The sequence below is a fragment of the Crassostrea angulata genome, chromosome 9 (assembly GCF_025612915.1).
Source record: "Crassostrea angulata isolate pt1a10 chromosome 9, ASM2561291v2, whole genome shotgun sequence".
Taxonomy (NCBI): domain Eukaryota; kingdom Metazoa; phylum Mollusca; class Bivalvia; order Ostreida; family Ostreidae; genus Magallana; species Magallana angulata.
In genome coordinates, this window is record NC_069119.1 from 15,699,761 (window position 1) to 15,821,656 (window position 121,896).

The window sequence follows — 121,896 nt, forward strand, 5'->3', positions numbered from 1 at the left end:
TAGATTATTCTAACTAAGCAGAGTGTAGTGAAATTAATAACATTATTGTAGGGTTAAAGCTTTATTATGTAAATGGCAACAATACGGTGAGTCGATGTATCTATTTCGTAAATGTCCACTATCAGATACAATCTCAACCCGTGCACGCACGGGTCAAAGTCTAGTTTTTATTATTATACTTTCATGTTAAATACTGAAATCTGATTGGTTAAGATGCAGATAATCCGTTCTATTACCCTCAGCGTTAGCAACACACTTAGCAACGGGTAACACAACGAATTGTTACATGTGCGCAAATTATGCGCGTACGGTTCGCCGTGAAATTAACGTCATTTCTACATAAAAGCAGTAAAAACATCTATAAAATTAAGACATTTAGTATAATAAAATAAATAGTGCCTGTTTGGGAGGATAACAGTTGAAATTGACACGCCTCGAAAACCATTGTCAACCTCCGCTTTGCGTCGGTTGACAATGGTTTTCGAGGGGTGTCAATTTCAACTGTTACCCTCCTAAACAGGCATTATTTATATATTAGCACTATTAATATTTCTATCTTTTAAGGTAAGTTTAAGAACAATTGTGTTTGCTGCGAGAAAAAGTTTTGCTTTGCAAAAAAAAGAAGCCCCCCCCCCCCTCCCCCGGTTCCGACGCCTATTTCATCATATTTGGGCTTTACTTGCATGGCTCCGAAAAAGTAATTATAACAGCTAGACATCAAAAGAGGAGGAAAGATTATGCTACATAGAGCTTTAATATTGTCTCCCGTTTTTTTTAAACAACATATCAGACCAAGATACTACTATTTCCCCCGAATATTTCTATGGTAACAAAGGACGTGGCCATCTTTGCGAGCCGAGGGTTTCTGATCCGTATTTTACTCTCTCGGAAACTCTCTCCCTCCGAGGTTGTGAAAAATCTTTTAAAGTTATAATCTTTTGCTTTAAAAAACTGATTATATAATATATACTTTTTAATATAATTTTAGCCGGGAATAGTCGTCACAAATATTCTCGCAATTACATGTACATGTATTCTGCTTGCGGTATATTTTTTTGTACAAATTGAGGCCACATTATATTCGACCAACGAGTAAACGTCATTTAGCTATCGTCAGAACCCATCGGCCAGTTTAGCATGTGCTAAATAACCGTGGGCCAATTTCGATTGGATCATCAAAATTTTACCAATGACATTAATACTTGAGCGCACGAAACTGCAACAGCTGCATAGTTTCATAACATGATCTTTGTTTTCAAAACTAATTAATTAGTATTGTTTCTCAATCAGCGATCAATAGATTGAGAATTATAAATATTCATGGAAACAAAACACAATTAATTTTCCCTTGCGATATGTGTTTCCAAAGAGAGAGAGAGAGAGAGAGAGAGAGAGAGAGAGAGAGAGAGAGAGAGAGAGAGAGAGAGAGAGAGAGAGAGAGAGTATGTGTTGAAGTAATACAATGCAACGTTTCTGTGCTAGATAAATATAATGTATTGTGGTGATTGATGGAAAAATTTTATATTTTCTTATGGTCAAATATTATAATGTCTTGAAAATGATTTGTTTAGCAGGTATATATAAATGAACATAAAGTAAATAAAAAAAAATATCTGAATGTTTCTCCATAACTTTGAACAAGGCTTTTCTTTTAAAAGGAGAATAATTTCGTCTAAAAATAGCCACGACTAACCAGTCCTCTTAAATAATAAACGGGATATTATATATATATATATATATATATATATATATATATATATATATATATATATATATATATATATATATATATATATATATATAATAAAAGAAAAAAAGCAACACTAACTGTTGTTTTGTAGTTAGTGTTGCTTTTTTTCTTTTATTATATTTTTATGTTTTGCAGTTAGTGTTGCTTTTTTTGCTTTTTTTCTTTTATTATATTTTTACCGGACACTGAGAAAATACTTTTGTGATTTGGATATATATATATATATATATATATATATATATATATATATATATATATATATATATATATATATATATATATATATATATATATATAAGGCACTTTTAGCCATAATCTGTCATTTAGTAAAAAATAACCCTAAATGTTTGTTTTTTTTGCTTTAAAATTTGAATGTTCCCTATATATCCTTATACAGAGCTAGCTCTTCTTTTCGAGGAGATTAGTATAGACTTAAAATGGCAACGACCATCTAGCCCTCTTAAAACTATGAAGTTTTTACTTCAATCTGATTAAAATAAGATCTCTGATCCGATCCGACAAAATCGATGTCGCTACTTTGTGGAGCGGATCAAAAATCTTATTTTAATCAGATTGTTTTTACTTCGTTTCCTATTTCGTCTTCCTGATTTTGTCATCCATGTAAAAATACATTTCTGTGTCCCGACTCATTGGGTTCTCAAAATCTTTTTTACTTTTCATTACTCCCGTTAATTCTAACATGCGCGTGTTGGCGTAGTTTGATTTTTCCTTTGTTTAGTATATTTTATGTTATATCGCTGATACATGTACATGTACTAAACAAGTCTAGCGCCCATCTTAACAAACACTACAATTCATTCTTTATGGGAAAAAACTTTATTCCGGAAAAGCCCGAGAGGTTGCGATTGGAAAACAGGAAGCATATGTCTGTACTTTGCGTGATAGATTATACACTGTTACACCCATACAAATGCAGAAGGCAAAACTGAAGTAGCAGATTATACGTTATATATGTATGCAGAAAAAGGAAAACGGTGATATTCGTGGGAGTGTGAATAATAATAATATGTGGGGGGAAAAGTAATCGTTTTACCCCGCGGGTGTTGTAAATTGCTTTATCCTCGGCTGGAGGGATGCATACATAAACTGCTGAACACTGGACGCTATGCTGCACCAGTCTGATTGATGCCGCACAAATTACCATCATTACGCTGTGTGAAAAACGTACGTACTATAAATAAATATATCGCTCTTATGAATGGAGTGTGCTAGCTGGTAATGAACATCTGTAAATATAGCATAGAAATTTAAGACATCTAATATGATTTATATCTTTATTTTTCTGAGAGGGTTAAAATCCTTAGGATCTACGTAATTTTTGCAATAAAAACTCGAAGGCCAGTGTAGATGAATTTGGTCATGATAGATTATTTTGAGTTAATTTAACTCCCTTTATACATTAATATACAATATTTATAAAAGGATACTATGGTTGATATACACATACTGCAGTTTTTATTTTTTTCCCTACTCTGCGAGTACTTAATTCCGCGATGCCGCCAATTTTAATCAAGTCTAGAGAGTATTCAGTATTGAATCTCGAAAGCAAAATTTTGAAAGTTTGCAGACGAAAGCCTGTCTGACTAAATCCTGACCTATATTCGCGCGAGCGCAAGTGACATTAAAACGGAATTAATCAATATGAAACAAAATGAATTTGAAGCAAGCCTTGATGCATGACATTTAAGGTGGTATGGGACATCTGTCGATATTAATGTTGATAAAACTACATTATGATCAAAATACACCCACCGGCTTAGAATTTTCAATTTTATAATATTTGACCAAAAAATGTATTTAAAAATTTTTTTTGGAAAAAAATGAATTATGAAAGACCTTTGCGGGATTCGAACTCTTTGAAGTAAACGCTTTTGACAGATAGCCCTTTACGTTACGCGTTAGGTAACAATTATGGAAAAGAAAAAAACCTGTAAAATTATATTGAATTTTATTGTTTATTTTGATAGGAAGTACAACACAATATGGACGAATCCCTTACCACCGTAAAGTTATGTGCCTTTATGGTTTTTTTAAATTTGTTGTTGTTGGTTTTTTTTTTTTTTTTTTTTTTTTGGGGGGGGGGGGTGGGGGGGGTTACATTACTACCCCCTACTAAGGTAATGATAAATATCAGCGCAATTCATGGATTCCTCATATAACAGGGATACAGCTGATTTCAATTAAGTATTACTTTGAGTAATCATTTACTACTAATCATTCATTCACACATTTCAGTATTACCCCATTCATGGTTTACTCGTGTTTGACTGGTATTCGTGTTCTGTCACGTGGTTTTGTATTTTGATATGAGGTCTACCATGCATATACGGTTATAACTATCTTAAAGCTGACACGAATTCATAAATACGCATTACTTCCCTTTTATCTCCGACTACCGCCATATTAGTTGTCGATTTCTATTGTTCTGCTCATCACTACACACCCCCTATATAAGGCCGAGAGCCCTCGTCATGCTTCACCGCATTCAGGAATTTCATACACCCAAACACGTTACCTTGGACGAAAAGACTTGTAAAAACGCGTTTCGAACAAAAATAATATGACAACCACTTCACTGGCAAGATACATGTATATCCAATAATCGACGAAACAAGCCAGACTGAAATCCAGGCCCAGATACTTCAGAAATTTGTCGATAATTGTAGACCGCTTTCCTGTGTATGTTATAACATCGCACATGCGCAAACCACACACTGTGGCAGATAAAGCAATGTCAATTATCGCATGGATTTTATAATCGGGGAGTCTTTATAGGAACGGATAGAAACGTTGTTACTTTCTTGGATTTACTATCATTTAGCTACTGTGTTGGATGTAGTGTCGCCAGGGTTTTCAAGAAGATGTAAACGTTATGCACTCTGTATGAACGACACACGTGTTCGATGTGCATGCCAAGTAAGGCAGCACTGTCTGTGCAAAATAATACAGATACCTTGGACATCCTTTCAAACAATAATATATTTTGTATTTCATTGATTGTTGTTTTCTTTATTCTTTATTACTACATTTTACTACATGTACAATGTGTAGTTCATGCATTTAGAAGTCCGTGCAACGTGAATGCCTCGATCGGAAAGCAACCGACCGTAACTTTCTCAACCAGTATATATACCCCAGTGGCAGTAGAAGAGCGATCGAAACTAATATGGCGACCAAATGGTTTTATGAATTCATGTCAGCTTTAAGTCTTATTTGGAAATGGCCAAACAGGTTTGTGGGCGTGGATTTGTGGGCGTGAATCGTAACCGATTTCTTACTATTAAGTTCCTTCGAAGGTGGAATTTGGTAAGAAATAATTTTCTAAAAATGTTTTTATCTTAAATTAAAATTAAAAACTATAAAAATATTTCAGTGAATCGCATGAATTTTTTCATTGCAGGTCTACTTATCATATTTGTTAATCATACAATGAATTAAAAGAGAATATTTCGTACCAGGTGTAACGATCTCGTGACAATGACACGTCTCGGGCCTTTCCGATAGAACTCGGAACACACGTGGGATGTTGTTTTTTCTGCGTTGAAAAGGCCCGAGAGGTTGCAATATTAAAACTTGGCAGATTTTTGTAAAACTGTTAAGCGATTTAGAGGGAATGGAGGGCGAAGCAATTAAAGAAGCCCAATATTTGTTATTCAATTTAATTGGTGGATCCAAAGATATAAACTTTTTGGAAAGTTTAGCAATTGCTCATTGCATGAAATAAATGTAGTGGGTTGTGTTCTGTTTTGTTGCATAATCTATATATCATACACCAACCAAAAGGTTGGAGAGATTATCACCACGTTATAAAAAGGATTGTAAAATGCAAGCTGTAAATTATCGTTGAAATGCCACATGCATGTTTATTTTGTGGACAAAATATAAAAGCTTGTATTGCCTGGCACACATGTGAAAAAGAGACGAGGTTTACTAAATAGTTAATTAAAGTAATATCTGTTGTTGCCAATTTGAAGGCGAGCGTCAACATTTGTCACCCCACCCCGTACCCTATTCATTTAATTAAAAAGACTAGCTTCAGCGGACCGTTAAAGGCCTCGTATTTAAAGTTACAGAACTGGGCAAGTCGGCATGTCGGAATTCAATCACCCATAACAACTGTCTACCTTAATCAGAAAACGGGTCAATATTATCAATCCGTCAAAACTGGTATTAACACGAGCAACGCTCATCTATGTTTCTGACTGTTGTGGGAGGATGTGCATTCTTTAGACCAGAGGTTATTATCATTTTTTATTGTTTTTTTTTCATTTGAACCTTTACCATGTTTACTGTAGCATGGTTTCCATTGATTTCCATTATTCGGATATGTAGGTCGCCATTATATCTGCATTATGGTAATTTATTCGCAGGAAAATTGAGGTTGACCAATGGATAGAATTAGAATGCTATCTCTGGGGTTTGTATTATAACGGGGAGGGGGTCTGAGTACTCCTTTGCTTGAAAAAAAAATCACCATAACAAGCTTCCAGTGCATTTTATTTCTAATCGGTATTTCCTTCTCAGTTCTCTTTCTAAGTATGGCTGGACGCCATTTTGTTTAATTGATTTCAAAGGTATAGCTATTTTGTATGATGTCGCATAATAAACAAAATATCAAAATGTATTTGAAAGACCTATTCGTATAATTACTGGCTATTTCTTATTTCGATATAACTTGTTTTGACTTGCTATACTAAAACAAGCACAGGAAAATTGCGTAATCATGATATTGCTTGCGTTTTGTCCATTTAAACCAATACATCGCAATGGTAAACCGACACTTTTTTATAATCTATCCGGAAGACTTAAAACTTCCAGGGTTTTGAAAAGGGGTAAGTCGATCATATACATGAAGTAACCTTTTTAGGCCTTGAAATTTGAAAGCATTTAGATTATTTAGTTAATCAAAGATTCCCCCCTGAAACAAGCATGGCGTCTCGATCCGAATAAAAACTCCGAATTCCATTATGGCGCTTGAAGACGCACAAACAATCCGGACTGACTGTTTCATGTGGTTTTATAAGATATTTTGATTATATCCTCGGGACATGTTTAGGGTATTGCCATAGAAATCACAATTCCTTTACAAAAGGTATAGGCAAGAGAGCATTGTTGCAACCACTATTGAAATAAAACCACTATTGAAATAAATTATTTCAATAGTGGTTGGGAATGTATTTTATTTGAAGAATCACTTTACAACCACTATTGAAATAAAATATTTAAATAGTGTTCCGGGATGTATTCCATTTTGAAAATCAATTTACAGACACTGTTGAAGTACAACTACTATTAGAATTATTTTTTTCAATCGTAGCTTAGAATGAATTTCTTAATTAATATTACTTTTAAAATTTATATTTTTTCCTTTACATTTCTCTTTCTACATACATATTATGTCCTATAATAATGTATATTATTTGCACAATAATGAACATTTTGTAAATGCCAGAACTTCTATTCAAACCCCATGTATATTGAATAATTATTTGTTGATAAATATCATTATAAATATCACTATTAATATAAATTATTTCAATAGTGGGTGGGGGTGTACTTCACTACGACCACTATTGAAATATATTATATCAATAGTGGTAAAGGATGCGATTCATTTCAATCACTATTGAAATAATTTATTTCAATAGTGGTTGGGGATACCTTTCATTTCAACCACTATTGAAATAAAGTATTTCAATAGTGGTTGGTGATGCATTTCAGTTTTATGTCTATTATTATGTCTGTTTGTAACACTTTCCTTTCTGCTAGGGTAGTTTCTTAAGAAAAGAAGTATGTCTTATGAGATGATGAATTCCTTTTTATTATGATGTTCTTTGATTTACCTCTATATATATGGTAATGTTTCCCATACCGCCTGTCATCTGGAACAGAAAGTGTTATGCACAGTCGGAATAATAGTCATTAAAATAATATCCTACCACTATTGAGATACTTTATTTCAATAATGGTTGTAATGAGCCGCATCCTTAACCACAATTGAAATAAATTATTTCAATAGTGGTTGTAATGAAATACATACCTGACCACTATTGAAATAATTTATTTCAATAGTGGTTATGATGAAACGCATACCCAACCACTATTGAAATAATTTATTTCATTCAATATTGCTCTTAATGAAGTACATCCCCAACCATTATTAAAATCATATATCTTAATAGTGATATTCATTATTACATAAATCTACAATGATATATAAGCTATAAATTACTTTTTAATATCCAGGGGTTTTGAATAGAAGTTCTTGCAATTTACAACGTTGTCGTCTAGTACAAATAATTTACAATTTCCATAAAACATGATATATCTATAGAAAGAGAAAGGTAAAGAAAAAAATATGAAAACAATTCTATATGTAAATCTGCGAGGATTGGTTATTTCTGCACAACAGTGAAAATGATAAAATAAGTACATTCATATCATAGTCTTTACTACTATTGTATATGCATGTTTATCTGCGAGAATTGGTTATTTACTTCTACGCAGCAGTGAAAATTGTAACATAATTGTGTATTTGATATTATTTGTTAGATTTCTTGCTTTTCAAAATAGTTTGCAAATATGATATACAACTTCTTTCTTTCCAAATGTGTTACAATAGTGATTACATAGTTATATTCATAAAGTAATTCATCCCCACCTACGATTAAAAAAAATAAATTTAATAGTAGTTGAACTTTAATGGTGTCTGTAAAGTAGTTCTTATCATAAAATACATCCCCAACTTCTATTAGAATCATTATTTCAATAGTGGTTGTATTTCAATAGTGGTTGCAAGGTGATTTTTCTGATGAAATACATTTCCAACCACTATTGAAATAATTTATTTCAATAGTGGTTGTATTTCAATAGTGGTTGCAAGGTGATTTTTCTGATGAAATACATTTCCAACCACTATTGAAATAATTTATTTCAATAGTGGTTTTATTTCAATAGTGGTTTATTTCAATAGTGGTTGCAACAGAGCATATTTTCAGCGCGTTCATGAATATAAGCCATCTGTCATTTTGTGTGCTCTTATTGCTAGTAACATGATTCTTATAATTTAAGAAGAGAAATTATTGCTCATATATCAATTCAAACACAAATATTTAAGTTTGGGAGTTGTCTTAAACCATGCGAGAAATACAATTAAAAAAATAATCTATTTAACTACCGAGCAGGATTTGATGCGTCCCGAAAGACTCTACGAAAACTTGCACCCCCACCCCACCCCACTCCACATAAAACACAATATATCTAATTACGCTTCACGGAACCTATGTTTTTTTTTGCTTCCTTGTGAAGATTTTCTGGATGAGTCTGCCCCCCCCCCCACTTTCAAAAATGATGTTACGTGACTGACCAAAATCTTGTGAGAAGGCCTGCGGGCCTTCTGTTTACAAACTGTTTACTTACTATAATTGCTCGTTTGTGACGCATGCTGGAATATGTTGAAGGAGAGAAAAGTTCCGGGTTATTGAGAGCCATTGAAAAAAAAAAAGGAAATTGTAGGAGTTTTGTTTGCAGACTTTAACACGTGTGTTTGTGTGCATGCGTGTGTGTTTTTTCATCTCTTGGTCGCCTTTGGATGCACAGGGACCAAACTCGTTTTAACATTTATTTCAATGTAACCTTTCAAGAGAAAAGAGTAGCAGAGCGGATCGTCACCCGGCCTTGGCTAGCGCAGATGGCTATAATGATAGCTCAGTTTGAGGCAAAATGTGACGGGTTTTTGTCTCTGTTTTGTAGGCCTGTATTGATGGGGTAGTCGGATATACTTTCAATCCAATACACATGTAAGTTAATAGCTGGCGCTGAATTCTTGATATGAAGACAAGGTATGTTGTTAGATTATTCTGTCCGCTTTAACAGGAATACCATTTTTTTTCACAAAGTTAAGTAGTAATTTTATCTGTACGGTTCGGTTTATTAAATAAAATAGAAACAGAAAATGAATTTTCTTTCAGGTCGGAAAAATTCATTTTTCTACATGATTTTGTTAATTGTGTAGAAAGAAAACAAAAACCCATTGCATAATTTGCTGACTGATTTATTCTTCTTTACCTGACATTGGTCTTATTGACTTAATCTCTGATTCAATTTTTATGTTTTATATGCGTTGAAGATAAACTTAATATACATGTTCACATGATGTTGACTTCCTTGTATATACTTAAAAATATACATACAATCGCAACTTCTCGGGTCTTTCCGATAGAGCTCGGAAAACACGTGGTGGTTTTTTTTCAAAGCCCGAGAAGTTGCGATTGAATATAACATATACTTGTGTATGCATGTACTAGTATTATGGACTGATTATTTTTAATTATAGTTTGCAGCTGCTTGATATATATAGTTTATTGATTCCGTAGAACCTGTTTTGGTAATGAAGCAACGGATTGAATTGAACATACGCGTAGACTAGTTTAATTATCGAAATGCAGATTGTATTTCTTCATTTACATGCTAAGATTAGCCTCGAGCTATAGGACAATCGGTACATGAACCAGATCGTACATGGTTATATATCCATCGGTTCACTCACACATTCATTATACTTTAAAATCAACGATTTGTTATTTTCTAATTTTTAAAACTGATCTGTAACAGATCTAGCTAGAAGAGAACTTAGTAAAGCGATATAAAAGACCTGAATGGAAATGTACTCTTATTACAGACCGAAAACACTCGAACTGTGCTGCCCTACAGAGCAATTATTATACTCTGTCCCAAGATATTCTCGATTTACATTTTTCTTAATTACTCGATATTTATAAATACCTCAGGGTTCAAACGACATTCATTCAAAAGTATGAAAGATTTCCAAGATTTCTTCTTTGAAACGCCCCCTTTAGCTCATCAGGTTTCAATACACAGCAAAAATGTGATGTCTACGGGGATTTTGTATTGTACAAAAGACCCGGGGGGATATTATCACAGTGAAAAATTGACTATACTATAATTAACTTTATTTCGAACTATAACTTTTAAATACAACATTTATTGTCACACGTATCAACGGTTTGTTCCCGTTTTGCACACATTTGAAAATTAGGTATCGAAAAAATGTTTGCGAAACGGGAATTTGACCAGGTGATATAATTGCTTAATTGCTATAGTCTATATCACAGTTCCTGCGAGGGCAATTGACAATAAAATAAATAAAACATATCTACTCGCTACTCGTAATTGAAATTTACATGTATTTTATGTTACAATATAACTTGCATAAAAGCACATTTACATAATAATTGACATCCATATTCATAAATTTGATTTCAAACATCAATTTGGTCATGAACAATTTCATTATTTTTTTTAAACAAGAAAGATTATTGCAAAAGTGTTGAATATGTAGCGCGTTTGTTTAACTACATTGTAACTGCCGATAGGAAGTACATGTACATGCTAAAAGTTTGAAGAGAATATCTTAATATTTAATTATTGCTTTTGCTGACATAAATGGAAGAAATGTGTCTAGTGAAAACGCTGCTAAATATTTTTCATTTATGTTGTGTTATGTCTTGAATAATCGAAGAAAATAGACAAACTGTATGATGATAAATAGGCAATTTTATATGCATGCTTCAAAAACTGTAAATATTATTTCTCAAAACCTATCAAATGTATTCCCAATTCATGCATTTTCAACCTTTTTCAGTTTGAGGTACCCGTATATTGCATCAATATTAGAATATTATTTTTGTCAGATTATTTTATGTATTTAACATCCGATTTGAAAAACTAGAAAGTGACCACCATATATATATACTAAAGCGGTGATGTCATAAGAACTACTATCAAGGTCGCTACTTCAAACATTGAAATATTTTGTGATAAAAATCTGTTTTCTTTCATAATATTCTTTCTGTTGATACCAGACAATCAATTATAAACATGCGTTTTACATAATTTGCAACTCAATTGTAAAAAGAGACACGGAGTACCCCATATGGACAAAAAATGTAAAAGTCAATTCATCTAATCTTATCATTATTTTTTTATCAGACTTTTTAAATATATCATTATCTTTATTTTATCAACCGAAAAAAAATTGTGATAGTTATTATTTAATAGACCTAAAACACAACAAAATATCTGTATCTTTCTTGTTTTATTATTGTATCATTAAGGCACTGATAAAACAGAGGTAAAAATCCAGGTATAATCTTTGACCGAAAGCAGACTATAATTGCTATCACAACACAATTCACACCAATTGTACTATACCAGATTATCACACACCGTATCAATGTTTACAAAGTGAATCAGTGATTGACACCTGGCAGACTCTACATTAAATTGTAATTACAAATCAAACAGACGTTTTTCCTAAGAACTGTTAATCTCTTAAAACAACATTGCGTAATTATAATTATGCCTTTCGTGTCCGGGTAATCAAAGACTCATCGAGTCTAGTTGCCTAATACCTAATAATCTGTCACAGAATTTTCTTGATGTCATTTTTTGTCAATTGTTACCTTTTCTTATTGTCTAGATTCTTATATATACATATTCTGAATTGTATTAGTCAAACCTCAGCTCGGAGGCCCGATGCATTACCGGCCACGTTCGTCTGTGCCGCTTTGTTGTTTGTTATTGTCCATCTTTAAAATCCTATAATTAATACGGATTTCTTCATCACTTGGTTCTATTTCTCTGGAATTGCATTTTGATGGACCTTCGGAAAAAGAGGTATGTCCATTGAACGATGTTTTATCAATATGGTCGTCATCGCAGTGTCCTCTTTCTTGTTTACAACGTCGACATCGCAATGTTGATCGACATCGAGTCGACATCGTGTCTATATCGTACCTCCTTATCCTATTTACATCGATGACATTGTCAATATCGCAATGCTGACCAACATTGAGTCGACATTGTGTTCCTTTTTTCTTGTTTGTATAATCGACATCGCAGTGTTGACCGACATCGAGTCGACATCGTGTCTATATCGTACTTCCTTATCCTATTTACATCGACGACATTGTCAATATCGCAATGCTGACCAACATTGTGTTCCTTTTTTTTTCTTGTTTACATAATCGACATCACAGTGTTGATCGACATCGTGTCTACATCGTACCTCTTATGTCCTGTGTACCGTTGGCATTGTCGATATCGCAATGCTGACCAACATCGAGTCGACATCATGTTCCTTCTTTCTTGTTTACATATTCGACAACGTCGACATCGCATTGTTAATCGACATCGAGTCCACATCGTCGACCAACGTCTAAGAAATATCGGCAATGTCGACGATGTAAACTCGATATCGTTTCAACATCGTCAACGTCGAGATGTCAACAATGTCGACGATGTTTACGTCAAAAAAATATCGGCAATGGCGAACTGCACACGACGGATGCAGTTCCAGACGAATTCCCTAACACTGTACTTTAGATAAGCATAGAAATCTTTGATTTTAAACTTCTAATTTAACACATTGCACATTGGATATCTGGAATAATTGTATGGCATCTGTTCAGGCCAGAATTTTAATTACAGTTCTATATGTTTTAGTTCTTTTTTTGCAATTAAATTATCTTTGCCCTTTGAAAAATTGTTGGTTTCATTTGAATTTATTTTAAATTTGCGATGAAAACCAAAAATATATAGTACACGATTACTGTGGTATGTCAAGCGTTGCAACATTTGATCTCTTTCACAAATTCAATCAAACTCGCTCTTTCACTTCTCTCGTTTGCTACCTTTAACTGGTTCCGGGAGATGTTGACGTTTCTACGTCGTGCTGAATATCAATGATTTTCTTTGAATGAACTTTTCCTTAGATTAAAAGAAGCTGCAAAACGGAAATCGGTCTGTTTACGGTGATTTTCAAGGATTTAGCAAAATCTGTTGATTCTAATTACTCATGTAAAATCAAAAATAAGTGAAAACATAATTAATACCAATATCATATCTTAATAATGAAATCGATTCCTTTTTTTGTAGTTCCAAGATGAAGAAGACTGCGGCCGTTTTCCTCCTTGCAATGATATTAGCCATTATGTATTTCATAACTTACACGAGAAACACTGAAAGTTATGACCAGGAAGCACCAAAACTGAAAATCGCAGATTACATCACAAATAAAAACAACCCTCCAAAAGAAGTGAAATTTGACCCAAGTGATGCGAAAAAATACGAAAAATTAATCAGACCATACACCATCGCTCATGACAAAAACTGTGTCTTGACAATTCCGGACAACTTTATAGGTTTTGGAGATCTCCCCTTAAGGATACCCGACAGGAAGGAACTGGAATCCCTCTCCGTTGACGTCATAACTTGTCTTTACCATCGTTACGTCACAACCATTCAAATTTTCTGTGGTTTGAAGGACCGAGCAGGTGAAGTGAAACGAAACGGCTGGTATGTGTGTGGGGACCCCGCTTATAGTCCCAAACAAAACTGCGCCGTTTTTCTGTCCAACAAAGCGTTTCCCGAGCAGACGTTTTCAGATGACATGAAATCGCGCTACAAATGCCGTGTGTATAACACTCCACTGTCGAGCAATCATACTCTTCAGTCGTGGATAGAGCAAACCAACAATACCCAAGGTACGGTTGACGTTCTGACACTCTCCATTAATTCCACGTCTGAACTCAAGATTATAGACAAGATGGTGCGAGATGATTCCGTAAAGAAAGTTCGACAACTCTTGTTGGAACTTCATTTTGATCCTAAAACTACAGACGCGGAAGTGTATATACTGTTATTGGAACGCTTGAGAATGTTATATAGCATTGGGTTACGAATCACGTGGTTTGATCAGCTGATTCACTGTGCCACGAACAAGTTTAACAAGTGCTACGCAGTGTACTTTATCCAGCCAGACCTCAGGGATAAATCCAAAGGAGTTGCGAAAGTAGATTTACCATCCATAGATAACATAAGAAAATTGAATGGCAACCAAATTGCAGACTTGTATTTCAGTTACATCGAAACTACTCAATTTTTCTGTCAGCATATATTAAGAATCGGCCGAATCACGGATGGGGGGTGGAACGTTTGCCACGACCAAATGTTGAAGATGAAGTCTCCATGCATCGTGTATTCTTTCGGAGTGTTCAACGATTTATCTTTCGACGACGAAGTAGCCGCTACGTATAATTGTAAAGTGTACGCCTTTGACCCCACCACACCCTTCGATACTCACCAACACGGACCACGTGTGTGGTTTTCCCGGATCGGCCTTGGGGACAGCTACCGGAAGTTTCAAGCCGGTTACGTGGCGCCACTGACGCAAATCCGGGCGAAACTGAACCACCAATCAGAACCGATTGCCATCCTGAAAGCGGATATAGAGGGCGCTGAGTGGTCCAGCGTGCCTAACATGATAAACACGCACCAATTAGAAGACGTTTCTCAACTGTACTTGGAATTCCATGGCGACGGAAACACAGCCAATCAGCTGATACTTTTGAAAATGATTCACGATGCTGGCTTCCGCATCTTTTGGTATCATATAAACCCAGCATGTACATTTAACAAAAGTCTTCTTCGTCGCTCGAGATGCCAAGAGGTTTATTTCATGAACACGAAATTCAAAGCCAAAAACTCATAATGAAATAGTGCACGTAGGTTTACCTTAAATTAACTTTTAAAAAACCGAAACGTCCAAGTGTTCTATGCATCAAATCGTTTCGCATATCTCCTTTTCTTTCCCTCAAATATTTGTTTAAAGAATTTTGAACACGAATTAAATATGCGTTTCGTGAATTAATTTTATCAAACGATAAACTCGAATCATCTAATAGTATTTCAAGTTCTGCTGTGTATATATGTGTGTAAGTGATATATATGTTCGACTCCTTGAAAAACTGTAATCATTGTTTAAGAGAGAGAGAGAGAGAGAGAGAGAGAGAGAGAGAGAGAGAGAGAGAGAGAGAGAGAGAGAGAGAGAGAGAGTATGTGTGTGTAAGTGTGTATTCCAACATGATTACGTACTTTAAGCCAAAGTACATGTACTAATGAGTTTATATGTTACAAAAAGGTTTTTTGGGATGATTTAATATTTTGTGAAATTAAAAATTATAAGCAAACTGAGTTTTTTTTCCTTTGAGTGCACATCAGTTATTGATTTAACTTAAAAGTTGTTTCATTTAAACCAATCAGAATTTTGTTTCATGTGAATCACTGCGTAGGAATTTAAATTATCTAATTTGATAATAAGATAATGTAAACAACACAGTCCTTTTTTGGCGATTCACATGCATGGATATATAGGTCGATAATATTGTTTAAAAATGCATACTGTATAGAGGGTTATTTCCGCCCCTTGTTATTTTCGCCCTTTTACACCAACAAACGGTTTCGCCCCATCTTAAATTCACCCAGATACACTTGTTTAGTTAAGAGATAACTTAGAACATTGGAATTCGCCCAGTCTAAAATTCGCCTTCTGACAACGAGGGAAAAGAGGAGAAAATAGAATGGGGGCGAATATTTCCAAATATAATCTGACGTATGTTGGCGAGTAATTAAAATCTTTTTTATCCTAGTCAATCAAAACGTTACACAGAAAGAGGAACCAATTTTCCATACAACGAAATATTAAGGTGGTGTGGTGCACCTGTACGTCACAATATGGAGGTGTCCCATACCACCTTTACACAATGTGGCTATTGTTGCTCTGGTGAACAATGTAGCCCCCGGGCCTCTTGTTTTATTTTCATTTAAGGTCAGACGACACGTTTCTCGAGGAATGATAATAATTTTTGTCAAATTTTCAACAGTCTGATATACTTTCTTTGAAACACAAGCAGACACACACTGACAGAATCAATAGATGATACCTTTTGCTGTTTCAATGCTATTATATTGCATTATACACGCGATACCATACAATGTGTGTGTGTGTGTGTGTGTGTGTGTGTGTGTGTGTGTGTGTGTGTGTGTGTGTGTGTGTGTGTGTGTGTGTGTGTGTGTGTGTGTGTGTGTGTGTGTGTGTGTGTGTGTGTGTGTGTGTGTGTGTGTGTGTGTGCGCGCGCGCACACACACACACACACAGGTTTGTAAACACCGTCAATTGACTACACCTGAAAATTTACATGCAACTGACTACACTGCTTTCTCGTATACTTACAGCGAAGAAAATTCAGAATTCTATTTAAAATAGTATCCTAATGATCGCTATATACTGCGATTTTTATTTTCATTTAAAATAAGAATCTGTAAAATGCCGTGCATCTCACTACATTTTTACACTTTATGAAAACACACATGCAACTCAATACTGACAGAATGGCATGCATTTCACTACACTATTGACAACACACATGAAAATCACTACATTTTGATGTATATACTATATATCGCATTATAATCTCATAAATAATCTTATCTGCGTTTTAATTCTAAGCGATTTTCTTATACTTGCGCATCTGAATGTGGGTTTGAATTTTCTATTCATTGCAGTGCTTTACAAGCAAAATCAAAATACGGTTACATAAAAAAATCATAGCTGGTCAGCAAGAAAACATAATCACCACAAGTGATCGTTTGTACATCAACTGAAAAAAATACATATTAAGCTATTTTTTATAAAACATTATTGACTAAACTGTTGAATTTTACACTGTGAATCATGATAGTTAACGCAGCTATATATACTTGACAATTGCAACGTATTCTAAACACTGAAAACAAACAAATACAGTTTACAAGGTTTGTCAAGATATTTTTGATGAGAACAAAATCCCCCAGTCATTCTCCCACTTTGAAAAACTTTACGCTTCTAATATATTAAACAAAAAACGATTATTATTTTACATAGAAAAAAATTCCCATTTTGCCCGTAAAAAATGTGTTATTACATAAACTCAGCAGAATTTTTCTACGTTAAGAAAACTGAACGCAGAAGGAACGCAAAGAGAGCGCAATAATCGCAACTACAGCGACCTCTAAGAGCGCGCGAAAATAAAAATAACACGTTCAAACGCTGTGTATGCGCACTGAGAGCGCGACAGAGACGCAGTGACATCCCAAATTTGTTGGACTCCGAGAGGTCTTTGTGCATGCGCAATCAACTTATCGTTACTGCAAATATGTGCGTTGCTTGAGCGCGCCGACGGAGATCTATAGTAGTGGTGCTGTTGCAGACCTTAAGGCGCTGTCATGATGACAACACATTTCATTATTTACTGTGTGCTTAATAGAATGCAGAAACACGGTGCGTACTTTGTGTATGCTCAAATTGGGCGCCGTCTCATGCCGTTCTAGGCGATCCCACCGCGACAAATGAAGATGTTGCTGCATTGTTGCGGCGCTGTGTGAGCTGTATGAGCTTTTACTGCTTGCAGTTTGATGCTTTACATTTTTAAAAGAACGCAGCAGGACTGCATTGAGAACGCACCCGGTGTAACTTGAGTTCTTAAATTCCATGTCGCACGGTCACCATTTTGTTTAATTTTTTTTACAACCTTTGAATCATTCACGCTTTAACTTTTGACAAGCAAGTCACTCATTAATGGCAAACAACGAACTGTTTATGTATTTTTCCATTTTGGAATTAAACAACAAGTGCGATCGGTCATCAGGGAATCAGTTGTACTTGATCCACCATCTGATGTTCTATATGTCAGCGTTTGCTCTTTATATACCCGGTATTTTGCTGGATTTTTTATCATGATTAGTGTACATTTTTGCCATATTTCATACATCTTTGTCTCACAGATAATATGGGCATACATGTACAAGTACAATGTACAAAATTAAAACTTACGTGTGCTAATATAGACAGAACACCCTGGAAATTGGTAAATAATATCAGATTGAACATGGGTAATATTAGATTCTGAAAAATCCATAAGTCTTTAGTTAGTAAATAAATTAAAGTGAACATATAAAATGGAGAAAGCCTACTCCATATTCCAACGGCTGTGTTTTTGCAGGAATGACATGCATATTGTATTGATTTGATTTGTTAGTCGTTTTTGTTTTTGTTTGTTTTGTTTTGTTTTTTGGTGCGTTTTTTTTATTTTTTGGTGCCGATTTAGACAACGCCTCTTGGAGACAAAATTCCACATTCATATTAAACATTTTGCTTACTACAACATTAGAAGAACACACCACAGGGGTCCCACTGGACCAAAAATCCTTTTCGCAACTTTAGCGCGGCACGAACGACCTATGTTTTATGTCTTATGTCACACCATAAGTCCACACAATACCTAATATTGTACAGGAGTTTAATGTCTTGCATATATGAAGTTTTAAACCAATTAAAAAAGAGTCGTCAGCTAAACAAGAAATATTAAAACGGGTGTAGGTTATTTTTACAGATTTTGATCATAAACATATAATGAGCTATATAAACTATGAAAATTATAAAAATAAAAAAAAAATGACTTCGCTTTTGCTCAGATCACGGCCTACTAAAAGGTTTAAACTCGCATTCACTACATTATCAATGCGCCGACAAAGCAAGGTATTACACAAAATTAGAAACAGAGGTTACAATATTGTCAATATACCGGTATCTGTAATGCATGTTTTCATGTATAAAGTTTCAAACTCCATGTTTTTGAGAGAGAGAGAGAGAGAGAGAGAGAGAGAGAGAGAGTCCATTATATCATGTCATTAAATATTTTACCATGTATTCATATGCAATCAATGAGCATGTAAAATTTCTTATAATCCAACTTCTTTGAAAGAAAACAAAGAGGAGATAGAGAGAAAGAGAGCAAGCGAGCGAGAGTACGGATCGATTCCCCTAGCACGCGTAGAATGAGAGAGAGAGAGAAAGAGAGAGAGAGAGAAAGAGAGAGAGAGTGGGGAAGGTGAGATACATATCATATATACTAATGAAATAACTTTGTAAAATAAACCGTGCTGTACGAGAGAGAGAGAGAGAAAGAAAGAGAGAGAGATATGCTACTAGTATATACAGTCCATGAAACGTTCTACATTATCTTGGTTTTAATTATTTTTTACGTTTGTTGATTTTTCATTCATTGTAATCTGTCTTTTCATGTACTTTTCCTACATGAAGGAAGGGCAAACGGTTACCGAACGCCAAGTGAACGGTGATTGTACGGCGCGCATTGATGAATGGTGAATGCACGTAGAACGCAAATAGAGCGCAAACGCGAGTGCATAACGAATATGTTTACTTTATGTATTTATTTATTTCTTATTTTCTACAAAAATGAACTTTATCATTGTATTTATATTAATTATGTGATTTAATACTGAAAATACATTTTTGGGGAGACACTGCTGTACGTGTGATTTTAGTTGGACGTCGGGCTGATTTTTCGTTGATCGGCGCTGAGAGAGAGAGAGAGAGAGAGAGAGAGAGAGAGAGAGAGAGAGAGAGAGAGAGAGAGAGAGAGAGAGAGAGAGCTCTAGGCATAGTTTCATATATGTTGATTGTATATCAAATAATAAGTTTTAGGAGTGGAATAGATAATTCAATGTTATTTAAAATTGACAACAATGGAATGCAAACTTAATCAAACCTAGCAGTTTATAATACTGAATATACAACAATTAAAATTAATCTTTTAGATCAGAAACGAGATGTACCACGTGCTGCTCAGCTTAACTGTGATTTTGCTTTTAAAATAAACTTATTAGGAATAATTGTAACTCTAGGTATGTTTGTTCAAGCCTTCGCCACAAATGGTCGTACGTGCATCTACGGGTGGTCTAGGGTCGGATTTTAATGAAATTCTTGCGAGACATGCAAGTGCATCTTACAAATTTGGAAAGACGTACGCTTTCCGTAAGCACGCACAGTGGCTATTGGACATGCACAACAATCACCACAGTTTCCTTGCGAGATCTAAATACGTACGATGCACTTGCGCTTCACTCAAGGAACTCGTAAGATGACCGTACGATTTGAATTGCACGACTGACGTAATGATATCTCATTCGTCCCTTGCGTTATACGTACGTTGACTGCAAGTCGCATGTGCTCACCATCAATATATAAATTAAACGCATCTAGTAAACGTACGTCACACTTACGTCATGCGTACACCAATTGCTCGTGGTACGTGCGAATATAAGAGATAAGAGAATTAACGGTTTAACCATTTATCAAAATCAAATCAAAGATTCTAGTATTAAACCCTCTTCTTAAAACCAAAATCAAACAAACAAATACGTTCTTTTGGACAAAAAGATGGAAGGCAAAGAAGAAAAACGGGACATGACATGAAAGAACTGAATATTGAAGTAGATATGTAAGTCGTAAAAGTAGAAAAAAGGCATAGGATTTCCTAATCACTTTGATCTGCAAGCGTGCTAAGATAGAATCATATGTACATTTTCGGAGTAAGGAGAGGAAAAATCATCTTTACACGCAGACGATATTTCTAACTAAGTAAAAACCAACTACAAAAAAAACCCCAAAACTCCAACACACTCTACTGGAAGAAGTTCTTGTTTTCATGAGTATGTAATTTTTGTTTGTAAACAAATTACTTTCTCCATTTTGAAAATATTGATTATCATCTCATTTGATCATTCAAACTTTATAAAATGTTTTCATAATTGTATCATAATCAGAATATCAGAAAAGAATAGGTAGACTTTGATTTTTTAAAATGTATGAAGTGTAAATGGTGTTTTAATAATAAAAAAAAACCATATGTAAAAACAATGTAATTCAATGTGGCTTTCTTTACTTAAATTGAAAGATTTGTCAAGGCATTTTTCGAAGATATTGTAAAGTTCAACAAAGAGTAAACAAAATTGTAAACTCATTTAAGATGGAATAACATACCTGGAAAAAGTCACTCAAATTAACAGTAAATTATTTGATTATGAAAGATATAATGATAAATAAACTGTACATATGTCAAATAAGCGAAAAATTTGCAGTTTGGGGATAAAAAAATGATAATCTAAAAATTTCAATTCAGTAAGTAACAACAAAAGCCCTTGTGGGATTCGAACTCGGAATGTACGGATCACAAGCACGACACGTTATCCACTCGGCTATGGAGTGATTTACATGATAAGAGGTCAGCCATTTTGTGATGATGTGTTATTCCACCTTAAAGACGTTACAGTGTCCAAAAATATTATCAGTTTATAATTAATTCGTTGATGTGAGATTTTGCAAAGACTTCCTTCTAGATTTCAGAAAAGTTTTCAATATTTTATGGTATTAGATATAAAAGATCAATTATGATTTCAAAACATTCTTAATTTGTGTCGACCAGTTTAGCTAGTCTAATCACCAAAACAGCAATTAAAGAATAATAGTCTTCTTTTCTTCGAGTTCTTTTTGACGTTTCAATATTTACTTGCTTACAGTAGTTATATTTCAGTACATGTTTAGAGAAAAACTGTTCTTTATTTAACTGAAAACTAATAATGGTCCGTGCAGCTGTCGTGGGGCACATTAAGACTTGCAGGTAACCTACGACGCTGATGTTATTGCTGCCGTTCGCAAGGCAAACGTACGTATGGTGCAAGACAATCGTAAGACGGAAGTACGGTTCCTACGGGCATCGCACGTTGCGAGTGGCAACCCGTCTTTAAACAAAAATTGTACGTAACACATCCGACTGGCACGTCAAACGTCCGTTTGTCTTACGTTACACTCGCAATCACTTCAATACGATTTTTAACGCTTCCAGCCACGGGAGCCACGACTGGCAAGCACGATCACCAAACACGTACGGCCAGTTGTGACTGAGGCTTGACTTAAGGTGGCTCACTACACCTTTAAGTATTTTCTCAAATCAGCAGAAAATTACTTGATTATGATAGATAATATAATGGATAAGAAGTATTTAAGTCAAATAGGCAAAAAAAAAAAGGTGCAATTTTGGATGAAAAATAACATTTTCGAAAAATTAATTCAGTAAACATGAACAAAAGCTCCAGGCGGATTTGAACTCATGATCTGCGGTTTAGAAGCCCAGTACTTTAACCACTGAGCTACGAAGATATACAACCGAATCGAACGATATAAACAGTTTAACAAAACATTTAAATCGCCATTTTGTGATGTAGTGTCTTAAAAAGTATAAGTCTGGGTGTATTGAAGTACCTTAAATCTTAGTCTATTTTTCTCTCTTTTATATTCCTGTTTTATTCTTTTCTCCATCATTCAAACAGCATATATCATAATGATGAAAAGTTTAAACAATTGAGGTACATTAGATGTATATTGAAATGAAGAGAGAGAGAGAGAGAGAGAGAGAGAGAGAGAGAGAGAGAGAGAGAGAGACAGATGGACAGACAGAAAAGAGAAAGATGTGTATCATTATATCAAACACAAGTCATTACATTGTTAATACACACAGCAAGATATTTATCATAATTACACATACATTAGCCACTACATTGTTGATACACAAAGAAATATCACTACATTATAATTATACACTGATGTCATCCATTTAGCAAAACATTCAAATGTTCACAAAGTCAATAACAAGTACATGTATCTACATATTTTGTTACAACCAAGAAGATGCATTGCTCAATGGTGCATTAGTCTCACAACAAAAGTCACTACATTGTTGATTATTACACACAGCAAAGTCACTACATTGTTGATACACACAGTAATGTCACTACATTTTTCATACACACAGCAAAGTCACTACATTGTTGATACACACAGCAAAGTCACTACATTGTTGATACACACAGCAATGTCACTACATTTTTCATACACACAGCAAAGTCACTACATTGTTGATACACACAGCAATGTCACTACATTTTTCATACACACAGCAAAGTCACTACATTGTTGATACACACAGCAAAGTCACTTATAATAAGCATTGAATGCTTATTTTTGGATGTCGTTGGTCCTATGACACACCAATGTGGTGCACACAAATTGAATAGCGCATTAGCGCGGTATGATAATTTGTCTGCACCGCATTTGTGTGTCATAGGACCGACGACATCCAAAAATAAGCATTCAATGCTTATATTTATATTTATAGTGATGTCTATTTCTAATATGAAATATATGTGTCTCGTCGCTTTAAATCCATTATATACGCTCTCAGTAAGGGATATGAAACATACATGGAACAGCCATATTAACATGTTATTTAGTACGCTTCCACGGCTAAAAATATAGTGCCATAAACTTTGTTGAGAAAAATCTTTTTAATTAAGGAGTAGATATAATGCAATGATTATTTTTCAAAAGTACATATCAAATTGGTAATGTAAGGTTGAATGTTTTGGTTAATCTTACAAAAATAAATATACTTAAAACACGTGTGACGTTTATATTTGTGCTCATGGCCCATGAATTGGCAAAGTGTATTCATAGGAAATTGAACGTCCAATGCAAACATAAGGGGAAATATACACTGAATGTAAATATTACATTGTTAATACACACAGCAAAGTCACTACATATTTTATGTACACACAGCAAAGTCACTACATTGTTGATACACACAGCAAAGTCACTACATTGTTGATACACACAGCAAAGTCACTACATTGTTGATACACACAGCAAAGTCACTACATTGTTGATACACACAGCAAAGTCACTACATTGTTGATACACACAGCAATGTCACTACATTGCTCAGATACACACGACATAGTCACAACATTGTTGAGACACACAGCCAAGTCACTACATTGTTGATACATACAAGTAATGTCACTACATAATGTTTATACACACAGGAAAGTCACTAAAATACATATAGCGAAAATATATTTACTGTATTTATAGACCACCTGAGTGTTTTGCATGTAAATTGCTACATTTAGCTCAGTTGAAAATTCTGTAGTCTCCTGCAAGCAGGAGTTAATTCCCTCCCACCCAATATAATTTATAGTTTGTGCCTCACAGAATATAATTATAATTGTGCAGTTCTGACTATGCGGGGCCACTAGGCTATCTGCCCACTTTGCACCAGCTTCAGTTATGCCTAGGGAGGGAATCGAACCCTCATACATAGTCAAAGTACAGAACTACACCATAAAAATGTCATTTATCAATTAAAGAATGTTTTATATGTAAAAGTGGTCAAAAAGACAGGAAGGTTTATCTGCATTGTTTAAATGAATATGTGCGTTTGGTAACAAGGAAGCTTTATGAGGACAACAGATTTACTTGCTGTTCTTCTGATGTATAGCAAACAACAAAATAAACTTAATTATCACTGCAGGAGGCAAGTTTTTTTGCAATGAATTACAGATATGCTCATCATCACATGCATTTGATACACACATATCTCATCAAATGCAGCACAATGTTTACCTACAATTTCATGCTTATAGCATGTAATACATATTGTGAAACTTAAATACATTTAATATCTATTAAGCATAACTTCTCAATTTAATAATGTTTACTATTTATGTAAAAGGTTCCTTTCTTTTATTCGTACCATAAATCTGACTTTTATACAGACAATTTAATTTAGTATTATACTGCTAGTATAACAAATAATCATAGAACTACATGATTGGCGTAGTGGATCCGCGGAGCTCTCCCATGTAGATACATCTTGTTATAGAGTTCGAGCCATCGATGCATCAGCATTTTTTTTTTAAAACTCAACTTGTTTATATATTCCGTTATATATCCATCGTAGGTAAATTTGCAATAACTTTGTAAAATGCATGGATACCCTCTAAAACTTTCATTTTATATCAATTCATTTATAAAGGTTGAAAGAACTAGAGGTTCTGTGAGCAAGCTCACAATTGATACCCCCCGCTATGAAAATCATAACTCATGTATTTTTTCTATTATAGAAAACATCGGATGAATCTATTTCACTCTCCATTTTCTATACATAACAACTGCTCTATTTTTTAATAAAACTGTTAATGCTAATATGAGTACACAAACCAATTTCTATTCTTTAAATTCCATTTTAGTTCAAGTTAACTGTTAATGCATGAGGACATTTGCATCCTTATGTTAACAAACATGACTCGAATCAAACAAAATTCCACATGTCAAGCAGCCATTTAATATAAACATTTTTAATTATAAGTATACTGAGCCCGATTTTTTTTAAAAACAATGACCTTGAACTTCCTCAATTGACCTTGGGTCAAGGTCATGACACACCTTCAGACTATAAGCAACCTTGATGTGAATTAAGAACTTCCAATATTTGTCCATTAAAAAGATATGGACTGGACATGAATTTTGTATTTTCTGCCAGTGACCTTGGCCTTGCCCAAATGACCTTGGGTCAAGGACATGACACACCCTTAGGTCATAAGCAATCTTTGTGTGAAGTAAGAACTTCTAATGTTTCTCCATAAGAAAGATATGGACCGGACACGAATTTTGATTTTTTTCTGCCAGTGACCTTGACTTTGCCCAAATGACCTTGGGTCAAGGTCATGACACACCCTTACGTCATAAGCAATCTTTGTGTGAAGTAAGAACTTCCAATGTTTCTCCATTAAAAAGATATGGACCGGACACGAATTTTGAACTTTTTCTGCCAGTGACCTTGACCTTGCCCAAATGACCTTGTGTCAAGGTCATGACACACCCTTAGGTCATAAGCAATATTTGTGTGAAGTAAAAACTTCCAATGTTTCTCCATTAAAAAGATATGGACCGGACACGAATTTTGAACTTTTTCTGCCAATGACCTTGACCTTGCCCAAATGACCTTGGGTCAAGGTCATGACACACCCTTACGTCATAAGCAATATTTGTGTGAAGTAAGAACTTCCAATGTTTCTCCATAAGAAAGATATGGACCGGACACGAATTGAACAGACAGACGGACGGACGGACGGACAAGGTGATTCCTATATACCCCCCCAAACTTCGTTTGCGGGGGGTATAAAAATATCATTCTTATGATGAAAAAAACTTGAGGCTGACAGATCGGAGAACCTTAATAAACTGAAAACTGAAAATAGATTCATAGGCAAAGAAACAATACCATGATTCTTTAAATTTCTTTTTCATCTTCACTTTCTTCCTTTTAAAAAGAAATCGATCTCTTCTGCTGTAAGAATATCAATTTAGTCCTTTTAATAATCAAAAAATGTTTTTTCACTTTAACCCAAGCTATCAATTTGATTGAAATATGACCAAGTTTTAGTCAGGATCTTGGCAAATGTGGATTATTGGATAGGTGGTGTAAAATGAACCAAATTTGAACTTTTGAAAATGTGAAGAATAGAAGGACCCCCTCCCTTTATGAACCAAGTAACTTTTCTTGACAACTAACAAGAGAATAATATATAATAGTTTAAAGGTATGTAAGAATCATCAAAATCAAAATGTTTAGCATAATCTACATAAAATTACATGATCATGATTACAAATTACATTTTTAATTATGACTTTTGATTAATGCACAAAAGTACATCATGGTTTATTTTACTAAATTGTTTTTATTCAACTTTATTTCATTAGTATATATATGATATGTATATCACCTCTCTCTTTCTCTCATTCTCTCTCTCGCATGATAATCATTTAAAATCAATTAATGAATTCTAGCAACACTCAAAAGCCTTCAAATACATAAAATTATACTCTCAATTTTACAAAAACATTATAGGGTACTTTATCCTAAACTCAGTATGAAGTTACTAGGTCTTGCTACCTTTTCTTTAACACACATACATTCCAAAAAGCTCTCAGATTTTTTTTCAAAGTTTACTTGACCTATATATGTAATTAAAAAAAATTACTTTAAAATCAAACTAGGCACTTAACAAATTGATCTTATTTTCTCTGCATTGTATGACCCTTAGTATGCTATACTGCTTTTACATTATGTAATTATAAAAGAGAATTATTACAATGACTCAGATTGCCAGATAGCTTTTTTCAAATTGATAGAGACTAAACACTGGATTTACAATCAGTTATTTATACTTCTTTTTTTTTTACATAATTTTGTTCAACATGATGGTTTTGCCTAGATAGAATGTGAAAATTGTAAAAAAAAAAAAAGGAATAAGCTTTGCAGGTTTGAGAAAGTAAGTGAAAACTAAACTTTTGTTAAAATGCAATTTTCTTGAGCTATACCATAAAAACACTTTATTTCAAAATAAAATGTGTGTAATTGATATCAAGATTTGGATCAACATAATCTTGTTAGCATTGCCATGTTCCATACAGCAGAAAACATGCATTATCAAATGACAAATATGAGCTTCATCACCCTGTTTATGATGACAAAAACATGTGTCGATCTCAATGCAAATTTCACCCAAAAAAATTCAAACAAAGAATGACAATAAACTTTACATCAGAAAAATAAAAGAGCAAAAATGATAGGAACTGAGAGAGAGAGAGAGAGAGAGAGAGAGAGAGAGAGAGAATATACCATATATACAATATATATTGATAGGCCAGCTAAATAGTCAGGTGACATCCATGAGAAAGTATTTATTGAAATGTCTTGCGTATATGACTTTCAGCTTACACCTCTGTCAACTCTCATGGATGGTTGGCCACTTTCACGAAACACTCAGCCCTTATTAGCAAACACCTGTTAGGCCACACAAAATTAATTTTTAGATTCTCATTCACGCCCGCCCCTCTGAAAATGGCCCGCCCCGATGTATTTTATTTCATTTTGAAAAAAAAAATGTGTGGAAAAAATTTTGGGGAAAAAAAGTCTGGCTCGTATACTAAAAATTCAAAACATGCCTAAATACCCCGGTATGTTGATTACCGTTTTGATTCTAGTCATGTTCGTTATCATAAGGATACAAATTTCTTCATGCATTAAAATAAAATGGAATTAAAAGATTATAACTGGGTTTGTGTACTCATTTAAGCATTTACAACTTAAAAGAATAGAGCAATTGTTATTTCTAGAACATGACCGGTGAATTTTTTTTTTTTTAAATAAAAAATAATAAATAAAATCCCCCCACCCACCCCATATGTTTTGCAAATCAGGATGAGAATCTAAATATTAATTTTATATGCTCTTATGGTAGATGTTATCCACCAAACAATGACACTGTCTTTTAAGCAAGATAAATCTTGTTATTTTTTAAAAGTGAAAGCAGACAATGGCTTCCCGCAATAAATTTCATTAGAATGACTATGCCAATGTTTGTTGTATGTACATGTAGCATGTATTGTAATGAAAATAAATATCAATTTGAAGAATTCAGGCATTGTTCAACTTATGGTTAAAGATTATAAGTATTTATTATTTTTTACAATATCAAACAGGCACATACATGTAAACATACTACAATAAAGGTAAAAAAAAAATTGGTAAAAATTAACAAAAATTCTGACCTACCAACCCTACTTTTTTTAAGCATGAAAGCGGAAACAAACCATTATTCTTTTTAAACCTTACTTTAATGATTTCAAGAACCTCAGATAATGTTTATTCAAGTTTGTCAAAATCATGTTCTTTCAAATTGGGGGTTGGTTGGGACCACAGTATCCAGAGGGTACAATTTTGCATAGGAAAAAAATTAAATTATTTTCAAAAACTCAAATGATAAGATATACATATACAGTATTACTTATATGCAAAGTATTGACATTGTTGACTCTTAATTGTTTAGAGTTTGGCCTCTGTACAATATTTGTGGCCCACAAGGATTCCAAAGGTTGATGTAGGTTTATATGTTTAAGATCTTCTCGTGAACTGCAAAGCTCAAAATGTGATATGATGATATCATCCTGTTACAACAGGGGCTTACCGTAAAGTATCGTGTATAATACGGACCCCTCAAAGTTGTCCAAAAAATGGTGAAAAAACAGCAGGTCCTATGTATAATACGCACTCAGAAAATGTCGAAATCAACAGCCGCCTTTTCCCCCAAAACTATCAATGTTTCATGATAATTTTATAATCCATAAGCAATTTCTGTAATTTTGTAATCAGAACATAGCTAGACAGACGATGAAAATCGAAGGCTGCCATTTTTCCAAATAACTATCGATGTTTAATGATAATTTTATAACCCAAGTGCAATTTACTGTAATTTTGTGGTCGGAACATGGCCCAAGCGATATTAGAGTCAAAGTTCTTACAATTTTACTTTAAAAAATGGTATGATTTACCTAAGTGGTATCAAATAGGGCCTATCATTCGACACTTCGTACAGATACAGTTTCTTAAACAACAGCGGAGAAGTTGAAAATCATCATAAGTAGAGAAGAATGGCAACTGAGCCTAGTGCTTAAGTAATAATGTTTGCAGATATAAACCAAAACAACATCAAGAGAAATGATTTAATTGATTAATTATAATCAAACTGTTTGATTGTTGTTAAATAAACATTGTGAAGAAACTTATGTATGTCATATACTGTCATTATCAAGTCGTACAAATGATCGATGTATTTTTAGCAGAGTCTATGTAAAGCAATAACGTTTAAGTTGCATAACTGGACATAAACTAATAAAGTTAAATAAAATCATAATTATTGCTAATCTACATGCACTTGAAAACACCCTGTGAAGTCCGACATGAAAACGGTGCATGCCTCTGACACCGGAAATTGTTAAACAAACATTGACCATGCGCCGAGTCAACAGGTGGCTGCTTACATAATAGGGAATACACTGGCGATATTTAAATTTGTTTGATGCAAGGAATAGTGTTGAGAGAGGACAGAGACGTAAATAATTTTGTTATTTAAGTACCTGGAGAGGATAAATATTTCAATACATGTACATGGAAATAAAACTAAGAATAAGGTATTTCTGACGCAGTAAATTTAGTATACACTCATACAACTTGCATAACACGCTATATCAGCTGTCACTACCTCCATGGTATCAGGAATCACGGCTTGAAAAAAAAATGAGGTAAAATGTTGGTCCTATGTAAAATACGCACCCCACTTTTGATCAAATTTTGACTGAAAAAAGTGTGTGTTATACACGGGACTTTATGGTAATATTTAATATGAGAATATCCAGAGAAAAATTTACAAATCTATTATATTAGGATCTATTCTACTACAGTAAAACACGCTTATAACGAAGTCCCAGGGACGGGCAATTTTACTTTGTTATAAGCGTAATTCGTTATATCCATCAAGTTTACAACTTGTAATAAAGTTACGGGGAATGAAATTCACTTCGCTTCAAGCATCAATTCATTTTAAACGACTGTGTTCACTATAACCATGTTTTACTGTACATTGTTCAGATATTTTGTACATGCCTCCATAAATCTGATATTAGTATATAAGGCTGTTGTTGCTCAGGTGAGTGATGTGGCCCATGGGCACTAAATATTTAAATCCACAATTCCTTAAAACTCTTCATACAACAAGTATGCAATAATGCCTTTACATGCTGACGGCTTGTGTATAGCATCAGACTCGATATTCATTATCATTATATACAAAATTGCTAACAACATAGTTTTGATTAAGTGGATAGAATATTTTTTAAAACAACATCTTTTCAGACAGATAGAACCAAACAGTGATGATGTTTTATAATTAAAAAAGTTTAACTAGCCAATTCATAATAAATTTATTTACTTACTGCCAACAATCTTCATACTTTGCAACATGTAATAAAACATATATAAAGACATCCCTGCTGTATTATATGAATTTTCTGCCAATGCTCAATTTTGTTATCCAGTCTGTTTTCTAATAAGGTGTCCCAAATGACAATGGAGACGAAAATTAAATTAAACAGTAAGCGAACGCTAAATGATTGCTGAGCGCATGCATACTCTAAAACTCAATATGAGCGAATACTGAATGCTTCGTGAAAGGTGAATTGTAAACGATAAACGCACAACAAATGCAAATGCTCGATGAACGCACAGTGAGCAAATGCACAAATGCGAAGGTAGAACATTTTCGAGGACTGAAGCATTCTAGTATTCAAAAGATTGCATATTTTGAATAGGAAGCTGTTAGAGAACATTTGCATTGCAGAGAGAGAGAGAGAGAGAGAGAGAGAGAGAGAGAGATCATTATTTCACACACAATAAGTCAGTACATTGTTGATGCAGAGCAAGTCACTACACCTTTGTCATATATGTGGACAAATATTTGAAGTTTTCTCAAAAATAATATGTTCACATGTAAAACATGAGCAATATCTGCATATTATACTGTGTTACATCTAAGAAACAGCATTGCTCTAAGGTGCAAGTCATTATGTCATTATCACAGCACACAACCAGAAGATGTCAATACAAGTCACTACATCGTTGATACACACAGCATTAGGTCCATGTTAGTATAAAACTTATCATCCTCCAATTTCTGAGAGAGAGAAAGACAGAGATAGAGACAGAGGAAGACCGATAGAAAGAAAGAGCAAGAGAACGGAGTACGTACCCTATCCCGCATTAATATGCTCATGTTATACTGTATACTATAAAGATCGCATACTTTGATTGCAAAGCTCTTTTCAAGTGAGAACAATATGGCTGTACTTACCTACCGATACATATAGATATTGTTGTGTTGATTGAACTACTACAATGTTATATGCATGGGGATCGATTCTTTTGAAAACTCGCTTGTTGTGGAGGACCAGTTTGGCAATGTCCGGTCCAAAAAGGTTTGAGACTTTTGCACTGAAAATAGAAGCAGAAAAACCTTTAGAAAATGATGATTACTTTATTGATGCAGGTCTCCGATCAAAATGAACAAAATTTTAGTCACCAGTAAAAATATGGTATACATACATGTAACTATCTGCATTACGCATTACAAATGTGGGTGCCCTAGCCTACCTAAAGCTGGTGTCTATTAGAGTGATTAAACAGAATAAAAACACTCACTCTGTATAAAAAATCTAAACAATAACATTTTTCTGTCGAGGAAATTCGAACTTCTTGAAGTAAATAAAGTCAACAGTGATCTGGTTAACAAGGCTTTACACAAACGACACAGTACTTCAAACAATGCATAAATTTACCTGAGTATTCTTTTAGATATGGATCAATTAAGTATTAAAGTACAAACTTACTATATAAATGTTACTGTTGCATTAACACAAGTCTTAAAATCAAGAACCAAAACCGGAATAACTATTTCCGACTTTGTAAAAAGAAATGAAGCGCTAGTGCCGCAAATGTCAGATATGAATCAATAAACAAAAATATCTATAACTAACTGATTAAAATAATGAATTCATAAACCAAAACAGAATTGCAACTAAAGTTAACAATTTAGAATAGAAAAGCAAGGTTTAAACCAAAGAGAACTTGATTAAAAAAATTTGAGAGCCGGAAGCTTAAAAACAAATTAACTTCAACGATGAAAAGAACTGTTATACATTCAAAATAAAGAAATGAAAATGCTATTAAATTAACCTTAAAATTGAAGAGAAAAAAACCATAAATTAGATTTTACCTGAAAAAAGAAGCAAGGAAGCCATCGGTAGTCATGTTGTATATTTTATTTGATAAAATGAAATATATCGGAAAGGGCAATATCGATACACTCTATAAATTGGTAAGAGAAAGAAAGAGAAGGATTGAGAAACTATACGTACGTCTATACATACTACAGTACACACTCAACACAAATGAGTCTGTACTTGTATCACTGATCTTAATTATCTTTACAGTAATATTATTTAATGTGCAATTTTATAGGCTTTGCTGGGCCTAGATATTTCATAGAAATTTAATCGCCCTTTATTATTATTAAATGCTCATTTTTGTCTTACCTTGATAAGTACTCAGCAAAATTAAATGCATTATGAATTAAATTCCTGTAAAACAAGTTTCAATTATTCATTCATATCATTTGAATAACAATACGTTTAAAATTTTAAGATAATGTCAGACTCAAATTCCTATAGAGGTCGATTTGGCTCTTTCTTTTATCTAAAGTACTGATGTACATTAACAATGATTTTGTAAATTTTTCTTACTTTTTACGATCAATTCATTAATATGTTAAAAGAAAGATGTAATGATAAATAATATAATGCTTTCTTTGATGGTTTATGCAAATTATGAAGGTAGCGATCATTGCAGAAAAAAATTACATAACCCGCTAACACTGCAAAAAAAGTTGATACGTGTCTGAATAACGATTTACCTTTCCTCCTAGAAGGGTATATTGTTAAGTCGATACATTCGTTTTACATTTTTGCTTTATGATAAACATAAATACCTTGGTGCACAAACTACGTCTATCCACTAGAATGAAAAAAAAAATCCAGATAATGTTTTGAAACGCCCCATCTACCGCTTCAGGTTGCGATACACAACCAAAAATAGTAAGAGTAAGGGGATTTTGCACTGCAGAAGACATGAAAAGTTCCCGGATTATAACGCTCAAAAATTGTGCATGGTGTCCCGAATACTTCCGAATGGAGAAAAAAATGTAAACATTGCCCATTATAAATCTCCGTAAGATATGTTAATTTCTCTGGGTAAAAAGTGTCAAATTGAATTGATAAATCTTTGATTTTCTCCTTTATATCGATTTCAATTGACGCCAAATTGAGGCAATATTTCATCCCTCGGGGGCTAATATAATCAATGTTGCCCTCAACCCCAGTCAATATTTGTATAATATTTAAACTCTGTCAACATATTCGTTTTTCATTTCATTAAAAATTGAAGAACTAGTAGTTTCAGTTGATAACATTCAATTTTGATACGAGAAATTCTTAGTACGGATTAAGCGCCGATGGGGATACGTAGGTGGTAGAGGGTTCAATGATGGTAAATGTATGGTACCAAGGACAATGCTTTTCATTGATCGAGAAGACAGAACTCGTAAACGGGGGGGATGTGTAGAATTTTTTTTATTATTTTATGGTTATTCTCAAAAACAAAAACAATTTTGGAGCGGGTCAGTTAAGTGGGTAAACGTATCGGTAATATAAACAGAACTGGGAATCTACATGGAGGATATGGCTTACGATCTCGGAGTATTGTTTTCGTGTGTGAAAAATGCTAATTAGATGCAATTTAACTGATACATGTACATACTGTAAAGTGCACTGGGAACAAACGACAACCTTGTGATGTATGTGCAACGATCATTCAAATGGAACCCCCTGCCTTATAAATAATGTTCGTTTGCAATAAGACATCGATACATTTAATTTGCAGAATCAACTGCTTTGTTAAAGGAATAAGGAATCCTTCTTTGAGTATTATGAGGTGATAACTTTGGTCGGGGCGTGGTCAAATCCAATAAGGCACGAAGGGCTTTATGATAGATTTGACCACGCTCCGACCGAAATTATCATCTCTTAATATTCCAAGAATGATTCCTTATTATTTATATTTATATTATTTCCAACTTTATTAATTTTATAACTCTATCGGCACAATGCAAAGAAATTAATAGTAACTACCAGCCAACTAGTAACTACAAGGATCACATGGTATGTAATATACTCGAAAGTAGGAGCTGTCCTATGTATCCGTACATGTAAGTACATGTATTTAGGATGCAGACCAGTCTACTAAAAAATTACATGCTTAATATTACAATTCAATATGTCGCCATGATGTCCGTTCTGATCATCATACAAAATCATGCAGAATTTTTGAATACACTGATTAGAACCTTGATGAGGAGTAAGGACAATGTAACGATATTTGGTTTGATAAAGGACTGTTGTATTTGTGTTCATATGCATTGTAAGTTGTTGGAAAAAAAATGAGGACATCATTAATTCAATACATGTATGTCATGGTGAGAACAGACAATTACATTTAGGAAAAAAAAAATAACTAAAATGACACTGGTTTGAATGTGTTGTGCGAGTGAAGGGAACTGCACGAACATTTTAACATAAATGTAGTTAGTTGCACGTGTGTTAAGAGGGCTCAATGGCCGTGGCCATTTTTAGACCCTATTGATCCCGTATAAGTACTGGGTTTAATTCTTGTTGCGAAATAAAAGTTTGATGTATTCAGTTGCTTGTGTGTTAAATGGTGACGTAAGTTGCTGGTGTGTATACGAATAGAAGTAAAAACAGAATATATTTATTTTTTTCAACTTGTGACAATTTTTTCCGATTCTCTGTAGAAACACTTTAAGAAATAAGCTCAAAAGACACTAATTTGAATCCACCTTGCGATTTCATGATACTGTTGGGAATGTTTAATTTAAATGTGTAGTGAGTTGAATGTGTAAAAGTGTGTAGTAAGTTGCCGGTGTGTGTTCATGTACATGTGTATAAAATGCCGACCAATTTCATTTAATTTGTCATGCTGACCTTCATTGTATTCTGATTCTCATAACAAACAGCTACGTTAAGAAATATCCCAATAGATACTGGTTTGAATCCATTTTGCAATTAAAGGAACTGAAAGATTTTGTTTAACACAGATGTAGTTGGTTGCAAGTGCGTTAAATAGTGTTGCAAGTTGGCTGTGTGTTAACATAAAATGTTGACATAATTCATTCTTTTGTCATGGTGACCTTCATTTGATTCTGGTCCTCATCATAACAGACAAAATATTTTAGCAGAAACTTGTGTGAATGCGTTTTGCGAAAGAAGTAAAACACTGTCATACCGGGGCTGCATCCCGCTGCGTCCTTAAATAATGTAAAACGCCAAGGTACTTGCAGAATAGTATCCTACAGTGCCGTAACAACGCAACGGCATCTTCTTTTTTCACGATGGGATCGCCAAAAAAATTGTAGAACGCCATGCGACGGCGCGCACTTTGAACACGCACAAGGAACGCGCCGTGGCTCTGCGTTCTGATAAACACGCAGTAGTAACGGAGTGAGGTCGCCGTGACAGCGCCATAAGGTATCCAAGAGCGTCACGAGAGCTCCGTTGGCGCGCTAAAGGAACGCACCTAATCGAATATAGACGCAGTAATTGGTCGATAGTGCGTGCACAGAGACCTCTCGGAGTCTTGCGCTCTCTTGACGTTTAATTTCTTCTGCGTTCAATTAAGGAATAAAGAATCATTCTTTGAGTATTATGAGGTGATAATTTCGGTCGGGGCGTTAACAAATCCAATAAAGGCTGAAGGGCTTTAAGATAGATTTGATCACGCCCCAACTAAAATTATCACCTCATAATATTAAAACACTGATTCCTTATTACTTATATTTACATTATTTTAAGCCATCGTACGATTAAATATTTAAATATAAATTAGCAAACCCCGCTGGCGCCTCAATTTGGCGTCATTTGAAGTTATGGGTTATATTGTACAAAATCGATACGTAGTGTTATCACAGGCAACACACTGGAAAATGTAAATATTAGCGTATATTTACATTCAGTGTGTATTTCCCCTCATGTTCGACGTTCAATTTCCTGTGAATACACTTAGCTAATTCATGCACCAAGAGCACAAATATAAACGTCATCACGCGTTTTGAGTATGTTTCTTTAATGTAAGATTAATTGAAACGTTTAAACTTACATAACCAGTTTGATATGTACTAATTGAAAATATTCGTTAAATCATATCATTTCCTCGAAAAAAAATTTTTTGGACAAAGTTTCTGGCGGAGGCGATCTAAATAGCATGTTAATATGGCTGTTCCATGTATGTTTCATATTCCTGAGTACGAGTGCATATAATGGCTTTATAGCGACGATACACACTATTTTATACAAATAGACATCAGTATGAAAATATAGATATAAGCATTGAATGCTAAATAACACACCAAGCGATGCAGACAAAATCTATTATCATATCACGCTAACGCGCCGTATTCAATTTGTCTGCAACTCTTGGTGTGTTAGGTACCGACGACATCCAGAAATAAGCATTCAATGCTTTTAAATTATACCGCGCTTGCACGGCGTTTCTAGTGCATTGTCAGTCAGGCCACAGAAAGAACAATTGCTAATGTACAATACTAAGCGATACTGTGGTTTCATTTATATTCGTGGGTATCAATTTTCATGGAGAAAGTGTAAATCAAAATCTCAAGGATACGTAAATTCGTGGCTAATGACCCCATCATTACAAAATGTTTATAGAAATTGCACTTCAATGAACATTTAATTTTGTGAATCAACTTAACAACGAAATCCACGAAAATTGGATTATTCAACGAATATTGATGAAACAACAGTACATGTATAGTATTCTCAAACTTGATGTGGATGACTAAGTAAAATGTAGCATTTGCAAATATTACAGGGCATATTAAAGCGCGTGAATGGATTTCGTGCCATTTTGTTCTGGTGTTTTCACTTGTTTCTATGCTTTATAACAACTAACGGTTCTTTGACTAAGTTTTTGTCTTTCACAAAGTATTTAAAAATTAGTTACGTTTCAATTACAAGGTACCTTATGTCATTAAAACAAAAACAATGTTTTTATCGTATATTTACTAGATGTAAAGTTGTTTCCCACACAATTGTACACATACTGATTCACCTACCAATAAGTAAAGCACGCTGTGGATGCGAGGTAAATTTTTTTAGCATGTCATGAGCGCTCGGCGGATACTCAGCGAGAGCGCAGTCTATCGCTAAGTAGAACTCTGTGGAAACGCAGTTACACGCCGCGGGAGCTACGTAGAAATTGGATGGCCATACATGGCAATACCGTTAGTTACCTGTGACTAGCGTGTGCAATCAAGCGCGCAGCGAGTACCCCGTTATATCCGATAGCGGGCACCAACGGGCACAAATTTATACCTCGTAATATACGGAGTCTCGTTATAAACGATCTCGTTGTATCCGGAATTTTTTAAAAGGAAATAATAAAGAAATAATTTGGGACCAAAAATTCATCTCGTTGTAAGCGGTACCTCGTAATATCCGAGCTCGTTATATCCGGAGGCCACTTTATGGTGAAAATGTATTTTCTTGTGTCTGTTTGTGTTATATGTTAAATCTTACATCTAGCTGATATAAACGTAATGTATGTCAAGCTTGACCTCGATCGTTTCAACTGGCAATGGTGTACATATTTTATTTATATTTGTGTATAGTGTTATGTAAGCACGGCTAAATTCTTCCCCCTATAAAATGTGTGCCTGTACACAGAGTTGTGCGGTTCTGACTATGCGGGGCCACTAGGCTTTCTGCCCACTTTGCACCAGCTTTAGTTATGCCTAGGGAGGGAATCGAACCCTCGTACATAGTCAGAGTTCAGAACTACATTATAAAATAGTGCTAATTGAAAAATGTTTGATATCAAGAAGTTGTCAGAAAAAAAGAAATAAGACCTATTTATCTACAATTCATAAATACAGGTAATAATATTTAGATGATAAATTATTTCATTTAATACTCCATGTTCTGTTGATGCTTTGCATTCTACAATATAAGGTCAGTTATTACTGCAGGTGAGAAGTATTTTAAACATTCTAAAATTTTGCGATGAGTTACAGAATTGCTCATCCTCACATAGCTCATGAAATGCAGCACTGTGTACTGTATATTCCAAATTAAACGCGAGGAATTAACTTCCGTGTAAAATCGCGAGAAGCATTCCTCGTGGATTTAAAAATCTTGCTATCATTTTTCAGACGGTTTGAACTAGAGGAAATAATAACAACAAAATTGTGATCGCGATATCTTATTCTCGCGATTTGATACAAAACAGCGGAATTAAGCACTCGTGTAAAATAAGGAAATTACGATATACCTAATATTTAATGCGTACGCCATTTAATACATTTATATTGTGGAATTTAAATACATTCAATATCTAAAACATACCTCCTCAACTTGTATAATGTTTACTCCTTATCTTATAGGTTCCTTGATAAGCTGAGAACTTAAATTAGATTCATGGGTAAAGAAACAATACCATGTTTCTCTTTTTCATTAACTAAATTTCATTTTCGTCTTCACGTTCCTCCTCTTCAACAAACTATTTCGTCTCTTCTGGAGTAGGAAAAATTAAGTTCTTTTAATCAAGAACTGGTTTTTTTTTTCATTTCAAACATAGCTATCGATTTAACTGAAATATGACAGGGGCATTGCAAATGTGCATCATTGGATTAATGGTGTAAAATGAACTGAATTTTAACTTTTTAAAAATGTCTCCAGAATGAATGTATATTTTAGGAGTAATAAATCTTCTTTTTCTTTACTTAAAACAAAATCCCGAAAACAACATAAAATTATTGATTGTTTCAGAGAAATACAAAGAAATAAATCATAAAATCAAATTAAAGTCGCCCATAACTGGTCTAAAATACTCTGAAATGAAATCAGTAAATTTAATGATTGTGTAACTTTTATTACTAAAAATGGCACATTTTAAAATTGAAATCAATGGATTTTAAAATAATCAAAATGATAAAAACAAGCTCGTATTGTTTGATCATACCGATAAAAAGTGCTAAGATATTATTAGTTTTTGCAATGCAGATATGAAAAATAGTTACATTCAAAAAGTCACGCCACGTTGTTTACACACACATCAAATCATTACATGTACCTGGATGTTTTAGTTTTAAAATAATGACTAAACAATTATAAAGAATAAAATTAACTCATATCAGATACGATTTCCTTCAGATATTTAACAGTTTCGATAAAGTATTTAAATTTTAAAAAAATGACATTCTGTAAGCACTCACAATAAATTACAACACCATACGAAAAACAAAAACAAAACAAACAATCTTAAAAATTGAATGGCTGCTTTTTTATGTACGTCATTCAGTTAAAAACTTAATTAAGCTTAAGTAAAGTGAAATATTTAACCCTGCTTAAGTCATTAAAAATGATGAAAGATGTGTTTAATTAGAATATACATTCTGAATAACATTGACTTTAACAAAATATCATGTGTTTACATTGTTTACACACCCATCATATCACTACATCGTGCTATACAAACTTCCTGGATAATCTTATATATGTTTGTTTTTGTTTTAAATTAATGATTAAATAATTATAAAGAATAAAGTTAACTTTTATTAGATACCATACTTTTCAAATATTTATAAAACATGATATTATTTAAAGTTACAAATATGACACTTTGTTTACACTCACAACAAGTCACTACACCATACAAAAAAAACAAACTGGTTCCTATTATTAAAATAATTTAATTCAAGATTGTTTTCTGTACGTTAACAAGTTTAAAACTAAATTAGGTTTAATTGTAACGAAAATTTTTACATTGTTTAAGTCATGAAATTTAATGAAAGATGTGTTTATTTAGGATTCACTATCGGAATTATAATCATTGACTATAACTGAAAAGCACGTGTTCACGTTTAATTTCATTTAATATTTCTATTCCATCAGATTAAATTGATGGAGTTGCAACTAAAGCTTACCTTGATGTTGCGAATGTATCACAGAAATAATCCAGAGTGAATTTGTTATCTGCATCACTTCATAGACGCCATTTTTACATCGATTGCGCATGCGCAGATTCTGTCAACATGGCAAAGTGTGTAACGAATAAAAATGACCATGGAATTGGAGTGTGAAAAAACGTGTGTAAACCGTCAAACGACACCAAGCGTAATTTTGATTTTTTGGGGTATAATAAGGCAAAATATAGCTATTCCAAAAGAATTGCAACTCACTACAGTGATTTGTGTAGTGAGTTTCCGAAATGAATTGAGTTGGTTGATGTGTAAACAAGGTACTGTAGTGGGTTGAAGGTGTTCACACACACACACACACACACACACACACACACACACACACACACACACACACACACACACACACACACACACACACACACACACACACACACACACACACACACACACACACACACACACACACACACACACACACACACACACACACACACACACACACACACACACACACACACACACACACACACACACACACACACACACACACACACACACACACACACACACACACACACACACACACACACACACACACACACACACACACACACACACACACACACACACACACACACACACACACACACACACACACACACACACACACACACACACACACACACACACACACACACACACACACACACACACACACACACACACACACACACACACACACACACACACACACACACACACACACACACACACACACACACACACACACACACACACACACACACACACACACACACACACACACACACACACACACACACACACACACACACACACACACACACACACACACACACACACACACACACACACACACACACACACACACACACACACACACACACACACACACACACACACACACACACACACACACACACACACACACACACACACACACACACACACACACACACACACACACACACACACACACACACACACACACACACACACACACACACACACACACACACACACACACACACACACACACACACACACACACACACACACACACACACACACACACACACACACACACACACACACACACACACACACACACACACACACACACACACACACACACACACACACACACACACACACACACACACACACACACACACACACACACACACACACACACACACACACACACACACACACACACACACACACACACACACACACACACACACACACACACACACACACACACACACACACACACACACACACACACACACACACACACACACACACACACACACACACACACACACACACACACACACACACACACACACACACACACACACACACACACACACACACACACACACACACACACACACACACACACACACACACACACACACACACTAGTATATACACATTGTATGGTATCGCATGTATAAGAAAACATTTTTTGAGTATTATGAGATGATCATATACGGTCGGGTTTATCAAATCCAATAAAGCACATATGACATTATGATAGATTTGAATATGTACGCCCGACCGTATTTGATCTCCTCATGATATTCAAAAAATGATTCCTTATTACATATATTTATATAATTTTCAGCAATTGTACGATTAAATATTGAAACAGTCATTAATGAAATGCATTGGACTATACATAAAAAATCGATTCGAAGTGTTATCACAGACAAAGACACTTGAAAATTTAAATATATATTCGAATAATACCACACATGCAGGAATTATTAAATAAAAATATTACAATGTTTAGACGGTTTTTAATAGTTTTCATAATTAAACTAAAATCTATCACATCTTTCCAAGAGGCATTGTTTTCTTTATTTATGAATTTAAAAAAATATCTCCAACATGAAATATAATTTCTGAAAAAACTATGTCCTTCGTTTGTAAATAAAAATCCATCCACAGCTTATATGATTGCCTTAGACAACTTTTCTTTGAGTCAATTTAATCTCCTCGAGTATGACACTGAAGAAACAAATTCTAAATATCGTTTGTCATTTTGATTTATCAGTTAGTTAGTGTTCATAAATCTCCTCATATATTTCAATGAATGCAAAGTCGGTGTTAAAATAATAGAACCATTTTAACAAACCCTTGGACTTTCGGTTGGACGTATGGAAGGGAATTACCGCCAAAATTCTATGTATCTTGCTTTTATTCTTATTATGCTTATTTCTTTATCACCCCTGCGAATGTTATTGTCATTCAAATTTTAGACCACGTGGTTTTATTTGACCCGTTCAGTTTCGCAGTAAAAATCGTACCTCGTGTATAAAGGCTATTTCACAGTATCTAGGTTCTTACAGTCAAATATAAAATCTAGAGGTTTATTGATTTTAAACTTTATCTTCATTAATTGGTGAATAAAATGTGTTCTAGAAATAAATGTGACTATACAAAAATTAGTTTTTGTCTGCTGTTGCAACAACTAACATGCTTAAAAGAGATCCCTCCTGAGGATTAATTTTCGATCCGCGCCTGACCTAGTAATAACATCAATAGTGAAACAGACTATACCATTTTATGCAGAATGTTCCTTGAAAATGGCTCGATATACTAAGTTTTAATGCAAAACAGACACCCATTATTTTTTTAAAAACATGGTATTGCACACCACAAGCATCAAACATGGCTATGATTTTATTAAGCAACCCAATGTTTATATTTTCAACCACTCTACACGTGTTTGAACACGAACGATAACTCTGTTCTGAATATTATCGTTTAATATAAATAAATGCTAGATGGTTAAATAAGACATACATCTTGAAAGCTTTTCCCGTTTTAACATAAATCAAAGTAGGATATGATATGAAAAACGACCAGTACTTACGTATTATGAGAATATTATCCGAACACTTATACTTCCGCTCGAAATTTCACAGGAACTGAACAAATAACTTACGTATTATGAGAATATTATCCGAACACTTATACTTCCGCTCGAAATTTCACAGGAACTGAACAAATATCGGTGAAGTCTCGTGAACTTTCATTCGAGCACCTCTGGATTTATTACTTACTTAGCAACGATAAAGGAAACATTCCGAACACATTCGCAGGGGTGTTTATTCTTCAGTACATTTACACTTGCATGTCACTTTATTGTTTTCATATTCATGCTTATCTAATTTTACTTTGATTCTCATTGATTCTTTATTGTTTGCTTATTTCTATGTTGCAATATTCTCTTCTTATTCGTGTAGATTCTTTCTTCTATATCTGTTACAAACGTGAATTCAAACACGCAAACCATAAGGCACTTTGAATAAAGACGAATACAAGTTGCATGAATTTAATGCTGCATTATGACGCCAGGCGGCAGTGTGCGCGCTACAATTGCTGCTCCCAAAGATTTATTAAAACGAAACTTACAAATGGCATAAATTTAATTAACTCGTGAAAACATCTCAAATTAAGGGCTTAGTATAGAAATATGAAATACATGTAAATATAGTCAACTTTTAACAAGCCATGATATACGCAGACTCAAAAAGATACTGTTTTTTTTGTATACATGTACAATGCCTCCGCGCGGTTCTAAAAAAAAATCGGGGGGGGGGGGGGGGGTTCTGAGAGATAATTTTGTATTAATTATTTTATTGGTTAATTAAAAAAGTGTGAATTTTCCATTGGGGGGTCTGATCTCATTCTAGATCCGCAATGCAATGTACCGTGTATATATGCAGTAACAAATTATATGCAAATTATTTGCATGAACGGTTAATTTTTAGAAGAGGAACATGTCATACATAGTAAGTACTTGTCGACAGGACTTTATTCTCATTTGAAGTAAAAAGAAGTGGGGTGGTGCACGGTTCTGTCCAGAGGTACCTGTGGAACATGTTGATGAAATAGAAATAAAATAAACCAAATTTAAAGATGTTTTTGAAAAACAATAAAAGGACTGGGGTACGAAATGCTTAGAAGTAGCTTTACCTGTACTTTAGTACGTATGAAAATTATCCCTTGCATGAATCACTATGTATCTCTCGTTAGGCTACAGTACTGTGTATACCTGATTAAATGCGATGAATTAATATCTGCGTGAAATTCCGGGTTAAAAACTTAAAACTACAGGTTTAAAGATTTCACTTATTTTTCTAAAAGTTTTGAACTTGTGATATGAAAAAAAAGTTTGGTGCACGCGATTTTATATTCTTGCGATTCGGCACAGAACGGTGGAATCGCAGAAGTAAATATACGTATACACGGTAAAATTAACGAAAGTAAAGTATCAGTGACTATAATTACACAATGAGTAAACGAAAACAAACCAGGCAAAGAGATTAAAATACGGTATGTGATATGACTGTTTATTCGTTTTGGTTTAAAATCTAAATCAAATCCTAATAAAAAAAATTTAAATAAAGTTCTAAACAGAATATTTTTTTTCTTCCAAAATACAAAACATAAATAATGTATGCTTCTTATTTACACAAATTTTCGAAGTGATAAAAATGTGTATGTATCACTCACAGCCATGCTTATTGTAGGTATGTTTATTTTAATATAAATCATGTACATGTAACTGAATGTCCATGTTTAGATTTGAAGGTGTTTAAGCTATGATACATGTAACTAGAGACATGAACCTCATACATGTCTATCTGTCGACCGACTTCCATATCAAGCTTGCGATGATGATAATTATGATACGGATGCTAATTTTGAGAACAGTAAGATTATTGCTAGCGCTCTCGAGCGCTAGCAACTACGTTAGTCCTTTTCACTGGAATACGCATGCTCGACTCCATAGAAGGGGATTCTGGGAATATCTACTGTATACCACTATAGATAAACTGTACCATTTGAATTTCGTTTTATAATCTTCACATAAAGTTTTGTGTTTGATTGTAAATGTCAAAAATTAACAGTAGGTTAGGTCTTATAATGCAAGGTTATTTTAAATATTATAATAAAAAACTTGTCTTATCTTAAATTCTTTCAAACTCGAAAAACAACCTCAGACATGTTTTCCGACCTTTCCGGAAAGGCCCGAGAATAAACGATTGCTACAAAACAGTACCAATGGTTCTTGAAATTTTTCACCTCGAAATTGAAATTACAGTAGCTATATATTGATTAAGGCACAGTCAATAAGCTATGCCATTGCCGATGTGAAGCCCACTCTACATGTAGAATCACAATTCTAAATTTTAACTGATTCAGAAATTTAAATCTATGTTTTAGAAATCTGCTTCTGTGTTTTATGATGGCTACAGCGCTAGCTCACCAATCTTTTTAAAAGATAAGCTTGTATATATAACACTGATGCGCAGACTTATAATTTTATTTTATTTTAAGGGGGGGGGGGGGTCAAGTCACCCCACCATCCTTGAAAATTCAAACTTTTTTTAAATTCACTTAGTAAACCCACTGAAAATAGAACTCGACCTACCCCATCCCCCCACCTCCTCCCCGGCAAACAAAATTATAAAGTATCCCTAAGTACATAAACCTCCCCTCCATTTTTTGATCTGAACATATAAACATTGGAGCGAAATGTCACGGTGCGAAACATCCCACATTTTTATTAAGCTAGCTACGTTGTTTTTTTTTCTCCGGGGAGCAGCAATTGTAGCGCGCACACTGCCGTCTGGCGTCATAATGCAGCATTAAATTCATGCAACTTGTATTCGTCTTTATTCAAAGTGCCTTATGGTTTGCGTGTTTGAATTCACGTTTGTAACAGATATAGAAGAAAGAATCTACACGAATAAGAAGAGAATATTGCAACATAGAAATAAGCAAACAATAAAGAATCAATGAGAATCAAAGTAAAATTAGATAAGCATGAATATGAAAACAATAAAGTGACATGCAAGTGTAAATGTACTGAAGAATAAAAAAGTAAGCATAATAAGAATAAAAGCAAGATACATAGAATTTTGGCGGTAATTCCCTTCCATATGGACGAAGCTATCTATTTTATTGCGTCAAAACAAGTTAAAAATGACGCGGTTTCAAGCGAAATACGCACCGATTGCATAGCCTTAGCTCAAAAGCCAGACAAATCTTGTTCATTTCAAAGAGCAATGGCTGAGTGGCCAGCAATGAAATAGACAAGCCTACGTCACATTTTGTTTGACACAACTACCCAAAGTCCAAGCTTCTGTTAAAATGGCTCTAATAACAACCCCCTCCCAAAAAACAAACAGACAAAAACAAAAACAAAAAACAAAACAAAACACCAAACATACCCCCCCCCCCCCCAAAAAAAAGCCCCCCACCCCTCCCCCCTAAACAAAAACCAAAACAAAAAAAGCACCAACGCACGTGTATCTTCCTCACCTATTGCAGAGTCTTTTTTAAGGAGAGCATATTGTGTTTTATAGATTTCTATCCGATAATGATCATATAAGAAGAATACATAATGATACATAATGATCCACGGACGTGTCCAAAACTTTATACCACAATTGATGATTTTCACGGATACACGGTATTCTTTACAGTATAGTTCGTGTAAGACGATTGTTGTCTGTAAGCCATTACGTCATGTAGATCTCTCATTTATAAATGACACCCGATTCCATATATCCATTCATTCCTGAAGGCCTTTCCAGAAGCCATCAAGCAAGGCGATTTTTCCCAGGTTTTTACGGTATGCATAATTTATCATATATCGACTACTGCTGATTCCTAATTACACGCGAGGAATTAATTTCCGCGTAAAATCGCGAGAAGCAACCCTCGCGGATTTTAAAATCTCGCTTTTATTTTCAGATATTTTTTAAGTATAGGAAATTATATGTAACAAAATATAAGTAATATATTCTTGCAATTTGATACAAAACAGCGGAATGAAGTTCTCACGTAAAAAAGGAATTTACAGTATTAATTATTTTTTTTTCGTTTCAAATCGATGAAAGAGCGACGAAAATTACTATAGTCGGGTCGGTCCCAAATTATTGTTTCTCTCCTTTTGGCAATTTTCAATGAAATCAAACATACTTGTCGATTAAGTACAATTGAAATCGATAAAAGGGAAAAAATCCAACGTTCCTCATTGAGACATCGTCTGTTTTAACTCAGAGAAGCTAACAGAAACGATAAAGAAAATCTTACGGAAATTTGTAATTAGAAGTGTTCTCCATTTGGGGCATCTCGCACATTTATACAACGTAATCATCCGGGTACTCTCGTGTCGTCTGCAATGCAAAATCCCCGTAGCCCTTTTTAAAAAATCTTTTTTAGCCTTTTACTGAAACCTAGTAAGGTAGATGGGGCATTTCAAAGGAGAATTCTTGTTTTTTTTTTTTTCATACTATTAAATAATCATGAACATCGATTGAACCCTGAGATGTATATGAATATCAAATGAGTTAAGAAAATGTGCATGTATACATGTATATGTCATTTTTGTAATTTGAGAGAGAGAGAGAGAGAGAGAGAGAGAGAGAGAGAGGGAGGCATACAATATACAATTTAAGCTTTCATATCTCAGGATGATAGTTATTATTGCATTGTAGGATATATATTTAGGTTATGTATTGGACGATTCGGAATATCATGGCACAATTTTTTTTCAGCGGAAAAGTAATTTTTGTTTACATGTATAATGGTCTAATGTTACAAAAATTCAAAATTATCAAGAAAGAGATAAATATTTGTCAACATGCCTCGTGCACATTCATAAAATCATATTGGTGAAATCTTTAACAATAATTTATAGAATTCAAGGAGGAAAGGTTAGCATCATTATTCAGGAGATTAAATTTGAATATGAGACCCCCACTTCACATTTCTTCAGTTATTGATTTTGGAATGTACCAGCAATTATGTCTTCACTAATGAGTTAATTAATATTTACCTGGAACGCCTATTCCATAAACAGGATTAAAATTTGCTGATTAGCTGTTATTTATTTATTACATTTATATACAATCGTGTAACGAGTTACGTATTCTAGTGGTCGGATCAGAGAGAGAGAGAGAGAGAGAGAGAGAGAGAGAGAGAGAGAGAGAGAGAGAGAGAGAGAGAGAGAAGCATGATAAGACGATGGTTGTGTTGGTCCATTTCAAGTTTTATATAAGTTTAGAGTCCGCGGACCGATTGGTTTTGAAGCCTGACAATTAAAAACAAATACCAACACGTACCAAAATCTAGTGTACATGTACTATATGTTTGAAAAATACATGCATTAAGATCTTAAAGCTTGCTTTGTTTTACCACATGAACCAAAGGTTGGGACATTTATTTGTTAATTTTCGTTACAGTATAATGGTTATTGACAGAATACATGGATATTGATGAAAGGTGCCTTCGTATAAAGAAATAAGAATAGAAAATATATGATCATGATGATAAAAAAAGCAAAACAACACAAAGAAGATGAACCAAAACATTGAAAACTATGATTTCTATAATCCAAAATAATCATTTCCTCTCTCAAAAAATTAGAGATAAATAATTAACGTTGAATGTTTTGATTTTAGAGAAGAAGATGAACAGAAAATCATTTTGCCTGATTTTTGCCGGTTGCTTGATGACGTTGCTCTTCACAGATTGCGATGGACAACCATTCGGAATCCCGATCCCGAAGAATCGCTACATGTTGCTCGCCCGGAAGTTAAAAGCTCAGCCAATGGACCCGAATGCATGGACCGCGTCCAAATACTTAAAATGGCGGGCAATGTATGGAAAACGAAGTTTACCGGCAGACGACGACTACTACAGCTTCTGACGTCATGGACTGACCGATAACACTTTTGAAGATTGCATGACGAATTATTTCCACAGAGTACCAAACCGGATCTCTTTAACACAGTCATAATTATTTTCAAGCTTTCGTATTTGTTGTTTTGATGTCATGGTTCCTTGAAAATTGATAATAACTGAATTTCATATAAACAATTTATTTTTTTTTAACACTATTACAATATTTCTAATTCAAATTCCCGTGTTCGTTGTTTCGATGTCATGGAAAATTTGATAGTACTTTGTATTTGAATTTATAAAACCCAGTTTCTTCTGAATATATCTGCCTTGTTTGTGTAACCGTATGAGATTCAAAATGAAATTCTTAAAACTAAAAGTCTATTTTTATATCAGTGCATCGTTGGTTGTGATGTGACGTTATTTTTGTATAATAAGGACCCACCCTTCCAAAATAACATAGGTTTTGTTTCTTTTTCAGAGGAGAAAACGTTTAAATTTCAATTGCAATAATTTCCAGTGAAAAGGAAAGATTCACACTGCCAATAGAAATATTATATTTTATGTTGTATTTAAAAACATTACTTAGACTGATTCAAAGTTTTGTATTTTTATGTATGTTATCAAAATAAATATGAATTCAAGTATAATGCAATCATCTGTGTGTTTTTATTTTTGATAAATAGCTTTTATTTATCTCAATTTTTTTTTTGAAAAGATGAATATACATTTTTTTTTTGTTTACATGTATTATGTGCGTTTTATTTATGATAAATTCAAGCTAGCTTTTATGTATCTCATTTTTTTGGGGGGTGGGGGGGGGGGGGTGGATGTACATTTATTTGGTTTAGATGTATTATACTTAATAATATATCTATATTACAAACTGAAAGAAGGATATCACAAATTACGTGTTGAGAATTTCACTCTGAGATTTCATGATGCCTTGTAATGTCTCCCTTTAAAGGGGTTCAATGGTTCTAGCTATTTTTAGACAATATTGATCTCCTTTGGAGAAGAGCTCCAAATAAAAAAAAAAGATTAAAATATTCACAAAATTTTCAAGCAAAATGTATGGAGTATCTCTTTAAGAAATACTAATTTATAACTTAAAATTCATTAAAAATTTAAGGTAGAACTGATGGATAATCTGTTATCCAGCCAACCTCCGTAATAAATTCCCGCCAGACGACAGTACCCTATCTGGATATAATGGAACGATGACATCTTTTTTCTGCATTAGTGGGCTATTTTGAATTTTTATTTAGTCTTGAAAAATCCAACCTAAAGTTGTATCTTTATTTCGATCAGACAAAGAACAGGGGTGTACAGAGCGTTGTAAATCCCCCCACTCGGGGCAATAAAGACGAAAGAATTTAAATTTGAGTTAAACTATTAATTTTTGGCTTGTATTTATTGTTTTAAGTATAAATTTTACGATGGAAATCAATATTGTGCTTTTATTCTATAAAAACGACAGATATAGGTTTCCAAATTTCCATTTCCGTTTTATGCCAAAATCTTGGATGATTCACTGTTCTAAATTGCAAAATTTAGGTATGAATGTCTTGACTCCATCCTATACGTTCTTTAATTTAAAGAATAAGTTTTCATTTACTTTTATTAATGATTTATTAAAATGGAGTATAGACCCATAATGGGTCATTATGAAAAAAAATATCAAATACCATTTATATAACGATAACAATTACGTAATGTTCATGTTCTGTACACAATGTCGGATAAAAATAGCGCTAGCACAGATATGAGATCATGCTGTAATGTTTAGAAAGCAAGCAAATAAAACACAGAGGATAAGTACCAAGTACATGTATTGATGTATGCTATTAATTTGTCAGAGAATGCAGTTCTATATTGTCACGTACATGTACTGATGCATACTTTCAAATGTAAAGATTTTTTAAATGTTCATGTGCCATTTTAAAATCCTGGGTACGGGGGGACTTGTCAGGCCTTGTACGCTCTTATCCTTTGTGATCTTTAGGCTAACCAATAACCAAAAATTTAAACTACCACTGTGAAACACTATTTAAAATTAATTGAGGAAAAACAGAATTGAAATTTTACATGATTACATGTATATATATATTTTTATAATTGTAAAAATTAGAACTTTTGAAATATTACGATCATTAAATGCAAAAATGTAAAAAAAAAATAAAAATAAAAATAAAAAAACAAAACAGTCTTGTCACTTCAATTAAATTTCTATAATCTGTATATATTTTTATAAGCAACAGTTGACAACACGAGACAAACTAAAAAGTATTCAAATTTTCGTCAGCTTCTTGTTTTAACCCTATTTTAAGAAAAATGAGATTAAGCCATACTCAATTTTCCAAAACACTTTTTTCATGCATACAAATCATAGACAACAGAGAGGTTAAGCATTTGAATGTGCACGTCTACGGGTACATGTAGACCTTTAAGTATGTTTACACGTACACGTACAAAAATTTTAATTGGCTTATGTTAAATAAATGTACCTCTAAATGAATGTGAAAAATAATTAGAATTAACATTTTCAACATGTTCAATTTACTCTCACTGTACATGAAGTAATTCAATGAATTTGATGAAACAAAAAGCACAGTCGTCCTTAACCTATCGTCTGCTTTACATAAAACAACTTTTGATGTACACAAAGTATGTATTTCTTTTGATAAATGCTATAAGTTTTTGATTTTACACGTTTTGTACAACTTGTAGAATTACGCGGCATGCAGAAATTATGACGTATTACACATTGAATTAGGGGATTCCCCTAGTTAAACGTACTCGTTCGAATGCTTAACCTCTATTGTTATTGCTTTGTTTCTTTTTCCCTTTTATTAAGGTCTTCCGTTTCCAACGGAAGACCTTATTGTTATTGCTTTGTTTCTTTTTAGGGTCTTCCGTTTCCAACGGAAGACCCTCTTGTTATTCTACGGTTTCTTTTTCTTTATTAGGGTTTTCCGTTTTCAACGGAAAACCCTTCTGTTATTCTACGGTTTCTTTTTCTTTATTATTATACTTTTTTTTCTTTTTCTGACTTTTTTGGAGCGTTATTTCTCAGAAACTATTCAACCGATTTACACCAAATTTTTAGGAGTTATAAAGCATCAATGTTGCTACTGATTAATAAAATTTCAAATGATTACGTCACTTCCGGTTTCAGATATGGACGATTTTGTAAATTTTTAAGGGTAATTTTGTCCACGCATCTCCTCTGAAACTAATCATGGTAAAAGCTTGAAATTTGCAGGGATTGTAGATGAATGTCTGTAGATTTCCCTCCATGCTTCCAATTGCGAAAAATGCGCAAGGCCTAGAAGCTCGCCTGAACCTGAAAATTAGCACCAAATTTTTTCACAAAATTTTCGCACATTTTCCGTAATATCTTTTGACGTATAAATATTTTGTTAAAACATGTAATGCAAAAGCTGTTTCAATTTGCACGGGCTTTTATTTGATATCAAGAAAAAAGGGCTGTCCCCTCAAATTAGGGGCCAAGAGGGCTCTAAAGTCTATTTGCGATAACTTTTTAGTGAACAATAATTTGTTATCAACTAAAGAAGCAAAAATGTTCATTGTACAGCTGTTTATCTATACAGTACCATACTTAAGTCATATATTACGTAATTAGGGGTTTCAAGGGGCCAGAAGTTCAAAACTTTGATCATTAATATCTGAAAAGGGAGAAATATTTTTTAAAGCAATGTAGAATAAAAGTTGTTCAAAATAATGTTTTGTACAATATGCTACCTTAAATTTTTTTGTTGATGACCCCATTTAGGAGTTAAAGGGTCGGCCCCTAAAATACATTTGTACAGATATCTCAAGAACGGTAAACATTTTGTGAACACTTGTTAAACAAAATATGTTTATATTTACAAGACCTTTTATTTGATGTCAAGAAAAAGGGGCTGGCCCCTCAAATTAGGGGTCAAGAGGGTTCTTATGTCTTCTTATAATAACTCTTTACTGAACAATATTGTGTTATTAATTATAGAAGCAAAAATGTTCATTGTACAGCTGTTCATATATACAGTACCATACCTAAGTCATATATTACGTAATTAGAGGTTTCAAGGGGCCAGAACTCAAAACTCTGATCATTAATATCTGAAAAAGGAGAAATATTTTTAAAAGCAATGTAGAACAAAAGTTCTTCAAAATAATGTTCTTAACAATATGATACAAAAAATGTTGTTGTTAGTGGCCCCGGTAAGGGGTTAAAGGGTCGGCCCCTAAAACACATTTGTACAGATATCCCGAGAACGGTTTACAATTCATGAACACTTGTAGAACAAAATATGTTTATATTAGCGAAACCTTTTATTTGATATCAAGAAAAAGGGGCTGACCACTCAAATTAGGGGCCAGAAGGGCTACTTAGTCTTTTCATAATAACTCTTTTCTGACCAATAATTTGATATTAATCATAAAGCAGCAAAGAAGCTTTTATTAAGCTTAATTTAAAACCGAAACCCGTTTTAAAATCAGACGATGCATTACAGAGATATTGGGGTTCAAAAATTCATTTTTCCGGAAATTTTGATTCCGCGTCCTTGGTTTAAAAAAAGCGTAATGTTTAAAGTGAAATAAACTCGTACAAAAAATAATTGTTAAGTCGTACTTGAACACATTTGGATTGTTTTTGTTAAGTCGTTCTTGAAATCGGAAAGGTGTTTGTTAAGTCGTACTTAAAATCATTCGTATTTAGTTAAGTCGTACCAGGAATAATTCGATTTTTTTCAATTTTTATATTTTAGTTACTATTTAATTATTTTATGAGCTCTGCTTCTTACATGAACTTCCAGCTTTACTTCCGACATTAACGGAAAACCCACTCGTTGCTTTGCAACGAGCTTTGCTCTAGTTATTCTTTTTTTTCTTTTTCTGACTTTTTTTGAGCGCTATTTCTCAAAAACTATCCAACCGATTCGCACAAAATTTTCAGGATGGATAAAGCATGATCGGCGCTACATTTAATAATATTTTTTAATGATGACGTCACTTCCGGTTTCAGATATTGACGATTTTGTAAATTTTTAAGGGTCATTTTGTCCACGCATCTCCTCCAAAACTAATCAAGATAGAAGCTTGAAATTTTCAGGGATTGTAGATGAATGTATGTAGATGTACCCCCATGCTTCCGGTTATAAAAATAGCTCAAGGCCTCGAAGCTCGCCTGAACCTGAAAATTAGCACCAATTTCTTTCACGAAATTTTCGCACATTTTCTGTAATATCTTTTGATGTATAAATATTTTGTTAACACACGTAATGCAAAAGTTGTTTAATTTTGGAAGACCTTTAATTTGATATCAAGAAAAAGGGGCTGGCCCCTCAAATTAGGGGCCGAGATGGCTCTAAAGTCTTCTTACAATAACTCTTTACTGAACAATATTTTGTTATTAATTATAGAAGCAAAAATGTTCACTGTACAGCTGTTTATCTAATCAGTACAATACTTTAGTCATACGTTACGTAATTAGGGGTTTCAAGGGGCCAGAAGTTGAAAAATTTGATCATTAATATCAGAAAAAGGAGAAATACTTTGGATAGCACTGTAGAACAAAGTTGTTTAAAATAATGTTCTCAACAATACGAAAACTAAAATTTTGTTGTTGGTGGCCCCGGTAAGGAGTTTGAGGGTCGGCCCCTAAAACACATTTATACAGATATCTTGAGAAAGGTTAACAATTCCTAAACACTTGTTTAACAAAATATGTTTATATTTGCAAGACCTTTAATTTGATATCAAGAAAAAAGGGCTGGCCCCTCATATTAGGGGCCAGGGGGCTCTAAAGTCTTTTTATAATAACTCTTTACTGAAAAATATTTTGTTATTATTTATAGAAGCAAAAATGTTCATTGTACAACTGTTTATCTATACAGTATCATACCTAAGTCATATGTTACATGATTAGGGGTTTCAAGGGGCCAGAAGTCCAAAACTTTGATCATTTTTATCTTGAGAAGGAGAAATATTTTGAAAAGGAATGTGGAACAAAAGTTGTTTGAAATAATGTTCTTAACAAAATGATACCAAAAATGTTGTTGTTAGTTGCCCCGATAAGGGGTTAAAGGGTCAGCCCCTAAAACACAGTTGTTTAGATATCTCGATAAAGTTTACAATTTGTGAACACTTGTAGAACAAAATATGTTTAAATTAGCGAGACCTTTTATTTGATATCAAGAAAAAGGGGATGACCCCTCAAATTAGGGACCAGAAGGGCTATTAAGTCTTTTTATAATAACTCTTTTCTCACCAATAATTTGATATTAATCATAAAGCAACAAAAAAGCTTTTTTATGCTTAATTTTAAACTGAAATCCGTTTTAAAATCGGACGATGCATTACAATATTATTGGGATTTTAAAAATTGAGTTTTCCGGAGATTTTGATTCCACGTTCTTGGTTAAGAAAATAGCGATATGTTCGAAGTAAAATTAACTCGTACCAAAAATAATTGTTAAGTCGTACTTGAACACATTCGGATTTTTTTTGTTTAGTCGTTCTTGAAATCAGAAGGTTTTTGTTAATTCGTACTTAAAATCATTTGGATTTTGTTAAGTCGTACCAGGAATAATTCGATTTTTTTCATCTTTTTATTATCGTTACTCTTGTTATTGGTTTAAAAGCTCTGCTTCTTACAGGAACTTCCAACTTTACTTCCGACATTAACGGAAGACCCACTCGTTGCTTTGCAACGAGCTTTGCTCTAGTTCCCTTTTATTTTTATTTTTTTTTCTTACGCTTTTTTGTACAAGCGATTTTTTGAAAACGACTTGACCGATTTTCGTGAAAATTTCAGATCTTGTAGATATTGATAAAAACCTTATATATAATTTTTTATTTTAATGACGTCATTTCCGTTCGGGAGATATTGATGTTTTAGTGATTTTTAGAGGGCCATTTTGTCCTGCTATCTCCTCCTAAACGAAAAAAGATATTGAATTTAAATTTTCAGGGATTGTAGACAAAAGATTGTAGATGTGTTTAAAGGCATTTGTGGTTGTCTGGCTTCAAAGGCGTCGAAGCTCGCCTGGGCCCGAAAATCGAGTTTAAAAAAACGACGTAATTTTTAATGGTTTTCGTTCTTTATCTCCTTTCCTGAAAATATTTTACCATAACATATAGAGCAAATAAAATTTATATTTACAGGATCTTCCGTTTGATAACAAGAAAAAGGGGCTGGTCCCTTAAATAAGGGGCCAAAAGGGCTCTAAAGTCTTTCTCCTATGGCACTTTACTGAGAAATATTTTGTAATATGTTTAAGAAGCAAAAATGTTCATTTTTTACTAATAAAACTATACATTATAAATTTTTTATTATGCGTTACGTAATTAGGGGTTTTAAGGGGCCAAAAATCCAAAACTTCGATCGAATATATCTCAAAAAGGACAAATATTTTTAAAAGCAATATAGAATAAAAGATGCTTAGAATGATGTTTTAAACAATATTCAATCATAAAATTTTCGTTATCTGGCCCCAATAAGGAGATTAGGGGTCGGCCCCTTAAATATCATATCCCAGATAGCTCAAAAACGGCAAAGAATTTCTAAACACTTGTTGTACAAAATATGTTTAATATCAAAAGAACTTTCGTATGATGCCAAGAAAAAGGGGCTGGCCCTTCAATTTAGGGGCCAAAAGGGCTCTAAAGTCTGTCTTCCATAGCACTTTACTGAGAAATATTTTGTCATATGTTTAAGAAGCAAAAATGTTCATTTTTTACTAATTAAACTATACATTATAAAAATGTTATTATGCGTTACGTAATTAAGGGTTTTAAGGGGCCAAAAGTCCAAAACTTCGATCGAATATATCTCAAAAAGGACAAATATTTTAAAAAGCAATATAGAATAAAAGATGTTTAGAATGATGTTTTAAACAATATTCAATCATAAAAGAATCGTTATCTGGCCCCAATAAGGAGATTAGGGGTCGGCCCCTAAAACGTCATATCCCAGATAGCTCAAAAACAGCAAAGAATTTCTAAACACTTGTTGAACAAAATATGTTTAATATCAAAAGAACTTTCGTATGATGCCAAGAAAAAGGGGCTGGCCCTTCAATTTAGGGACCAAAAGGGCTCTAAAGTCTTTCTTCCATAGCACTTTACTGAAAAATGTTTTGTTTAGGAAGGAAAAATGTTCATCTCACATTTATTTAACAACATATTATAATTATTTTATCATGTGTTCCGTATTAAGGGGTTTTAATGGGTTTTAAGGGGCCAGAAGTACCAAACTTTGATAACATACCTCAAACAGAACAAATATTTTTAAAAAAAATTATTTTGAAAATCAATATAGAATAAAATGCTGAGAATGATGTTCCTAATAAAATTCAACCATCAATTTTTTGTTGTTGCCCCAATAAGGAGATAAAGGGTCAAATATCATAGTCAAGGTCATATAACCTTCAAAATATCGCACGGAAGACCTCCTCGTTGCTCGCAACGAGATCGTGTCTAGTTGTTATTGCTTTGTTTCTTTTTCCCTTTTATTTTTTTTTTTTCTTACGCTTTTTTGTACAAGCGATTTTTTGAAAACGACTTGACCGATTTTCGTGAAAATTTCAGATCTTGTAGATATTGATAAAAACCTTATATATAATTTTTTATTTTAATGACGTCATCTCCGTTCGGGAGATATTGATGTTTTAGTGATTTTTAGAGGGCCATTTTGTCCTGCTATCTCCTCCTAAACGAAAAAAGATATTGAATTTAAATTTTCAGGGATTGTAGACAAAAGATTGTAGATGTGTTTAAAGGCATTTGTGGTTGTCTGGCTTCAAAGGCGTCGAAGCTCGCATGGACCCGAAAATCGAGTTTTAATAAACGACGTAATTTTTAATGGTTTTCGTTCTTTATCTCCTTTCCTGAAAATATTTTACCATAACATATAGAGCAAATAAAATTTATATTTACAGGATCTTCCGTTTGATAACAAGAAAAAGGGGCTGGTCCCTTAAATAAGGGGCCAAAAGGGCTCTAAAGTCTTTCTCCTATGGCACTTTACTGAGAAATATTTTGTAATATGTTTAAGAAGCAAAAATGTTCATTTTTTACTAATAAAACTATACATTATAAATTTTTTATTATGCGTTACGTAATTAGGGGTTTTAAGGGGCCAAAAATCCAAAACTTCGATCGAATATATCTCAAAAAGGACAAATATTTTTAAAAGCAATATAGAATAAAAGATGCTTAGAATGATGTTTTAAACAATATTCAATCATAAAATTTTCGTTATCTGGCCCCAATAAGGAGATTAGGGGTCGGCCCCTTAAATATCATATCCCAGATAGCTCAAAAACGGCAAAGAATTTCTAAACACTTGTTGAACAAAATATGTTTAATATCAAAAGAACTTTCGTATGATGCCAAGAAAAAGGGGCTGGCCCTTCAATTTAGGGGCCAAAAGGGCTCTAAAGTCTGTCTTCCATAGCACTTTACTGAGAAATATTTTGTCATATGTTTAAGAAGCAAAAATGTTCATCTTTTACTAATTAAACTATACATTATAAAAATGTTATTATGCGTTACGTAATTAAGGGTTTTAAGGGGCCAAAAGTCCAAAACTTCGATCGAATATATCTCAAAAAGGACAAATATTTTAAAAAGCAATATAGAATAAAAGATGTTTAGAATGATGTTTTAAACAATATTCAATCATAAAAGAATCGTTATCTGGCCCCAATAAGGAGATTAGGGGTCGGCCCCTAAAACGTCATATCCCAGATAGCTCAAAAACAGCAAAGAATTTCTAAACACTTGTTGAACAAAATATGTTTAATATCAAAAGAACTTTCGTATGATGCCAAGAAAAAGGGGCTGGCCCTTCAATTTAGGGACCAAAAGGGCTCTAAAGTCTTTCTTCCATAGCACTTTACTGAAAAATGTTTTGTTTAGGAAGGAAAAATGTTCATCTCACATTTATTTAACAACATATTATAATTATTTTATCATGTGTTCCGTATTAAGGGGTTTTAATGGGTTTTAAGGGGCCAGAAGTACCAAACTTTGATAACATACCTCAAACAGAACAAATATTTTTAAAAAAAATTATTTTGAAAATCAATATAGAATAAAATGCTGAGAATGATGTTCCTAATAAAATTCAACCATCAATTTTTTTTTGTTGCCCCAATAAGGAGATAAAGGGTCAAATATCATAGTCAAGGTCATATAACCTTCAAAATATCGCACGGAAGACCTCCTCGTTGCTCGCAACGAGATCGTGTCTAGTTGTTATTGCTTTGTTTCTTTTTCCCTTTTATTTTTTTTTTCTTACGCTTTTTTGTACAAGCGATTTTTTGAAAACGACTTGACCGATTTTCGTGATAATTTCAGATCTTGTAGATATTGATAAAAACCTTATATTTAATTTTTTATTTTAATGACGTCATCTCCGTTCGGGAGATATTGACGTTTTAGTGATTTTTAGAGGGTCATTTTGTCCTGCTATCTCCTCCTAAACGAAAAAAGATATTGAATTTAAATTTTCAGGGATTGTAGACAAAAGATTGTAGATGTGTTTAAAGGCATTTGTGGTTGTCTGGCTTCAAAGGCGTCGAAGCTCGCATGGACCCGAAAATCGAGTTTTAATAAACGACGTAATTTTTAATGGTTTTCGTTCTTTATCTCCTTTCCTGAAAATATTTTACCATAACATATAGAGCAAATAAAATTTATATTTACAGGATCTTCCGTTTGATAACAAGAAAAAGGGGCTGGTTCCTTAAATAAGGGGCCAAAAGGGCTCTAAAGTTTTTCTCCCATAGCACTTTACAGAGAAATATTTTGTAATATGTTTAAGAAGCAAAAATGTTCATCTTTTACTAATAAAACTATACATTATAAATTTTTTATTATGCGTTACGTAATTAGGGGTTTTAAGGGGCCAAAAATCCAAAACTTCGATCGAATATATCTCAAAAAGGACAAATATTTTGAAAAGCAATATAGAATAAAAGATGCTTAGAATGATGTTTTGAACAATATTCAATCATAAAATTTTCGTTATCTGGCCCCAATAAGGAGATTAGGGGTCGGCCCCTAAAATGTCCTTTCCCAGATAGCTCTTAAACGGCAAAAAATTTCTAAACACTTGTTGAACAAAATATGTTTAATATCAAAAGAACTTTCGTATGATGCCAAGAAAAAGGAGCTGGCCCTTCAATTTAGGGGCCAAAAGGGCTCTAAAGTCTTTCTTCTATAGCACTTTACTGAGAAATGTTTTGTAATATGTTTAAGAAGCAAAAATGTTCATCTTTCACTAATAAAACTATACATTATAAAATTTTTATTATGTGTTACGTAATAAGGGGTTTTAAGGGGCCAAAAGTCCAAAATTTCAATCGAATATATCTCAAAAAGGACAAATATTTTAAAAAGCAATATAGAATAAAAGATGCTTAGAATGATGTTTTAAACAATATTCAATCATAAAAGTTTCGTTATCTGGCCCCAATAAGGAGATTAGGGGTCGGCCCCTTAAATATCATATCCCAGATAGCTCAAAAACGGCAAAGAATTTCTAAACACTTGTTGTACAAAATATGTTTAATATCAAAAGAACTTTCGTATGATGCCAAGAAAAAGGGGCTGGCCCTTCAATTTAGGGGCCAAAAGGGCTCTAAAGTCTTTCTTCCATAGCACTTTACTGAGAAATATTTTGTCATATGTTTAAGAAGCAAAAATGTTCATCTTTTACTAATTAAACTATATATTATAAATTTTTTATTATGCGTTACGTAATTAGGGGTTTTAAGGGGCCAAAAGTCCAAAACTTCGATCGAATATATCTCAAAAAGGACAAATATTTTGAAAAGCAATATAGAATAAAAGATGCTTAGAATGATGTTTTAAACAATATTCAATCATAAAAGTTTCGTTATCTGGACCCAATAAGGAGATTAGGGGTCGGCCCCTAAAACGTCATATCCCAGATAGCTCAAAAACGGCAAAGAATTTCTAAACACTTGTTGAACAAAATATGTTTAATATCAAAAGAACTTTCGTATGATGCCAAGAAAAAGGGGCTGGCCCTTCAATTTAGGGGCCAAAAGGGCTCTAAAGTCTTTCTTCCATAGCACTTTACTGAAAAATGTTTTGTTATATGTTTAGGAAGCAAAAATGTTCATCTCACATTTATTTAACAACATATTAGAATTATTTTATCATGTGTTCCGTATTAAGGGGTTTTAATGGGTTTTAAGGGGCCTGGCTCCGTCGTCACCAACTTTCCTCAAGTCAATACTCAGCCTCAAATCTGAGGTTTGACCTCGGGTTTATGCACTTTTCTTTTAAGGATTTGAGTTGAGGAATAAGTTGAGGGATTCGAAAATTTTGGTGACGGTGGAGCCAGAAGTACCAAACTTTGATAACATACCTCAAGCAGAACAAATATTTTAAAAAACATTATTTTGAAAATCAATATAGAATAAAATGCTGAGAATGATGTTCTTAATAAAATTCAACCATCAATTTTTTTTTTGTTGCCCCAATAAGGAGATAAAGGGTCAAATATCAAAGTCAAGGTCATATAACCTTCAAAAAATCGCACGGAAGACCTCCTCGTTGCTCGCAACGAGATCGTGTCTAGTTATTTTTTTTTTTCTTACGCTTTTTTGTACAAGCGATTTCTTGAAAACGACTTGACCGATTTTCGTGAAAATTTCAGATCTTGTAGATATTGATAAAAACCTTATATATAATTTTTTATTTTAATGACGTCATTTCCGTTCGGGAGATATCGACTTTTTGGTGATTTTTAGAGGGTCATTTTGTCCGGCTATCTCCTCCTAAACGAAAAAAGATATTGAATTTAAATTTTCAGGGATTGTAGACAAAAGATTGTAGATGTGTTTAAAGGCATTTGTGGTTGTCTGGCTTCAAAGGCGTCGAAGCTCGCCTGGACCCGAAAATCGAGTTTGAAAAAACAACGTAATTTTTAAGTGTTTTCGTTCTTTATCTCCTTTCCTGAAAATATTTTACCATAACATGTAGAGCAAATAAAATTAATATTTACAAGAGCTTTCGTTTGATAGCAAGAAAAAGGGGCTGGTCCCTCAAAATAGGGGCCAAAAGGGCTCTAAAGTCTTTTTTCCATAGCACTTTACTGAGAAATATTTTGTAATATGTTTAAGAAGCAAAAATGTTCATCTTTCACTAATAAAACTATACATTATAAAATTTTTATTATGCGTTACGTAATTAGGGGTTTTAAGGGGCCAGAAGTCCAAAACTTCGATCGAATTTATCTCAAAAAGGACAAATATTTTGAAAAGCAATATAGAGTAAAATATGCTTAGAATGATGTTTTAAACAATATTCAATCATAAAATTTTCATTATCTAGCCCTAATAAGGAGATTAGGGGTCGGCCCCTAAAATATCATATCCCAGATAGCCCTAAAACGGCGAAGAATTTCTAAACACTTGATGAACAAAATATGTTTGATATCAAAAGAACTTTCGTATGATGCCAAGAAAAAGGAGCTGGCCCTTCAATTTAGGGGCCAAAAGGGCTCTAAAGTCTTTCTTCTAGCACTTTACTAAGAAATATTTTGTAATAAGTTTAAGGAGCAAACATGTTCATCTTTCACTAATAAAACTATACATTATAAAATTTTTATAATGCGTTACGTAATTAGGGGTTTCAAGGGGCCAGAAGTCCTAAACTTCGATCGAATATATCTCAAAAAGGACAAATATTTTGATAAGCAATATAGAATAAAATATGCTTAGAATGATGTTTTAAACAATATTCAATCATAAAAGATTTGTTATCTGGCCCCAATAAGGACATTAGGGGTCGGCCCCTAAAACGTCATATCCCAGATAGCTCAAAAACGGCAAAGAATTTCTAAACACTTGTTGAACAAAATATGTTTAATATCAAAAGAACTTTCGTATGATGCCAAGAAAAAGGGGCTGGCCCTTCAATTTAGGGGCCAAAAGGGCTCTAAAGTCTTTCTTCCATAGCACTTTACTGAGAAATATTTTGTCATATGTTTAAGAAGCAAAAATGTTCATCTTTTACTAATTAAACTATATATTATAAATTTTTTATTATGCGTTACGTAATTAGGGGTTTTAAGGGGCCAAAAGTCCAAAACTTCGATCGAATATATCTCAAAAAGGACAAATATTTTGAAAAGCAATATAGAATAAAAGATGCTTAGAATGATGTTTTAAACAATATTCAATCATAAAAGTTTCGTTATCTGGACCCAATAAGGAGATTAGGGGTCGGCCCCTAAAACGTCATATCCCAGATAGCTCAAAAACGGCAAAGAATTTCTAAACACTTGTTGAACAAAATATGTTTAATATCAAAAGAACTTTCGTATGATGCCAAGAAAAAGGGGCTGGCCCTTCAATTTAGGGGCCAAAAGGGCTCTAAAGTCTTTCTTCCATAGCACTTTACTGAAAAATGTTTTGTTATATGTTTAGGAAGCAAAAATGTTCATCTCACATTTATTTAACAACATATTAGAATTATTTTATCATGTGTTCCGTATTAAGGGGTTTTAATGGGTTTTAAGGGGCCTGGCTCCGTCGTCACCAACTTTCCTCAAGTCAATACTCAGCCTCAAATCTGAGGTTTGACCTCGGGTTTATGCACTTTTCTTTTAAGGATTTGAGTTGAGGAATAAGTTGAGGGATTCGAAAATTTTGGTGACGGTGGAGCCAGAAGTACCAAACTTTGATAACATACCTCAAGCAGAACAAATATTTTAAAAAACATTATTTTGAAAATCAATATAGAATAAAATGCTGAGAATGATGTTCTTAATAAAATTCAACCATCAATTTTTTTTTTGTTGCCCCAATAAGGAGATAAAGGGTCAAATATCAAAGTCAAGGTCATATAACCTTCAAAAAATCGCACGGAAGACCTCCTCGTTGCTCGCAACGAGATCGTGTCTAGTTATTTTTTTTTTCTTACGCTTTTTTGTACAAGCGATTTCTTGAAAACGACTTGACCGATTTTCGTGAAAATTTCAGATCTTGTAGATATTGATAAAAACCTTATATATAATTTTTTATTTTAATGACGTCATTTCCGTTCGGGAGATATCGACTTTTTGGTGATTTTTAGAGGGTCATTTTGTCCGGCTATCTCCTCCTAAACGAAAAAAGATATTGAATTTAAATTTTCAGGGATTGTAGACAAAAGATTGTAGATGTGTTTAAAGGCATTTGTGGTTGTCTGGCTTCAAAGGCGTCGAAGCTCGCCTGGACCCGAAAATCGAGTTTGAAAAAACAACGTAATTTTTAAGTGTTTTCGTTCTTTATCTCCTTTCCTGAAAATATTTTACCATAACATGTAGAGCAAATAAAATTAATATTTACAAGAGCTTTCGTTTGATAGCAAGAAAAAGGGGCTGGTCCCTCAAAATAGGGGCCAAAAGGGCTCTAAAGTCTTTTTTCCATAGCACTTTACTGAGAAATATTTTGTAATATGTTTAAGAAGCAAAAATGTTCATCTTTCACTAATAAAACTATACATTATAAAATTTTTATTATGCGTTACGTAATTAGGGGTTTTAAGGGGCCAGAAGTCCAAAACTTCGATCGAATTTATCTCAAAAAGGACAAATATTTTGAAAAGCAATATAGAGTAAAATATGCTTAGAATGATGTTTTAAACAATATTCAATCATAAAATTTTCATTATCTAGCCCTAATAAGGAGATTAGGGGTCGGCCCCTAAAATATCATATCCCAGATAGCCCTAAAACGGCGAAGAATTTCTAAACACTTGATGAACAAAATATGTTTGATATCAAAAGAACTTTCGTATGATGCCAAGAAAAAGGAGCTGGCCCTTCAATTTAGGGGCCAAAAGGGCTCTAAAGTCTTTCTTCTAGCACTTTACTAAGAAATATTTTGTAATAAGTTTAAGGAGCAAACATGTTCATCTTTCACTAATAAAACTATACATTATAAAATTTTTATAATGCGTTACGTAATTAGGGGTTTCAAGGGGCCAGAAGTCCTAAACTTCGATCGAATATATCTCAAAAAGGACAAATATTTTGATAAGCAATATAGAATAAAATATGCTTAGAATGATGTTTTAAACAATATTCAATCATAAAAGATTTGTTATCTGGCCCCAATAAGGACATTAGGGGTCGGCCCCTAAAACGTCATATCCCAGATAGCTCAAAAACGGCAAAGAATTTCTAAACACTTGTTGAACAAAATATGTTTAATATCAAAAGAACTTTCGTATGATGCCAAGAAAAAGGGGCTGGCCCTTCAATTTAGGGACCAAAAGGGCTCTAAAGTCTTTCTTCCATAGCACTTTACTGAAAATTATTTTGTAATATGTTTAGGAAGCAATAATGTTCATCTCACATTTATTTAACAATATATTATAATTATTTTATCATGTGTTCCGTATTAAGGGGTTTTTAATGGGTTTTAAGGGGCCAGAAGTACAAAACGTTGATAACATACCTCAAACAGAACAAATGTTTTAAAAAGTGTGAAAATCAATATAGAATAAAATGCTAAGAATGATGTTCCTAACAAAATTCAACCATAATTTTTTTTGTTGTTGCCCCGATAAGGAGATAAAGGGTCAAATGTCAAAGTCAAGGTCATATAACTTTCAAAAAATCGCACGGAAGACCTCCTCGTTGCTCGCAACGAGATCGTGTCTAGTATCTTTCTCTTATTGCCGGTTCCCAAATGCAATATAATTATGGGATGTACTTGTTTCAGGACGTCTTTGTGCTGAATAAGCGTATAACACCAGTTCATGTTTTATAAAAAAAAAATTATACCTAAAAAAAAATGAAACATACACCTACAAAGCTCACAAGGTTGCAGGAAATTGCCGAGATGATATAAAAGGCTCACAAATGCATGCTCTTTAGCTTTTGGACCCAAAGGATTGCTGAGACAAAGTCTTAACTACATAGCTTCGTTTAATCTTCATCGTTGAATAGAAATGGAATTAGAAACTCTATTGACTAAATTAAATTGATGCATAATTGGTTACAGATGATCGCATGTATATGTTTACACTTACAATGTTACCCATGATATAACACTACCGAGTTTGAGCGATTCTCCCTTATACCTTCATAACATCAGACTAAATACGCATGCGTACTTTTTCTAGGTACACAAACTAACTGACTTTCGTTTAAACACACCTAATATCACAATCAAACCCATAGTGTGATAGGCACAAAAATAAACTCCATTAAAACATATTTATATATATTTTGTAGAACGAATTTTAATTCATTCATTCTTTTCACAATATAACATCAATTGCGAGGATAAATGATAACCGTCTTCCAAGGAAGACGGTATAAAGAGTTGGAATAATTTACAGTCTCCGGGTTGTGCACTTCCTTTCCTTTGTGATTGATAGAAAATACATGATGCGAAAATTTACATTTATTTCATTGGTTGAAATACTGTTCGGCGCAAAGGAGATAATTTTCTGATGATCTTTTTCATGTACGACTTAACAAATTTCGTAGATTTCAAATCTTAAAAATTTCTCTGAGAAAACGAAAAAGCAATACAAATTGCTATGAATGAAATTCAGCCTTTGGTTTCCAGGTCCAACTAGAATGAAAGTAACATTCTATAATATCTATTGAAATTATTTGTTTTTATTTTAGCATTGTTTATTCAAATATTTATACAAAATAAGAAAAATTGATGCGGTATGCCTAATATCAGTAAAGTTACTTGCACCTTAGATATATAAACATTGATTTTATAAAAATAATACGAGTCTACGACCCTACCTAAGATCTCTTTTACCCTATAATCGATCTCAACTTACAAACTCGGGTACGCAGTTCTCAATTTTAGACACGCAGGCTTAAACAACACATGACATAAAATGTTCCACTTGCCATGCTATGTAGAGGGAGGTGACATTTATATAAAAAGAATTAAACTGTCTTTGATAACTAATTGCTGTTTAGGGTTTGTTCTAAAGACGGTTAGCTTTTAAAAAAAAGCTAAACTTGTAATGGCTTAGGATTCATGTTTAAAATCATGTTCGACATGTTAACGAAGCGTCACAGAAAATTACATTTGCAATTTGCCAAAGTAGTAAAATCTCAGTTACAGTTCATGTCTGACATTTCCATCAAATCTCGACCAAAAAAAACATCGACCTTTCGTGAATAAGCTGTTAATCTGATTAAAATCAGATTTTTGATCCGCTCCGACAATTTCGATGAGAGAGAGAGAGAGAGAGAGAGAGAGAGAGAGAGAGAGAGAGAGAGAGAGAGAGAGAGAGAATTATTGAAAAAGAAGCGCTTTCAATTAAAAGCACGTGTACATACACACGCCTATTGATTGGGGTGCATTTTGAGTGACGTAATAAGGTTCTGATCAGATTACATGTGACGCAATGTCATGTAACTTCGTCTTTGTCAATGCCTAAGCAGATTACAGTTGTCATGAAATCATCGCCCAAATGAACTACTTAGCACTTCTTTATGCTACTAGACTTTGACCCGTGCGTGCACGGGTTGGCATATACATGTACATATGATATCGAACATTTACGAAATAGATGCATCGACACGCCGTATTGTTGACATTTACATAACCAAGCTTTAAGCCTACAATAATGCTATAAATATCACTACACTCTGCTTAGTTAGAAAATTCTAACTGAAAAATCTCGGGACGGGCCTTCACCACAGTTAAAACGCCTCCGGCCGATATATACATCCGTATTAATGTAGCAAAAAATTGCAGAATCGCTCCGGCGATTTTGGAGAAAATTAATGAAGCTGCATCGTAAATAACAGTCTCATTTTTAAAAAAAAAAAACCCTTTTGAGGCTGTAAATATCTTTCATATAAAAAATTTATTCACACTAATGAAGAATGTACTTTTCACCAACTTTTTTCCTCGCTTTGAATTTACACACTATGATGACATTCGGAACTCTTGGGACTTTTCATATTAAATGCACTGTGTAAGAGTTATCTCCCGTATTTCCTTTAATGGATATACGACAAATTTTCAATGAAAATTTACACGTATTTGTAATATCGTTTCTGAGTTTATCCATACAAATGTGATATTTTGGAAACATAAACTAAAGAGCCTCCCGTGATTTAGCGTGAATGCAATGTGCATGCGCAAGATTGTAAAATCCAAAATATTCTGACGATTTCTGGATTTTTTAAAGGAATTTTCTTTGATTATTAATTAGTAAAGCTTGATTGAGAAAAAATAAAAACAAATTGGTAATCTTCAAGTACCAATGATGTTTAAAATATATAAAACAAAAGACAGTACTCATCCGATTTCTCGGTAATAAAGCCCAAAAAATCGAGTCTATTATTTTAATATAGTAGTATTGATTGATACGATACGACCATACGACCAGCAGGCATGTTCACGAAAATTTCCTAAGATATGACCTAAGTGTGTTCCTAAGATATGACTTAGGAAAATAGTTAGGAACATCCTAAGATCAACTTAGGACACGTCTTAAGATGTAGCTCGAAAGTTACTTAGGAACATCTTAAGTTAGGATATCCTAACCTTCTACAACCATTCTTATTTTTCAAATTTATTCATTCAGATCGAATTTGAGAGACTTGTGTAGGGATGAATCGTTATACATTTTGCCAGAGAAAATTGTACGCTTCGGTAGTTAACACAAAAGGCCTAAAAACAGTAATTTTTATGTATACATTTTAATATTTTTGCATTTACCTAAATATAAATCAGTTACCAATAACAATTTAGTTTTTTTTAAATGACCCCCCCCCCCCCCAAAGAATATTAAAATAAAAAATATCACAAGCCCCCAAAAATTCAAATAACTGTTCTTTTTTTTTTTAAATATGTATCAGGACAGAATTGGCTTACAAGCAGATAATTATGTAAGCAACACGTGTGTATTGTCATTTGATAATTAACATTTGAGAATCTTGTCATATAAACACGCGATTTTCATAGAATTTGAAACGTTACATGGGGCATAGGGAAACACATGTACTCGAACAAACACAACCAGTTTCTCTTTAATCTGCAATATATAGAAAACACGAACATGTTAAATAAGAAATAAGTTGTAATATATCTCGAAATATATAAATACAATTCACTCAACATTACCCTTTTTTTTGAAGATTTTTTTTTCAGAATAAAGTGATAAAAATTAGGAATGATCATGCATGGCTTATATAACCCTTTACTTTAACCCTTTACTTTAACTCTTTAAAAATGTTTTACTTTTTATAGCAAAGGGCATTTAAATAATTATGATAATCAAAACAATGAATGTAAGTCATTTAGCGAACATGTGTAGATAAAAAAAATAAGCAACTAACTTTCATTCGTCAAACAGAGATACTATTAGCGAAAAAAATTCTTAATTTCTCCACTCCCAGGCAGGCATGTAGCAACGGGGAAGTAGTGAGAGTTCGGGGTCCCCCTCCACATCATTTTGTTAAAATGAAGATATATGATAGAATAATTGACTATGCCCCCCCCCCCCCTCCTCCCGGATTAGGAATTTGATGTTTGTCGGAAATGCTGGAACTGTGGAAAATATTACTTTATTCTACCGGTCTTAAGGAAAGGCTTCACAACATCCAAAGATCACAAAAAAACGTAATTTTATAGTTTTAGGATGGTCTTAGGACATGGTAGGTGATGTTTTAAAGTTAGGACAAAGTTATGGCGCTTCCTAAATTTATTATTTTTTTTATAAAGGTACATGTATTTCTAATTAGTGATCAAATATTTAAATCCCAGTTGTTAAGTTACAAGATAGATACAGAACTCACAATTCTTTTTTAAGTGAACAATAAGCCAAGCAATGGTTCTTATTATATATTTGTATATAAGTGAAAATAAAGCTTTGTTTAATTATAATTATATCTATTCTTTTCTATCAATCTGTAATTAATTTAGTTTGTTTATGTTTTTAATTAGAATTCCGTCCCTTAGAATTAGAGCAGTTTTTTCGTGATGACATTTTATCACAAACATAATATTGTAAGTCTATAATCCGATATAAGATTTAAATTTACTTTTAGTTTTTTTTTTTAAATTTCCCTTTTTCCTTTTATATTTTGTATTTTTTTCTATAGAAAAAAAAAATAATCTTTTTAAGTGCAATGTTTTTACAATAGTCTAGCTTTACATGGTTTCCATTTCTCAAAGTAAAATGATATTTGGTTAAAAGAAGGATAATCTTGTTTGTTCTTCCATGACGTACATGTATCCTATATATCGATATTTTTATAGTAAATATAACAAAATTAGGCATTTTACTTCAGTGTTAGTCTGAAAATAATCTTTTCTTTTTTTTACGCCGCCTACTATATCTTACTAATTACATCATTGAACAACGCTATTTTTAAATTTTTTTTTTTGCAAGATATAAAATTACTCTGTCCAATCTGATGTATACTTGTACCTATGATCGATCTTGTCTACATAAAGAGTTTTAAATAATCTTACTGCATGCCAGATAAATCATTAATAACAAGAAAATAGCATTAAATGGGAGCATAAAGGTAGCAAACTGATAGAAAGACAAGCGATTTATTCGTAAGTTGAATCATACAAGTACTACTAGTACATATAGGTCATAGTACAATCACTGAAGCGCTAAAAGACCCGCACACCATTTTTTTTGTTTTAAAAAGATATATGTTAAAAAAATATATTTTTAAATAAAATGAGTACGAATATCAACAAAAAAAAACTTCAATTCATGGTTTGGCCAATTTAAAAGTTACGTATACACAACATAAAGAATTAACTTTTATAGGAAATAATCCACTCCAATTTCAAATGATTTAAAAAAAAATATTATTTTCAAAAAGTGTATGTCTTTTTAATTAAACAAGTTTCATTCTATTCGAATTCATTGCGACCCCCCCCCCCCCCTTTCCAAAAAAAAAAGCCACCAAGAAATACCCCCCCCCCCAAAAAAAAAAAACAAACAAAAAAAAACCAAACAACTGAAATGGTATTAATGTAGGCAGTGCATGTTGCATAAAGCTGATGAAATTATTAAGTTTTTGTTATTATGTTTTTAAATTAATCAAATCAAATTTAAATGTACATATATATCGGTATGCCAAAGTGAACAAAAAACTCCATTCATCCATGCAAAAAATTGTAGCCACTGTATCTGAAGCACTCGCCTGTTGTCTCATTTTATAACTAGAGTTGTCTATCGTACATTACGGGGGCTCACTTTATTTTGATAAAACCGGAACCTGGTAATTGCTAGAATATCTTTCAATAATTCATAAACAGTTTTTAAGTACATGGGTTTCTAAGAAAAGATTTTTGACTCAGGAACAAAAGATACATTGCATATTATTTTTTAAATTAATATCATCAATTAGTTAACAGGTTTTAATTCTAAAATATCATTAAATGATAATCAACAAGCATTCAGCTTAATTTTTTTTCAACAAGAATTAAGCTTAAAATATTTTGTTTTTGTTTTTCATTCAAAAGATAAAACCACTAAAACTGCTTTAAAGAATTAAACTTCACCTTTTATCTATTTTTCTTAAGCATTTAAAGTTCACAAAAAAGAGAAATTTATATTTTATATTACTACTGTTGCAAATTAAGTGAGCACTGGCTCATTCCGACACGATTGTGTGATAAATACGTGTACGTGTACATAACAAGGGCGTAATACTGTAATTTTGTCTTTCATTTTTTTATTCATTGAACTTAAATAGATTATCATGGTAAGTAATTACTCGTGAGAACTCGCCAAGACATCGAGTAGCTTTTAACCTTTAAGAAATTAAACGAACAGATAAAAAGCCGGTTTAATGGCGTTAGTCGAAGATATAACAGGTGTCGGCCTGGTTGAAAAAGGATCACGAAAACGAGGGCGTTTGAACTTCAAGATTTCGTTTCTTTTTTTAACATGCAGTTTCTTTCTATTTTCAAATTCTCTTACGAACAAAAAAAACCCCATCATCCAGTGCGTCAATGTCTCAAGAGGTCTGTCCGCCTTTCGAGAACTCCGTAGATTTATGACTAAGCTTTGCTTTACTTTTCTTTTCTGTCGTTCTTCCTGCAAAGCAAGTTGTCATTGTCCCCACGTAATCACTTGATAAAACGTGATGCATGATTCTCTCTTGATCGAGGAAGAAGTTAACCAATTAAGACCAAAAAACAAAACAAATCGTGATGACCCTGAATGTTAATGATTTTTCAACTATATTAAAGTTATGGATTGTCATGTTGTAAATTTTGAATTTACTGGGTGGGTGTAAATTATACAAAATTTACAACATGATAAAGTTGTCATGTTGTAAATTTTGAATTTACCGGATGGGTGTAGATAAAAAATGACAACTGATGTCATGTTGTAAACTTTGCATTTATACCCACCCAGTAAATTCAAAATTTATAACGTGATAGAATTAACACAAACTTTTAACGTGCCCATTTTTAAATTGATGATTTAGCTACCCGAGAGGTATAATATTCACCTCGTCTTCGGCTCGGTGAATATTGCACTTCTCGGGTAGCTAAATCATCGTTTTGACCTCAAAAACAGCAAAAAATGTATAATGCCAACCTAATACACAAATGAATGTGTTTATGAATACAATTCAGAGACAACGCAGAAATATCATAATAGTTTTTTTGTTAGATTAAGTACAAATATTTTTTAAAAATATCCTTTTGAAAGTAAAAAAGAGAATGTATGTTACATACCAATATTTTTAAAATTAAGTTAGTTTTACAAGTTTGCTTTTTTTTCAACAGAAGGAAACTATCATCTTTATTTTGAAAGTTTCATTATACAAATTATCTCCATCTAACAGAAGAAAGATAACATATTTATTTTGAAAATGTCATTATAGTACCAATTGGTGAAACTGAGAAAACAATAAAATATAAAAACATGCATAATGCACCTTTTTTTTCTCTTTTTGCCATCTTGTTATGCTAGGTCTCACAAAATAGATGTTTCAAAAAATGTTGTTCAGAACACATTCTTCTGAACTGGGCATGCTGTTTAAACGACGTTAACATAGTTATTTCCAAAAAACAAATAAGAATTCTTACAAAGACAGAGATGTAACCGTAGACCTTGATATTAATGTACAGACAATCTAAAATTTCATTTGTGATCACAATGGGATTTCATCCACTCCAAAATTATACAATGGAATGTGCGGTATGGAATATCAATATTAACAAAAATTATTTTGTGAAACTTCTATTTTGCAAAATTTACACAATGCTAGCTGTTTTTAACGTCATTTTAATTCGGAGTTTCATAGTGTTTGGTAGATTCCGTTGATATACAATGTATTCTTTGCATCGTAAATCAAATACTATCTTATTAAATTTGGCAAAAATTACCAACAAAAACCGCTTTATTTCCAAAAATCCGACGTATCATATCGAATTTTCCAAACTGATGTACATGTATTAAGGCAGATCAAACACTTAAAGGGGAAGGAAACTAAAAATATGTTGTACAATAAATCAATTAATTATCATCTACTTTAATTGTAAATCGTATTTATTTTCATTAAAACCCCCGGAACAATGAATAAATCAAGTAAATCGATCGCTTAATTTAAATTTCCCGCCGCCATGGGGGCTGCCATTGAACTTTAATCTATGACGTCACGCCATCTATTCCGGTTTGTCTTATCAACATAACATCAGTATTAGTAAATCATAATATTTGCTCTAAATGACAAGTTCTGGAAAATTTGAAACAATTTTGATTTGAGACCATTCTTTTACCTTTGCAAACTACATGTACAAACTAACGTCAAATGAAGCATGTTCGTTGAAATCTAAAAGCGGAGGTTAGTGTCTGAGAAATCTCCGCGTAAAATGTGGAAATTGTCAACAGACGCCAAGTATCATAGAAAATGTCTGCCGTCGTTATTTCGACATGATAATTCCGTCTTTAAAGAATGAATTTTAAACATCCCGATTACAATTATAACATTTATTCAGTTAGGTAAGAACTTGACTTGGTATAAAAAATTTAATCGAGGTCGTTTTCAACTTTGAATGATAGCAGATTAACAGCTGTCATTTACTTATGAAAATGCATATATTTATGCATACAATGATACATGTACTTATTCTTTAGATTGACGTGTGAACTCAAACATTATCTTTTTAGTTTAGTCGATTATTTGAGTAACAGAAAGGCATAAACCAGCGCTAATTATATTCAGAGCACTGTGTACATTCATTTGTATATGTAAACCAATCCGGAATAGATGATGTAACGTCAAAACAATCATTTTTTTGGTTTTTAATACAAAAGAGTTCTACATCATGTCAGCCTTCAGTAAATACGATTTCTCCAACTTGAAACGTTCATTAAAGCTTAATTACGTATTTTATTTTCAAAACAGCATGACCACATGTGATAATTTACACCACTTTATTAAAATAAATAAATTATGTTTTTGACTTTCCTTCCCCTTTAAAAAAAAAGGAAGAAAGCATAATCAACGACGAAAGAATAATACGTATACATGTACCTAATACTATAACAGGGATATACGCTGTCGATGATAAAAAAAAAATACGATAGAAGATCGTCTCTTTGAGGGTTCTCCAAACCTTAGGAAAAGTATCTCATCATGTCAGCAGAAACTTTTATATTTCTTATAGAGATGGAATTCTAAAATGCGTTTGACAGAAAAAAGTTTGATCTATGAGGAAAACTTAGCTTTTGAAAATTTATCGCTAATCATAAAAAAAAAACAAAACCCTTGCAGTATTCGATCCGGTGTTATATAGTGCCTTTTCCCCCTAGCCATCTTTCCCCCCGGAAAAATGGCTATATAGCAGTTCTTCTCCCCGGAAAAATGGCTATATAGCAGTTTTCCCCCCAGGGAAAGCTGACTATATAGTGGGCTTTCCCCCTTTTTATAGCCAGATTACCCCCACGGAAAACCTACTATATAGTGGATTTTCCCCCTCTTTTTACATTCCGGCCATGTATATGGTGGACCATTCGTGGCAATAATTTGCAATAATTGATATGATATTAATTTCTCATAAAAAAGGATAATTATCGCATTTATTAATACATAGAATAAAATAGTATTTCATGGTTTTTTAACCCCAAATATGAACTAAGGCACGCGCCTCCATAACATTCATGTGTCATCATCGTTTATTTCACCTGTTTTTACACCTTTTTGGAACACCTTTTACACGGATTTCGGAATACCTCGAATCTTTTTCATCTAATCGATGCTTATCTACAGGTTCGACTTCGACGTTAAGAACACGTAAGAACACATTTGAGTAAAAATGCGCTGGTTTGGAACTTTAATTTTCCAATGTAGTACCATCTCTGCATAAGCTTCTCGGAGGGAACTAACTGTACAATCTTGACTTAATTTTGTAGAGGAAGGGAATAAAAAGTGGAAATGTATTACTCCCTTCGTCCAAAAGGCTATCAATTTTAAATTAATACCGTTCGAACTGACGATCTTTAAAACAATTATATATTTATTCTTCTAAATATCAAACGGGAGACAGGGTACAATGATATGATGAGAACTGAAATAATTTAGTTTTATTTTGATTGATGGGGTTCTAAATCATGGGTAAGGGTATTTTAATTGATTATATATTAAAAGCATGTGAAAAGTTAGTGTTTACAATTTTGTTTTAAGGTATTCAATGTATAATGAAGGGATGTTGAACAATTTTCAATCATTTTAAACCAGTTAAATATGTATTGCTAGATAACAATGAAGATGAAATGAAGCAAATTCACATGACCGACCACACATAAGAAGCCGGTCATTTTGCATCATAAAATTTTTTTAAAGAGTTATCTCCCCTTGTTGAAAAAAGAAAATTTTAATTTCGTCAAAATATCTGCGGTAAATAATTCATTTTATTTCATATTTAAAAAAAGAGAAAGAGTATGCATGTATTCACCAAGAGAGTTTTACAAATTTAAAGTTACTTTTTAGATTATCTTGTTAAAACATGCGTTGCCCATAGACTTCAATGCAAAATTCATGGTGTAATTAGTTGGACCATAATTACTATTTTGAAAATTCCTTTGGTGGAGTGTTTTTATTTGATAACATTTTCAAAATGATATCATGATTAAGAATATCGGACCATTCATTTATTAGGTACAAAATGTGGTCGTTATACATTGAATACCTTAAAGTTACGCATATTCATATTTTTAGCACATTTTTTACGAAACGCGAGATTTTATGACATGTAAACATTTTGTTTCAAAAAGTGAAATGTCTTCACAACCAGAACAATGTCGGAATCTTTGCTGGTTACTTTGGAAAATGTGAAATGGAGCCTGAACTAATCTTATGTATATATTTACACTCACTATTTGCTAATTTTCCACTTTAAAGTTTGCAACGTGATTTGTAAATATACAATTTTGAAAACGATGCCATATAAATCAAGATATACGATTCACTTACCTAAACATCGTATATCACTATTTGTTTCATATTTTTGCAATAAAGATTTACTTGTCTACCATATTATTTCTTCGAACAATGAAACAAGGGTAATTAAAAAAACACCCAAACCTCCAAAAAACAAACACATCTATTGTGATGAGCTGACTTACTTTTTTTTTTAAATATAAGCTTGGTCTTCTAATCAACTAACAAGTTAAAAAAGTCGTATACATGTATGCGCTTAGGTTGGTTATTTATTTTTGATTTTGGTTGCTCCTTTTATGAATAGAAGTTTATTGATTTATTTATCTAGTTATTTATCATATCATTAGTCATCTTATGAATTGATTAGATGTTTTAGAGAATAATGAATTTACCTGCGTACCTTTTTAAAAAAATGTGTTCGTAAACTTTGGACTATATATGATATGGGCGCCTTAGATGGCCCCCTAAAATGAACATCGTCGTATTACTTCAATTCTTTTTTTTTCTTTGTACAGATATATATGTGATGTTTAAACATAATGTTCATTTTGATTCAAGTGCTCACATTAAAGATATATGACATCGTAAAGACAACCTTTTCCCGCCATTTTTGCACTTTTAGCATAAAACAGCTTGTTTTCAAGCAGTTTTCTTTTCAGAAAACATAGAGCGCATGCTTGAACAAACAAAATATTTTAATCAGAGATATATATATATATAGCCAAGACTAATAAGTAACAAAAAATATCTTTGTTCAAGCATGCGCTCTATATTTCCCATTCGTAAACGGAGAAGAAAAATATCAATTTTTGACCGATTTTGATTGAATTGTAGTAATAGCGTTACTTCTGACGTCATATACTGCAAGTGAGTGCAAATAAATCAAATGAATAGGTAAAAAATATATTTTAAATCAACTCTTCTAAAAAATAACATAACATTTACTGTACCCGAAACACTTTAAAAAATTGCGAATTATGGGGGCCAAATTTAAATCATATTATCTATAGTTCTTAAAAAAGAAAAGCAGAATCGTAATTTTCAATCATTTTGATAAGGAAATATATGAGCGATTGTGTATTTTTAAATGTTGTTTTTACTTTTAAATTACCGTAAAAATATGTTCATGTAGTCATCTTTAGTTTTTGAGATATGGGGCCCTAAAAAATACATTTTCTTTATAATTGGATTTCAAACATCGGGCTCGAAAACAACAAAGGCCCCTACCCTGCATGGGGGCTAAAATTTTCAGTGTCATCTACTAGTGGTATAACACTATCATTGTGAAAATATGGTTAAGTGGTCATCTCTGAAATATGAGATTCGGATCCCCACTTATAGAACACTATTCAATCATTGAAATGGGGTTTTAAACATCGGGCCCTGAAACATCAATGGCCCCTACCCTGAGGGCTGAAATTTTCAGAGTCATCTACAAGTGGTAAACCACTGCCACTATGAAAATATGGTGATATGGTCATCTCTAGTTTATGAGACATTGGGCCCTTAAGAATAAGCACTATAATAATTATAATAGGATTTTAGAAATCGGGCTCTGAAACATTGGAAACACAATTTCTTTAAAACAGAGGTTTAGCCTGGATGAAATTTTCAAAAACAGACAGACAGTCTGATAGATTTATCAAAAAATTCTTAAAACATTCTCGCTTAGTACAATTTCAGAACACAGAATTATGCATATAAGTGTATAACTTGTAAAACCAAGTATTTTTTTTCAATTAATTACCTACATTAAGTTTTATGTGTAATTCCATTACACACATGTTCAATTTTCAGCATAGTCTATAAAAATAATAAATCGGCAAAACGAAACTTAGCCTTTATAGATGAATGCAGTTGTACATGTATGCAACCTGGGAGTGTAGAAACATTAATTTTAATCCTTACTGGATTTCCATCAATATTTTTTATAAAATCTGAACCAAAAACGTGAGGGAGAAACCCTACTATGGGGGAAGAGCTACTATATAGTAGCTTTTCCCCCAGGGGGAAAGGCTACTATATAGTAGGTTTTCCGGGGGGAGAAGCTACTACGGGGGAAAAACTGCTATACAACACCGGAACCTGTGGGTCAGCAGACCAAGGCTGCTCCCATTGCTCCACATAAAAAGAGATGCATTGTGACAATAGATGTACAAACAGTTTTCACAGTGTGTTGAAATCGCCATGTTGTGACGTACTGTCTAAGAAAGTAAACGTCACAAGGTTTCGAGGACCCTTAAAATAGACGAATGAATTTTTTTGACGATTTTGCACCGTTTCTCAGACACAATTTTGTTTTTGTTAGAATACTGATTAGGCGTCAAGACATAAAAAAAAGAGCTTAGATGCCAAGGGAAAATACTCTAGCTCTTCCGCACGCCTTACGTAATTATGTTTTTCTGACGTTTACGCCGGTGCTTTGCTTGTGTCGTTGGCACTATTCATGAAATTATAAAAAAAAAAAAAAATTGTAAGCCTATATGAAGAAGGAACCAAATTTAATATTTTATGGATTTTTTCCCTTCTAAGTAGAAAAACGTAGAAAAACAATTCATATCTGAAAGGTTTTTTTTTTTTGTTTTTTTTTTGTAAATCTGATGGTTAATTTGTTGACTATACAGCCTCCTTAATCTCTCACTCGAGCTGGTTACATTAAAATTGTTCCATACTTACCGAAAATATTGATAACAGATATATCTCAAAATTGAAATTCTTAGCAATCCATTGGGTAACATTTGTCTTGTTTTTCTGTATGTTTGTTTGTTTGTTTTTTGGCGTTGGTACACGAGCTTTTTTGATAACCCTTTCCGTTTAATGGGACAAGCTGGTGTTTCGTTGATAGTTTTGTATGCAAACTTATAATGTGATTATGTAATTACTATGTAAACATTTGACAAGCATGTGGGCAGCTTTTTATTATTCTTTCAATGTACTACTCTGATTTATTATCTTTTTCTGAAAGTGGAAAATAACTTCTGCTTAAAAGCATTCTTGAACTATGTTTTTTCTGATTTTAAGGCTTACTTCAAAATATAGCTAATTTGCGGGGGGAAAAAAAAGTTAAAAACCAACAGAGAACTCTCTCTCTCTCTCTCTCTCTCTCTCTCTCTCTCTCTCTCTCTCTCTCTCTCTCTCTCTCTCTCTCTCTCTCTCTCTCTCTCTCTCTCTCTCTCTCTCTCTCTCTTCACCTCTCTTTTCCTTTCTCTCTCCTCACAAATGCTTGGCTTGGGGTAAAATGCTGACGATGGACCCTCCACTTTGGAAGGTCCAATGTGGAAGGGGTGGAGCTTGGAGTGTCAATCTTAATTCAGAGTCCGTTTGATCTGTCATTCCAATTCATCATGCACCTAATAGCTAAAAACATATGGGTAGTTTATTAGAAATTTAAAAAAAGGGGGGGGGGGGTCCTAACATTTAATGATTTTGGCAACTTCAAATGAACTTTATCAGGATACATAAATTAATCTATGTTTGTGTAACAATTATTCTGAGTCCAGTGAAACTGGGAACAGGAAGTTAACTCACCTCAATGTTGAGAGATTTATTTGTTTCCCTGAGTAACAAATGTTAATAAATTAATAGATCTAAAAGAACATTATCCATTAAATTCCTGGTTGATCATGTTGACGATTTTTGTCAAAGTCTCTTCTGAATTATGAACCTGTTCTTCTCCAAGTAATTCGTTAAATATATAGCCCGAAATACGGTTCAGACGGCTGCTTGTTTCGATTAAATTAGGGTTAACTTAATCTCCTGCTTGCTTCTATTTTTCATTTTGGACTATATCACTAAAGTTTAACAGGTTTGTGGTGTGTTTCCGCTAGTAATGGAACAATTGTACAACCAGTAAATGCACCCATCCCCCATGGATACACATAGAGCGTGCAGGGGAATAGGAATTAACGAAATATTTTAATTCAAATGCTTTTTAACAAGTTAAATATTTGGTCTCTTCAATTACATGTTTATTTCTGAATAATGCATTTCCCAGCACGATATTTTCATTTCCCGAGGGGATGCTCCGCTTTGCGGTGCCCTTTTTTATTTGACAGTAGCTACTTATGTTGGAACATAGTTTTGAAATTTTGGATTTACTAGGAATGCTATTCTTAAAAATGTTCCTCCATGGATTCCCAATTAATTTTCCCATTATTAATTTCAACAATTACACAGATATGAAATCCATTTTTTTTCATGATATTCATTGTATATAATGAGCAAATTTGAATTGGGGGAGGAGAGTTTTATGTGCCTGTGTTTAAAAGTCATATAAATAAAACAATGTTGTGGCCATTCTGTTTCTGATAACATAATTGGAATGACAGATCAAACGGACTCTTAATTAAGATTGACACACCAAGCTCCACCCCCTCCACTATGGACCCTCCAAAATGGAGGGTCCATCGTCAGCATTTTACCCCAAGCCCAAATGCTTGAAATATTTGCTCCTAAAATTACACAAGAAGACAGACTAAGACGAAACAAAAAAGAAAGCAAAAGATTTATTTACAGACTACCGCGAAAAAACCACGCCAAGTGAAAAACATGTGTACATAGAAAGATCTTATTAAGAATTGATGGTTCCCAGGGATTTTAATATGTGATGTGGGTTGGCTTTAATATATATATATTTTGTCGGTAAATAAGTAAATACTGATAACACTACTCAAAAGTAAAACGGGCACCTGCTAAGTCAATATTTATTTAGTGGAATTTCTACCGACACGGTCATTATAATTGCAAGTCTGTCCCTTATCAGTCAAATAAATCATGAAGCAGAGGAAATATAAATGACCAAAAAATGTCGCCGACTTAATCGGAATTTGAAAAACATTTAACACAGATCCAAAGAGTAAATTTTGGCTGGCGGGAGAACAGTCCTTGGGGAAAAGCGTTTTACTTATTATAAGCCTCCACCCTTACTTGATAAAAGAAGGGGAACCGGGATTGAGAGAAAAGGAAAGAGAGAAAGGGCGTTATATCGATTGATCGATAAGACAGAAGAAAAGTTTTCACTGCTGTTAGACCGACAGTTAATTCTAGTCGCTGATTTTAAAACGCCGGGGGTTGCTTTAATGTGCAAAGATTTCCTCGTAGTATATATATAGAGTGGTCAGCGGCTAGGACAGAGTGAGAAGGCAAAGAGGAAGACCCGGAAAAGACTTTGCCCACAGGTAAATATAATTTTTGAATTTCAGCGTCATTTTTAAAAAAAAATTACATGTATGTACATCTGTCTTAAAACATGTCGGAATTTATTTTATCTGAATATAACAATATAATTTTTGTTTACCGCACAAGTCTAAGAAAGGCTTAAAAATCCATACCGAATACTTTTATGGAATATCAATTAAAGAATAATTTAATTTTACTTTTATAAGTAAGAGAAGCAAAACGATAAATACCCATTTTGTAGTCTTAAATCCAGCGTCAAGCAATTTCATTTTTTATTTTCAATTTTCAAATTCATAATTGGTTTTCAAATGTGTAATATTATACATATACATGTAATTGTGGACAGTAGTTAGATTTCACTTTTGCACACTCGCCCATTCTCTATCTCAAGAGTTCTACCTGAACATTTAAGGAACCGTAATTAACACGAAATCCGATTTGAATATCTACATTATACCCCAGAGATAAGATTTCTAAAGCACACGAAGTCGACGGGTAAGGCTTGTTTGTTGGGAGCTTTTATCTCGACTTTTGACGGGAAATACGGTGTATTAAGGGCTACCAAAATATTTATCAATTACACACTTCAAACGCTGTCATCGTGGCATCTTATGGGGACACCAAATATGTCAGACTGTCACCTGAAGGGCCAACTTGATTTCTTGCGCCAAGCTCTTTGCATAAGAGCCTGATTAAATATGCTTTGTTATCAAGAATCAGCTAAAGATATCTTCCGATTCTTGTAAATGATATAAGTTGACATTAAACACTTGTATAGTTTTTACATATATATTCCAAGAGCTTATTTTCAAAATCAGCTGATGCTATATTACAAGTCTAGGATATTAGTTCAACTGCTGGCATTTAACACTCGTAGATTTTCAAAAATGTCGTCTTGCATTTTTTTTCCATTTCTTTAATTGGTGAGATTGAATCCACAATTTGATATATTTTCTTCTATTCTAAAATCATAAACTACCTATAGAATTCAAAAACCAAGAAGTGTTGGTCACGTGACTTTTGCTTGAGGTCCCGTGTGAAGCTGCGATTGTTCGTATGTATCATATCCTAATTCCGGAAATGCAGGCACGTAGCATTGTTTTTGAAAGTGGGGGGGGGGGTCAGACTCATCCAAAAACAAGCAAAATACAAAATAAAAACCACTTTAATTTCCAAAATCCTGAAAATCCTAATCCGGGGGGAGGGGGGGGGGGCGGGGCAACTCCATTTTAATTTCATTTTTTCTATGTAAAATTAGGAAAAATCTTTTCTGCGCAATAAAGTAGTGGGGCCAGCCCCCCCCCCCCCCTTCCTGCACCCCTCCCCCTCCCCGATGCTACGTGCCTGTAATGTACAGAATCGGGTCTATGTAAAGAAGTTTGACGTTTCAGGCCATTCTTAATAGTCAGAGCTAAAATCTTCGCCCATATATCAATGTTGTCACTGCAATCATACTGTCCCTTAATCGTTTTGATTCATTTTGTTAAGTATAAGTATGTTATTGTTTATTTATTAAAATTGAAATTTTATTGTTAATGTTACAAGTACAAATGTTACAAAGAGGTTCAAAATTAAACAACCTGTATGAAAAAAGTACGAAAAATAATGTATAATTTTGGTTTGAAGTAATGACTATTTGTCTTTATGTATTATATACATACTAGTATAAAGGCACGGATCAGTGATTTTCTACGGATGATTGTTTCCTGAGGAGGGTTGGGTCAAACGGTAAAGAGAATAAATAAATTTAATGAATTTAAAAAAAGTCCAAAAATTTCAGGGGTCGGTCATCTCGACCCCAGTCAAATCTAGCTGCAGAACTTTCTGTAGCTAAGTCAAATCAAGTCGATGCAGGTTAATAAACGGTATGACTAACAATACGAAAGGCAGTTCCTAACACCTGTTTTACCTGGTTTGTCAAGCTGTTTGACAGTTATACCCTTCGATTGCAAGGTGTAACATTCCCCTGTGCACTCATATAAAGAACTTTTCTGCTGTTATATCGATTATTACCGAAGAAATCTAAATCAAAACCTCAAGTTTGATTTTTTCCTCAAGGGTGTCCCAAAAGCGCTTTGATGATAGCCAAACATGGCTCGGAAAAATATTTTAATTTCCCCGAGAAAATATTTAATATAACTAAATATACAAGTGAACGGAGGGGGGAAATATACACAACGCGCACGGTCATAATTTATCGTTGTTAATATTAAGGAGGCTTTATACAGATGTTCCGGATTAAACTTTCCACAGTAACTGGAAATTTACGAGCACCATGTAACCGTTTGCTTCAATGGGAAATAAAGCATATTGTAAATCTCTCCAGAGCAAACAATTGAAAAGGGTTGATCCAAAACTTTGATTAAATACGTCCCAAATCAATTTGTCCTCACTCTCAGCTCAAATATTTAAAGTATGTTTAATACTTTTAATTTTGTTACGCTGTTTTTGAATGGTCAGAGAGTGCTTTCCGCACGGGCTGTGAAAAATATGAAAATTTGGTCATTGAAATGGGGCTTAATGGTAATAATATAAAAAGATATCTTATCAAACTGGCGGGTCATAGTGGATATTGTGTGTAGTGTTAAGACCTTTCATTAATTCAAAAACAGTCAATATTAACCCCCCCCCCCCCCCCCCGTAATGACGAGTAGCTTTGATGGCGAAGTAATGAAATGAACTGTTGCTTAGATGCCCCCCCCCCCCAACGTTTTTGTTTTTTCCCTATAATGCGAACCTCTCGCCACTTCAAGAGTGTGTGTTTTCTACTCGAAAGCACTTTCCCTTCCGCATTTTCTCTGGATCCATAGCGGGAAATCTGTTCTCGGGGATTACAAAGGCTAAAAATTTTCATTAAACCTCGAGATAGCTTTTAATGGCCAGAAACATGCATTGTGCTTCGATAGCTGATATCGTAGGACTCATTCAGACTGGTGTCAGATCGATTTCTCGAGTGGACAATTCCTGTGGTCAGAAAGAGTAAAAAATACCATCCTGATAGTGTCTTTCTGAATGCAGATTAAGAAGAAAACGCGACCATGAAACACATGCTCTAGATCTTTAATTGTCATAACTTTTCAATGAAGATTAATTTGACCTTGAACAATGACGATAACCTTGACCTTGAACTGTTACACATTGCTGTCTCGCTGGTTTTCAATTTATCTGTTTAAAACTAATATAAGTTTTTATTTGTAAGCGCAAAGGACACAAAGTCGAAAATCGAAATCATCCATAATTTAGTCTCTCTCTCTCTCTCTCTCTCTCTCTCTCTCTCTCTCTCTCTCTCTCTCTCTCTCTCTCTCTCTCTGATCCGACCACTAGCATACGTAACTCGTTACACGATTATATATAAATATAATAAATAAATAACAGCTAATCAGCAAATTTTAATCCTGTTTGTGGAATAGGCGTCCCAAGTAAATAGTATTTAAGTCGTTAGTGAAGAGATAATTGGTGGTACATTCCAAAATCAATAACTGAAGAAATGTGAAGTCGGGGCCTAATATTCAAATTTAATCTCCTGAATAATGATGCTGACCTTTCCGCCTTGAATTCTATCAATTACTCCTCAAATTTTTGTAATTTTTTTTAATCCTATAAACTACTGTTAAAGATTTCACCAATATGATTTTATAAATGTGCACGAGGTATGTTGACAAATAATTACCTCTTTCTTGATAATTTTGAATTTTTTTAACAATAGACCATTGTTCATGTAAAAAATAACTTTTTCGCTGAAAAAAGATTGTGCCATGTCCGATACATAACCTAAATAAATTATACATGTATATCCTACAATGCAATAATAATATTTATCATGCCGAGATATTTTAGCTTGAATTGTATATTGCATGACTACGGCAAATTGTTTCTTTCTTCATATAATACTTTTATACATGGGGTTTCTGTCGTTTGTGTTCGATGAGTAACACATTTCTGAATTCAATTTCCCTTATTTTATCAAACAAAAACTCATTCTTTTAGGTATACAATCTCAAAAATAAGAAAAAAATCATGCAAGTTTTACACATGGAAGAAAAAAAAAAGAACAAACCGGAATTCGTCGCATGTCATCCAATTTCTAACCTATTTGATAATTGAATGCGAAGAACTAGAGAGAAAAAGAAGAATGCCCACGGCATCATCGAATGACCGATGTTTTAATTTGTGGAAAAAAAAGAGTAGCCGATATTATTCTCGAACACCGGGAGGAAAATCTCTAGGGTGAAATAACGGTCATTTCTGTACAAGGTTTTAATAAGATATAGGAGTCCATTATTTCTTGTAATGTCTTTTTTTCTTAGATTCCGTTATATTCATCTGAATGGTGTTGCGAGGCATGTTTCAATGAAGATAGTCCGTTGACGCGTATGAATACAAAGCGGCACAAACCGCTGCTATATTGACTATATAGTATGTCCCAAGTTATTGTTTACCTCACATTTAAAACTTTTTGAATAAAACTACATATACTTGTGAAAGAAGTACAGTTGAAATCTATGTAAGGGGATATATCCAAGGTATCTTCATTGAAACATTATAATTTTGCAATCTGAAAAATTCGCATGAACGAAAACGGATTTCTTACGGAGATTTATGATTGGCAAACGTTGATATCGTTTCTCCACTCGGAAGTCACTCTAAATACCTGGCACAATTTAATTTTTCAACGTAATCATCCGGGTACGAGTAATTAAGCAAAAAGTAAAATTGAGAAGATCCTTGGACAAAGCATACTATTTTACCAATCTTTACTCGAAAAAAATAATTCTTTGCAGTAAGATGCTATGGTCTCAAAATAATTCATTTGCTAATGTCAGACTTCAACGAAGGGGCCTCGACACCCTTAACCTTTTTATGATATTGCTATTTCAACTCATTGTTAAATTGTTTACATCGCCAAACTTTAATGTCTCTCTCTAAAGCGAAATGGACAAAACGGTGATAATATACCAAGTTAACCCACAGGTCCATAATTCGAATACAGAAGGGAGTTTAGATATTAGGAATAGTGACCGCCCCCCCCCCCCCCAAAAAAAAAAAATAAATAATAATACACCATTCTCTGTCATTTTTAAGTCTAACGCTTGCTAAAATTCAATATCTCTAATGAATACTTTTATCGAAACTCGAAGATTGAGCTTTCAGGCAAAACTTTTATCCAAAGGTGTGGAGGAACCTTTATTTGAAACCCCCCCCCCCCCCCAAATTTTGACTTGGTCATGTGAAATATGTCGTACTATGAATGTGTAAGAAGCACTAAAACACAACAACACTCGATATCTGTAGATGTCGGATTTGAAAGATTCACGGTTAAAACTTAAGATTAAAAAAGGACGATGAATACATTTTCTAAATGGTAAACAGAGAATTTTGAGTTCTCTGAAGATTGCGCAACAACTATTGATTGAACAGTGTTCAATCGCATATACCTAATTCATTTTATCTCCTTTACTTAGATTAATTTAAAGTCTAATATTATGGTATTATTACAGATAGATATACGTAAAAGTTTCCATTATTTTGATAAGACACCATGATAGCTCATCGGTAAGGCGTCGGAGGTGGAAGGGGGGGGGGTTAAAATTTACAAACCGTTTATTTTAAATGTTTGTATGTCCGTCCGTCTCTTTGTTAGTATAATTCTTATTTAATGGGCATCAACTTTACACATTGATCTTTTCTTTTTCTTTGAACATTGAAAAATTGCATCTTGTGTTGATTCAACCCAAAGCTCCTATATACTTTCATCGCGAATGATCAAAAAAGAAAACAACAACATTGAAATAAATCAGTGTAGAAAATAAATTCTTAGATAATTCCATTGTTTATGATCACCGCGTGCCATGTGTGGAATGCGAGGCGAGATATAGTGATCCGTTTCTGTCCTCTCTGAGCGTGTAAATTGGTTTATAACTCAACCAAATGATGTTTAGCTACGCATTAACATCTGGCCCCACTTCCTGGTATACGCGATAGAGGGGAGTAAGATATGTGGAAATACGGCGACTGTTAGATACAAATAGAGCCAAGAGGGTGAGATTTATGAATGAGTTGGATATACACACATGTAGCGACAACTCATTTTGAGGTCTCGGGTTTTTACGCTGGCATGCTTCAAAAGATATGGAATGAGAATTTTTCATTTAACGATTTTGTTATTCGACCATGCATTAGTAAATTTGGTTGCCATTTATTATTCCGTTCCGTTCCATTGAGATGGAATTACATGCTAATTAAAAGTCATTCTTGAAAACGTGTCGATTTTTACAAATATTTTTGAGAGAAAATATTCGCCTTCGAAAATTGTGATGTAATAATTTATTATACTAAAGTCCTTCGTAATTTTAAGGAATTCCGTTCAATTCACTTTCATTATTCTAAAATATGTGTGAATATATCTTTTCAATATTAATATTTAAAGTTTAAAGTCAGCTCATATCGAGAGAATGCGTTTGATGGGTCGATATAGTCATTGTGAAAGCAAGATAAGGTAGTTAAAAGTGGATTTTTAGGTGTTTCAAAATTAAAATGAAATCGCGATCGAAGGTGGAACCCAGCAATATCTAAAGCGCTATTTTGATTCGAAAGATTTAATACATTATATCACTTAAATTCTCAATGAGTAACATAGACATTAAGGAACTGTTTATGTAACACAAATTTATAATGCAATTTTCAATTTTTTTTCCATGTTTTTTTTTTTTTATATGAAGGATATTTCCTTCTGTTTCTACAGCTGTTTTTATGATTTGCCCGTATGGTGCAGTGGTGTGAATTCTCTAAACTTTAGACGTTGGTTCGATTCACGTATGTACTTAAAGTCTAAAATCTATATTGTCAATGCATTGAATCATAAACTTTTTTTCTTCGAAAAGAAAAATAAAATATCTCTAGTAAATGTTGTGAAAAGTTAGGAAGAGAACGGCTTCAAAACGATATGGCGGAAGAACTAGACAATGCTCGTATTTCATACAGATAATGCATTGCAAACAAAAGTTATGGCATTCTTTGGATTCCACGTATGAAATTCAAATCCAATAAAATTACGCAATATTTGTATGAACGGAAGTCAACAGATGGCCAAGAGTATATCCTAAATCATGGATTTGATTCATCCGGGTTACACAAGCGTGTCAAGGGTTTCCTGAAAAAAAAAATAACTTTGTGGGCTGAAAAAGCCTTCCTCCGTTTTGCATGAATACCACTTAGTTTTTCTATTGCACGTGTATAATGTAGCTATTTATGACTTAAAGGGCAACTTTGTCAAAAAGTTCCGGTTACACAAGAATAAAACATATGAAAGCAATTCAAAAACTCCTTTATATTTATGAAACATCCTCTAGTTTCCATTATCTCAAGAAGGAGGTGAAAGCAACTCGTAATTATTTGTTTCTAATAATAGACACATTTTAAATTTTTCATTTCAGTTTTTTTGGTTTTTTTGTTCGGTATCCTTGAATTCTTTATTTTAAAATATTTATGAAAATGGAAGCAAGCGATATACCATTATTAAAAACCATAGTGTAAGCAAAAAAAAAAAAAATATACGTTCTGACAATTTTAATATATCATTTTATCTGTATAATCATCCGACATTTTCATTTTATGAAACCTGATAAAATAGGTTTTGTCTTGACTTATGGACCCCTCCCCCCCCCCCCCCCCAAAAAAAAAAATTAAATAAAAAATTAATAGATAAATAGAATTTAGAAAAAACCTGACTGGTCCCGCATTCTTCTACTCTGGATAAGATATGGCCTGATTTACAAAGAATAAATCGTTTTTAAGCAAATAAAAATCATACAAGTACCACTCCAGGTTCGCACTCTTTTGTCATCAAAAGCCAGATCCTACGCTGAATCTCTTAGAAATTACTGTTGATGATACTTAAGAGACAATGTCAGTAAGCATCGAGCTTCGCATGGAAAGTGAAAATTTTAAAAATCATTTAAAACCATACTAAGTTATCAAAGGAGAAGCAAATAACAAATTTTTAGCAAACTTTGAGTGATATTTTTTTTTGCTTGGTTTCCATGACAACAAAACAAATGTTTTGTTCCATATTGTCTATTAGTGAACAAAATCCTTGAAAAATAGAGATCTAAATATACAAAATGGGCCACTTCAGAGTTAAAAATATACCTTTTTAATAGTTTACCTAAAAAGACAGTCATTTGTATAATATAATTTGGATGGAATTATTATTCAATGAAATGACATCATAGTTGCTATGACAACCAGAAGAAGATATGTTTTACTAGATACAGTATTGTCATAAAACAAAGCCATTTTAAACCCTTTTTTTTTAAAAAAGCAACGACCTCTGCAAAAATAAATTATATCAGCATAATGACAGTGGTCAATATTATGTACATAATCAATAAATTTGAGTAGTTGGTTTTCCTAATTTTTTTGGCAGAATGATGAATATTTGCAATTTTCCACCATTTTTATTTCAGTTGGCCCTCTACATAGCCTATAAAAATTATGTATTAGTAAAAGTAAATATAAACTAAACATTCAATATGACTTGATTGTTAAGTTTTTACTTTTTAATGCTTTTTCTTTGTGCTTTAGGTCCATAGCAACGCAATTTTGTCCATAGCAACATCTTTTTGACACATCAAGTCATTAATTTATTTACGTTTATTTAACTGCATGTATGTAGATTATTTATATATATATTTTTTAAATATTATGAGAAGAACATTTTATTATCATATTTTTCTTTTTATTCAATTAAATAATTCCCATAGCAACATAATTTTAACCATAGCAACACATTTTTTGACACAGAAATCAGACCTAGAATATGTTTTTAATGACTGTATGTAGCTATATTTGATATTTTAAAAACATCATTATTTCTTTCCAATCACTTCCATTTTCTTTAGTTTTTCTAAATCATGTCCATAGCAACATTATGTTCTCCCTAGCAACACATTTTTGCCATACAAATCAGACTCGAGATAGGTTTTATAAGCCTTCACACACTTTATAAGTTACAATTATGAAATGTTTAAATTTTAAAACTCATAAAAACTTTACCAAAATAATAAAAAACACATTATGAAAAGGATTTGTATGGCAACACTTATCTTTGTGTGTGTATATATATATATATATAGAGAGAGAGAGAGAGAGAGAGAGAGAGAGAGAGAGAGAGAGAGAAGGACACACTTTGACGGAGATACAAACTTTATAATTTTGATAAATTTAATCAGTGTTTTTAACAGAAAAAAACCATTATACATAGCGGTAATTTTTCAATTGTTTGAATTTGTTTTCTTGTTAAGCAAAATTAACAGCAGAATATACTCTACCTTACTAATTTAATTGAAATGCAATTTTAACCATACAAATTTGTTTAAGGTAAAGTTTTGACTTGGTTACATAAAAAGTTATTTAAATATTTCTTGCTTCTAACAGAAGGACATCATACATGTATATAAAAATTGTTCATTGCCTAAATTTGTTTTTCCTAATTTTTTTTAACAAAATTACAACCCCCGTTTATGACATCTACAATGACTAACCTCAACAGTTCAAAGTGAAGAGTTTCAGTTGAAAATATACATGATGCGTTCACATAGCACACAAACAATACTACATATTACAAGTGGCCCATGGTTCTTATCGGTCACCTGAGTACCTGCAGTGTGGCTCTTTCATTGTATATTCATGTGCATTATAATTATAGGGCTATTATGAAATCATTTTTATTATTCCGGGATAGTTTAATCCAATAAACTTTCAAAATTCTAAAAAAATTATTAAAACGTCATAGCATAACATACAGTGACATAATTGAACAAATCTTAAGAACAAAAAAATAAATGGGCAAAAATTACACCACCCTACCCAATACATAACTATTAGAGACCTGTCCTTACAAGAAAACTCCTGATCCAGGGGCCATGAAATTCATAACTTTGAAAGAGGCATTCTTCCTTATCATAACTATATACTTATTTCATCGGATTAATACCCAGGAGCATAGGAGAACTACTGCATTTAGAGCCCCACCCTAAAACCAGAACACCTCACCCAGGGCCATGAACTTCCCAATTTTGGAAGAGGCACTCTTCCTCATCATAAATATATACCTGGTATGTACTTCAGTACATATATTAACTTTGGTTTAAATTGGTTCAGTGGTTTCAAAAAAGAAGCTAAAAATGTTCAAAAGTTTACAACCAATGTACAACGAATGATGACGGACAAATACAGATAGCTGCAGCAATAGGTCACCTGAGTGACTCGGGTGGTCTAAAAATAGTGAATCAGAAGTTCTAATAAAATGCTAAAGTGGCCAAGCTTCTAAAATTGTCCAAATCATTTTCAGCTTCTAGGTCCTTTTCTTCAACCATCTGATCACAACAGAAATCCTCCTCCTTTTTAAGTCCAATCTGCAGAAATAGCTGGAAACTTGATTTCCTGAAAGGAACTCATCAATTCTGAAAATGCGCTTTCCTTCTGCATTTCTCACTCTTCTCATCTCGGAGGCTACATCTTCTGGGTCAAGTTTATGACCACTGCTTTCTACAACCTCAAACTTTCAAGAAAGATTTTTGAGATTCAGTGAATCACTTAAACTTGCATTAATATTTTGACTTCAAAGCCCATCCTTTGTGAAGAACTTCAGCAGAACCAACTGGATATGTGTCTACTTCATTTTCCCCTTGTGTATTCTCCTTATCTGATTCCATCCTTTTTATAAGATGTTTTCTACAATTGGAACACACTCCTGTAAAAGTTGAAAAACTATTACAGTAAATGATGGAGAAACAAATTCAAACAAGAGGCCCAGAAGCCACATCACTAATCTGAGCAACAATAGCTCATCAAATTAACTTCATGGTATCAGAACAAAATATCTAAAATAACAATTAAGAGTATACCTTGTTTAAAAAAATCTTTAAAATTTACTGCACATATTCCTATGTTAAAAATCAAATCCCTTTTTAAAAGACTTTTCAAAAGATTTTTTCTACTTATATTCCTTGGTTAAAACTGACCCAGTGGTTCTGGAGAGAAGTCAAAAATGCAAAAAGTTTACAGATGGATGGAAAGACAGACAGACATGTGGATGTAATCAGAAAGTAATCAGAAATGCTCACTTGAGCTTTCAGCTCAGGTGAGATAATAAAAAGCTAATCAATTATTTGATTACTTTCGTTTAATTTTGTGTAACTGTTTGAAGAGCCAACATGGCTGAAAGCGCTCGCAGTAAAGAATTTATTTAATTTGGACTGTAACATCAGTCATTACAAAAACTCAGTGGTCCGAAGACTGCGGCCAGAAATTTTTTTTATTCCTGCCAGTGAAATTAAAAAATTGAAAAGTATGATGGACTTGTAAAAATTTTAAAAGCCAAATGTCTAAAACAATTTGTAATCAATTTTGAATATTACACATATGGATATATGGGGGCAAGTAAATTTTTTTGCAGGCCAATATATTTTGACAGACTACTGGTCCTAGGCTTTATTTATCAACACAGAGAGAGAGAGAGAGAGAGAGAGAGAGAGAGAGAGAGATAATATAGAAATAAAGATTCTGTGTTTTTAATCTCAATGCCATAATAATCAAAATAATTGACAAACCTGAACCAATTCTAATAAGACAATCATAATACTTCTTCAGGAAGAATGACTGCTCTTTTGTTATGGTTCCTTTTGAATTGCTCTTGCTTTGATGATTACATGTCCATCCAAGGGAACACATCATACTTGACCTCCATCCAACACCAAGAACATATCTAAATAAGATGTTAAAATTCATTTGTAAATGTGTTTTCATTACTTAACTAATTTTTTTCACAAATGCCCACTGCATGGTCAAGTAATGATGCAATCAAAAGTTTTTACACATACTTTTGATATAATCAATCTGGCAGGCATATTTTTTTTTAATTCTACATTCCCAGTTATGTCTACTAATGCTTAATTTTTGTTCCACTGACAGTTTTACAATTGTCACTCAATGTAAAAAAAATATGGTCAAAATCTTAAAATTTACTTTGCAATTTCTTATTTCACATTTTTTGACTTAGTATGCATCTGTAGATTTAATGCTGGTAGATTAAGTTTCTTGTGTATGCCAAACTTTTTGATGATCTGAAAGAATCTACCTCTATCTGCATTGTAATAATTGATTGATTCACAGTAATGCACAGAATATATCTTGCAATTAACATCAATATTAAAAAAGAGAAAGATAAGTGAGGAAAGACAGAGAGATGGTTACATAAGGAAATGCTCTTAGTTAAATTCACAAGTACAAGTATTTATGTACACTTCAGTCCATTTATACCTGCACTTATTTTTCCTGATTCAAAACATTAAAAACAAAACAAAGCAAACAACATATGAATTTGTCATTTGCAAGCTAGTGTCTGTCATTGTCAAACTGAAGGCACAGTTACTACAATTAAATTAGATGCTTTGAGATAGAGAGAAAATGATAGAGAGAAAATTCTAATTCACTATTAAGCAAAGGAAATTTCTATGGGTCATTTTTTCTGTTAATTCAGAGATTTACAAGCAACTCTTTCAAAACTAATCACATGTTCTTATTGATAAAGGTGTTTAATTTAAATTCTGCAAGTCTTTGAATTTAATTGTCTGATATTCATAACCATACTATGAAACATGATACATTCATAAGACATGTCACATACCTGTGTTTTGGACAGATGGTAAGTATTTCATCATCTTCACTGAAAAAACCTCCCCTTATTTTCAATAATTCTGATTCTGATTTTATACTTCTTCAAATTGAAAACTGTCGGAGGTGTGCATCTATGGAAAGATTACAACATGTCATAGGAATAATATGTCTTGGCCAGGTCTTTTTGTATATCCACAGGTATCATTCGGTGTGAAAAAGCTAAGCTACAGACAAACTGATTTCCATCTAAAAGAGAACAAGATATCTTATTAATATAAAAGCTTGTTAATGAACTGATATTGAGCATTCATGTATTTCCAAAACAAACATACATGTACTACATCTGAGAATCTAACTATGATAGTGTAATCTTATCATCATGGAGGCTTGATTTGGAATTAAAAATTGAAAATTAAAATTGCCCATTAAAAGAGAATGTATAATAAACATTCTGTCTTTTCATATGTTTAGTGGGGGGGGGGGGGGGAGGAGAGAGAGAGATAGGGGTGGGGGTTATGTATTTTTCATATAAATTTGCATTAATTCATGAATGCTTTACATCATTACTGGTAACTTATTTGAAATCCATCCAACATACTGACAAAAATACACATATTTTCAAAAGATGCTGTCATATCTCCGCAACTTCAAGCGGATGACAATTAAAACAATTAAGACAAAGTTCATGAGTCATTACAATTCTTTCTAAAAATCTATGTAAAATTGGCAAAGAGTGTATTTTTATTTTAGAAATTAACAATTTAATTGAAATTATTCTAAACTCATCACATATGTTGACGGAACAACACTTACATTTACAAGTTGAATCGGATGTCATTCCTCTGCAATTTTAAACAAACATCAAGCAACCACAACTCCCTGTAAAATCAATCAAAAAGTCACAAATTTTTTATCCGTTTATGAAGCAATATAGATGTTTTACATTAAATATTTTTGGCATAGATCAGACATATTTATAAAATATCACCTACCATTACAAGTTGCTGTAAGTCCTCTGCAAAATCAAGCAGACTACAACCAACTGAGCAGACAGCATGTTTGGTTTCCACTTCCTGTTAGTTTAATTAAACCTCCGCCGCAGAAGAGTTCCATAAAGGGGGGTAATATTACATATTCAAAATCAAAGTTTGGCTACTTTGCTTTTAATGTTATTTCTTTTATACACATTGACTACCGTTTTTCACTGATAAATCTTATAAACCAATGTAAGAATTTTTTATCTAATATAGAATCAAAACAAATTCAGGTTGCTTTTTAGAGAAATTAATTTTTAAAAATACTTTAAATTTTACAATGAAAAATGTTAAAAAAGCAATTTGGGAAATAATACTTTGACATTCTGATTTCCAAATAAATGCAAAATTTAGTGTTATCAATTTTTTTCAAATTTAACAAAATTTTATGTTGATATGCATTGTTATTTTTACAAATTTGATGATTTGTTGGTATTTTAGTGTTTTTGTCTATTTTTGGTTGTTGCCATGGAAACAATGACCCTGTGGCCAAAAATACCACATTTCTAAAATACCGCTTACCTGTATTAATCAACATAACAATATCAAGGAAAAATAATTTTTTACACTTTCCACTTATAATATGGACAAAGCTCAATGATTACTGACATTGTCTCTTAAATAACCGGGTTCTCTTTTCATGCAGTTTTCCTTAAAAGAAGTATCCAGTTTCCTTTGTCTGGCTTCATGCAAACAAGACTTTTATTTCTTGATTGACAGACAATTTGGATTTATTTGATTAGCGTTGGTCTGGCGAAATCACTCTGATTCTCAATTGCGAAATTTTTTTTATAAAAAAACCCCAAAATCTACCAATTATTTTAACTGAGTTATTCGACCACTCTATATCGTGCTTGACTCTGATTTGGCTTCGAGAATATCAGCTCCTATCAGAGGTTTCATCCGTCAAATGTGCTCCACGTGAATTTTCAATGTGATCAGTTAAGTTAAAACTTATTTTGAAGGAAAACAATTGATGAACAATATTCAAGTAATACACATTTACATTCATGTGAAAAAGAAGAAATGGACTTGGGCTTTAAATTGACTCTCTCTCTTCTTTTTTTTGCATAATTGTTTATAATTGCTATTGAATTTTGACATTACCAATATTTATTTATTATTATTAAGTAAGAAGAAGAAAAGTACATGATTATTTACAGCACTTAAAGCTCTGGGCAAACAAATTTATCTTCGTCGAAGGTTTATACGTCCGGTGCGATATTCAACTGAAATTGTCCATACTTCTGGTATTGAGGAAAAGTCTTGTCGACCTTGGCTATGAAATGTGTGTTTCTACGAGACAAACACATGTAAAGTACTTTATACATGGGTTACAAATCAGCACAATTTAAAGCTTTATCCTCATGGATATATAAACACATCGGGTGCGACATCCAAATTTATGTACTTCCGGTAGTGCAGAAAAGAAATGTCGTTTTCGGCTTTGAAATATGTGTTTTAGGAGACAAACACATGTTAAGTAAATTTCTTTTGTAGAATAAATTGGATGAAAAAACTAAAAAGCTCTTACGTAATGCTGAACTAATACATTACAATGTTGAATTTTGTAGAAAAAAAACACCTGACAAATGTACGGCTTTAAATCATGACATATTCTTTATAACTGTTACAGTTCATCACAGCATAGAGATATGGTTCGCTTCTGTTTATCTACAGTATTGAACATGTTGCTCGATCAAAAAGCAACAGGCTACTGGTCCCGGGGACATAAAAGTTAGACGAGCCCACGTTTGATTCCAGTCTAACGCGAATTCGCGATTCGCAGATTCGCGAATTTTAACGCGACAAAGACTTTTGTTTAAAGTCAAATTATTTGATATTCCAAATGGTTTTCTTCTTCTGTTATTATTCGTGCGAAAAATAGTAAAGATACTCCTCATGTCATATTAAGAATAATTGTTCAATTTATTTGTTTGTTTTTTAATTTAATTTCATTTTTTATAGATAATTTAAAATTATTAATATTCAACTTTTAATTAGAAAAAGCATTACGGATTACCTTTCCGACACCAACTTTTATTCAAACTGTATAATGATAGAGATATTCAAATGTCACGTTTTGATCTTGCACTTACAGTTTTTCGAACTTAGAATGAACCTTAAATGAAAACATGTACAATTGATTATCGTTACCATTATTCCAAAAGTAAATATTTAAACGGAAATCAAACACAGACTGGTTAATAAAATCTCTAATTTGTTATTTTCATATTCGATTGTTGGATAAATCAAGTGCTTGATTAAGATATAGACAAATGTATCATAATCGATTAATGTGTATCGATTATTAGAATTATGAAAACGTGTTTAATAGCATACTGTCAATGTATAATTGTTGATTCAACCGAATTAAAACAATCCAGTTTTTGATATCGAGCCGATTTATTCATTGGTCTAACAGCTTAAGTAGAGTTCTAAGCTTTATAAACAGGTGCGGATCCCAAAATGTTTACGTGGACGGTCTGAAGAAGAATTCTGTTTGCCAGGGTGGGGATGGGACTCAAAAGCATATTTTAAATTGTTCTACTATGTAGATTTAATAAATCTAAATGTCCGAGGGATGGGGAGGGGGGGAGGGGCTTCTGGACCCCTTTTGACTCCTAATAACTAAAGAAATAAGTGCAAATAAACAAACGAACCATGTGCATTTGACTTGGGAACATTTCATATGGAAGTCATCTTTTTACTATCTAGTGTCTCTATAATTATTTTGTAATCCATTGAAATTTCAATGCTTTGTCAATGACATTAATACTAACCAATAATTAATCAAAAATTTCTATAGAAACATTTGTTTGATTCCAAATGTAACATAGCACAAAATCAAACCTCCCACCCTACCAAACCCCACTACACCAGCCTACCAAAAAAGAAACCAAATTAATAAAAAAGAGATTAATCAAAATCTGAACAAAACGAAAAAAAAACAAAAGAATATAAGAACGTAAAGGGATCTAAATAGATATTCAACATCTGATGCTTTACATTAACGAAGACAAAAAGTCAGTCGGGGGAAAACTGAATTCAATTTTTCTACAGTCAACTTTCCTTATTACTTCTGTAGCAATATACCTTCATCACCTGCATATGGTGTTTTTGTCTCTCAGTTGATTCGATAGGCAAGGGCATGCTCTTCGTATGAACAGTTTCTAAGGCGAAGCAAGCTACTGACAAACAACTTGATAAAACAGGACTATCAACAGTCTCGCTTGAAGTCATCTTTCCGTAAATTCTATCGTCGAAACAACGACCTTGTCAGCAAATACAATCTTCCACTGGGTCGTATGCTGATTGACGTTTTTCATACTAATTGTTAGACCATAATTAATCACCAAATTGTCTAGGAACTTTTCCGATTTTTTTTCCCGATTACGACACAGAGCACACGGCGGGTGTGACCGGTCAGCAGAGGATGCTCATTCCTCCTGGGCACCTGATCCTACCTCTCTCTATTTGGAGGTCTGTGTTGCTCTGCTTTGAATTTCGTTTTATGGATTTTTGAGATGGTTCACGGTTTGTTATTGTCATTTTTTCATTCAATTGAAATTCTAAAAAATGTTAACAAGTTTCCCCCAATCGCAACTTTTCGGGCCTTTCCGACAAAGCTCGGATAAACACGTGTTTTCCGAACTCTATCGGAAAGGTTCGATAAGTTGCAGTTAGTTTCCAACCCAATACGGTTACTAAAAAAGAAACACAATACACACCAAACAGCAAACGAGAGATTAGATAACATCAACAAAGATGAACATTTCTTATTTTTCTTAATCGTTTCAATTATGATGTTTTGACAGCAACATCTGTTGTTCGCATACATGTAGTTAAATTGATAATGTATGGGCATATGACGTTGACCTGAACATAGGAAGAAAGAATGACGAATGGACTTACTTAGGCTTGTTTGAGTATCAGCTGTCTATTCATAATAAAACAAACCTATATTCAATTGCTTAGGGATTTCTGCTTCGATTCTTCAAAAGATCAAGCTTCTTCATATCATTTAAGAAATTATTTTTAGTAATGACCCCCTCCCATTTCCAATTTAGAAAAATCATTAACAACAGATGACAAAAGCAACTTTGGGATATCTTATCCTTATTTTTCTTTCATTGTTTTCTTTATCACAGCTCTTTGATCCTCGGCAATGGGATTATAAGGAATAATTATTATCAGAAAAAGAGAAAAAGGGGAAAAATGAAGATGGAACATTTTCCAATAGGACGAGACAAGCAGAAAAATTAAGATACAAAACAGAATCCGAGAAGCGGTTCCGGCATTTTTAATCTATCGGCGGATGTTATCGGCAAATTCGACATTCCAGCTTGTCAGAATGCAATTCCAACGACAACTTTAGAAAGACAAAAAAAAAGAATACCGGACGTACAAATTCCCAGCATTGTTGGAGTCAGAGACATATCGAAGAATATTGGCACGTGTAAGAGGGTACTTTTTTGTGATTACTTTCTTTAATTTAAGGTGTCTAAGAACTTGCGCTCGTCAAAGTGCGACGGTACGCGATTGTATTTATGCTCTTCACGTCAAGTGCTCCCTCTCTCTCGCGGTTTTTTCTTAGCTTGTCATTGTGAATTGCAACGCATTTATTGGATTAAGTCTACAAGTTTTGACATTTTTGGTTTTTGTTTTTATAGAAAAACCTGCATAGTGCCATTTTCAATTTTCAGAAGAAGAACCCATTTTCTTGGCTGATAAGAGGAGAAAGAATTTATTGAGTAGTATATACATCAAACACTTCTACAATCGGAGCAGAGTGACAGAACACAGAGAAAGAGAAAAAAGCAACCCCCTTCAGATATACCAGAGTTTGCAGTCTTCTCTAGCTGCCAAGCTCGTCAAAGTGATTTAAGTTCTTAATTCTTTACAGCGACAGAGAGTGAACACATTTATTTTTCTGTGTTTTTTCCTTCTCACTGTGTAAAATTCTACCCCATCTCCCGTGTCCTGTATATTTGCTATTTCATGCTGTTCACCTGAAGAGGAGAGAAAAAAAATGGCAGACAGATCAAAGAATACGGCCTGATAAGGTGATAATTTGTCATTTTGAATGAGGACATTTCCTGGGTGATTCAAGACGAGAACGCTTCCACTTAGCCACAATGAGTTGTCGCTATCAACACATGAGCTACGATGTCCCCCTCTTCAAAGTCCTCACGTGTTCTTTCTGTTATGTGTACATGTTTAAGCCCGAAGCAACCCAACTCCGTTTTGATTTTACAAGAGCTGGACCAGTGTTGAAAGCTGGGCCCGAGGGGAATTTTAAATATTCATATCCACCCGGATTTGTGTACAGGGCCGATTTGGATAATAGTTCCATGGTGACACAGATTTGCGAGCCTCTCAGTGAAAGTGAATGTGAAAAGTGGACGACGTGTTGTCAGACGGCCACCAAATGTTGTCTTCGTCAGCAGAACCTGCCGACTGCGTCACAGAATTGGTCGCACTGTCCGCGGACATGGGATGGGTTCGGTTGCTTTGACGACACCTCGGCCGGAAGTACCGCATATATCTCATGTCCGTCGTACGTCGAGCATGCAAGCGATCAAGGTAATTGTTTTTGTTTCGTGTTTTTTTTTAAGAAGTTTACTTTAACACTTGCTATTTGATGGATTCATTTATTTTCCCTGGAACAAAGACTTGTGATTCAGTTATAGTTCTGAGAAAAAAAATGTAAAACAAACAATTGTGCAGTATACAATAACATGTAAGGTTCGCTCATGTAAACTGTAGGGAAAATACGAATGGATTTGATATTTGATTCTATTTAAATTAAATCTTTATTCACGGGGAGGTAAATTCGTTAGTATGAGGATGCAAACAAAACCAATGAGCGCGCAGATTCCACACATAGCAAATTGTAATCACATGTATAGATAAAAAATTAGATAAATTGTACAACAGATGAAATTCTCTCTCTCTCTCTCTCTCTCTCTCTCTCTCTCCCTCTCTCTCTTTGCATGCAACTGATATGAGATAAAAAGTAAAATAAACTTTGAAAATTATTATCATCTATTTACATGTACGTCTCTCGATTGTAAAGGCAACAAGAGAGAGGGAGGGAGAGAGAGAGAGAGAGAGAGAGAGAGAGAGAGAGAGAGAGAGAGAGAGAGAGAGAGAGAGAGAGAAGGACAAATTGATGCTCTTGCCATTACCGTTTCAGTATCTTAAAAAGGTTTCCTTAATGAGCATTCTAGCTTCGTTTTTCCCATCCATCAAAACAATTTTTTCACGAGATCGTCATTGTATACACGTCTTTCTATTATAAATGCAAATTCTCAGCAGATCTAATAAGCTTGTGTTCGCCATTCAGATTCAATTTCCTTTACAAAACGCGATACACTGTCCTCTGTTTTTAAAAAAAATTACTCTTATCCTTCGTTTTTTTGGTTAAAAAAAGACTTGCATGTCCAACTTGATTTGCGTTGAACTGCTATTAATTGTACGGAGAATATGGTGTAGGGTTACTCTGCGTTTTTACACGTCGATATTAAATCGGACTCTTGGTCACAAACAATTATATTTACATGTTTAAAATTCACACCTTTTTAGCCACAGGTTTTCGCAACTAAAACCGGTGCTATTCTGATTCAGTTACGGATCATACCAGATGGTTTTGATGTCTTGTTTCTGTTAAGAGGGCTAATTGGCCGTGGGCATTTTTTAGACTAAGTCAACCTCCTTTAGAAGAAGAATTCTAGATCTGTGTGAAGATATAAGAAAATAGTCATATTTTAAATCTAAAATGTTTAGATTTTTTCTTATGTTAATAATCGTTTATAGCAAAAGAAACATCTCTAAAATTTTAAGGTAGATCTGATGGGTAAGCCTCCTTAATTTGGTAAGATGGATATACATGTATGTTTGCCAAATTAAGTTCGATCGTATCACATGTTTTTTTTACCCAAGAAAGTATACGCCACCTTGGCATTTAATAAGACCAAATCGAGCCAAAATAGAAATAGTCAAGAAATTCTTAGAAATAGATTTCCTTTAAAAGATAAATTGAAAATGAAAACGCACAAGTAGAAGCTGTAATGGCGTTTATGTTCTGTCTGCTTCTGAATTCGATGATGAAATTGTGTCTGGGAACAAAAAGATTGACAGTTTAATTGGACGATCACGTGCTTAGGATTTATTAAAGACGTCTTAACACGGTAAAAAGGGGGAAACGGATTTGTGTTTAATTCCTGCTTTCTGGATGAAATCGGACGCAATAAGAGATACAAACTGGTCGGGCACTTTCATGAATTACGTCATTTGATTGTTACTTTTAAATCCTATTTTTTTTTAATGTAGAAATGAACATGCAACTGTATTATTATATATACGAAGAAACTCGGAATATGAGAATTAACAAATGGGGTATTAAAACAAGAAAAGAACGATAGTATAGAGATTTAATACTATTTGGTAGGAATTATGACGTCAACATTTAGAAACTTCTGTCAGGAAACCTCCAAATTGATGAATTCTTAATAATCCCCACCTTCTAAAATGAGCTTGGAAAGTAATTTGATAATGGCGCTTAATGCAACATAATTTTGAATAGTTCCGGTTTCAGACCAAAAAAAAAAAGAAAAAAAAAAGAAGAAAAAGAAAGATTTACTCCTATTTTTCATTATATTAAATTTGCTACTGTATCTGTCATATCCGGTTATGCATGTAAATTCAAGGAACTGTTCTTTATAGAAAAGATTATTAGGAATCAAATTGTTCAATTTGATTCTCAATAATCTGAGAGTACCTCCACGCACTACTTATAATGTATAATCCATTAAAACAGTCTTCTTAATTAAGTGGAATGGAATGTTAATAAAATACACATATCTACCTAAAAATTTTAAATATGGTATTTTTTGGCGTTAAAATATTTATTTAGTAAAGGAAAATTACAATTATTTTATATTTAAATTTTATTATTTTTCTTATACAATGTATCTTTATACGGAACTCTCCTTCTCAAGGAGATTAATATAGTATTAAGAATGACCAAAACCATTCAGCCCTCTTAATCCAAGGAATGTACAATTCTTTCAAAGCCTGTGGTCTTGAAAACATACACAAAACAGATTTGAACAAATGACACCAATTCACTTGTATATCTACAAAGATACCGAAGAAAAGAACCGAATCTTCAGGTTGGTATGTTTTTCCAACGAAATTGACATGCTGAAATAGATTTGTAAATGTTTATTTCGTTTTGTCGGCAGGATTTCTGGCTGCTCTTTCATTTCTCTCTGCCGCTCTTTTCTTGTTTTGCCGTCTGCTTGCAAGTTTATTTCGCGGGATCATAGGCAATGTCTGCAATATCAACACCTTAGATAAGATACATTGAAAAACCTCTATCGCACACTCGAGTAATTCATTTCCGATCTCGTTTCGATTTGAAATTTATGGTGCCGATTTTGATAAGAGTTTTTGGCAATTGAATCTTTTCATCACTCACTTAGAAGGCTTACTAAGAAACGCTGGATTTTAAATTGTGGTTGAATAAGACCCATTTCTGTTTGTTGAGTAACGCAAAATGAATATCTGAATGAAATTAATGTTAAAGTTATTTCGATTATTATTGCTTTTTCTTATTCAATTAAATGATACAGGGATAGGAAGGGCTAGAGTGGGTGTATGCAGATAAATTAAGCATCTTTAAATAATATTATTACTATAATGAAATTGACCATCATTAATTTCCTGAAATCATGACTGTGTCAAATGTGCTATAACTCTTTTTAAAAATCTATATTATAAATTCGAACACTATGACTCTTTTGATTAAGTCGTGGTTTTTTGTTCTTATGAATTTTAAATTATAATCTTGATCAAGTTTATGTTAACAGAAGAGCGTAAGTTGAGAAACTGTAATGACGAACGAATAATAATCTTAACCTTAATCTTTAATGGTGTCTGTTTTTAGCAAGGTTCGATAACTCTTAAATCTGTAAAAATAAAAAAATAAAATTACATGGACATTAACAATAAAAAACAAGAGTAAAAATTGTGATACATGTAAAATAAATGTATGTACCCCGCTTTACGAATGTAGAACAAAACTTAATTTTAAAAATCTACAAAAATATATTCTGAGAAGCCCTTCGGGCTTCACAAGTTTGATCACGTGACCAACCAAGTTCATATTCACATGAACTGTTAAAAATTAAATTGCTGTTTATTTCTTTTAAAGTAAACAAAGGTCGAGTCATATTAAGTGTATTAATTACAAGTGTTAAGTAAGAAATTATCATTTTTTTCCAAATTGACTCGTAGCTAACAAGATAAGCTTATTAAATGTGTTCATATTCTTTATCAATAATATTATCAGCAGAAGAAAGTAACATTCAACTAAAACGTTAACATGTATTAATAAAACACATATGTAAAATATAACATTGAGACTCAAGCTTTGTTTACAAAACAAAAAACATTAAAACTCTTTGTCTTGCTTGTATCTTAATATATGACTTTCACATTTTGACTAAGCATAAAAAATACCAATATTAACCATTCTATACATTAAAAACTGAAAGATAAAATGTATACATGTATGTAGGTATATTGTAATTTGATTATGATGTACAAAAATATTGTAAGAAATATACTTTCAAATAATTTCAAAATTATGACAAGAAAACTTTATTTGAATACTTTTATGCATACAATGAAAAAAAAACTAGATTCAACTTAAAATTATGCTACAATAAAATCACAAGTATTGGAGAGAACACGCATTTATAGAAATAAAAGACATTTCATTATCCCCACAGCTGCAGGTCTCGCTGCTAGAAGCTGCTTGTACAACTCAATCCTTTATTAATTACAAAAGAGTAATAGCAATCAAGTCAAAATGATTGAGATTATTGATCCCTTTTTACAAGGACGTTCTAAAGAATTCGTGTCAAACAATCGGACAGGAAATCAACAGTTCTCCAGAAATGCTGGACTTCGAACAACTTCTGATCTTCAGAAGGAAACAATTACGGTGAATGATGATTACAATTGTTAAATTCTGTTTTATCTTCAATCAAGAGGCTAATCCTTATATACAAGAACCGTAGGGCTGTTATTGTATGAAGAGGCCATATTGTCAAGAAACTTACTAAGATCTTAATCAAAATTTCAGATATTTTTTCAGCCTCAAACTATAATTGTAATTGTTTCGAAAAGAAAAACTCAAACTACGGTACTGTTGTTTAATTAATATTCAAGGGCATCAATTTTCGTGGATAAAGTGCAATTACAGTTTCAAGGATACCTAAATTCTTGGCCAGTGACCCTATCAATACAAAACGTTAATAAAAATTGCACTTCAATGAACATTTAATTTCGGGGATGAACTAAACAACGAAATCCACGAAAATTGGTATTCAGAGAATATTGATGAAACCACAGTATTTCAGGTTTAAAATTTGAGCATTTTTTAAAAATATTTACACGAAGCTCTTCTTCAAAAAGAGCCCCTTAAGTACAAGAAACACAGGCAATTTCTGTTGAAAGGCACATTAAAACGTAGTTTAAAAGAAATATAATGCAATAAATGGAAAGACACATTAACCCGTAATTTAAAAGAAATATAATGCAAATATTATAATGTAGCCAGTTTTTCGAGGGGGCTTGGAAGTTATTAAGTCACCAAGTAAGATTAAACGACGAAACAGAAAATCAATGTTATGCGAAGTATATAAAAACCCACCTTTTTAAAAGAGTTATTGCGCTTTTCAGAGTGACGTTTAGCATCAGAAATCTTAAAAATATAAAGGTCTTCCACTGTTTTGCTATCGTTTTTCACACCAAACATCCAAGTCTTTTATGCATTTTTTGTCGGTCAATATACCTGTATGATGTATCAAGAAATTGTATTTTTTTCAGTACAAAAAGCGTTTATTCTCAATCTCGATACATTTGTATAACATTCGCATGTCTTGCATACATGTAGGAACGCCCGAGTAATATGCTTTTTATCCAACGAGATATGTGCGTGAGTTTTCCATCCGCAAATCTTGACATCGATTTCGATAACTCTGATATCTTCTAACAAACCATTAGTGATATTTTTTTGTTATATGTTAAACCCAATGGCAATCTTTGTCATATTTACGCTGCTATCATAAAGGTTAAAGGTTAAACAGCTATATCAAACGTATTTAAAGCGCACTATCTATATACGTAACTTTTATAAGGCTAGCATATATTTATGCTATGTATTAGATACAATTATGTTTTAGAATTTCCAGGACCTGAAAGCATGCAGTAGCTTTTTATTTTCTTGAAACGCATCTATCTGTTAAGTTCAACCCCCATGAGTACTTTCAGTGCTTTGATTTTTTATCTGCATCCCTTTATCGTGGTACTCCATGGTCGTATACTTTCAAAGGCTTTTTCCTAACATTGGTGATTTTTTTGGTTGTTTTCTGAAAAAAAGTGCCTTAACAATATTTGGTAATATAACTTAAATAATTTATTTCAGTTTTTCGCACCAGTTATAAAAAATCAAACTCGTTGACGTCTGCAAAAAAATCAATGTACTGCTTTTGTTACGCGTTCGATTGCTAAAATAGGACGCAAAATGGACACAAATTATAAACATTAAAAAACACATTAACAACTAAAAGGTTATAATAATTGGAGCAATATTTTAAAGAAAAGTTATTTGTATACTAGAGTTTGAATTTGAATTGCTCTTGAATTTTTTTTTCTTTTTTAAAACCATATGATATATATTCTATAATTCTTCAAGATACAACTTTGAGAACATTTATTAGTACACTGGGTATCAAGTTAATTTTTGTTCTTTTTAATAACAGACCAACAAACATTCCGGATTTTAAATAAAAACTTTCGCACCGAAAAAAAAATGGCATAAAATGTTGCATGATCTGAGAGTGTTTTAATGAAGTCTGGCTTTCAATCGTTCAAATAACAAACAAAAAGAGTAAGGAATATTTCATTAATGACATTGGGGGAATTTTATACTTTGAAAGCGGTAAGTTACAATTTGTGTTCATAGAAACGCACTTAATCGGCAAAAGGCTTCAACAAAACCTTAGTACTCTTTTACAAAAATCATAGTTTTTATACGAAACAAGCTTGTATTGATAGTTAAAAAAAGTGACATTTTATTGCTTCTGTTTATTTCTTTTTCCCCTCGCAAATCAGATTGATTGCACAATAAAGTGAAATTCTAACTAAATTCTACAATACTAAATTTTATGAATAATTGATTCCCGCTGTTTGCACGTGTAAAAGTTCAACGGAAATCGCGGGATGATGAGCTGTGTTGTACGGGAAAAAGCAGATGTTTTTTTTGCAACTGCTTCCATTTTCAATAACTATTTCCTTCTGCATCAAAAGTCATCTGGCTGATTTATAGACCAGTGAAGGTGATGCCTGTGTTGTCAAGATCCTTACAACGATATAAAAGTCTGTTTTAACAGTGCCTTTAATCCTTTGAGAGAGAGAGACATGACATGTAAATAAATGATAATAATTTTCAAAGTTTATTATACTATATATCTCATATCAGTTGCATACAGAGAGAGAGAGAGAGAGAGAGAGAGAGAGAGAGAGAGAGAGAGAGAGAGAGAGAGAGTATATAAGAAAGATAGATAGAACAATTGAGAGAGAGAGAGAAATATTGAGAGAGAGGGGGAGAGACAAAGAAACAGAGAGAGAGATAAAGTTAGAGCGAGAGAGAGAGAGAAAGAAAGAAGAGGAGATAGAGAGAGAAAATAAACACAGATCTAGAGAGAGAGAGAGAAAGAGTGAGAGAATGAATAAGACACGTGTCAAAAGTACGACTTTGCTGTAACATGAAGTACTGTATAGCTACAAGGGTTCGTGACGTTATTTTAAAAAAACAGGATTCCTTTGCAATTATAGAAAAGTAAAGAAAAAACCGAGAATGCTTCCACGTTTCCATGTCATTCAGCAGTAACAAGTGGGGCTACATGAAAATGGGAGAGAGCACTTAAGAATGTTGAGTACGCGTCTTTACTTATTTTTTCTCTCTTTCTCGAAAACAGAACGCTAGAAGCTGAGTAGATAATATACAGATTTTACGTAAAGTGTTAGCGCATTTTTATTCTCATTCTCTCTCTCTGTCTGTCTCTCTCTGTCTGTCTGTCTGTCTCTCTCTCTCTCTCTCTCTCTCTCTCTCTCTCTCTCTGAATCAAAAATGAGACAATTTACAGCAACTTTCACTTGAGGCCTATAATATATCATTTTTGTTTTTTTAATTTTGAAAAGAACGCTTTTTGGCGTTATTTTACCATTATCATATACACAAAAAATCCCTGACATCTTGGGTGTGTTCTATTCAATTTATCATAATTTCATCAAGTGCAGTGCAAAGAAATAGAAGATAATTGAGCTTTTAAGTAAATTAACTGTTTTTGGTTTTTTTTAAATCTATAATGATTGCATATCTGTAAATATATGTATGGCTAACTGATAGGATAGTGTTCAGTTTGACACATTACAACACATTTTTTGAGGAAATGGAATAGTCATTTATTAATTTAGCTTATATATGGCAAATCGGTATACCAAACCAAATGTTAATCAAAGGGACATGGTCATGTTTTTTGGTCAAGATTTAATATTTCTATTTATATTGTTTATAATGCTTTAGGTAATACATTTTTAATGAGCAACCAAAATTTGAATGCCGGTCTTAGAGTTAAATCTATAAGCAAGATACAGAGCTCACATTCTTTGCTTTGTAAACAAGGCATGTGCCTTGTTTTTGTTTATACTGGTTCAATATACCGGTAAAAAGTCTTTTTTCAATCTGCACTTTTCTATCTCTTAATTTGTTTTGAATATAAATAAACATTTCCTAGAATTTTTCCATTCGTTTTATGTCTAAACCTGGAATTTTCTTATTATAATTCTAAATGTAAACAAAACATAATCCGAGCTTTGTTTTTACATAACAAAGACTTGTGAGCTCTGTATCTTAAGACTGAAACAGACAAGACAACAAAGTACCATGAATATGGATTCATGGATAGCTGGTAGGGCGGTGCTCCTTTAAGAAAAGACACAATAAAACACATTGTTTAGGTATTAGAATGATCATTTATTCAGCTAATAAATGAGAAAGTATTATACCAAAAAAAAAACCAAACAAACAAACAAAACAAAACAAAACCCTAACAAACAAACAAACAAACAAACAAAACAAAACCCTAAAAACATGTTAAACAGTTATGATTATAACGGACAAAAGAACAGAGTGCCTTAACTTATTTCAAGGAAGTGTTTAGAATTTGCCACAATCCTATAAACAATATCCACATTAAAATTTTGTAAAATAGCATTGAGACTAAAATCAAACTGAACTTATAAAAACTGATTGAATTATTTAAAAAGTGTAAAATGACAGGCAATAGCCAAGACAAATCAGTCATCATTTCGTAATGTCCAAATGTTTTGTTTTATAATATATTGATAATCATGCATTATCCAAGGTCGGCAGTGACGTTTGCTTGACACTCATTTTTGACACTTATTCAGGACACTTTATTGTGCTAACACCGACAATTACAATCCAATTTGTGCAAGGAATCTTCGACATATAATACATTGGTGCCCAAAAACGGGGAGGCGCACAGATCAACAAACCTTCGGAACACCCATTAATTGATTCATTAATTAAATTAATTAAATTAAGTTTTCGAAATTAAGCTTTGGTAGTTCTTTACGAAATTATATATAAATGTATAATAAGAAAGTTAGCAAACATCTTTGGGCTTTGCAATTTAAATGCATTTTTTCACATGCGTTGCGCAATTTTATGCGCAAACAAAAAGGCACTCGTCCTTTGAGATATTAAAAAATTGCTTAAAATTAATTTAGATTATTAATGAGGTTAATATGTTCCCATGGGATATTTTTGGATTACATTCCCTTGATCGGAGATATGTCACTGAATCTGTCATGGAATGTCTCAAAAAACCTATGACAGCAAATTGGATATTTATTATCGAATTACAGTGTGTCAATTGCCTCTTTACGATACTTCAGAGTTGCGTAACGTAGTTACCGCTAATCTCGTAGTGTCGCCATTCTCTATACAATTTCGCTCGGGATTGGTAATCAATAAATTGTGATCAACTTTCCGCCTTATGGCCCCTATGGACCATGTGTAGTTGAAGAACATTTTCATTTAAAGAAAACGTTTAAAGAGAAACCTTTCACCATTTGATTTAAACAGTGGCGTTCACAAGCACGCTCTGTAAAGCAATGTCATTTGTTGACTTATATCTCGAAAGGGGGAATAAAGTAGATAATGAATCAAATAAGTGCTTACAGGTCTCGAAAACGTTTCTTTAAAGGTTAAAACTGCAGTGGAATTTGACGATCAAATTCCCGTACTCGTTCATATATATTAAAAATGTTTCAAAGGTCTTTATGAAATAAAAATATTGCATGCTTGATGATCAGCTTGTGGCTAAGCTCTCAGTTATTCAATATCAATATAAAATTATAAGTTAAAAGATGTGGTCATGAAAATATATTGTTGATTAAACCAGCTTAAATGTTGAGACATATCATATTACGGGCACTGACTGCTGCCAACTGATATTATTTTTAAGTCTACCTGCAAGATTCTAAGTCGATCTCACGAGTTAAGTTGTAGAACGTACCAGTACCTAGTCATAGGAACGACATAATAAGTTGTATTTATGATTATTTCTTTTTGATTGAAGAACCTTAATTAATTCCCATTACAGAGACGGCCTACAAAGTGTGCTGGCCAAATGGTACCTGGTACGTCCACCCCCACACAGGCAAACAATGGTCCAACTATAGCACATGTGTCCACGGCAAGGTCAAGGTGAGTTCAAAACGAATTACAGAGGTCAATATCAAGTTAAATTTAAAATCAAATTCAAAAGTCAAGGTCAAGATAAGACTAAAAACTAATCACAGAAATCGAGGTGTGTTCAAAACTAATTACAGAGGTCAAAATCAAGATAAAGTGCAAAACTACAGAGGTTAAGGTCAAGGCAAGTTCAAAACTAATAACAGAAAGTGCGTTCCAAACTCGTTACATTTGTTTAAATCAAGGTCAAGGCGAGTTGAAAACAAATCACTGAAGATAAGGCCAAAGTGTGTTCATAATTAGTTAAAGGGTCAAGCTAAAGGTCGGTTTAAAAGAAGTCGATGTCAAGGCGAGTTTAGAACAACTTCCTGTTGCCAAGGTCAAAGTGTGTTTAAAACTTATTACAGAAAATTTTTCAATACGTAGGAATCCTGGGAGATTCTCGTGTGATTAAGCATTTGTTGAAGTCGTTACTGGACGAATATAAATCGAATTCTTTTGATTTAAAGCTAGAGTGATAAATGACGAGATTTATTGTCAACGTGTTTTGAACATGGCCGCCAGAAGATATTTACATTAAACTCTCTCGTTGGCTTCCGCTTAAGAGGAATCGTCGGTTCTCTAATACTCTAGATCTCATAAGCTCATTTCATACGGATTCCTATGTATCATTAATTCGAAGATTTTAGCATTATCGTGTGTTTCTATAACAGATTACGTCAATCAATAACATATTCCGTCATTAGCCCGGATTATAGAGCTGCAGTATTTAAGGTACAACGATTATCTAATAAGGAAGACAACTCTTCATCATTGATGAACTGCTATCATTACTCTTTTCAAATTTGTCGGTATTCTTAAAAATTTATTTTATTTTTAAGATGAGTAATTGAAACGTTTTCCGATACCTTGAAAACTAAGGCTTCATTTTACTCATGGATGACGCGATTTATGTTTCATGATAGAATAATAATTGGTACAGACCAAACCCATCTCCATTTTTCAATTACATTTTTCATAATCCTTCTGTTTAATTCTTGAAGTTCTTGAAGATCGTTCATTTGAATTAATAATACATCCGTTTCTTTCAATCATGCTCTGAATTAAGTTAACCACTTTTCATGCTTAAAAAAAATCCTGCTCTTTCATAATGAAGAATAAAAGACTTTTAATAATCGATTAACCGAAGCATTCGATCTTTAATTTGAGAACCTTGTTCGGATCAAGTTTCAGTGTGTGATTCTGATGTTATCAAAAGAATGACCAAGGCAATTAAAAATAATGCAATTTTCTTTATTTCTCTAGGATCAGATGGTGCTTATTTACCTTGGGTTGGGCTGTAACCTGATCAGTCTATCTCTGCTGATTCCTTCCTGTGCTATCTTCCTAGCATTCAGGTAAAGGAATTTTTAAAAAGTGTAATCTACCGAAATATTGAACATTTAGTTGAGATCTCTCTCTCTCTCTCTCTCTCTCTCTCTCTCTCTCTCTCTCTCTCTCTCTCTCTCTCTCTCTCTCTCTCTCTCTCTCTCTCTCTCTCTCTCTCTCTCTCTCTCTCTCTCCTATAAAACTGAATCAGCATTTTCAAGCGTAAAACTGAGGAAATGTGCATATAAGAATAAACAATTTCGAGGAAAACAAAAATTGAATTAAACAAAAATTGAATTTGACGAAAGCAACATCAAATGCTAATTTAAGTTTAATGAGATTATGTTTTGTGATAATCTTTAAGGCAACTGAGGATCCAACAACGAGTGCGGCTCCACATTTGCTTTTTCTCGTCCTTCATAGCGAGTGCCATTATAGCGATATTGTGGGACTTCATCGTGGTGTCCGACAGGATGAACAGTCCGGGGGACGAAAGCGCTGTGCAACAAAACACGGTACCACATGGAATTTGCATTGATTAAGAGGGCTGGCTGGTCGTGGTGAGAGAGAGAGAGAGAGAGAGAGAGAGAGAGAGAGAGAGAGAGAGAGAGAGAGAGAGAGAGAGTTGTATATTGCGCATGTATGATATAGAAAAAAACCCAGTCAATTACGATAAAGTTATATTTTGTTTATAAACTTCGCCATTTGAAACTTGTTTTAAGGGAGGGTGCAAGTTTCTGTACGTCCTGAAGCGCTACACACAGTCAGCCACCTACTTTTGGATGTTCTGTGAGGGATTCTATCTCCATCGACTTATCGTCCGAGCGTTTGAGATCCCCAAATCGCTCATCATTTACTACTTCATTGGAATTGGTGAGTTTTCAAAGTCACAAATCTACCTTCTCTGGTACTTGTTTTTGTCTATCATATACTACTTCATTGGCATTGGTCAGTGGTCAACATCCTATTATAAAACTACATTTTCTTATATTATACATGTACTTGTTTTTGTCTACTTAATATTCAATATATTCTCGAAACTGCCCTTTTACCGTCCAGCATTAAGAGAAGACCAGAGGTGGTATCGGCCATTTTTAGACTATACTATATTAATCTCCTTTAAAAGAGAGTTCTGTATAAAGATATCAAAAAAGATTCAAATCGTAAAGCTAAAAGATTCGGATTTTTTTTTTTTTTTTTTTACCAAAAGACAGTTTATTGCGAGAAACATCAGTTTTTAAATTCGTAGGTAGATCTGGTATGCAATTTGTTGACCATCAAGCCTCCGAAGGGTTCTTGACACCCCGTGATTTTTACCTTTTATAATTAGTACGTCACAGCTTGGCAATTCCAACCCATTGTGAAACTGTCCATACGTATCGCCAATTTGGGTAGTCTATCTCTGTACATGTAGCACAGTGATTATACAGCTCCAGCTCCGGTCTACAGATTCCCATGTCCCATTCTAATTTTCCCCGAAAATTGAATCTTTTTTTTTTGTTGTTTTTAACTCGACAGCATGCTAGAACACCATATCTATATGAAATTTATAAGTTTAGGCTGGTAAACGAAACTTTTCACCAATGATATGAAGAACCCTTAAGTCTTTTTTCAGAAATAAATTACGTATTTCTCCCTGGTCATCTTCAGTTGAATCAAATAAGTAAATCATTTTTCCCCGTATCTTCGGATCTCTTAGGAACTTTTTTTATATCAGCTGACAGTGTTAATTTCAAATAGTATAATGCTATAACGACGTTTCGATATCTCCGCTCATTATCTGGAGCGATATAAGTCAAATTACAAGGATTGATGTGGCATCGGTCGCATGCCCTAACATCTAGCGAAGAGTCGACTAGCAACTCAAGATCAAATTAAGGTTCAATAATTGCCCCATAAGCCCCGCTACTGTCATCGCTTTTTGTAGTAAATCGGCAAATCTCTCGCGTTTTTCTCCTCACCAAATACTGGAAATATCTTCTTTTTTGTATTTAGATGAATGCATCTCTTGAACATTCACGGGAATAAAATTTTCGCCAGTTTCCCAGTGCTGATATATTTTCAGTTTGCAAAAATTTGCTAGAAATACCGATGTAAAAGATATTTGAAATTTTAACAGATATCTCGTATTGTTTGGATTCAATGTAAATTTTATGCAGATTTTGAATATGATTAAAAACATGAAAATGAATACAGCACTAGTCCTGGCAATTTAAAGAATAAGATTTATAATTCAATAATTAAAAACTTTTTTTTCTTTTTTTGTTTGTTTGTTCGTACTATTTTACCTGATGCAAAGGTTCTATAAAGCGTCAATGCCCTTTACAGTTTAAAGTCATTATTGTACGCTTCTAATATCTTGAACTTCTCATCATTTGATCTTTCATTATCTGACCATTTAGACAGTTTCAACTTTCTCGGGAACATTCGACATAGCTGTTTTTACGCTTGTCGAAAAGGTCCGAGAAGTTGCGATTGCTATAAGTTGATAAATGCAAAATGGGATTTTCAGTTTTTCAGTCGGTTTTATCTAATATTATCAATTTTTTTTCAAAAAAAGGTGGCCCCTGGATATCAACCATTGTGTACGCCATCATAAAGGCCTCCGTGTCAGAATATGACCAAAAGTATGTGATGTTTAGTTGTTTGTCTGAGTGTTTTGTTTGTTTGTTTGTTTGTGTGATGATTTTGTGATCCGAAATAGAAGATTTTTTAACGTCATTAGCACGAGAAAACTGGCAATAAACGACCAATAACGGAACAATTATTTTCTATAATTTATCTACCCTATAATTTGATATCCATCAAACAAGGAGAGAAATATTCTTGAATAATATGCTGCACAAAACTCCTTACCCAGAGAACTACTTCTTTAGTACATGTCATTGCAATTTCCTGAACATTTGGAATATTATTTCTATATTTGATGAACATTTTTTTTCATAAGATGCTGGGTCAATAACATCAATGGATTCGAGTGGTTGATCTATACGCCTAACCTTCTATGTCTGTTTGTAAGTAATTTTCAATGAATATACTTGTTACCATATCTCCATTTCATAATTTGTTGGGGTTTAGCAAATAACAACTCGTTGGCCTATCTAAAGCATTATATTAATTTACATCGTGAATCATATGCCACACTATCAATATTTTAACAATATCCCCTCGTTCTGCAGGCCAATGTGTTCTTTCTCGGAAACATCCTGTATATTCTTTTGACGCAACTACAGTCTCATCCCAACGAACCTAGTGGCTACAGGTGCGTGTCAAAAGTGTTCGCCGTAAAGCTTGGATAACTTTGTTTTATTCAGTGTACTAGAAATAATTTTGAATTTTACATTATCTTAATATGGACGAATAAAAAATTTTTGTTCAAGTCTCTTAATTTTTTAATCATTATGTTCAAATATTTTTCAGGCGAGCTATCAAGGCCACTTTTGTTCTCATCCCGCTTTTCGGAATCCAATGGGGCCCAGTCATTTACAGACCCGCTAATACAATGTGGTACGAGGTGCTCCGAATAGTTATCCAACATACCCAGGTACTGCTCTCATCGGTGATAAGATAGAAAGATAACCCGTCCTTGTAATATTTAACCCCTTCCTTGTATTGCTTATCCATACAAAAATGTAAAGGCCAGATTTATCTTTGGTAACCTTTGTCTACTTCAGTTTGATAATTTAATGTTATATTTCGATATAACAATTTAAAACTTAATAAAAAAGATTGGATTTGTCACTTATCCATTTTTTTTTCAAATTTCAGGGTGCATTCGTTTCATTGATATTTTGTATCTTTAATGGCGAGGTATGTTATTTTCAAATAATAGTTAATACTTTAAATTTAAAACTCAAAATTATTTATTTATTGAGTTTTTATTTAGATTAAATAAATTTAAATTGTTTATCTGCATTTTTTTTTGCAAAGGTACATGGGCACCTGAAGAACTGCTTCAGTCGCATTTCCGGTAGACCTCTATACAGGCCTCGGCGCGAACTCAGTACTACTTCCGGTACTGTGTATACGCAGGTGCGAACTTCCACTGCCGTGGATTTCAACAGAGACTCTTATGTGCGAGACTCGTTCAACCGTGACTCATATGTTCGAGACTCGTTCAACCGTGACTCGTTGCACAAAGATGACCCAGTGTCAAACGGGAAAGCAGAAACTGTTCCATTGAACTCCAACGAATCGTCTTTTTCTGGCGATAAACAAGAAAATGGATTTTTAATGGAGTCGGAATTGAAGTGAATATTTGACTGTACTGGTGACATAAACCATTTAAATAACAATCATTTATTTTTTGTTCTTGAAGAATCGAATACTTATTATTTTGATAATGTTCACAAAGAATTAATGTATGCAGGACTATTTTCGCCTATCGATACACTGAAAAACGGTTTCGCTTCGTCGTGAATTCGTCCAGACACAGTGTATAATAGATACTCTTTCTAATCAACTCAGTGATTAAAAAATGTTGTTGAAATTGCTGTCTTGAATTCGCCCGTTGAATACGAGGGCGAAAGGGGCGAAAACAAATGGAGGCGGATATTTCTTTGTAAAGACTTTCATGAGAAACTGGTAAATTGTTATTTGATGGCTGCAGTATCAACGAAAACTAGACAGTATTGCGTATAAGATCACATGCATTTAATCAATAAATCAATCATCAAGCGATCTGTCAATCAACCGGTCGATATAATAATCAATCCATTGATTCATTCTGTTTATTTGCTTAACTCTGCTAAGCTAAGGTTGACAATAGTTTTCGAGGGGTGTCAATTTCAACTGTTATCCTCCCAAACAGGCACTATTTATTTTATTATACTGAATGTCTTAATTTTAGAGAATTTTTTTACTACTTTTATATAGAAATGACATGAATTCTAGGGCGAACCGTACGCGCATGATTTACGCGCATGTAACAATTCGTTGTGATACCCGTTGCTAAGTGCGTTGCTAACGCTGAGGGTAATAGAACGGATTATCAACTGCGTCTAAACCAATCAGAATTCAGTATTTAACATGAAAGTATAAAAATATATTTTGCTTTCTAAGGAACTCCGATATAAAGACATCTAAATTTTAAGGGATTTAGAAATCCCATTTCATATCTCGAAGCACGTACGTACAATACTGAGATACTGTGGAATCGTTAGATTTCGTAGTGGCTCGATTTTTTAAAAATTCTTGGATACCTTTCATCGACGAATTTTAAAACATCCTCCATGAATTTGTAAATAAAGGTTATAAAGTCATTTTTCTTTTCGAAAGTATAAGATAATACACACAATTACATCACAAAGAACCTGTAAAATTTAAGCAATCCACGAAAATTGGCCCCCATGAATCTAATGACTCAACATAAGTTGAGATAATCTTTATACATGTATGACGAATTGAAAATATTTTTCCTAAGGACTTTTTTAGAAGCCAATTTTACAGTACGATGTTCATTTAATTAAGATACTACATCTTTTATCATTTCTTCAAAGCAAGTGTGATGTCCGCGGATTTTTTGACATAATAGGTATTCATACCATTCATCTATTTATAGAAAAACTCGTTATTAATCTAAAGGTAAATGCGTTTTGCTCTGCTATGTATTGAAGTATATGTATTCCTGTATCATATCGCGTTGTGAGCTAATATTAACGCCTGCGAATACATGGTTTGAACGTATCGATTTTGCTCCTAAATGTCATTTGAATTTTTATTTATTTGATTTTAATATTTTATATTTTGAAGAGATGATACTACTCCTGAACCAGGGTAAGACTGTATTTAATTGTTTCAAGTTTAACATAATTGTGTATGTGTACCACAACAATAACATATAACGCATGTAGGTAACACTTGAAGGAATACTCCCATGCATTCAATAACGTGTTTCGTACATCTAAAGCGTATAATATTATGCACGTTTTTACAAACGAAGTTATTTTATCGGTATTTCGGCAAATGTTGTTGTTAGAAATACGGTAGGTTCCAATTTACTGTCTACGAGATAATAATAAATTCTCAATTATTTTTAAAGAAATAAGTTTTAATCCGTAATAAGCAAGCTTCTAATTATATAATCAGTGTAATCATAAATGTGTTAGGTACTATGGACAATGGAGCAGATTACACCGATTTCTGCGAATCTTTACAACTTTTTAGAGAAAAACCAAAAAGCTAATTAAATAAATTAGAACGATCTGGTATTCTATTTAGAGCATCGAAAACAATGGACCTGAGATGCATTCTGCCCACTACAAAAAGGGAATCAACTACTAATGGGAACAATCGCAACTTCTCGGGCCTTTCCGGCAGAGCTCGGAAAAGGCCCGAAATTTGCGACTGCTAACGGGAACAATCGCAACTTCTCGGACCTTTCCGGCAGTTGCGATTGCTAACGGGAATTTTTTTCTGTTATAGACAATTCGATCTTTTTCTATTCCGTTGTGTTGCAAGGTAAATTCCTTTATATGTCTGACTATGTCTATGTTAAATTCTTATGAATTTTTTATTTATATTATATGAACTTATTGTGCAAGTGGCATTTTTATTTTATCATTAACTTTTTTTATATATTAAGTCTTACTATATGTTGTGTCAACTTGTTATATATGGTGATGATGACGATCAATTAAATAAAATTGATCAAAACTGACTACGTGCATTAGTTTTTATTTCGGACTACTTGTACTAGTGATACATTTAGATGAAAAATATACATTCTAAACCTCAAAGTTTCTGTTAAAACCCTTCCAATTTTTAGTTGATGTTTTATTTAAAAAAAACTGGTTTGCTCATATCTGTAAGAAACACATTCAATTTAATTTACATAATTTTTATTTTTTAAATAAAACATCAGCTAAAAATTGGAAGGATTTTACAGAAATTCTGAGGTTTAGAATGGATATTTTTTTCCATTTAAATTCATCAATTCTTTCTTATGGAAAAACTTTGGAAGTTCTAACTTCACACAAAGATTGCTTATGACATGAAGGTGTATCATGATTTTTACCCAAGGATAGATCATAGAAATATGGGACTTGGACTTGGACACGATTTGACTTAAAATTTTCAACTTTTATATTTTTTTTCATTTTCAATGTTTATTCGAACAAATATAGAAGTTTATAATGCTATGTCATAATTTGAACGTCAAACATCAAGTCATAAGCAAGATACAGAGTTCATAAAACTTTGTTTTTTAAACAAAGCTCGATTATTGTCATTTTTTACATATGTGTTGTATTGGTGTAAGTTTCAATCAAATGTATCTTTCTTTTGTTGATAATAGTATTTATAAAGATATTAAATTAGTTTAAATTGTTTTTTAACATGTCATATTGTCTAAGATATGGTAATTCTCTACATTACATTATTTGTAAACAGCTATAAGACTCAAGCTTTGTTTACAAAACAACCAAATCTTACCTTTGTATCTTGCTTGTAACTTGACTTTAACATTCAATATTTTGGTCAATCATTTATAATGCGCCAGTTAACCATTTTTTACATAAAAAAATTAAAAAAAAAATTGATCTTAAATCGTGTCCAAATCCCTTTAAACACTAGTGATCAAAGTCTCTGTCTTTTCAAGAGGGCTGGATGGTTGTGGCCATTTTTAGACTATATTTATCTCCTTTAAAAAGAAGAGGTCTATATAAAGATATAGGAAAATGTTCAAATTTTAAACTCAAAATACTAAATAATAGTTTATGGCAAAAATATTTTAAAAATTAAAAGTTTAAGGTAGATCTGATGGGTAATATTTTGACCATCCAACCTCCTTAAAGCTAAAATGCATGGTTCATTCATGAAAGCAATTCAGATAGAACTATATATTTACAATAAGGGTCAAATCTGGCCGCCATGATTCAACAATTTTCAAAGCGGTTCGGATATTTGAGATTAATTGTTTTGTTATTTTGAAGAATGTTGATATATATAAAATACAATGTATATATATTTCATCTTTTTATCCTATTTATTTTCACTCACATGCTGCATATGTTGTTGTGATTTGTAACAACTAGTTAGAGTGATGGTTCTTTTGACTTTTTAACTTACGTTTATAGAACCATTTCTAAAATTAAAAAACCCAATTAGATTTTGTTTTAAATAGGAACGGAGATCATTTTTTATTTCCTCTTTACAGAGATATGACAACAAGCAACTAAATATAATTACATACAACTTACATTAAATAGTGTTATTTTGCTACAAGAACAAAGTAAGAGGAAATTGTATCTATATCTGGATCAACAGACATGATCTACGTGTAATAAAGCACATATTATTGTCATTTTGAGACATAAGCTATGATAGAGAGGATCAAATATTAATGTCACGCATCAAGCTGATTCCAAAAAAAGTTTGATACACGTTACAACTATACTGTTTATTGATAATCGAACAAAAACAAACAAACAAACAACCCCCCCCCCCCCCCAAAAAAAAAACCCCAAAAAACCCACTCCCCCCCCCCCCCCAAAAAAAAACCCAAACAAAAACCAAAACAAGTCACTGTTAACTTTCTAAGAAAGAACATTTCATTTTGATTTAATCACTTAAAACATAGCTAAACAGGAGCGATTGACATTAATACAAAAACAGAGATAGTTTCCTCACATTCTATGTGGACAACGTTGCAAAAATATCATTAATATCA

The 121,896-nt window shown here is 33.1% G+C and overlaps 2 protein-coding genes and 1 pseudogene across 14 annotated transcripts; 2 read left to right on the forward strand and 1 right to left on the reverse strand.

Annotated features, from left to right (window-relative positions):
* Window positions 1–2,684: 2,684 nt before the first annotated feature.
* Window positions 2,685–50,301, forward strand: LOC128162951 (uncharacterized). Of its 12 annotated transcripts, XM_052826389.1 has the most exons (4): window positions 5,897–6,008; window positions 9,524–9,612; window positions 12,306–12,469; window positions 13,730–15,822. In XM_052826389.1, the coding sequence occupies exons 3-4, from the start codon at window positions 12,450–12,452 to the stop codon at window positions 15,342–15,344; spliced, it is 1,635 nt and encodes a 544-aa protein (XP_052682349.1). In that variant the 5' UTR covers window positions 5,897–6,008; window positions 9,524–9,612; window positions 12,306–12,449; the 3' UTR covers window positions 15,345–15,822. The 12 variants fall into 12 exon arrangements, 9 of the variants coding, with proteins under 9 accessions (XP_052682347.1, XP_052682353.1, XP_052682352.1 ...); XM_052826387.1 differs by lacking the exons at window positions 5,897–6,008; window positions 12,306–12,469 and adding an exon at window positions 2,685–2,935 and having other exon boundaries at window positions 9,524–9,570; XM_052826392.1 differs by lacking the exons at window positions 5,897–6,008; window positions 12,306–12,469 and adding an exon at window positions 2,917–2,935.
* A 31,591-nt stretch (window positions 50,302–81,892) lies between these two features.
* LOC128163374 (calcitonin gene-related peptide type 1 receptor-like) lies at window positions 81,893–119,887 on the forward strand. Of its 2 annotated transcripts, none has more exons than XM_052826954.1 (13): window positions 81,893–82,285; window positions 100,150–100,465; window positions 100,705–101,584; window positions 111,769–111,872; window positions 113,166–113,257; window positions 113,593–113,743; window positions 113,951–114,101; window positions 115,789–115,855; window positions 116,176–116,242; window positions 116,408–116,490; window positions 116,649–116,772; window positions 116,997–117,038; window positions 117,159–119,887. In XM_052826954.1, the coding sequence occupies exons 3-13, from the start codon at window positions 101,137–101,139 to the stop codon at window positions 117,480–117,482; spliced, it is 1,653 nt and encodes a 550-aa protein (XP_052682914.1). In that variant the 5' UTR covers window positions 81,893–82,285; window positions 100,150–100,465; window positions 100,705–101,136; the 3' UTR covers window positions 117,483–119,887. The 2 variants fall into 2 exon arrangements, with proteins under 2 accessions (XP_052682914.1, XP_052682913.1); XM_052826953.1 differs by having other exon boundaries at window positions 100,150–100,457.
* On the reverse strand, window positions 90,191–96,611 carry LOC128163375 (uncharacterized; annotated as a pseudogene).
* Window positions 119,888–121,896: the final 2,009 nt, after the last annotated feature.

Bases quoted from the DNA above. Each gene is read 5' to 3' on its own strand.
- LOC128162951 (XM_052826385.1), top strand. From the start codon at position 4,991: ATGGCCAAACAGGTTTGTGGGCGTGGATTTGTGGGCGTGAATCGTAAC. The intron at 5,078-9,523 runs GTAAGAAATAAT...TCTGTTTTGTAG, and splicing joins TCCTTCGAAGGTGGAATTTG to GCCTGTATTGATGGGGTAGT. The intron at 9,571-13,729 runs GTAAGTTAATAG...CTTTTTTTGTAG, and splicing joins ACTTTCAATCCAATACACAT to TTCCAAGATGAAGAAGACTG.
- LOC128163374 (XM_052826954.1), top strand. From the start codon at position 101,137: ATGAGTTGTCGCTATCAACACATGAGCTACGATGTCCCCCTCTTCAAA. The intron at 116,243-116,407 runs GTAAGTAATTTT...CTCGTTCTGCAG, and splicing joins CTAACCTTCTATGTCTGTTT to GCCAATGTGTTCTTTCTCGG. The intron at 116,491-116,648 runs GTGCGTGTCAAA...AATATTTTTCAG, and splicing joins AACGAACCTAGTGGCTACAG to GCGAGCTATCAAGGCCACTT.